This window comes from Corvus hawaiiensis, chromosome Z (genome assembly GCF_020740725.1).
Source record: "Corvus hawaiiensis isolate bCorHaw1 chromosome Z, bCorHaw1.pri.cur, whole genome shotgun sequence".
Taxonomy (NCBI): Eukaryota; Metazoa; Chordata; class Aves; order Passeriformes; family Corvidae; genus Corvus; species Corvus hawaiiensis.
The window spans coordinates 10,887,450-11,031,628 of NC_063255.1; the positions used below are offsets into that span (position 1 = coordinate 10,887,450).

Here is a 144,179-nt window from a genome sequence, read left to right on the forward strand (position 1 = left end):
AACTGTGTGCTTGTAAATGCAGGAAATCTGCTGCTTAGTCTTAGCAGGCTTCAGAGCTCCTTCTGAGTGTGTATTTGTAGAACCAGTTTTAAAATCAGACAGATATACTTTACCAAAACCAGGAGATAGCTGAAAGAAAACATGATACTCTAAGACTAATGGATTCTAAGAGGCCTTTTAAAAAGATGGAGGAGTGAATTGTAGTTCATTTTAAATTACCTTCCAAAAAAAATTAACAGCAAAAGTTTCATATTTTGCCATATATCCTGTGTGAAAGTTGTTATATTCCTTACTAATTCTGTTAATTTGCTTGTTACTGAGAAATGAAATGTCACAATAAAGGACTGTCTGCTTTTAGATGTGCAAGTTTTGGACTGTTGAGAATACTAAGCAAGCCATTGATGAGCTTCCCACTGTAAGGGGGAAGCTGTTCTGGACTCCAGACAGCTGCTCCTTCTGCAGTTGGATGGACCAAAAGAATCAGGCAAAAAAATTAGCATCCAAAGCAGATGGAAGATGGATGGGCACTTGGTTTTGTCAGTGCATGCATAGAATTGTCTCCCTTGTCAGTAGATGATAAAGTAATTACAAGGGCTTAGATTACATGCATGAGTTTGTGTGCTAGATTCTTGCAGACAAAATGGTGCTTTCCAATTAAGCTCCACACCCATAAAGTAGATGGCAAAGTCCAAGTTTCAAAGAGGAAACCACAGTTGCAGGTGAAACCTGCCAACCAGGCAGGTGTTGCCTGTCTTCATTTACAGCTCTGGCAGCTTGGCCCTGTAGTCTTATTGTATAGCACTAGCGAGGTGTGAGATAGGCTGTGTGCATGTGATCTATTTGCCGTGTACAGCCTCTGCAAAAGAATACCTGCATAATCTTACTAAGGCTCTGTATTTGTTTTTATATGTTGTGTATCAAACAGAAGGAATAAAATTGCTTTGGTAGCAGTTTTACAAAGTCTTCCTTGGTTCTGTTTTTATGGTACATTTTGCTGCTCTTGAGGTTTGTTTGAAGGAACCCACTGCAGCTTATTAATGTTTGCATTGCAGAATCCAGAAAAGCCTGTTACAGCAGTGCTACCAAACATGAATGGACTGGCCCTATGACAGCTGCTCAGGATTCCTGTTTACAGTTTCTTTTTTCCGTAGCCACTTCTGCTATGTTTACCCTTACAGCACCATTGGTATGGAGTGTAAAAACCTCATTCTTTCAGTTTTACTAGAGGGTGTGGGGGAAAAGACTTTTCTGTTCTCTTGTGTTCTTGCAGCAGAAAATTCCTGGCAAATGTGAGGGGTCAGAGGGTAGTAGCATTTTCTGAATAGGAATTTATACCATCCTCCATAAATATCAATACACAAACATATGGAACTTGTGCAGCTGATGTCTGTAAATATCTGCTGAATAGGCATTTTGGATTTTCCTCACTCCTGCTGTAAAGGAATGATAAGTCACTTATCCTTTCTCCAGAACTATTAGACATACCGACTGTCACTGTCAAAGGTTATTTCACTTAACTTATTCAGACAATATTAACATCAGTTACTAAATGAGGAATATATAAATGTGAATAGAAGTGCCAAGGATCATGCTGAGTAACAGACTTTGTGGTTCTATTTAAAGAAAAATGACACCTTAATTTTAAGTGCTGTATAATTAGACCTTGTAAGTCCTGTGGTTTTGAATTGAGATGCAGCATTTGCAGTGGGGAGAAAGTTTGAAGTTTTGTCATTTTTTTTAAGACTATCAAATTGCAGTAACAACTTAACTCTTTATTTAACTGCTGCTATTTCAGTGGCTACTTCTCAAGTGCTGTCAAGGTTAATAATTTGCTGCGGTAACTTTAATTCTCGAATTTTGCCCAAATATAAAACATTCTGTGGCTTCTAAGAAGTTCTTCATAGTTGCTTGTCTTAGCTTGTAATAATGATATGATAGTCTGACAAGATATAGAAGCTTCTGTACAATTTATATGAAAGTAGGACATTCTACCTAAAATATGAGTCTAGTATATAGAAAACTGGACAAGTACAAAACAAACAAAAAAAAGTCCCCTAAGATTGTTTTTCACAAACCTCATCCAGTTAGGGGGGTTTTTTGTTTGGTTGGTTTGGTTTAATTTTTTTTCAGTTTTATTTTAAATTTTTAAATTAAAAAAAAAAATCTTAATTAGATGAGCTCTAGTATTCTACTACAATATTCACTGTAACAAAAATGTTTGAGGACTTAATATCTGCTCAAGAAGTCCTTCAGGGATAAAGAACTGCCCTTGCCAAAGGGATGTTGGTTCTTCCTTATTATGTAGCTTCACTATCCTTTCAAAGTTTGGTATTCCTCTTTACTTTAAGATTAGGATTATAAAAGGAAAGTTAGCAAAGATATTCCTCAACAGGTCCAAGTGTTGTTTCCTTCAAAAGCCTTGGCTCTGTGCTTCTCTCATTTGCTTTACATTTCCATAACCATCTAGAAAATGGCTTTTAGGGTTTGGGAGGTTTTGTTATTGCTTGTTTGTTTTCCAATTGAATTTTGCCTTTGCTGTTTTTATTTAATTTTGTTTGAACTTTCATTTGTCAAATCCCTTCTGACTTTTAACATGTATAGTTTTAGTAAGACTTGTAAATATTAATTTTTCATTGAAATGACCTTCCTTTCACTGAAATCTTGTTAATAAGTTGAAAATTTAAGTTTTAATGGCTTGCTAGTGTGATCATTAGTCATATAGGTAGCAGCCCTTTTGTCTTCCCCTAGTTACTTACATATCCTGTAAGTGCTATGAATTGATCCTAAAATTGTTGAATGTATTGCACAGAGCTCATCAGTGTTTTCATATTCTTGCCATATTTATAATTATTTAATGCCTTTAGATCAGTATCATAAGTTTTATATCCTCCCTTTGTTCATTTTCCCTGTAGCACTCTATTGTCACAGGAATGTGAGGATGCCATGAAATAGTGCTTCAATTTTCTTTGACTTGCCATCCCATATCAAGGGAATCAGGTTCATTGCACTTTTCAAAGATGAGTTGCAAGTGCTCTTAAATTAATAATATAAAAAATGCTTTAGTATTTTGAGTAGTAATCAAAAGTACCGAACCACCAAACTCTTGTTTCAGAACTGGGACCTATTAACATGTTGAAGGCAAGTTTAGGTGGTGTCTCTGTGTTCTAGTTGCTGCATAGTTAAATGAGCTTTCCCTTCTCTGTGGCTCCATATATGGTTTTCATGCCTCACTAACTGAATTTTCCTGCCAAGTTCCAGTGGGTCTGAAAGAAAGGTAAATTTAGCTAAAGCCTAGGTCAAGTACAAATGAATTTAAGAAAAAAAAGTAATCTAGAAACAAAGTTCTTTACCTCAGAATTCCAGTTCCTGCCCCTTTGCAGGTAAATCAAACCTCCGAACAATCTGCTAACTCTTTGATGGCTTCTTTGGGCAATATTATTTCACCGTATTGGTGTGCTGACTTTGACATGTTATGCGTAGTAGTAGTATAAGTAAGCTGGTGTTATACAGTGTATATAATGATTAACCTGTAGTAGCTCCAGAATGTCTACCTGCTGACTTGTTTTGGGCACCAAGGGCTCAAAACTCTCCTCATTTGTAAACGCTGTTGAATTTGGAAAGTGTTTTGACTCACATTTACTGCAGTCATGTGACTTACTTCGCTAAAGAAAATAAGATACTGAAAAAGTCTTGATCATTTTAGAGACTTGTTTCGCATTGGGTGCTTAGTTGTAGTTCTTGTTGTGTGAAGAGCTTTAAGACATGTTAAAGAAAAAGTTGATGATCTACTCTCCTTTCTAAGCTACTCCAGAACAAATTATTTTATCTACTCTTTCAGTCACGTTTGGAGCTTTTCTAAGCCAAAATAAAATGCTTGCAGTCCAAAGAATGTAAACTTTGCAATTTTTTTAAAAATTAGTTTTACATAATCTTAGTACCTGGTGAGGAAAATTTAGTTCATAAACTAATTTATGTAAGTAGAATAACCAGTTTTGCATAATAGATGTTCCAAGGAAGTATTAGTACTCATCACTATACCAACTGCATGCAGTTAGCCCCCTTCCTTCAGTCTGCAAGAAGGAACACTATTGGAATCCCAAATAGTGCAAACTCTATGCAAAATAAGTGCTAGCTGGATATATAACAAATACTCAACACTGAACTCTTTGGTAAGTTCTAGAGTGCACACTGTTGGTTCAAAGAAAGATAACTTACTGAACTGAAGAGAATAAATTTTCTTTAGACAAGTTTTCGTAAGGAATTTACTTGTTAATATGAAATTTAGGTAGAACCAAGGTTCAGAAATCCAGTCCTGTGAAACTTTTCTATTAATGCTTAGTCCTGGAAGAATACAAGCTGTGCTTTTATTTTGGTTTTAGTTCATTATGCCCCCGTAATTTGTAGCTTTTTTCACTTGAAACTGCCCCAGACTTAACTGACTAGCTAAATATGGTGAATAACTAGAAAAAAAACCCCAAAACAACTGAAAACCGTCATGACAGTGAAGGTGTCCCCACCACACTTCACTGGTATCTGCAAGGTTTGCCTGTTACGTGAACTGTAAGTACAGGAACCAGCACCTTTTAAAATGGTCGTATAAGAGAATGGCATGCCACAGGCCACGGATCACCACCAGGTAGGCTCTGAATAAAATGGACAGGTTGTGCAAGAACACTTTGTAGACAAAGCAGCACACTCTGAAGGCCTTGTTTTCCTTGTAACTTATCCTTCTGCATGTTGATTACCACAATGGCAAATTAGTGAGGCTGGCAGCTGTGTTGGAAACAGCCTGGAAACAAGACAAAGGTCAGCATGACCTGGCAGAAGTGTGACCTCCTGTCATGTGTGTGAGGAGAATTTCTCTTTTCCTGTCTCTAAACAGCTTCTCACATTTTTTCTGTGAATTCTTCTGTTGCATTGGGCATCGTTAGGGCATGCACTGATCATGTGGGGTATTTTTACAAAGTGTAAATAATAGCAGAGGCATGCTTTGAATTTTCCTTCTGGCAGCAGCAGAAGGGCCAGCAGTTCACATCATGTGGCTGCTGCTTCAAAAAGTATACATCTATTCTAGTAACATTTTCCCACCCAAACATAGCATCCCAGAGCTCTTTGGAGACTATGTGCTTACGGGAGTCTGGGTCACCCTGAGGACTATGCACTGGAAACTTAACCACTGAAAAGCCTCTGCCTTTTCCTTAATTCCCGTGATGCTAGCCCTTGGTCACAAAGTGACAGCATAGAAATTTAAGCCACCTTAACTTCACAGGGGAAACAGGTGAGATTGCACATCTCAGTTGTCCATTTGTGGAAATCGTGGAAAGGAAAAGAGGGAAAAGGAAAGGAAAACAGAAACAGCTCTTGTTTTCTGAAGTGATTGTAGCATTGTAACACTGAAGCGCCGCTGATTGATACATTTTGCCCACCTGTGTTTTGCGCGGGTTCTGAGGGATTTTATGAACAAAACCGCTGACGATGGAGCGGGGTATCACTGGTAGCTATCAGTGGGGGCTGCTCCCTCCCGTGGGACAGCGCCCGGGACGGGCTGCGTGTGCTCGGCAGCCGCGGGGCGGCTGGACAGCTCTCCCCGGTCCCGGAACAGGGCCAGTGGCCGAGGGGAGCCGAGAGCCGCTCAACCCTCCGGTCCCCCTCGGTTGGCGGCCCCGCCTCGGGCGCACCGACGTCAGCGCACGTCAGGGCCGAGCCCCTCGCCCTCCCTCCGCCCGCGGGATCCGCCGTCCCGCCGCTCCCGCTCCCCTCGTCCCGCGTTGGGCTCCCACAGCCGCCGCCCCGGCTCGGCCCGGCCCGCGACCCCGCTCCGCTCCCCGAGAGCCGCGCAGCGCGAAGATGGCGGCGTTCAAATTCCTCCTGGCGCCCCTCGGCCGCCGCATCCTCCTCCCCGCCGCGCGCAAGGCTGAGGTAAGGGCGAGGGGCGAAGGGGAAGGCGGGTCCGAGCCCCTCCGCCTGGCCTTGCCCACCGGGAGACCTTGGCGGGGAGCCCACTCGCGGCCGTCCGCGCCGGGATCGGCCTGTGTCGCGGGGGGTGACCGAGCCCCGGGTGGGCGGCCGCCCTGCGGCCCCGCGGGAGAGGCTTCCCGCCCCGCGGGGAAGCGATGGCTTTGTTCTCGAGGGTTTGTCCCGCGGGAGTCCCGCAGGCGGCGGGGGCGAGGAGGGAGGGCAGAGAGCGGCCCCGCTGCAGGCCCGGGCCCGGCGGCGGGTGGGGATGCGGTGACCTTGAGAGGCGGCATGGAGAGTTGACTATGAGGTTTTTTGGTCTTGTTTTTAAATTTAATTTTTTTTTTTTTATTTAGTTCCCCATCATTTCAGAAGGCGGCATAGTTACAGTGTGTTACTGTGTATTCCCATGTTGCTCTCACCGCCTCCTCGCCCGGAGGTGGGGAGCAGGTGTGCGGAGCTTGCTGGCAGCCCCGCCATCTACCGCTTTCCATAAACGTGTGCTGTGCAGCCGTGCAGCTCCCTCGCTCGCTTGCTTTGCCCTTCCTGTAGGAAGCGGCCGCCAAACCTCGCAGATTTAATGGTTTCCAGCCCACATGTAACCATAGCAAAGTTATTTTTTGTCGCTTCGTCCAGAAGTGTCTCTGTGGCTTTTCTTAGTTTATTTTAGTTGAAAAAGCTCACCTTCTCATGCCTGTGTTTACTGCTTCTGATATCCTTACGTACAAATCTTAACACTTTCAGATTTTGTTTTACTAAGTCATATTTTTGCTTTTCCAGATAATTTACTTAAATTCTGTTGATTATTCTAGGAGCTCATCTGTCTCCATGTTACTTTCTTAAACCTACCAGAATTGCTGCCCGTTCCTGAGATCTTAGCTTGCTGCTTTGGTGTGCAGGGAAGCATAGGTGATCCCTGGTGCCTCAGGTCCCCGAAAGCCCATTGCTCTCAAATGACAGGGTAGGTAGGAAAGGGACTGAGAGGAACATATTTAGGATAGAAGGGCAGATACACTCATTAGACGCATCCAACCTGCGAATGCATGCTTTTGTAACACATGCTGCTCTGTTCACCAGTGTTGCACACGGGAAGATTAAAGAAAAGGTACCACATGGCCTCTGAAATATTTTCCTATGCATGGGTACAGGGACACAGCAGAGGCCCGGCCTCCCTCCAGCCCTGGCCCTTGAGCCTTCTTGCAGCCCTGTTGTACTGTGATTCCCAAGGCTGCCAGCACTTAACACTCCTCTGGACCTGCTCTGATAGGTCCATGTCTTTCCTGTTCAGAAGACCCCAGAGCTGGATGCAGTGCTCCAGGTGGGTCTCAGCAGAGTGAAGCAGAGTGGCACAATCCCCTCCCTCCCCTGCTGCCCACGGGGGGCTCTGGATGCAGCCCAGGACACATTTGGCTCTCATGGCTGTGAGTACTCATGGCTAGGTCATGTCCAGCCTCTCACCCACCAGCAGCACCTATGAGTCAATGAGTTCTTCTCCCAGTCTGTACTCAGGCCTGTGATTTCCCTGATGCAGATGGAGCACCTTGCATTTGGCCTTGTGGAACCCTGTCAGATTCCCATGGGCTGACTTCTTGAGCTTGTCCAGGTCCCTCTGGATGGCTTCCTGCCCCTCAGGGTGTCAGCTGCGCTGGATAGCTGGGTGTTACCTACAAACTGGCTGAGGGTGTACTTGATCTCTCTTTGTCATTGATGAAGATACTAAGCAGTTGTGGTCCCAGTACCAGTCCCTGAGGGACACCAGGCATCACCAATATCCATCAGGACTGTGAGTCATTGACCACTCTGCTCTGGATGTGGCCATCCAACCAATTCCTCATCCACCAAATCCATGCAATCAAATCCATCTCTCTCCAAATTAGACAAAGATGTTGTGGGGAACCGTGTCAAAGGCTTTACAGAAGTGCAGATGAATCTGTAGCCCTTCTCTTGTCCACTGATGTGGTCACTCCCCCACAGAAGGTCACTAGGTTGGTCAGGCAGGACTTGCCTGAAGCTGTGTTGGCTGTCCTACATGACCTCTTTGTCCTCCATGTGCCTTAGCACAGCTTCTAGGGAGATCTGTTCCATGATCTTCCCAGGCACAGAGGTGAGGCTGACAGGTCGGTAATTCCTGGGATCCTCCTTTTACCCTTTTTAAAGATGGGCACAATGTTTCCCTCAGGGAAGTCTCAAGGGACTGCACCTGACTCCATGACTTTTTGAATGCCATGGATCAGTGGTGAAACATGCATAGTATAATTTAGCACGCAGAAGGCTGTTGTAGTTTTTCTCACACGACATTGTTTCTTACGACCCACATACTGACTTTTTACTGAGCGCATCAAAGCAGAGCAACATTAGTGTTTCCACTGGGAAGGAGGTAAGCTTCCATTCAGAAAGGTTTACTTAATATTCAGTATAAACTCTTGCAGGTTTAATTTTATAAAGAGGACAGCTTGTGTAATATTGAAACCGAGCCAAAGATTGTTGCCCTGATTGTAACTGTAGGTAATTCTTAAGGTAACTCTTCAGGGAAGAATTGGACTATTGTCTTTAAAATGTGTAGATTTCCTTGCTGATTTATTAATTCTTCTCCCTCTTTCACAATATAAATTTTTCTCTTTTGCTATCAAGCTAGAAGTTGAAACACCAGTAGGTAGTACTTTAGCTTCCAGATTTTCTGAATTTATTGAGACTGTTTCAACATAGTGACTTAAGTGTCAGTTTTTCTTCTGGTGCCTGAACAAATGCTTGCATAGTATTAATGCATTAATTATTAGTGGTAAATACTTAAAGAGAAAAAAAGGTAGCTGTGACCTAAGGCATCATGGTACATGCGTAAGTTGTGATGACTACTGTGTAATGGCTTTGCACTGTAAGGTCCAGGTTTGGGGGTGGGATTTGTATTGATTTCCCTCTTGTCCTCCACAGTTCATGCATTCCTTGGAGTCTTCTTGATTCTGAGCTGTTCTTCAACAACACAGGGAGCTCTAAGACTGCACGAGGAAGCTGGGGGAGGGTTCACTGTGTGGAAGGGTGTCCCTGCTTACCATACTGCCAGTACAATGCTGTCCTTCCTGTTGTTCCTTGGCTTCCACTCAAGTTTTGTGGCAGTGTGTCGTTCTTTCAGCAGTTTATGTTTAGTGTCTGGATGTCTTTGAAGCTCATGTAGCAATGTATAGGTTTAAGAAGTCTGTGGATGGCTCCAACTCGTGCTGAGGAATTGCATTTGTAAATCTGTTCTCAGAAAGCCACAATTTGTCAGTAATTCAGGATGAAATTCTCTTGTTTTGGAGACCTGCACCATATTTCCCTCCCTCCTCCCCACGGCTCCCCCCCTTCCCCCTCCGCTTAGTATTTACAGTAGCAATATTTCTTTTTATCTATTTCCTCCCCTATCTAGCTAGAGGCATGGTCTTCATTACAAAGCTACTGTATAATGCCTTTTGTTCATTCACTTGTTAATTTTATTGTTGTTGCAGATTTGTGGATGCTATTTTTCTACCAGCTGTCATCGCAACACCAAATTTTACACTGATCCTGTTGAAGCTGTAAAAGATATACCCAATGGGGCAACTATACTTGTTGGTGGTAAATATTTAAATTCTTTATGGAAGCAATCATGTTATATTAATAAGATGCTTTTTACTCATTTACCTTCTTTCTTTTACTATTAACTAATTTGAGAATCCATGGAATTCCATGTTTTTTTAAACAAGTGGTTTCCTACTCCGCTCATGAGGGGTATACTCTTTCAGTGAGAAAATCCAGGTTGTGTCACAGGGGAAGAAGCCTCAGAAAAATAATTAGGTTTTTTTTCCCCACTAGCAAAAATTGGACTCTATTTGTTTGAATCCAGAAAATGAGCTTGGGTATTTTCAAGATAACATTGTTATTTCACATGGTGAATAAATACAAATTGGTTTGATTATTTTATGTTAGCATTCGCTATAGCCTTTGTCTGCCGCCTTTCTGGGTCCCTGTGACCTTGAACAAATTACCTAACCTGTTTCTGTGTTAGGAAGTGAAGATAATACTTATCTATGTTACACTTAATGCTTATGTGAGGCATTTCCAGAAGAGTCAAGAAGTTGTGTCATACTAACTTTCACTGTGACCTGAGCTTTTGGATATTGTAGATGCTTTCCACAATTTCATGCTGTTCAGTCTGCATTAAAAAAAAGTGATTTATCTATTTATTAGGTTGTTTTAATATTGCTGAAGTAATTAATTGTAAAACATGGGAAACTTCAATGGAGATATGTAATGCGGCAAAATTCCTTCTGCATGAATTTTGAGTTTTTGTTTGTCTCTTTTTGTTGTTGTTATTGCTTGAAGAAAAGAAGATTTGAGGCCAAGGTAGGTTGGCCTTGATCTCAGGGGTCTTTTAGAACCTAATTGATTCAGTGGTTCTGTGAAAAGGTAGTGCTTGTAGTGTGACATAGTGTTTCATTTTAGGTGTACTGGATTCTCACATAATAGAGTGTGAGGCACTTGTGCCTCTGTGGAGATCTAAATTACTGTGATTCCAGTTAGACATCTTCCCAAGGGTGTTCCGACTCCCAGATTTTTATCACCTAATTACAGGCTAAGTTGTATGGGATGTGCAGCAAAGATAGGAAGGTTAAGTTGGTAGAAAGAGAAGGAGGAATAATGAATACAGGGTTGAGGACACACATTAGGAGCGCTTCCCCAGAGGCCCACTCTGATGGGTAAACAGCTTTCATCCAAATTGGGAAGTATCTGGTGAGTGGGAGATTTCAGTACTAGGGGTAACTCTTTCCAGAAATGCTGATTTATTTAATTGACTAAAGAGCTTATTCTACTCAGAAAGGATTTTTAATTCCCATACTTCTGAACTATCTGTGTTCTTTCAAACACTTGTTACATAATCAATTTTCTTGTATTTTGTGTAGGTTTTGGATTGTGTGGGATTCCTGAAAACCTCATTGGAGGTTTACTGAAGACTGGAGTAAAGGGAATAACAGCAGTCAGTAACAATGCAGGGTAGGTATTCATATGTCTGTGGTTTAATAAGTAGAGACTAAAGATTCCAATTATGTGAAAATGCTGATATATATGAAAAAATCTTTCTTTTCACCATCATAATTTTCATATTAACAAGACAGCTTGGTTTGAAAGTGTTATTTTTGGAAGGAGCCCAGGAAGTTCAGTATTATATGATACTCAACTTTTTCAGGGACCAGTTGTCACGCTGTAGAGAGTTGCAATTATGTTACTATAAGTATTTATATTTAAATTTGTATATATTTAACTGGTTGACTGCAGCTGGAAAGTCTAACTTAGATACTTTAAATGTAGTATCAATGATTTTGTGTGTATGTGTGTGTTTTTATGAAGTTCCAAATGGGGATATATTTTTTTAAACTCAGATTGGTGCTTTCTGACCCTCTTACTGTATTTCTGTTACTTTAAAAAAACTCCAGGCAACACAGAAACAGTGGAGAATATCTGCAATGAAAAAATGGAGAGTCTCTTTAATGGGTCTTGAAATTTTTGATTTTTTTTTTAAATGTTTGCCTATTAAGAAATTCCTGTGGGGTTGGCAGTGAGAATACTTCTTTCACGTATAATTTCTCAGCTTCTCATTCAGGCTAGTTTTTACACAAACTGTTCATAGTAAACTCCACAATACCTAATGATCTCCACATAGAGAAATAACTACAGCCACTTCCATTGAAGTGCATTGATAAAAATATAAATGAAATTGAATAAAAATATTAATATGCAAAATATGAATTGCGCATTCATTGGATAACAGATGATTTGTATTGGTATTTGGTACATACACAGTCAAACTTAAGCTCCTTAGAATCTTATGGGAAACAATTTCTGCTGGATGATAAAAAGGAGAAAGAAAGAGACAATTTTGAGTGGAAAGATCAAGCACTAGAGTAGAGATCATTAACTTTCCTCATAGCCTTATTTTTGAATAACATGCATATATTTGCAGATAGAGAGATTGCAGAGGTGTTCCTGAGGGGGGGGCAAAAGTTTGAAAATGAGAAAAAGTGAAAAGAGGACCACTGTGGAATAGGATGAAAAAGAAGACATTTCGTATTGTATTCTGAGTATAGTTGGTGATGTTATAGGCTAGAATTAATTTTTATTGAAATAATGTTAACTTTCCTGAAAGTTCTTTGGATTTTGAGGCTGAAGTGATTTCTGTAAAACTCCTGGTTGCTGGCAGGAAAGCAAAATTTAATTCCTGTTGTCTTGAAACTAGTTTTCCATGAACATTCATGAAAACCTGGAGAGTTCCTCACAGAACAGTGTAACAATTTAAAAATGCTTAAGGGCATCTAGAGTTTTTTTTCAAGTCTAGTTTGTAAAAATACAAGTTTTACTCTCCAAACTATAATTTAGTTTGAAATTTAATTAACAATAAAATAACTGCTTCATCTATCTTTTTATTTACTGTATTACTACTGCTATAGTTTGGTAGTGTTTGGGAACCAGGTTAAAACACAGCTGTTGTCAGAAATAGAGTAAGAATTCTCAACACAGCAATTAATACCATTTCTAATCTTCTAATTAGCATGTCAAAAAGCCTGCTTTTCTAATACCATGCATCTTCTTAGCATCTTCTAATACCACGTCCAAAAGTATAGTGGTATTATCAAGTATTGCAGCACTAATAAATGCCTTTATGACTGAAGTAGCACAGCAGCAATATACCCTGCAGCAGTCGTATTCAAAGGGTGAATTGTTCTTGTAACCTTGAGGTGTCAGGCACTTTGTGGGATGAGTAATTTCCCACTTTCAAATTGCCATATGGTTTAGTGTGCTTTTCTTTGGTGACCTTGTGCTGGAGTTGATGCCTGGCTGTGTTTCAGTTTCTTCACTGCAGCTGCTTTCTTTTCTCCAGCTCTTCCAGCCAATAGGAGGTAATTGGTTGTGGTCAGGTTTTCTCATCCTGCAGTGGGGTTAGCTTGTAACTGGAGCAGGGAAGAGCCAAGTACATAGACAGACAGCCTATTCTGGACAGCAGTGCAGCTACATGGATTAAGTCACATGCCTTTCAATATGCAAGAACCACGGAATGTGCTACAGAGCTATCTGTTTATAACTAAAATAGCAGCAATGGAGACAGTGGTTCACTTACATCTAAGGGAAAGCAGTAATTAGGAAGTCCTGAAGCGTTCTTGCCAACTTTTCTAGCTGGAAACAAGGTTCAGCAGAGCCTAGAAATGCTTAGCAGTGTCTGGAAATAACTTTAAAGGAGTAGGATGTTCACAAGTTCACATCCTACTTACTGTTCTGTGCTGCAGTGTAATTGGGAGGAGATTCCTCCTTCAAAAACTTGTTCAAATCATGTCATTGCTGGCAGGTGAAGTCCTGTCTTCGGCCTTTCTAAGGCTTTTCAATGACAGGTTGTACAGTAGTGTATGGGGTGCTCTTTGTCACACTGCTCAGCTTGCTGTCTGCTGCTGTGCTCATGCTGTGTGCTAGCCAGTGAAACAACAGCTTTAAGAGCAGTTACTCTTTTGCCAGGCCAAACAAGGCAAAGTGTTTGAAAGTGAAGCAATTCAAATATCCAGTCCCTCTGGTATTTACACAACTTGTTGCAGGGGAAACTGAAGCTTGTGAACCAGGGCAATAGTGAAAGATAACTGCGACAGATAGGTGTGCTTCTAAAATACAACCTCTCACAGCTTCCCTTATAACTTGTTTTGCTTATATTGTTCATACTGTAAATACTTTCTTTACACTGTTTTTGTAAGCCCTTTAAATTGAGAGTATTCTGTCTCAGTAAGCTACCAAAATCCATTTTATTAAAGATTTTCTTCATTCTTGTTTAAATTTGGTTTGTTCCACATTTGCCAGTATTAAAATTAATAAAAATATATAAAAACAATAAATAAATGAAAATGAATGAATGGATAAATAAATAAATAAATTTTTAAAAGCTTATTTTAAACATTGATTCAGTAAATTCCCAACATAGTTGTGATTAGTATACAGTACCTTTTTGTCTGTTTTTTCACCTCCATGTAACTTCATGGTATCTTGTTGCATACTGTTTTCAAGTTACTTGGAACTTGGGACTTGGATGTTTTGGATCAGCCTATGCTAAGGCTTTCATAATGCAGGCTGTCAGACCTGTTGTTTCAGGACCTGTGTTGCAACAGAAGCTATCTTCGTGTCAGCACAGCCAAATATTTAAAATGAAAGTTAAAAAAAAGTGCATGAAATTATTATTTTTAATTAATTGTGCTTAATAAAATGTATAAATAGTTTTGGCTATAATCACATTCTGAAATCAACATTTCATTCATTCAACCACCCCAATAGGCTGAATTTGTGCAGAGTGAAAATGAAGCCCATTACTTGTGATAACTGTATGTGTGATCTGATTGCTTTATCAACTTTGGTCTTTGTCTGCTTTTGAGACTTAAAAATGCATCCTTTTGGAATGCAGTAGTCTTGAACAAAAGCCTTTCACTTACAGTAAAAATAGAGAAGTCACAGTTAAGATCTTAATTGCTTATCACCTGGGTGATCATCTGAAAGGAGATGGACAGCATATATCAGATTATCACTGGTTCAGACTGTTCTAATAAGGCATTACCAGCTTTTTGAACCTTTGGTCTCTGTACCCTTTTTGAAGGTCTTTTAATGTTACAGTGTTATACATTAGGAAGGAGAAGATGACTTTGAGATAAGCATTTCCACTTCTAATCATGATGCCTGAGTGTCATTACTTAGCTCTGTGAAGCATAATACCCTTGCTTTCCTAATGGGCTGGGCTATTTGTGGTTCCCAGATCTCCAAAAGGCAGTACTCTATGGGATCTGATGCAGTGGTAAACTTACTGCACCCCTTATTCTAAAGCAGAAAAGGTATCTTTATATTAGCAATTAAATATTTTGAATTTAAGACAGGTTTGATAAATGTTATGTAAGTTAAAGGTTGTCTGATTTTTCAGTCATTTCTTTGAATGTTATGTTTCTGTTGAAACCAAAATGCCATCTTCGCCACAGATTCCCTGTTTTTTCTTGCATGTAACTCATTGGCTTAATTCCACTGATACTGTTACTATAATATCTATCTATCTATCTATCTATCTATCCATCCATCCATCGATCCATCCATCTAGCTATTTATCTATTTATCTGTCTTTGTATTACTTACACTTATTAAAAACATATTCAAATGTAAATGTGTATATACCATCATGTGGAAATCGCATTCCAAATTCACAGAAGGTTGTGAAGTTTTTCTGTATAGTGTTAGGTATCAAGTGGTTTTAGTGGAGCAAATTTGATAATCTCTTGATTCAGAAAGTTAAAATGTAAGTGAAAATGTTTGAGGGACTGGCAAGGAGGCGGGTATGTGCACAAAGATGGGATCAAGGTCATGCTCAGAGTGTCTTACCTCATGTGTGTCATTTTTGTATATCCATAAGAAATTCAAGTATCTCAAATTAAATATACTTTCAGAAATGAAATACAAGGTCAGCAGTGACTCTTACCTCTCTTGGTAGAGAGAGAAGAGTGGAGTTATGTAAAATCCTGCACATGGCAAATTACCAAATTCAGGAGACAAGGTATATATTTTCAGTGAATTTAGTTATTTGACTTTGATTTTTTTATTTTTTATTGTCTGCATTCTTTATAAAGAATCTAATCAGATGCTTTGTTACAGCTGTTAAATTGGTGACACTGTGTGAACTGCAAATCCCTGAAAATCTGCCTAGGTCATCTAGCTAATTTTAGTGTGAAGGTTATTTAGGATTTTGGCAGGGAAAATTGTACTAACTTTGTACTATGTGGAACTATTGAAAAATCAGCTGTGGAGATAACTTTCTGGTTGTGATTACAAATGAGAAAAAAATAGGTATAGAACTCAACATGGTTGAGGAATTGGATATAGAACAGTGACAGTGAAAGTTAAACCTATCTTTCAGCTAGGTGACTTTTGAAGTATGATGGTTTCATGATCAAGTTAAAATATTTATCAGATTACTTCTATAACATATAACTTCTCTGTGAAGGAAAAATATGGTACATTTTAAAAGTTCTGAATAGAGTTGTTTTACTTGTCATAAAAACACAGGATGCCATTTCGTACCAGAAAGGAATGTGAAGAGAGGAGACCTTGCTGCTTATGTAACAGTGCAATGTACAGTATTTCTTCTCTTCAGAAATTATCTGCCATGTATGGATTTGGCCTATCTGCCTGCACCCATCATTCTCAGATGAGAAGAGCATCATTTTTGGAGGAGGATGGTGGTGGAACAGTACTGCTGTTTTGCTGTGAGACTTGAGATGAAGTTATGAGAGCAGAGAGGACAGAGTTCCCATGAGAAGACTTCAGTAGCAGAAGGACAAGGGTGCAGTGCAGACACTTCAGGGAAGGAGTAGAAGGAGATTAAGGCTCAGGCACACCAGTTTGCACACAGGGCTTTGTGATTTTCTACAACTGTGGCCTTCCTTCCTGCCTTCCTTCCTGCCTTCCTTCCTGTCTCCCTCCCTCCCTTCTTCCCTTCCTACTTTTCTCCCTCCCCTCCCTTTCTCGCTACCTTCATCTCTTTTTCTCCTGAACAGGACTGCCATAGCATATGGCAACACCCATATTTTTCTCTTCCTCCTCTTTTCTCAGTCTTTAGAGAGCTTCAGCCTCTCTTTTTTGCTTTCCGTTAAGCAATTTGCAATCAGATATATGGCTAGGTAAAGAAGGTGCCTGAAGACAGTGTCAAGACATTTGGCTAAGACAAGAAACAACAAGGCAAATAAGCATTATATCTCTGAATAATTTACCTTTCTGTGAGCTGAATCTGTTTTTCTGTCTCTGTTAGGTAACTCCTACTCCTCATCTTGTTCTCATTCTTTGTACCCTTATGGAAGTGGGGGACAGAGAAGGAGAAACAGAATATCATCTGAGCTGGCTCTTTAATAATCTTCCAGTGTAACACATGGAGAAAGTATTGTGGGACATAGTCTCGTTATGAGCCAGCTGTAAGACTGGGGAAGATGAGTTATGAAGAGCTGTTATATGACTGATTGTCTACATTAATTTTGCCCTGGGTATGCCTTCCCTTTAGTCCAGTGTCTTTTGGCAAACACCATCTAGTAGGCATTTACTCATTTTCTAACAAAGACTGTTAAGGATCTCTTTCTGGGGCTGCCAGGATTATACTTTATTTTTGTGGATCTAAGAATGTGTGTCCCTAAGAACTCAGGTGGTACCTCTATCCATATAACTTTCATGTTGGTAAAGTTTCCTGTTATAGTCAGGCACCCCTGTAAGCCTGAAAGCTTAAGACTCTGCAACTAAGAAATGCCAAGCAGGTAGTGATTGATGCATTCCTTTTAGTTGGGAAGCAGATCTACTCTTCCCTAGGAATTGTGGATCTGTCAGAAGACATAATTGCATGTAACTTGGAGCAAATCCTTTTGAAGACTGAAAAGCTGATGTTGCAAATAAAACCAGCCTCTCCTCTTCTACGTAGAGAATGTCAGAGGAAATGATTTCCTTTCCCCACTCCTAGCCTATTGCCAAGAAAATTTCTAGCTCTGGAACAGGTCCATTTGTTATCAAGTTTCATGCTTCGTTATGTAACACTTGGAGCTTATGAAAGCCTAAAAAGACTGGTCGTCTCTCTCCAGAAGGTGACAGGTGCCTTTACATAAAACGTTTTCCAGGAGTAGGACCAGCTATTACTATGCATTTTTTTTCAGCAACAGCTAGCTGCAGAAACTTCAGCTTCTGCCTGAGGTGGAGCCTTGCCTCAGGATTCTTACTGCATTCTTTTCCTTCTCAGGGGTGATGTAGTTACCCCCTTACCTTTCCAGTCTCCAAATTATGAGAGGAGAAAGATCAGGTGGTGTATCATGTTAGCTCCTTGGCCAACGTTTTAATTCTCCAGATCTCGAGATATTCATGTTAATATTTCATAATCAAGACTTCTGGTCTTGTGTAATCTCCCAGGAATATCACCTTCTGGAGAATCTTTGGACAATGACTGTAGGGGAAGCGATCTCTTTAAGAAATCTAGAAGGAAACTCTCATTCTAATTGATGCTGCTTGCCATCCAGTAAGGGCAGCCAGTCTATTCTGACCACACCCACTTTTTTTAGAAACAAATAAATGTCTTTACAAAGGCAGAGAGAGAGGAAAGTTGTAATTGTCCTATAATGTCTCCTTTTACTCAGAAAACCCCCTAACGATAAGCCATTGTATGTTTTGTGCCAGACTGTGTGACATTCCAAGTATCCATTTTTTCTGCATAAGAATGCAAATTTCTATTTCCTGCCTCATCAGGCTGTGCGGGGCTTGTTGGTGTGTGAGGCTTTTACCAGCTTGGAAACTTAGGTAATCTCTTCTTCACTGTAATGCTGGATGCTAGAATGTGTTATGCTTGAGCCACCAAAGAAGAAGGTCTGAGAGCTTCAGATTGTTGTTTATCTGCAGTGAGATACTGAAATGTTGCCTTCGACTCCTTCCAGTATACTGGAGATGTGTGGGCTAGATCTGTCTAGGAGTCATCTTTGGCTAATTTTTTTGATTACAAAAGGCCGACATAGTTTTTGACAGGAAGGTTTTGTGGGTCTGAGAGGGACAAAACAATAAGAGGCAGTGTATTGCTAGACAGTCAGACCTCCTTAATTTTTCTTGTCTGCATCAATAATTTGGGGAACTTGGGTCACCTATGTCTTTGATGAATGCCTAGTTAGATCTCTTTTCCTATATATGTTTCATGTATTCTGTTGATTCACTTTTCATCCTAATACAGAATGGGGAAACTTCTAGACATCCAAACAATTCTGAGGGTAAAAGAACACATTCACTGTCTAGCACTAATGTGCCAGCACACGAAACAACTATGTCAACTTCTGTCACGCCTTCTTCCTTCCTATCTAGAGCAACATATTTTTATTGCATTTACCTTTCTTTTAATTTTTAAAGGACTGAATCCAACTTTTGAAATAGGTGTATGGGATGTATTCTTTTCATGCACTCAGTAAAGGTTCTTTTTTTCTTTCTATGGTTGCTGTTTGACAGACGGAGTGTTGCCTACAACAATGCCTGCAGTATTTTAGGGGTAACATTTTGAGGGTAAACATAATTAAAGCTGAAAAGTTCAAAAAGCCCTTGTGCTTAAAACAACACAATCAAGAAAGCAACAAAATATGGAAAGGGAGAACAAGTAACTTAAAATCGCCATAGAATTGTTATATGGAAAGAATTTTCTGTAAACCAGAGGGTTTTGAAATTTGTAATCTGGGATAGAGACATCACATGAAAATCAAAGGGTAGGGGAAATAGGAGTGAGGACAGTGTTTTCTATGTGAAATATTTGTTTCTTAGGGTATTCAGATATAAGAGAAAAACATAGGAAACAAAAAATAGGTTGAAGTGCTCAAAATGGGTTTTGGGACGGAGATGAAAACTGATGCATGTGAGTGCAAAAGGGTTATTTTAGCTGGAAACCTGAAGATTGCAGATTGCACCCTCAAAAAAGATGGATGGCAGTCTATTTCTTTAAAGAAATTTACATCCAAAAAAACCGCGTATGAGTAATGGCAACAGGATTTTGTGACACTGCTCTGAAGATTAAATGCATGTAGGAGTTGAAGTAATTTTGTGTTACCAGGCAGGCAGAGCCTCCTGGTACAACGACTTTTGAAAGGTGAAATTCCTGTTCTCATTGTGCTAGGGAAATAAGGTTGTATGTGACCTGTGTGCACAGTAACAGATCCTCACAGCAATTTTGTTTGTGAACAAATTGGCTGCATTTGAGGTGAAGAGAAAGAGTGACTTAAGAAGTGAAGAACAACTTGGCATGACAAAATAACCTTTGACGTCTGAAGCGGCCACCTAAAACAGAGACTAGACAAGAATAAGGGAATAAAGGTAGGTATTTATTTGAAGGGCCTTCAAAGGTACACCGTGGGAAGCCAGAGGCTACTGCCAAGATGGACCCCAGGATGGACAACAGGTCACGAATTCTTCTCGCTTTTATAGGTTTGGTTCATTAGCACATCAGGGTTAATTCTCCAATTAAAGCTTCAGTTAATGATGTAGTTTCCCACAGCTTGCCCCCCTTAGAGGCTCTTTTGTTTACACATTTTGGGCCTACAATGGTCTGAGTGTCCTTGAAGAGCAGGCCTGGAGAGGCTTTGTTATGTCTACCTAGCATGAGAGAGCAGAAATTAAGAGGCTACAAGAAACTTCAGAGTTACACACTAAGCACTACAGGATTTGAAAAATATAAAAGTTAAAACCTAAGGCATCATCTTTGTGCAACTTTCTGTTTAATTTCTTCATAACTACTGAGTTTCTTTTGAGAGAACATTCCTCACAGTAGTAGATCAGGGAATCAAGTGTATCCACATGGAATCCTGCAGGATGATACACAAAGTCCTGTTAAGGATAATATGCTTCAGTAGCTGCTTCTGAGAATGTAGGAGGAAGGATTATGGATCTTAGTGAAATGAAGCAGAAATTCCTTTAACCGTTACAAATCTGACCCTCTGTTGCCATCCTTTCTTAAGTGAATGCACACTCAGTATTTCATTGTTTGCATGCAGAAGTGCTTGTTTCTATTTGGTAACTTCCAAGATTTGTAATGATCAGAGCAGTGTTAACCACCTGAATGATACACAGAAATTGTAAACTCTGGCTTGCAAGCAGTTCAGGAAGCTTCCCCTTGTTCTTGCACTAGAAAGCACTGCAGAATTTTGTTTAAATTCTCTACTTTCTCCACACAGTGCTGTAGTTATACCAACCTGTTTAACCCCCATCAGATATTGGCTGCCCTGTTACATTCATTTACTACCTTTTATAATGAGAGATCAGGGTTTGATGGTTTTCATGTGAGAGGAATTGCCCTGCTTTAAATTAACCTATACAGGAAATTCTGGCTTTTTTATTTTTATTCTATTTTGTAATCCCTTTTGCCCACAAGACTCCTCTTTCTTCTCTATTCTCAGCTCTTCTAGTTTCAAACTGCAGGATTTGTTTTCTTGCAGGGAATTAGAAACACAGGTTGTTTCTAGGCAACGCACATTTTAGTCCCAAGGCTTTGGCACCACAACTCTTTGGAAGTTGCATCACAGTTAGATTTTTAGGTTTTTTTAGTAGGTCAGAGTTGGAGAGTAGAGCAAGCTTGTATAATAAGTCGCATTCTTTTGTATCTAGAGAACATAGAATAAATTCAGAGAACCAGATGAGAGAAGCTTGTTTCACTTCCTCTCATCCAGTTTCCAAAATGCTTGAGTATGCACTGAAGTGGACCATCTCCTTAAAATAGGCCTAACCTTAAAATAGTGCTCATGATGCATGCAGTTGCGAAGGCATTGTGACTGCATGTCTGTCCATGCAACTCTTGGAGCATTGTGGTCGGAGATGAGGAACTGGTGCTGGTCCTGCTTGCTCAGCCCCTCTCCCTTCACCAGCAGCACTGCAGCCTGTGCTATGGCTGGCAAGCATTACTACTTTTATATTTGAAAATGGATACTGCATAATAGTAAAGTTGTTGAACCTGGTCCTTTTTTGGAGCTCTTCTTCAGGAATGGTGTTTTCAACAGGATTCATATATTGTAGGCATGTGTGTGTTAATTACGAAGTGCTGAATACTTGACATCTTAAAGGATTATTGTAATATTTTTCTATATTTCTTATCCTGAAATGTCAACCCGTTGTGTGGATAATTAAATAATATTGAATCGACCCAACTAATGGCAGATATACATCATTTTTTGTGAGGTAATTCTGGATCATGGCATCTTTTTTATAGAGGGACTGGAAGGTCTGAGTTCTCTGCTTATATGATGCAGAGACCAACATAAATGTGCAGGAGCTTCACACACATGTACCACTCTGCTGGCATGCTGCATAATGTGCTGGAAAAGTGAAAGAAACATGTCTTTATCATATCATCTATGTTTATTTCCATATTTATATATTAACCTCGTATTTCCTGGAATTGAAGTAGCATTTTTTACAGAGCATCTTGGTTGCAGGAATGCTTGAAAAATGTTCCTAATCTAATAGTACACAATATACCATGACAAACATCACAAAGGATATCAGCATTTTAGAAGCCCTGGCACAAGAAAAGTGTTGTCTAACATCTCTGGCATTCAGTTTCAGCTGACATAGACAAGAAAATCTTGTTTGTAGTGCCCAAACCCTTTGTTGGAGTAGGTGGTTATTTAGTAAGAAATTAAATTATTTACTATAATAACAAAATTTAAATACAAACATTCTCTTACCTCATACAGAAATTAGCATTATAAATACAAATGTGCCTTTCTCCTTGGGCTGCTAAGCAATCACTTGCCTTTTTCCTGGTGAGCAGGAGTGTAAACAAAAATATATCTGTATTCACTCAAAGCCATGTCTGACTTTTTATTAATTTGGTAAGGCTTTTAAAAGGAGTAGATACGTAAAATAACGCCACTTGTCAAGCTGTTACTTTTAGCTGTTAACATGTGAAATGGCTTTAAAGGGAAGTTTTGTATGTATTCCATATCTTGGAGGAGACGAGGCCTGAACACTGAAATCTTAGATTTTAATTGTAGCTTTGATGCTTTTCCCCCCTAAAAGCTGGAATTTGGTTTTTGTCTTCAATTCCTTATGTGTGGGGGAGATAACTTTGTTCTTTCTTGTTAAGTCATTACAGCTTATCAAGTGCTTTGTTTACAACAAAACTCTATTGTCTGGATTTTTCTACACAGTGTTGACAATTTTGGACTTGGTCTTCTGCTTCAGACAAAGCAGATAAAGCGCATGGTGTCATCATATGTTGGTGAGAACGCTGAATTTGAACGCCAGTATTTATCTGGTGAGCTTGAAGTTGAGCTTACACCACAGGTAAGGAGTGTCTCTAAGAGACTGGTGATTTTTTTCCATCTAAAATACTGAGTAGAATAATGCTTAAGTGCTCTTATGAAATTGTTTTGCAATCCAAATGTTTTGCTTGTGTGCAGAAGGCACTTGCCATCTGTGGTAGGCTCACCCTGACTGGACTACAGGTGTCCACCAAAGCTGCACTCTCACTCCCCTCAGCTGAACAGGGGAAAGAAAATATAACAAAAGACTCATGAGTTAAGTAAAGGGAGAGATCCCTCACCAGTTATGATCATGGGCGTCACAAACTCAGCTTGGGGAAATTAATTTAGTTTACACCAATCAAATCAGAGTAGGCTAAGAGAAGTAAAACCAAATCTTAACATGTCTTCCCACTACACACGCTTTGCCCCAACCCTCCCTTCTTCCCAGCTGTAACTTTATTCACAGTTTACTCTGCCTCCTCTCTGCTAGTGGCACAGGGGGAGGAGGGAATAGTGGGTTGTGGTCAGTTCATGACACATTGTGCTGCTCTTTCCTGCTCAGGAGGACCCCTCATGCTCTTCCCCTGTTCCAGTGTGGGTCCCTTCCACAGGATGCAGTCCTTCAGGAACAGGCTGCTCCAACATGAGTCCCCTGTGGGGTCACAAGTCCTGACAGGAAACATGCTCCAGCGTGGGCTCCTCTTTCCATGGGGCCACAGGTCCTGCCAGGATCCTACTCCGGCATGGGCTTCCCATGGGGTCACAGCCTTCTTTCAGGCCTTTGCCTGCTTAGGCATTGGGTCCTCCAGTGGCTGCAGGTGGATTTGTGCTCCCATGTGGCCCACCATGGGCTGCAGGGGCACAGCTGCCTCATCATGGGCTGCAGGGTAATCTCAGCTCCAGCACCTGGTGCACTTCCTCTCTCCTCCCTTACTCACCTTGGTGCCTGCAGAGCTGTTCCTCTCACATATTCTCACTTCTCTCTACTCTTGGATGCACTTACATCTCTGTGAGAAGTTCTTTCTCCTTCAATATGCTGTCCCAGAGGCGCTAGCACTCTTGATAATGGACTCAGCCTTGGAACCAGCTGGCACTGGCTCTGTGGACATTGGGGGAAGCTTCTGGAATCTTTTCACAGAAGCCATCCCTCTAACTACCAAAACCTTGCAAACCCAATACACCATCTTAGGGTCCAGCATCTGTTAAGAACTGGCTGTCTGTGTAAATTCCTTTAATGGAATTAATTAATTAATAATAAATTATATTCATTTGAAGTTCTTATATATATATACACACTTATGTATATTTTATTGAAGATTGTAGAAGAAGGCATAAAGTATACTCAGCACTGTGGCCGCATATAAAGGGAAGGAAGTCAAGGAGCTGCTCTGTTCCCATCCTGGTGGCAGGTTTTGGGTATGTTGGGTGTGCAATGCCTGCCATCTAGTGGGCTGGAATCAAATTAGGAGATACCATTCCTTGTGAGACAAAACCCTTTTTGGCTTGTTCATTAACTCTTAACGAAATTAATATTTGCATACTGTTATGAGCCAATTTACAACTTTACTTTTTAGCACCATATTTTTAATTATTTTAGCTCTGCTCAGCTACTCAAATAGCATGAATGCAATGAGATCTTAAAATCGTCAGTATCAGTTATGTTCTATAGAGATTAACTTTTGTGAAGTTGGTGCTCTAACTTTGAAGCCTACAGCATGGTAGTGTGTAGCACTTTCAGAGGTGACACACAACCTTTGGGCTTTAAACAGCTATTCAAGTTTCTGGGAAAAACAACTGTGGTAAGTTTGTATTGAGAATAGTCTCTTGAGCTCCCTCTTTTGTGAATCACAGAATCACAGAATGGGTCAGGTTGGAAAGGGCCTACAGTGGGTCATCTAGTCCATCCTCCCTGCTCAAGCATCTGGTCCAACCTCCCTGCTCATCCCAGAGCACATGGCACAGGATTGTGTCCAGGTGGTGCTTGGATATCTCCAGTGAGGGAGGCTCTGTGACCTCCCTGGGCAGCCTGTTCCAGTGTGTGGTCAGTGTCACAGTAAAGAAGTTCTTCCTCATGTTCAGGTGGATCTTCCAAATGCATCTGGTTTTGCCCATTGCCTCTTGTCCCATTGCTTGGCACCAATGGACAGGACCTGGCTGCATCCTCTTGGCACCCCTTGTTCAGATACTTACAGGCATTGGTGAGGTTCCCTCTCAGTCGCCTCTTCTTGAGGCTGAACAGGCCCAGCTCCCTCAGCCTTTCCTTGTAAGAGGGATGCTCCAGTCCCTTGATCATCTTTGTTACCCTTCACTGGAACCACTCCAGGGGCTCCATGTCTCTCTTGTCGTGAGGAGCCCAGAACTAGGCATAGCAGCCCAGACACAGTCTCACCAGGGCTCAGTAGAGGGGCAGGGTCAGCTCCCACGACCTGTTGCAAATGCTCTTCCTGATGCACCCTGGGATACCACTGGGCTTGACCACAAGGACACGCTGCTGGCTCATGGTCAGCTTGTTGCCCACCAGGAGCCCTAGGTCGTTCTTCACCAACCTGCTGACCAGCAGGTCAGCCCCCAGCCTGTACTGGTGCATGGGATCATTCCTCCTCAGGTGCAGGACCCTGCATTTTCCCTTGCTGAATTTCAGATTGTTCTTCTCTGCCCATCTCTCTGACCTGTCAAGGTCCTTCCGAAGGGCTGCACAGCACTATGTGGTATTGGCTGCTCCTCCCAGCTTTGTGTCATCAGCAAACTCGTTGGGGAGGCATCTGCGCCTTCCTCCAAACCGTTGGTGAATGAGTTAAACAAAAAAGGCCTCCAACTACACCCTGTGCCGCTGATTATGATGCTCTGGGATCAGCTGTTCAGCCAGTTCTCAATCCACCTCACTGTCCTCTCATCAATTCCAGACTTCCTGAGCTTACCTATGAGGATGCTGTGAGAGAATGTTTGTTAGAATTCCACACCTGAATGGAAAAGTTTCTTTTATACCCAGTCAGCAGACCTGAAAATAGCCAGACACTTGTCATATCTATGTTTCAAATGTCACAAATCTCACAATGCATTTTTTCCTTCCTATTTAATGTTCAGTACTTTCACCTAGAAGACTGTGAACTCCTTAGACGTGTAGTTGGCTTTGTGGATTACAGATAATCTATGTAGATCCAGCATTGAAATAATGGGTTTACACTGTGTAATGGTAAATGTAATTGCTTACTAGGAGATGTGGGGATTTGAAATATTTGTGTCAGAAAAAATAGTCTTTTGTAAAAAAGTTTGGTGTAACCTTAGGCAAAATTGGAGACTTTTGTATTATTGTTGCACCGTAAGGGAGATGTCATGGTGAGATCTTGAAATGCTAAGGCTTCTTAAAACACAGGACCCTGTATCATTGCATGGTTTGCATCTGCCTCTTCCCATCATTTTGAAAACCAACCAGAAGTCATCGTTCTTCTTGCAGGATAACTGGGGAAAATGCAAATGATGTTATAGAGGCTGTTAAGCTGGATAATTGACCATGATGGTCTTGTCTTGCTTTGAATACAGGAAAATATATTTAAAAAAAAAATCCAGGAAATTACACTAATGAAAAGCAAACACACATTTGTGGCTCTAAGTCCAAAATTAAGGCAAATGAGGACTTTCTGCTGTTAGTATCTGTGCTACAGCTGGACATAGAGAAGAGTGCAGACAGGGTGGTCAAACAGCATAAAAACTGCTCTGTTAGCTTTTTGGTATTCTTGGCACGGGCAACCCAGATCACTGGACTCCCTCTTCCTTTCTCAGTCTGTCATGCTTGGCTGCTTCAACTTGGAGTGGATTCTGAAGTTTTTCTTAGGATGTTGTAGAATGAACATCAACTGTTAGAGAAGAAAAACCTTCTAGGATATGTAGCCAGGTGGGAAAAAGAGCTCTGTACTATGCTTAAGAATAATGGGTTGGGAAACAAACTGAAGGAGAGGAGACTCAGCCAAGTGCTGGGGCCTGGAATTTGGCAGGTAGTTGTATGACAGTGTCATCTCAAGCAATTTATGACTGTGTGACAAGCATTTCTTGCCATATCCAGTACCTGTCCCACATAGGGAAGCTAAAATGTGAGGAAGAAATAGATGATCCCATCTGTCTACTTAGTACAGAAGGAAAAGCTCCAAATGACGGGATATAAAATAAAGTTAATTCAAGCCATTCATCGAAGTTTTATCTCTTGTTCCCAAATGATGATTTTTTAAATATGTTTTTCTGTAGGGTACACTTGCTGAACGTATTAGAGCAGGAGGAGCAGGAATCCCAGCATTTTACACCAGTACTGGCTATGGGACTCTGGTGCAGGAAGGGGGTGCACCCATCAAGTACAACACAGATGGCACCATTGCCATTGCCAGCCAGCCAAGAGAGGTAAGAGGTCTGATTGCCATTAGGAAGCCTGCAGCTTTGAAAAATGAGTTTCTAACATATTTACAAGATAAACAGGAGTTTAAGAAGGTATTAAGTTTAACCTTACTGTATTCAATTAACTGGATGTCTGTGGTACACATTAGTTTTGCTCCCATTGCTTACTGCTGTCCTCTGTGATGTGTTCGAAAAGTTTTTGAAGAGTTAGAGTGATTTAGCATCAAGAACTGGTCCAAGTGAAAGCCTGCCTTCCTGAGTTACTCTTCACTTGACTGTTCTCTGACCAGGTTTGCTGTGTATTCAAACAAATTTTGTACCAGGCCACTGCAGTGCATAGAGGTATTTGAGAACAATCTCCTGTTAGGGGGCAGGTGCTCTTCAGATACTGTGCCTTGCAGTAAGCAGCCCTGCAGCTGTACATGGAGCTTCAGCCTTAGAAGAAATGGGACATTTTCCTGCTAAACTGGGAAGAGCTCAGTTGACACAAATTTCAGGAAATGCATTTCCCAATCTTTGAAATGCAATTTATTCTCAGTATTTAAAACTGCAAAGAAATAAAAAGACTGTATGTGGCTTTCAAGGGAGAAACAAGGGTTTCATTTTGAAATTGTATGTAGAATTTGGAGAAGGGAAGAGAGATCTGCCGTAATTTTTCTTGAAGAAATTGGTGGGACTAATATTGTGTGTTCCAATTAGGCTGCATAGAACATTAAATTTCACCTCAAGAAATCTCTGCGGTAAAGGTAATTACGCCGTAACCCATGATTTTCATGTATGTTATACATGACTATTTGCAGCATCTAGACATTGACATAGTCTTTTTTATTCCCTTAATTTTTATACTGTTTTACCATTTGGAGGAATATTTTGTTCATTAAATAGCTTATAATTTTAATACATTTTTTCTTCCTTTGTTTTTCTTTTGACATTTGTGGGAAAATCTCCCTTACTCTCCTCAATCTAATAACTGAGGGGTGCTAATAACATGACTAGCATGATTATTTCAATTCCATTCTCCATATCCATTTTCCACAGAAGTGTCATTTTATAATAGCTCAGATCTCCTTTTATGGTACTGGAAAACTGACTTATGTACACTTTTCTCATACTTCCTCTCCCTTTCAGCAATTTTAAAAAGCTCTCAAGTAATATTTGTGTATACTCTCACCTTCTACATTGTTAAGAGTGGTGGATTCATCTCTCTCTGTAGGATCAAAAGACTAGCTGTGTCCCTGTTCCATATTTTGGCTTCAGGCACAGTATCATTCATTGCAAATATTGATCATAAATGCAGGGAAAACCAAATTAAATTCAGCCTGTCAGATGACATGATTCGAGTAGTCTGTCTCAAGCTGACTTAATTTTGGATTTGGGGTTTCTGATGGTGGGCAGTGTTTACGAACTTTTTCAATAGTTCTACTTTAGCACCTCAATTTTTGGTTAGCTGGTAGATGTGCAGGACAAAGCATGTCTAATTCCAGTAGATGGAGCAGGAGGAATATGGATTCTCATGCTGTTTCACTGGAGACACTATGATAAAACTGGGGTTTACAGCCTTTCCATGCTTCTCTGTTATTATACAGTTTTTCAGTTAAAACTTTACATACTACAAAAAGAAGTCAAAATATAAGTCTGCAAAACTGACCCTTAAAATAAGTATTACATGTGAAATCTGTTGGAAGAAACCTACATCTCAACTTTTTACTTTTCTCTGTAGGTGAGGGAGTTTGATAGCCGTCACTTTATTCTGGAGAAATCGATTACAGGAGATTTTGCTCTTGTGAAGGCATGGAAGGCTGATCGTGCAGGAAACATCATTTTCAGGTATGACTCGTTTACTGGTGGGAAAATATTGTTTTACAGTTTAGATAATGAGAAGGAGAATCCTGCTTCTTGTGTTATGGCAAAGTAATGTTCTACTGATTTCACATTCTTTCATATTGCCTTTCCCTACTGTCAAATTACACTGCTATAAACCACCAAAATTTAATTACTTTTTCTAATGAATTTTGAGAATTCAAACATAGCTATGCAATAAAACATTGGTAGTTAAAAATGGGACACAGCAGACCAAAGTTGTTACGATGACTGTTGAGAAATTTAGTGACATTCCCTTCTTTCAATTTTCATGTTAGTTTGGGTCCTTTTTCTTGAGCAATGAAAGGCTGACCCAAGAAGTGCAGGTTCATGTATGACAGAAGAGAAGGGAACTGAGTCAGTCTTCTTGCCAGCCAGTGATGGGAAAACTGATTCTGTCTAAAGAAAACTGTGTTAAAGTTGATTTGATCTCAGTGGTGTAGGGAAAGGCATCATATGAATTTAAACATCTTTTCAATGAAAAGTTTGATGTTGCACTACTGAGAAAATCTTTTATATGAGTTACTCTGTTTGTGTTCTGGTTTGTCCTGAACTGAAACAGAAGAGAGGTTTGCTTATGTTTAATGCCTGGTTTTTATTTGTTTGTCTTATGGCTACCAGATGAAAAGGTAAGTGTTGTAGTTATCCCTTGCAGTTTATTACAAGAAGATGCTGATTGAGAGTCTTTGTATGTATTAGAACAAACAAGGAGTTGGAAAAGCAACTGAAAAATATGTGTAAAAATCAATACCCATAAAGTAATGCTTTTCTTTATGTGTATATGTGTGTGTGTATATATGTATCTCCTCATAATTAATACTAAATTAAAATACTTGAAAATTAACGAACAAGTTTTTATTTTGCCCAACTCTTGACATCCTGACTTGCCCACTAGCAAGACAATATGGTTTCTGATTGAAAGCCGAACTTTTTTGTGTGTGTGCAGATGAATTTGATGGCTGCTAAACTGCTTTCCTTAGGCTCTGGTACATTGAATTCATGAAACAGTGTTCCCCCTTGGCCTTGGCTTTGATCCTGAGCCACTGCTCTCTGTGCTTTTATCCTGTATCTATCTACTGATGCATAGTACATACCTCTGAAAAGTTCTTTCATTCTCCACAGAAACAGACTAGTTGTGATCTCCTTTTATGTCCTGTTATCCTCTATGCCTTTCCTTCTTCCTGTTCCTTCCAGAAGTCTTCATATGTCTCCCACATTCACACAATACAACTGATACCAGGTACTACTTCCATCTGGAGTGAAGACCTAAAAATCTTGATTCCTTCCTTCAACTGTAACTCATCAAAGATGGAAACAAATCATCACCTGGTGTCCTATTCCATACAGAATATTGCTAGCTCAAAGGAATTGGCTTATGATAAGCCATGACCTATTCTGTTTCTGGATGAGACATGATTATCTGATGACATAGAGCAGAAACATAGGCTTGTCTTTTAACTTGCCGTCTGTTACCACTTTCACAGCAGTGTGGTACTATTCGTTGTGTGTTTCCTGTGACTCTGTGGAGCCAGTAGCAATCGTGTAAGTCTCTGCCAAACTGTTAATCACCCTGGAGCTAAGAGCTTTCATAAATTTAAAGGATGGACTTTAGGTACACTTACTTGGACCGCAGGCTGGCATTAATTTTTTTGCTATTCTCATACATCAAGCTATACTGTTTTCTTGGAATCTAGAATGGCACCAACTTCTTTAGAAAGCTGTTTTTAAAACTGTTTGTTTTGGGGATTTTTTTGAAGTGATACTTCATGGGTCCTGGATCTTTTGTTCCATACAGCACATTGTGGCTTCTTTCATTCCAGGCATCTTCATGCTGAGTGGACTATTCTGCACCACTTATCAGTGGTTATCTTTTGTCTAACAAAGGCCTATGTCTGACTCAACAGGTAATAGCTTTTAGGTACAGTACACCACTAGCAAGACAAATAATCCAAGACTCCCTCAAACATTATGAAACAATCTCACCTTGTTCCTATGATAACTGAAAAGATACATGGGCATTTTGCTTTGTTAGTCTGATGCAGGTGCTAGTTCTACTTAGCTGAACAGAGTGTCTCCAGGTCTTAACCTCCCTTAAAGCTTTGCTCATTAGGGACAACATCAGGGAGTGCCACTGCTTCTGTTGATAGTCACCAAAGAATCCCAGAATGGCCTGGTTTGGAAGGGACCTTAAAGATCATTCAGTTCCAGCCCTGGCTGTGGACAGGAATACCCTTCACTGGGTTAGGTTGCTCAAAGATCCATCGAGCCTGGCCTTGAACACTTCTGGGGATGGGGGATCCACAACTTCTCTGGGCAACCTGTTTTAGTTCCTCACCGCCTTCAGTAAAGAATTTCTCCCCACTATAAAATCTAAACCTCCCCTCTCAGTTTGAAGCCATTCTCCTTTGTTTTGTCACCACATGCTCTTGTGAAAAGTCTCTTTCCGTTGGTCTTGAATACTCCCTTCAGGTCACCCTGAAGCCTTCTCTTTTCCAGGCTTAACAATTCAAATTCTGTCAACATTTCCTTGTAGGAGAGGTTCTCTATCCTTCTAATCATCTTGGTAGCCTCTGGACTGGCTCCAGCAGGTCCCTGTCCTTCCTGTGCAGGGACCCCAGAGCTGGATGCAGTGCTCCAGGTGGGTCTCAGCAGAGCGGAGCAGAGGGGCAGAATCCTCTCCCTCCCCTGCTGCCCACCGGGCTCTGGATGCAGCCCAGGACATGTTTGGCTCCCCAAGTCCTGCTGGGCAGGGCTGCTCTTGGTCTGTTCATGCCCAGCCTGTGCTGATACTGGGGGTTGTCCCTCCCCAGGTGCAGCACCAATACTTGGTCTTGTTAAACCTCATCAGATCCCCATGGGCCCCTTCTTGAGTTTGTCCAGGTCCCTCTGGATGGCATCCCATCCTTCAGGTGTGTCATCAGCACCACTCAGCTTGGTGTCATCTGCTAATTTGCTGAGAGTGCACTCGATTCCTTCATCTATGTCATTAATGGAGGTACTAAATAACACTGGTCCCAGTACAGACCCCTGAGGGATGTCACTTGTCACTGATGTCCCCTGGGACTCTGAGCCATTGACCATTAACCTCTGGGTGTGACTGTTGAACCAATGCCTCATCTACCAAACAGCTTATGCAATCAAATCCATCTCTCTCCAAATGAGAGACAATGATGTTGTAGGGCTGTAAAGCCATTTCAAAGGCTTTACAGAAGTGCAGAAAAATGACATCTTTAGCCATTTCCTGTCCACTGATGTAGTTGCTCCATCACAGAAGGCCACTATATTGGTCAGGCAGGACTTGCCGTCAGTGAGGCTGTGCTGGCTGTCCTGAATCACCTTCCTTGTCCTCCCTGTGACTTAGCACACCTTCTAGGACTATGCGCCATGATCTTCCCAGGCACAGAGGTGAGGCAGAGGTCAGTAGTTCCTAGGGTCCTCCTCTATGCTTTTTTAAAAGGTGGGAACCATCTTTCCCTGTTTCCAGTCACCTGGTACTTCACCTGACTGCCATTACTTTTCAAATATCATGGAGAATGACTTGTCTGCCTCCTTTGGTTCCCCTCCTTTTTCATCTGGTACCATTCTGCTTTGGAGTTGTTCTAGCCCAAAGTACTTTGACTTTCCAAGCAAGCGTGTGGCTTGGTGGTGATGGAAACAGACTGTTGTCAAAGGAGCAGGAATGTTGAAGGGATAACCTGAGTCAGAGCCTCTGCTGTCAGTCATGTCTGGTCATCTCTTCGTGCTTCAACTGGTTCTGTAATACATAAATTCAGCTCATACCTGAGGTGTCTCTGCACTGTCATATCATTAGGTATGTAGTGGATGCAGTTTTTTGGTTTAGTCTAGTTTGCTGTCTTTTGCCTCTGGGAGAAAAGATGTCATACCTTTAGGTCAGCTTAGAAATCCAGTGGAACAATGGAACTTTGTAGGCATTGCTGAATCTAGATGTCCAGAAAATGATCTTAAAAGAAAAAGGCAACTTTGTCTAGCTAGTGTTTGAATTTCCTACTGCTAACTCTTTAACGTTATTCTGTGTTGGAAAATAAATGTAGTGCTTCTGGTTTTTCTCCTTCTGGATGATGTGCTCTTTAGAAATAAGGCCTTTGATCCCATAAAACTTCTGGGTGGTGTGTTGTTTAGAAATAAAGCCTTTGATCCTGTAAAAGACTGCTGCTTCTGAAACAACTTTACTAACTCAAGAAAAGTCTAAATGGTGGAAACTTTTATAAATTATATCAGATTAGAGCCCATTAGCTCTTCTTAATGTCAGATTAATATTGAAATGTTTTCTTGTAGTTTTTTCCCTATGTAAAAGTAATTTTATATCAGTTTCTTTTACTGGCAGAGTAGCCACTACAATCTTGAGAAAGTCTTTGGCTCAGAAAAGTAGTCACATGGGATGAAATACTGAATTGTTAGTTTTGTCATCTTCGTTCCCCCACCTGTACCCATTTCTCAGCTATTTTAATTCAGCTTTTGTAACTCCGTTTTTCTTGTCATTTGCTCCTTTACCTAGTTTATGGTAGTTTTTCCTGAAACACTGCTAACTAGTATTGTATTCATCTCTCAGAGGAGAATATAAATTCATGTGGGTTTTTTTCCTGTTGTTTCTTATTCTTACATCCTTCTTTTGAGCCACCAAGAAGACCCATGGGCAGAAGATATTAATAGAATCTTAGAATCATAGCATATGCTGAGTTGGAAGGGACCCACAAGGATCATCAAATCCAACTCCTGGCCCTGCACAGCACCATCCCCAAGAGTCACACCATGTGCCTGAGAGCATTGTCTCACATCATGAACTCTGTCAGGCTTAGTACTGTGACCACTTCCCTGGGGACCCTGTTCCAGTGCCCAACCACCCTCTGGGTGAAGAACCTTTTCCTGATACCCAACCTAAACCTCCCCTGACTCAGCTTCAGGCCATTCCCTCGGGTCCTGTCATTGTCACCACAGAGCAGAGATCAGTGTCTGCCCCTCCTCTTCCCTTCACAAAGAAGTTGTAACTGCAATGAGCTCTCTCCTCAGTCTCCTCCAGGCTGAACAGACCAAGTGACCTCAGCCACTCTTCATTCGGCTTCCTCTTAAGGCCCTTCATCATCCTTGTGACCCTCCTTTAGACACTCTCTAATAGTTTAATATCCTTTTTATGTTGTGGCACCCAAAACTGCCACCAGGACTCAAGGTGAGAATACCCCAGTGGAGAGCAGAGGGGACAATCCTCTCCCTTGTCCAGCTGGTGATGCTGTGCTTGATGCCCCCCAGGACACGCTTGGCCTTTTGTTAGAGGCTTCGCAGCAGCTGTGTATTGCCAATAAAACAGCATTTCCCCAAGATACGTGCCTTCGGGTATAGCTTTGACAGTGTCGATACCTGCGCCGGAAGCCTGTGAGAGCGGCCTGTTGGTGTCGGGCTTTGTCCGTGTCCCTTCCCTGCCCGGAGGCACGAGGTGGCAGCAGCGCCCCGAGGCTTGGAGCGGCTGCGGCAGCGCGCACGGGGCTGGCGCCCGGGGAGCGAGGGAGGGCAGGACGCCTTGCGGGTCAGCTGTTGGACTCGATCGTCTCAAGGGCTTTTTTCCCAGCTTAAATGATTCTGTGATTCTGTGAAATAAGGATGGTGAGGGCGGAAAAAAAAAAAGCTTCTGTGGAAAAACTGTGTGGGAAAGGAGGTTTTAACTTGTTTTGAACCCTGGTTTCTTGGATTTTGATGAAAAAGTTTCAAGAATTCTCCTTTTTAACAGAGAAAAATGCTGAGAAGCTAGCAGTGGAGCACCACTAAAACCTCTGTAATTTTTATTGATTATTAAATGTGCCACATGTTTTTGTGGGGCTGACACAGGTCACTTGTTTCCTGTGTGCCTACTAGGATCTTGGTGCAGATCCCAACACAGGTCTACATGTCATGTGTTGCTTTTATTCTCCAGAGGTTCTTTTTCCTTGGTACAGAAATCCTGCATGGGAATACTTAAAATGAGTGCCAGAGTCACATTGGCACAGTGAGTGCCAAAACTGACACAGTTTTTGGTTTTTTTCATTAAGAGAATTGGATTACCTTTACTGCTGGGTAAAGGGCTGTCCTAAGTCCTAGTCTGAATTATGAAAGCATACTTGAGAGATTGTTAGGCCTGGTGCTGGTCCCCTGTGGAGATTAATTTCATTCTTTGTGCAGTGAAATAAAGGCATTGTACAAAGTCCAGCTTGCTGCTGCTTTTGGATCCAATAAATGAACATATCAGTAACATAACCAATTTCAATTAAACAGTGTGCTGATTGAAAGTCAAAAGAGCTGTAATGAATACTTTCTGACGTAGAAAAATACGATTTCATCTCAGATGCATCTTACACAATTCCATAATACTTTTTCCTCCTTGTCCTTAGTTCTCCAGCTATTTGGCAAAAAGCTTTGTGATGCTTATAATACAGACATACTTGTAGTAGCTTATCTCTGAGAAGTCTTTCATTGTACTATTACAACCGTTAATATTTATTAATTTTCTTTTTTTTTTTTTCCCCCAGGAAAACTGCAAGAAACTTCAACCAACCTATGTGCAAAGCTGCAAAGACAACTGTGGTAGAGGTAGGGAATTGAAACATAGTAAGCCCTATACTGGTATAGTCAATATAACCCTTTATTTTACGTGGTATTCTGGAGATCAGGTGGAGGGATTTCAGATAATTGCAGGGTTTCAAATCAGGGACAGTGGTCTAACCTCTCTCCTTGGATTGCCTGCTCCTGACACTATGCTCTGCTTCAGTGATTAATTCCTTAGTTGCTGTACCTTTGATCCTGACCAGGACTTCGTGTTCACTGTGACCAGCCTTTGAAAGGGAAACAAAGCAAGAACCTTAAAATTTGTAAAATAAAGTAATAGGTGGATGAAAGAGGAAAAGGGTAGGCTTTTAGGCTGTGCTTGAGAAGATTCTCGAAGACTTTATGCAAAACTTCTTGAAAAAAAAATCAGGTACATAACAACATAGATTAGGCAAACCATAGAGCTATCACAGTTGTGGTCTCTAAGATTTAATAAATTACATAAATATCAGTCCACAGTGAGATACAGACATTTGGCTATGTCTTGAGAAAGAGGATGGACTAGCTCTCAGCACCGGAGTTCAGAGACTAGCTGATCTAGAAGTTTCTTCCAATCTTTTTGCCCTTTTTCTTTGTCTGAAATGATCATGTTTAAAAACATGAAGCAGCCTACACTGGAAAAATACTGGTGCCTGGAGAGTTGCTAAGGCGTAGCAATATGTAAAAGATAGACTGCTCTATTAGCTTTTTCTTCACTCTCTGGTAAGTTTTTTATATGCCTAATAAAAGCTAAATATGATTTGGCAGTAAGATCAAGACAAACTCTTCTAGACTATTTCTAGTAAATGGTTTATGGAAGAGGCTGTTACTTCTTCAGGATTTTTGGTTTATTTTGTTTGGGAGTTGGTTTGGGTTTTTGTATGTTTGTTTGTACGATGTTATTTGGAAAATATATTTGTTATATAAGCATCTCTGAATAATACATTTGGGAACTTCAGTTATTTCTTTGTGCCTTACAGAACTATGACAAAAAATACCATGGTATTTGCCACATGACTTACAGTGACAATGCAGCAAAACATTTTCATGTTTTGTTTTCAAGAAAGGTTTCAAGTATTTTTCTATTTAAAAATTAAATAAAGAATCTTTCCTTCTAGACAGTTGTCCTTCATACCTCGTTCAGTCTGGCATTTAAAGAATTTAAGTAGATCAAAACCTTCCACCTACATTCCATCTTATTCTCTCTTTCTGCTCTTCTATCCATGTATGATAAGGTAGAATTTTCTTGTCAGTGAGCAACTGATGTGACATCGTTCTTGCTGTAATTCCACTTATCAGTTGTTAGTAGATCTGCTGTGAACTGTGTCCACTTTGAGTCTTACTGCATTTTCAATACCATTTATAAAACTGTCAATCTTTTTGCAAGATGGCATATTAATATTACTTTACAATTCTGTTTTTTATGGACAAATGAGATGAAGATGCAAAACCACAGATTTAGGACAAATATTTTGAACCATCCTCGACTTAACTTCTAAATGTCATTCTTTCAAAGTGGAATTCAGAATGTTGTGTTTGGGTTTAAAGTTCAAACCCAGGGAATCAGAAGGAAATATCTCAATATGGTGTCTAGTATATCCTCAGTACTGAGCACTATAAGCTGTCTTAGCTCATCACTAGGGAACAGAGGCAACTAAAAATTTGAGTTTTGCCTGACTCCTTAGTTAATGTTGTTCAAGGCCGAAGGGTGAAATTCTCAGTCCCATTTACAGGGAGAAGAAAAAGGTTTTTGTCGGGTAGTAATTCAGATACTGTCTTGGCTGCAGGGATTTCTGAATTCTGGTGTTTGTTCCCAGCTTTGTTGCTATTTTTTATTGACTGAACATCTAACTGAATTTAAGCAGACAGTTCTAGTCTCTAGGAGTAAAGACTCGAAGCCAACCCTGCTCCTTTTCATCAAAATAGCTACAGGTCAGGCTTGTCTTCAAAGATGAAGTGATTACCGTCGGTTTTCAGGATTGTAGTTTCCCACTTTCCCAAGATTTACTTTAGTTTCTGATCATTGATAAAAATATGGAATTTGGCATAGTAAGATACCGATGAAATATAAACTACTGGAAATCTGATCTCAATGTATCTGTGAACTTGGGGAAAATAGGAAGTTAATTGAAAATCAATGACATTTGTTAACTTGTCCTGCTAAGTTAACCTGAGGAGCTGTGAAATCCAACATGCATACACAGTGAAAGACTTTTTTTTTTCTTTACTTTATGCTGCTGTTCTCTACTTTTAGTCGGTGTGGTGTTTTACACATTCTTATCTGCAGTACACACAGACACTGGAGATTTGTAACAATTAAGAGGCAGGCAAATTTTGTGGATGTGAAGGATAAGAGATAAACCCCACTTCTCAAACTCACAGACTGATAGCTGTTGTTTGCTTAAAAATTTGCCTGTATTGTGAGGAGCAAGTTTGGCTGTGCATAGAGGAGTCTGAAGGAGGAAGTCAGCCTGTACTATTACCTGTTATGTTTGGGACACACAGTGAAGAATTACTAATTTTTAAAATGTCAGAATAAACTATCTGACCTTCACCCTTGTTTATATTGAATAGGGAAATGGTCAGAAGTAGCCATTTGGTACTCATTTTGGGATCAGAAGTACATTGATTGTAAGCTTCTAATGAAATGCAACAAGTGCTTACTGATCTGCATGAATTTTTTGAACTGTTGCATGCGTATCTTTTGTTTATCTAAGTGAGAGGGAGTATAACCTGCTAATAAGGTTATTAGGATAATCAGGGTAATAAGGATAGGTTATCTGAGGAACAGATAACTGTAAAAACCCAACTGTGCCAAGTCCAATGGAATTTCTACTTTAATTTGAAGGAGACCCATTATTGAAGGTCAAAAAAAACTTTCAACTGAAATGCATGATTCCTGTTATTTGGAAGTTAACCTTTGCAGAGACAAATGCTAAATAATGTTGGCAGCATCAGTTAGTTTGGCTTTATCTATATATGAAAGAAAAATGATGCAGGGAGTTCATCTTCTCACTTGAGCTTGCAGAACTCGCAGAAGTTAAGCATGCAGTCAGACCTGTAGCTTTGTTTGAACCTGAGCTCTCATGCCTACACTCAGCCTGAGGCTTTCAGTTGTTTTTCAGATCCATAAACACTTTTCTGCCCCTGTTGCAAAGATGGGAGAGTTGAGAAATTGGCTGATATAAAAGAAACCCAACGGTCAGAAGTTACATACAAGCCACCAGCTCTTGTAAAGGTTGAAAGGAACAGCACGGCATGTGATGGAACTTGAGAGGCTGTGTGGTGTTATAGATGTGGTAACACTTCCAACACTGTTGAACGAAGGTCATGCTGAATTGAGGAGGTATCACTGCTGTCAGGACCCTTAACAGAGCTGTTGAACTGTGTGATGAGAGATGAACTGCAAGGCAGCTTGGAGTTGCAGGGAGGCCTTTTGGATGGGTGCCTAGACTCCTAGGGTGAGGGCTGTGTTAACAGAGTGTTTCTTAACATGTGCATCTCCCTGTAGAGACCCATCTGAGCAGAGCCCCACTGGGGCTTTCGGTCATGACACCTCTTTTTTCTAGGGAGCTGTGGCTGCCCAAAGCCACAGGAGAAAACATGGTGTGACCTTGCCAGATGTGGGTGTCATGACAGCATGGGGAAGGGTAAATAGGCTCAAGCTTTTGCTTTCTGCCGCAGAAGAGTACAGAAATGTCTGTAAAGGTCCCAAATGACCCTGAGCTGTTATCTGCTTTCTTGTTATTCTCTGCTGTGAGACCTACTGAATATTTGTCCCTGGTGAAGTGCTTTTAAATCTCAGCCATTGCCACAGTGAAAGTGTTTGGTAGTGGTAATGGTCAATATGTTTAGAAATATTTATTGACTGACTGTTTGAATATCCAGTTTGAATAATTTTCTTGTTCAGATCACAGAAGATGACTAAATATATCTTCTTGGGTAAATAACATTTACACCTCAAATAATATCACGGAAGGGAAAAAAAGAGAGTATACTTTCTCATAAAAATGCATTAAATAAAAATCATTAAGCCCTGCATTTTATCTCTGGTTGCCTAGTAACAACACAGCCACATCAGTGAGCACCATTTTCTCAGGTACAATGAACTGCATGGCACTAAGGGACAGAATCAGACTGAAATAAGCTATTTGTATCCCGTTATCTGTGCTAAATCATGGCATTTGGTTTTATTGAGGAAACTGGAAATAAGCCTGTTTTGTGTGTGTCTATTCCTTCAAATGCTTTAACAAGGGCAAAACTTTCCTCATGTGCACAGCTCTGTTCTGAGGAATTCTTCAAGATTTTTGCACAGTGACAGTTTACTATAAAAAGCCTGTAAGTACCAGTTTAAAGTGGAACAATAATCTGATAGAATCTTTTTTGTCACCTGGATGCCTCCAGCCATGGAACTCAAAACTGAACCCTGGTGGAGGATGGCTTTGGGATGGGCACAGACTTTACATTTCTGTGAAACCACAGACCATGATGAAGGATGTAGAATTGAGGTCCTTCTGTGCAAATGCTGTAACCCCTGAGCTTTTGTGTTGCTACAGCCTTTTTTGATACTATTTAATTGCTCAGTGATGAGTCTGTGTGTGCTCAGGCAGTGGTTGTGAGGGAGTGTCCCGTGGATCTGCAGTGGGGGAAAGGCTTTGTTTGAGAATCCCATTTGTCACAGGATGGACACTGAGCTTCTTAGCCCTGATACATTACCAGCTACTTTTGGCACAAGTGACAGAATTCTAGTTGCCATAATATGCTTGTGTAATAAATTTTACATGTATATGTATATGTATAGATATCTTTGCATATTGAATATGTAGGTGGTTAGTCAGGGCTTTTGACTGCAAAAGTGTATTTACGTGCCTAGGCCTTGGCTAAATCCTGAGTCAGAGATGCCTGTGGATCTGAATTTAGATAATCCAAATATAGTGTAGAGACATTACAATAACCTTTCCCAGAGGAACCTTAGTTGAAGGATTTGAGTGAATACTTGTGGGAGAGAAAGTTTGAAATGCATGCTCATGATCTTTAGAAAGTATAGGGAAAATAGCAAAATATGAGGAATGTCTCTTAGGAGTACTGATTTCATAAGCTCAAGGACTTGGACTGATGAAGCCTTCTGGGAGGTATAGCGAAGAAGAAATGAAGTTAGGGAAAGACTGTGTTAATGAGTTTGAGAATAAAATTTTCCAACATGGAGAAAGTATTGGAAGAGCAGTAGGAGTTTGACCTTGATCTCAATCATTGTAATCTCAAACACAGAAAAGGAACATGATAGAAAGTGAGGACTAAGGTCAGATGTCTGAGGCTAAGCATTACAAAGCAAAATAAACCAAAAAGCTTAAGCTTCTAAGAAATATCCAGCCCAGTATGAAAAAAAAAGACTACTTGAAAGTAGCAAGAAATCGTTTTAAGAATATATACATAGTGGGCTGGGAGACCAAGGATACTTCACTGCTCAGTGAAGTGAGTAAAATTATCAGTGCAGATTACAAGGAAGGCTGAAGTGTTTAATGGCTTTTCTCCTTCAATATTGAGCAAAGTTAACAACCAGTTTGGTGGCTATAGTGATGCCAGTCATAGAAAGTTAAAGAGCAAGTCAGAGAAGTACTGGAATTGAAATTCAGAGACTACTAGTATTGTTTTGGAAAAGCAGCTCCTAGAAACGTTGCACGCCATTGCCACAGCAATTTTGATTTGCCAAAAAGAATCTCACCCCCAGACTCTTCTATCATGAGAATTTGAAAATTAATAGGATTTACAATACTATAAATTAACTTTTCAGCTCTGCTTTGTAAGATGTGTAAATCAATTGACTTACCTGTCATTGCATTTAAAATCATGCATTATTGTAGCACTGAAAAGATGGGAGAATTTTAGGCATGAATCAAGGAATCTGCAAGTGTATATCCTGGTGTCTTAAAGCATTAGTTTGTTTTCTCTGCTATTAACATCTCTGATGGAGATTTCTAGTATAGGATGAGAAAGATTTGACATCCAAATTGAAAACCTTCCAAAAAAATTGCCTTCTGACATGAAGCAAGGGCATTTTTTCAGGTGGTCAAAATACTGAGATTTGAAAAGCTGCAGCCTCATAACTTTTGCTGCAGTGAAAATTTTTGAGTAATTGAATCAGTTGCTCAGATTTTAGCAGCATCCTTTTAGCTCTTGCAGCATCCCTCTCCTGCAAATGCTATTGAATTACTCAGTAAAAAAAAGTGAATATTTGAAGAGAAGTAATGGGTTGAGATACCAAGACTGACTTGACTTAAATAATGTTGATTTTTCAGGCTGCAGACAATGGCAAAAGAATGAACAAGGACAACAGAGTAGTTTTCCATTTCTGTGTCCCAAACAGTTGCCTAGTCTTCCTTTTTTTTTTTTTTCCTCCTCCCCAGATCTTTTATTAAATTCTGTTCTAGATAACTCGCACTCATGCTGTCCAGTGTGTGGAAATGCACTCCCATTTATATTCCCATGAATTAGATACTGAGATCCTTAGTTTGCCGCTTCTGATTCTTCTGGAGAAAGCAATAACTAAATGAATCTTAAAACAACTTCAGGTTTGAACAGGTGTTCCTGGGGTTTTTATAATAGAGAAAGAAGTACACCTCTCCTTTTTGTTAGCCTTTGGAATAAGTCAAATGTATTTTATCAGTTTTCTTCTTATTGTTGAAAAAAGTGAAGAAAAGCAAAGACATGAGCAGATTGCCTCAGCTGGTCAGAGCATGGTGCTAGTAATGCCAAAGTTGTGAGTTTGATGCCCATACGGGTCACTCAGTTAAGAGTTGTATTCCATGATTTTTGTGGGTCCCTTCTGACTCAGATGATTCTGTGAAATAATCCTGATTAGAATGGGGGAAATATGTAGCCAGCTGGCTCGGTAAGCAGTGGGATAAGGAGCACTTTTGCTAATGACAATATTTCACCATTTCTAGTGAAATCAGAATTTTCTCATTAGGTTATGATAAGCAGAAAATTCTATTTTTATAGTTTGAAGGACTGATTTAAATGTTTCTGCCAGCTTCAAATAATAATTTTGGTTCTGTAAAGCAGTTTATTCTTGGGTTTTTTTAATTTACATCTGTGTCTAGTGCTCTCTTTTCCAGGCAGCTTTTAGGAAGGATAATGATTACATGCAAGAAAACTTTAATTCTTCTTAAAATTTGTTACTGACAATCTCTTTATATACACATTTCTGTGGCCTGTTGAAAGTGTCTAAGCCACATCAATTGTTTTCTTTCTTTCAAACTTTTCCTTGAAAAGTACCCTGATTACCTTCTTCCTCAAAACTGCAGAGAAGTTTATTTATTTTGAGTATTTTAGGGAGTTGGGATATCTGCCATGATTCTGAAGGTGAAATGGACCACACTAACTTCTTGTTGAGAAACAAAGTGGTAGCATGTCAAGTAGTTTTCAGAAATCTTTGTAAATTACCACCGTCTATAACGAACATCTGAAATAAGGAGAACTAATAGATGTATGGGCGGAACATGCCATTTTGGGATTAAGTTACCTTTTTGTTACCTTTATTGAAATGCGTGCAGGAGTTCTTTTTCTTACCAGAGTGAACCAGCAACATAATTGGCTATAAACCAGCTGCTAATATGTTGTTTTAATGGGATTACATTGCTATATGTCTTCTGCGGAGCATACTCTGGTCTGATCCTTAGTTAGAGACATTCATTGAATCTGAGGGTGGTTTAGTTGCACTTAAATAGACTGTAAAGTACCAAAGCCACTTTCTTGGATAGTGCAATTAAATCTCTGATTTATTTTTATACATTTATTTTACTTTACTACTTCTCCCTTCAGTATATAAATTTTATTTAGTTCATTTTTGAAAGTTAAGCTTATGTTTATCTCCTGACCTTTAAGTTACATTTCTTGGAATGCATAGGATTTGATAGCTCTTTTAGTCTTTTTTCATTTGTTATTTCTCTGATGTGAGTAAGAAAATAAAATCTTTCGTTGTGATTATGGTTGGGGTTTTTTTGAGGTTCAATTATTGCTGGTAAAATATGAATAATTTTAATTAGAAAGTCAGTTATTTATTTTTACCTTCTAATAAAGTTCAAAGGCTTTCATTCTAAAGTAATTTGAAAATAAGTAACAAAGTATAGCAATAATGTATTTAAAGCAACTTGTGTTTTGTTTGCAAAAATTTTTTTAAATTATATTGCACTAGAGTTAATATTGCTATCAGCTATTCTGTTCCGGAGCAGTAGTATTTGGGATGTGGTCAGTCCCCTTATTTGGCAGAGTACAGATTAAACAGGTTCTTCTACTATTAACTAGCCCTTAGCAAATGAAGACCATATTCACTGGTTGTGGGTTTTGTTTGTTGTCTTCTGGCTCTTCTCCCCTTATTTAATTCTATGATTGAAAAATAATTACTTCATGCAATCTAAAAAAATATTTTCCAAAATTGCCATCTCCAGATGTGAGAAGGTGATTTTGTATATATCCCACATGGATGGTTATGTTTTATTTTTATTTTGTTAAAGAATCTAGGTATTGAATACAAATTGGGTGCTTTATCACCTCATTTCATCAAGAAAGCAGAAATCACAAAATGTGATCACAGCCAGCAGGAGTTCACTGATGACTTACATCAGAGCAATCACAGGATTTCGGAAGGAATCACTCCTTAGGTGTGCCTGCTGCAGGAGGCTGGTTTGATTGGTAATGCTGGGACTGCTAGACTGCTGGATCTTAAAGTGCTCTCTCATTCTTTCTATTCAGGTAATTTTACCATAGAATAATACTGTAAAATCCAGAGGAATGAATTTAAGGAGATAAGAGAACAGTTATGTTCACTTTCACTTTTTTGTGGATACAGAATTATACAGTCATCCTGGTGCAAGTCATCAAACAAGCAAGCCCATCAATTTAATGGAGGAACTTCTTTGAGAAATGTCAGTATCTTCAGACTTTGAACATGTTCTTGGAACTTAAGACTATTATGTATCCTAGCTGTGCTAATATGTGACTCGCTTAAAAATTTCTGAAGTGTAGTTCTATGTGTATAGGAGAACCTCTTCAGAGACTGGTGGTTAAATTTTTGATATTCTTTCATGCATGCACACAGTTTTACATATACATAGCCTTTGCAGATAATCAGGTGTGATTCCTCTTTTCTTTGTGGTCTTTATCCTGGAGCTGCTGTGTGTGAGTGCCTAGAGCAGGTAATTTGGTGCTGTCTGTTTTCTTCTCTGCTGTCAGCAGTACAGCATGGAGGAAGACGTCAAATGCATGGAACGGAAAGGGACTGTTGGAGGAAACAGGCAGCAGGTGCGGAGAAGCGTGAGAGGAGATTAAGCCTGAGGCAACAACTACAAGTGGAGGTGGTAATTGAGGAGATTTAGAACAGAGAAGACAAAGGTGAATTGAGTATATTCTAGCAGGGGCTCCTGATTTAGGAGGATATGTAGCCACATGACGAAAATGTAGGAGATTTATGTCAGTTTTGCTTCCCTAATGATCAAATATGACATACTGGCAACAGATCTCACTGTTTTTCTCTGTGGTGTTTACAGAGGATAACAGTCTACTAGAAAGAAGAAAAACACATAAAGGTACATAGGATCTTCAACAGCATGGAACAGACGAATAAAGAACTGCTGTGTGCTGTTCCTGTATGGTACAGAGAAGGGAGCACACAGTGAATTACAAGAGGTAATAAGAAGCTAGTTAAATTTAAGAAATGCATCAATAGAGTCTTTTGGGTTCTAAGAAAACTGTTAGTTCCTTGTCAGAAGCTATGAAGAAGGTGGTGTATGTCCAGCCTTTGACGGAGGACATCCTGCAGCTGGCACTTGCTAGCAGCTGGGAGAAGATAACCAGAAGTACCACACTGTCTTTTAAGATCCTGTTGCTAAGAAGAAGGGCTACTTGGCTAAGTGGACCTTCAGTGTGACCCAGACCTGGCTCATTATGTGAAAAGTTGTCTAACAAATATGAACTTCACAGGTTTTTACTGTTCCCTGCCACTCAGTATGCTTATGAAAACATTTATTTGAAGTCTGATGTGACCATAATGCGGTAATTATTGACCAAGATGTGCCTTTATCAGGCTATTTGGTAGTTGCTTGATTTTAAAGATATAAAACTCTCTTTAAAGATATAAAACTCTCTCAATATCTTCTGGATATTGACTGGCTGTCATTCCATTACTGTGGAATTTTGACTGGAGTAGAAATTTCATAGTCTGTCTGATCTTAGAAAAGCAAGTAATTTAACTTAGAAGATCCTCTGTTTCATCTCCCTTCATGCAGGCGGAGCTCAGTAACCTGCTTTGCTTTTTTCTGTAGTTCAGTAAATTTTTATAGTGTGTTCTTAATTTCTAATGAACTGTTTTCAGAGTGTATTTCACAGTTTTAAAATATCAAAGCCTTTTGTGAAATGCAGTCTAAACAATTAACTTTTTTTCCCCCTCTTGTTTGTCATTAACTATCATGAATGGTTGATCACAGTTTCTGTGATCTTGAATGCAGACATACAAAATTTAGTCTTATAGCCCTTGTTATGTATTTTAAGGTTTTTTAAACTTTATGATTTTATGAATGTTAGAATGAATTTTGCAGTGACATTCACACTCTTCCAGTAGTGAACTGAAGAAGTGTACTGATGAGTTTGTCTTAAGCGTCTAAGGGGCTAAATTTTATTTCATTCCTCTTGTTGTTTTGGACATTTAACCAATTGTAATGTTTTACGTTACTAATGTTCTGCTAGGAATGGTCACTATTTCAGTTTGAAGAACTGAAGTGTACTAAGATAGTGATAGAGAGATTTGATGAAGTAAGTGTAAAAATAAGCTACTTAAAAATGCATAGGTTTGTTAGGCTCTGACTCTCCCCCATCTCTTTCTTTCTTTCATATGCACATGTTTTAATTTTTTTTCTGTAATAAGAAATCATATTGTAATTTCTGGTTATAGCTTAGTTTTATGAAAGCTGAGATTTAAAACTAAACCTGCTGAAAACATGTAACATATCATAAAGTACATATTTAGGCTGCAGAAGTAGGTAGATGGAACATACTCAAAACAAAGGCCTTTTTATTTTTGAGTGTTTTGGCATTAATAATTTGTCATTGTCATTTCCTTACCAATTTTTGGTCAGGAACCAGAGTTTTTTATTTTTCTTACTAGAAATCCATAACTATCAAGGTTCCCTCTTTCTCTCTGGAAGCGTTCAGAAATTCCGAAATAAAAATAGAAGAACAGCTGGATTTCTGTAAAGGAAAGGAATTCAAATTGCTTTAAAAAGGAAAGTAGATGTAAATTAGAGAAGGAAGTGATATAGTGAAGCAAATGACCACTGCCTTTGTGAGTGCCGATATCAAAAGGAATGGCAGAAGGCTCTTGTGAATTGTACTGGAGAAGAGCTTCTATGTTCTAGGTGTATTTACAGATAAACCAGTGTTCAGAAAGGACTGAATTCATTCATCCTCCTTCCACTGTCAGCAGTCAGAGATTTGCAAGAACACTATCTCCAGGAAAAAACCTCCAATACTATGAAACTCTTGGAACAACAAAGGGATTTTTGAATCAGGGATCAGAGCATTCCCAGAAAAGGGCAGTCAGCCCTGGTGGTCTCATGAAGTTCCTTTTTAGCTCTGCCGGTACAGCAAAGATGTAAACATTTTCTGTCTTTTTGCACATTGATGAAATGAAGATTTGAGATGATCAAGGCAATCTAAATGGTACCAGAGGATTTTGATTTTCTAATTACAAAGAGTACAGGAGGTGGTCTGCCCTGATTAGTTCCCTCTCTATGCTTTGCCAGACTTGGTGCCTCTGGGGTGGGATGGCACATAATAATTTTTGATGTTTACAAAGATTCTTCTGTATGTTACAAAATAAAGCCTGAGGCAGGGTGAATACAGAAAAGAAAGAACAGAAGCATAGGTAGGATGAGAGCAGAGCAGGAGAAAAACTCACACACATTCTTTGAATTATTAATATGAATGCACTCCTGCCTTTCTCCTTGAGGCTTTGGCTACAGGGGTGTTACAGAGCCAACTCATAAAGAAATATGAAGCCTGAAAGTGAAGTGAATTTGCCCAGTGATGGGACTACTAAATTTGCAGTATTGTTCTTGTCTAGGAAGATACTTGGGCAATGCCTTGTGGTGGCCACAGGCACTAAGGTGCTGATTCCCATAGCCATCAGATTTCCTGGTGTCACTTCAGCTGGCACAGCTTCATCTCTGGCAATATTGATGGCAGGCAGCCCATGCACGGTGCTTCATCATTGAGTTCCCTGGGAGAGAGAGCTGGAGCACTCAGACGGCGTTTGTACTTCATCTGCGTGAATTCTCCCTTTTCCATGTAAACGTGCTGATTATTTCACTTGCAGAACTGGAAGACAGTTAATTTTTCATACATCACATGCAAATTCTTAATCCCTTCTCAAAATTCCTCTTTACTACTGTGGAGATATTTAAACATATTTAATTTTAGTTACATTTGATGCTTATTCCACATAGTGGTAGAACATGGAAAGGTGTTCCAGTCGTCAAGGTTCCTTAGGCTTATCTAAAATCCCTAGGACAAAATACAGTTTGCAGTGTTATGTTCATTTAGGATAATGTTTGGAAATAGTAGAGGAAAAGCTATCAGGCTGACTGCTGTGTCCCAAGAGACAAAATACAAACCAATTAGCAGAATGGCGTGACTGATAACAAAATCCAACAATGTATTGTTGGATGAATAATTTATTCCGTGTATTCTATGGGGGGAGAGACTCAGTGTGTCAAGTTTTCTGACAGCATAATTCTGTTGGAGTTTGTTGAATTGTGCCAAGATTTTGGTTTTATAATCTCAGCTGCTGCAGCAAATAAATGTAGTTATTCTGTGAGAAAGTTCAAATCAGGAGCAATTAGTATTCCCCAGGCCTAGTTTTCCATCTGATAAGTGAAGACAAATTTAATTAAAAAGGATGAATTTGGGAATTCTGCTGGTAGCAGATCGTCTGCTTGCCTATTGCTTCATTGGAAAGCCTTGTCTCCTGCTTCTCCTCCTTTTCGAGCATTTTCTGACAGTAGTCACTGCACCAAAAGTGCATTGTGCTTCAGCTGTGTGCTTCAGGATTTTTTCATTTTACCCTGTCTTTGACTTGGTCTCCATATTAATCTTGAAATGTGTGTATAAAATAAGAAACTTCAAGTGAGATGGATGACACTGTAGCATTTTTTCATGAATACCCAAGTCAGAATTTTCATGATACTGATTTGATTGTCTCCTCCTTATCTTTGGTAAGGGCTTTCTGGATGTGGGCCTCTGCTCTCCATGAACACTAAGGCTGGTGTTGCAGTAGCTGTTCTTGCCTCTTGCTTAGGATGTTTTCATTGCAGATTTCACAACACATCCTCTCTGTCTCTTTAATCCAGGGCTTTTTTTAGGGATCATCTGAACCTGATCCTGTGACCTTTAGTTTTTCACTTTTTCTTCTCCCTCTCCTGCTTTTAGGGTGGATTAGTTGGTTTCTTTGTTTGTTTATTGTCACAGTTCAAGGCACAGCAGGAAGTTAATTGTCTATTGGATGTACTATAGATTTTAGTATTGATCATATTGTGCAATAGGATATCAGATTGAGTTTTAAACTCTTTAATGTTGCTTCACTGCTGATAGCTGTTAAGAGCTTTACCCTTACCATACCCCGGGTCTTGTTTTGGGGTCATTAGTGTTTGGACATCCCTAAGAGTTTAATAAATTGCTGGTGGTAAAGCATTTTGGAAACTTTCTTTTAATCTTCAAGTACATTCTTATGTCCTGTGTAGTAGATTGTTGTCTGTTATCTTTGCCTGTTGCTCTAACATTACATGTTCTCCCTGTGGTTGGAGCACTGCAAACAACACTAAATGTCTGTTTTGTGGCAGAGTGAGATGTTCTCTGTGTGCCTCAGACTTGTCAGGGAAAGCACCAGCCATGGCTGAGGGTCTGTGCTGCAGGTATCTGTCTACAGCAGGGTCTCTAACTAGACCGCCCCACAACTCAGACAGAGGAAGGAAACCCCTATTGTCTATGGTGCTCCAGATAGGTGACATTTCAAATCTACTATGTGTGGATGAGTGTTATTTTGTGCTAAATCTGTTTCACTAGCTGTAAAGACTTCTAGATCTTCATCTTGCATATTCTTTCTTGCAATCCATTATTACAGTTCATATGTTTTCTATTTTATTTTTGAGTACACTATGAAAAACCTTTGATCCAGTTTCTGTGTTGTATCCTCTAAAGTCATATTTCTCCATTATATTTTGATATTTTGTTACTAGCATATTGTTTTCCTCTGTTTGGGCAGAAATTACTTGCAGGTACAAACAACTCTGAAGTAACTGTACATAGTATATTTCTTCAAGTTGGCGGTACAAATGGGCCCGTTAAAACATAAATTACCTTCAATTTGTATGAAGAAATATGCTTTGAAAGAAGAGGACAGATAAGCATCAAAGTTAACCTCTTTTAAAGACTATATCTATTTTGTCCCTTTCCTTAGTTTTCTTGATGTGATCTGCTGTATATTAATATTTAATTTCAAAACTTCATTGGTAATAAAACCTCTCATTGAATATTTTTTTCTAAATATTTTCACTTTTCCTTTTCACTCTGTAGGTAGAAGAAATTGTTGATATAGGAGCATTTGCCCCAGAAGACATTCATGTTCCCAAAATCTATGTTGATCGTCTGTTACAAGGAGAGAGGTTTGAGAAAAGAATTGAAGTAAGTAGCTGAGCTTCTCAGTCACAACAGTTTTCAGCTTGGGGTGTATTTAAAATTTGTATGATTTTTACTTTAGCCTCCAAGTCTTAGCGCTGAGAAAATAGTGTAAGAAAGACCCATCATGTTTTGCTAAGAACTGGAGCTTAGGTAGGTACTTACGTAGTTAGATGGTGGCCTGAGGATTGAGCCTTCTTTCTTACACCTCAGACTCTGTGGTTAAGTCCCGGAATAACTTACAGCAACTGCCTGTAGCCCTGGATGAATTTACTGCAGTTGAAAATCTAGTGGAAAATGCTACTTCATTCTCCTTCCCTCTCTCAGTTCACCTGCTGTAGACACAACAAGAGGAACACCTAGACAAGGATCTGACTTTGACAAGTAGCTACTTTCTTTTCCACTGGAGAGCTTTTGATGTGGGCAGGTAGGGCCAGCCTCAGTCCCTTTTGTGCCGTGTATTGAATTATGTTATGTTGCGAAGGTCCTGGAAACCTTTGTTCCTTTTTCTTTAATCAGGAACTTTTTTAGCTGGTGGCCTTTCTGGTCTGAATAAAATATGTCAATAACTATTAAAATTGCAGCAATAATATTCCACCACTGAAAACATCCAAGAAAATTACGATTATGTAATTGTTCTTTGTTGTTTCTGTGTCTTTGTCACACTCAGGCTATGTCCCTATATTCATTTGGTGATGTGACAATGGTTTTAAAGTGCAGTTGAAAATTCTGTATTTCTTCTGTGTCTTCATATTCTGGAGCTGGGACTTATTCAAAATGTTGTCAGAAAAGCTGGTAGAAGGGAAGATATATGACACAAGGAAAAAAAAAATCTGTGAGAAAAAAGTGCAGAAAGGAATTGTGATAATTAAACTTTTGTTATTAAAATCAAGTCACAAAGTCCTAGAAAGTCATACAGTGTCTTTTCCCTGAGCATTCTCTTTTGTGAATGCTAAGATTAAGAAGCTTTTTTTTTAATTCCATCTGTTCATTCTGCAAAAGCATATTGCATGTTGTTGAGTAATTGACTGCAAACAGATGTGTCAAACTTTTTTTTTTCTCCTCTGGTTATGTTAGGTTAGATTGCAATTAATGGCCTGTGTTCTTCTCCGGAATGGCTGCATTATCTCCCAGAAAAGCTTTTTACCTTTTATGACAGAAATCTTTTCTTCATTTATTAAACTATTGCTTCTACTGCATCTTGGTTGCATAAGGGAATACGGATTTAGTCAATACCTACTGAATGATGACTGTTGCATACCTACCCAGTCATCTGCCCCCTTCCCTATATGCTTCATAAAAAAAGTGGGGCAGGGGTGAGGGAGAAAGCTACTGTTAACTGCCAAGCAAAATTGTAACAGAGATTAATTTTGATTATGCAATTTTGTAATTCTGGCAGTGGCACCTCTCATTACTAGAGGTATAGGAAAGAAATGGCAGCTTTATTTACTCTTACGTTAAATTTTATATATGAACTGGCTGTACACAGAAAAGCACTGAGTAGGATAAGTGGTGAGAGAAGATGAGGAACATAAGAAATAAAAATAAGCTAGTCTGTCATAGTTCTTACTGGCTTTAAATAGCAGTTCTTGCCTAATATGGCTCAAAAGTGGTCTCTAGCACCAGCTGTAATTTCTATCCAGCCTTCTCTTTGCTGTGTAGAAACCCTCTGTAATTGTTCTTACTTTATCCGTAATCCACAAGTCAAGCAATTCTAGGGAAAATAGCCAAGGCATAAAAAGGAAGTTGATGGGAAATTCAAGAGGATTGATACTGACTGTTTCTGACTGCCTAAGGGGAGAGTGACTCTGCAAAAATTCTTTTGTGGTGATGAAAAGTAGCAGGATAATTTTTTCTGATGTGTTAATTGTAGCCTGAAGAAGGAGAGGGTATAAAGACATATGGGGGTGCAGGACATGATGTTGCCCAGAGGAATTTTTTATGCGTAGGAGAAATGTGAAAGAACATAGTCTGTGTAGACAATAATTTAAAAGAAAGATGTTACAAATTTCTTGAATGTCTTGGCATTTTCACCTACATGTGATTTACAGAACATCAACTTGAGATGAGAAAATTTCAGGAAACAACTTCATGGAGGTGTGCAAGATTATAGAGATTTATGTTTGAAAACTTTGTTTCTTAGCTCCCAGTTTCTTTAGATGAATGGCATTTGTCTGTCTCATCCTTATAAATCTAGAATAGCTCATTGAATTGAATGAATGCAGAAAGAGATCAGTATTTGTATTTTTGGCTGACATTTTATGAATCTATTTAGGTATCTCTGGGGTAATGAATCTCAGACTTGCTAGTATTTCCACTAATGCTTGGTGCCTTCTTCACCACTTCTCTACGTATCAGGCTTGGCAATACAGATGAAGAAATAATATTTTGCTCTAAGGCTGTCATTGGCGATATTTGATGACTCCATTCGCTTAGATAAGCTTGAATGCATAAAATAAAAGGTTGTTTTTTGTAGAAGATGAATAAATAACTTTATTCTCAGAGCAAGTATCTCAGTGCAATCACAAATCAGGCTTTTGTGTCTTGAGAAGCAAGAATCTGGATTCTAATCTTTACTTATGATTACTTCTTATTTTGCAGCGCTTATCAATCCGAAAGCCTGAAGGCTCAAAAGCCCAACAAAAAACAGGAGACAATGTGAGAGAGAGGATCATCAAACGGGCTGCTTTAGAGTTTGAGGATGGCATGTATGGTATCCTTCAGTTGTGCCATAGGTTAAAGTGATTGCTGACTAGAATAACAAACCCAAATGGTTTGTTTAGAACGGGTTAATTAACATGCTTATTGTCTTTACCAGACCCTGGGATTCTCTCATTTTATTAATACCCAATTGAAATAGAAGGGATGCTAAGACATAAAATATGTGGAGTTTTTATTTCTGGTGGTTTTATTAGCAGTTAAATGTGTCACAAGAATTTCTTGAAAAACTTGGAAAAGAAGCTTTACTTGCACTGTTGGGCTTTTTTTGTCATGTAAAGGATTTGACAGAATGCAATTAGACAGTTCAAATCGCAAAATAATTCATCACAAATATGAGATATCTAAGTAAAAACAAAAGTGCTTGTGAAGGGAATAGTTCCAATCAACTCATAGTACAATAGTAATTTTTAAAAATTTATTAGTTTACAATGAGTGTTTGTGCCTTAACCACTTCTTTTCAGCTAATCTGGGTATTGGAATCCCACTGTTGGCCAGTAACTTTATCAGTCCAGATATAACTGTTCACTTACAGAGTGAAAATGGAGTCCTGGGTTTGGTAAGAATATATCTTGGTCAGAATATATCTTATTATAGTGTTTGTATTTTCCTGTGGCTGTATTTTATTTCCTGCCCACCTCCAACTTGATTATTATATTACTAAAAAATTGTATTCAAATATGTGCTATATTACATCACCATAAAATTCTCATTGTGCTGCAGGGAAGTTTTTTAGGAAATGATCATTTTATGATTATGGTGCTATTTTGCTAAGGGTGTCCTTAAGTATGTGATTTTCTGGACTCAGAATCATCAGGAGTTTGCAAGACCGAGCAGTGTAAACCTTATCAAACATAATTTTAAATAAAGCTTAAAGTGAATATTATTTTTACTGTCTTTACTACTAGTCACATGGCTTTATGAAGTTGCAGTTATGACCTTTTTCTGAAAAATGTCTGTCGCTTTGGTTAAGAACAAAAAAAACCCCCAAATCAAACAAACCTCTTACTTCAAGGTTGTTTAGTAACTCTAACATCCTTGAACAATATGTCCATCAGCCCTGATACGTTACTTGATGTAAATCATGCCTTGTAATGTCAGGATTTTTTTCTGATAAAAAATAGAATTCTGATAAAAAAAAGATAAAAAAACGCATGTCTGCCATGATCTGTTTTCAGTAATAAGCATTAGAAATAGTACGGCAATTATGGATTGTATTTTAAAGGTATTTTATTATAAAGTTTGACATACATCTGTATTGTTATCAGGGTCCTTATCCACTTGAAAATGAAGTAGATCCAGATCTGATTAATGCAGGTAAATATTTAAATTAAATTTAATTAATGGAAAGTGACTATTCATTGTTAATCTAAAAATTTTCTTTTGACACAGTATTTGAACCCAGCGTCCTGTTTTATTTGATAATAAATATTAATATATTTGTCTTTTAAGTGAAGGCTTCTTTTGATCAATGACAATGTTTAATATTCTAGTTAGAGCTCATGCTTTGATTCATTTCAGTAGCTACTGGGGGAGACTCTCTTCCAGACCAGTCAGTAAACGGTCAAATCATCCTTTCCAGAAGTGAGATTGTTTCGTGCAGCCTGTATGGGAATATGGGTTTGTTTTCCTGCTGCTTTTCACCTTGAGTCTTCTAGAAAATGGTTTTCAATGATTTATGCTTGGGACATGTTTTAAAACATCCTGTGTATAATGGCCTGGTTTATTCCCAGCCAAGAATAGAACTCATTTGCATTCAGAGAGGGAGTGGTAGCCAAGGCAGGGGGAAAGAGCTGCCCAGCTGGGACCTGGCACACTGAGGGCACTGCTGCAGGCAGCTGCTTTTGCTGCTGTTAGCAGGGAATGGCAGTTCTCACATACTGTGTTTGCCCAGCTGTTTTGGGGCATTTCACCTCAGAAGCAGCTATGCAATGTAAAAATGTACATTTCTTATGATTTAGTGCACCTGTCTGATTTCTTTTTGTTTTCGTGGAAAAGTTGTGCCTGTGTATATTCTCTGTTTCCATGTAAAGATACACTTAAATATTGCATTGTGACAAACAGAAGTAGGCTTTGGAACCTTGCTGCTGATGATGTTAATGCTGTAGGTGATAGAGCTGACATTTTAGTTGTTTTTTCATATGGAAAATATACACACTTAATATTTTTCATTCGAGTATACACATTTCATATTTTTTATTCAAATATACACATGCATACATACAAATACATGTATGAGTGTGTACATATGTATCTATACAGACAGTACCTTTCTCAGTGGCTGTTAGCAAGTACAATTAGACTCTGAAAAGTCAAAGGAGATAAAACACTGGCATAAAATAATTTAAATTTAATATCAGTCCAGCAATTGTTCACTGACTTGAAACATTTGCTGCGTGGCTCAACTAAATGATACTTATCATAGTGCTATGTAATTGCCCTGTTACTGTACTGTATTTTAAATGTGGAGTTATTTGAGGCCATTTTCTGGTTTGAAATAAAAAATTATTAAGAAATCTACTCCACCATTTCACCAGTATCTATGTAATTGTTTTGATACACTCTATGAAGGAATATGTCAGAGGTGTGGAAGGAAAAAAAATATTTAGAAGAAAAAAAAATACTGTAAGTGTGAAATCATATGCATGCACATTAGAACTTAAGTTTTAATATGGGTGTGCATGAAAAATGAACATAATAACAGAGTGACAGTGAAAAAATACCTAAGAACTTCATAAATTCTCTGAAAAAGTTGTGCTGTAACGTGGGAATCAAGATAATCTTGAATTGTTATTTACAGCTGATAAACATTTTTTAAGAGTTAATCTAGAAGGGATGAACCTAAGAGGTCAGAATGGAACATGGAAATTAGATTATTCTAGTATTGGTAATTCGATGTTAAGCAGCTTCACATGTCCCTCTGAAGCTGCAGTACACAGGACATGGGATAGACTAACCTCAGACCTACCACCAAAATAATTATTGCTATAATTGCTGAAACATTCACATGGTTGGATTAAGACCATTCTAGGTACTTTCCAGCCAAATTTGTAAAACCATGTTGTGCTGGTTTGGACAAATTTGGAGGAAAAATATCCTCTGATAGAAGGCAGGTCACAACCACCCCTCCCCCACCAGGTTTGGGAAAAAAGAAATTTTCCTCAGAGGAAAGTGAAAGAGATAAGAAGTATTTCTTTAACAAACAAACAGGAAAAGGATAATAATGCTAAATAATAAAACTTCTCGCTGTGGAGAGAAACCTGAGAAAATTTCAGAGTCCTTCTGTAGTCTCTTTCCCCCTCCTTGGAGCTGGGTTGTGGTAGGCCCACCTCTGGGGCCTTGATGAAAAATTTTCCTGATGTGTTCTGATGTTGAAACAGTCCAAAAAAAGAAGAAGGGAAAAAACCAAAGTCCCACGAAAACAAAGTTCAATTCTCTGTCTCCCTCCAGATAAAAAAGAGCCACAAGCTGTCTGAAAAGCAAGCAGGGTGCTTCCTCCCCTCTCTACCGCAAGCAGGACGCAGAGGAGTGTGTATCTGTGTCCTTGAACAACCGCTTTGAGAAGTTTCCTCAGTTTTTTTCCTCTCCCCCCTCTCAGGCTCAGTTTAAAGGCACAGAAAGGCACAGAATTAATTTCCGGGCATAGAGCAGCGATAAGGGATACACATCAGACGGTCACCCCAAGACAGAAAAAACCAGAAGCTAAATGGCAGAGGAGTAGAAATTAATCTTGTTCTCATTCATTAACTGGAATGATCCAGTATCAGCTCCAAAGTCCAGTTTGAAGTCTTTTAAACATATACTTGATTTTGGCTGTTGCCAAATTTCTCTCTGCAAATGTAATTGTATTGCTCTGAAATATGTATGGGTTTTTCTGTTTGTCCCATTTTCTTAATGTCTCACATGAAGTATATCTTGACTGAAAGGTAGACTACTGTATTACACACTACTGTATTACAGCAGAAATATTTAAAAGTACTGACCTCCTGAGAGCATTTTCAAGAAGTGGGTAATGTGGTGCTCTTTTTACATTATACTGTGGTCCTAAGCCTGTGTGTCTTTCTTCTCATCATTACCTTACCTTGTCACTTTATCCCAGGCTTCTATCTCCATGTTGCTGCCTGCAAACCCTGTTTTCTCTCCCACTGCATTGGATGGGTGCCCTGTAGGGAAAGATAATTCAGGCAGTCTCAGCAGGTCTGGGTGTTAGCATGGTGAATTCTTGAGAAGTGTGCAGGACCCACTTGTATGACCTTAATTCTATACTATTCTGTGTGTCAAAATTTAATTTCCATGCAAATGGCATAAAATATATATCAGATGAACTCAATAATTAAAGCACTTACCTTAGATCTCTGCTTCAAGTTTTATGGACTGTTCCTCTCCCTTTTCCCATTCTCTTAGTTAATCTCATTGGCTTTTTTCTTTTGTTTTCTGGAAACTGTTTAAGGATGTCTTATTCCCCTTCCCCTTTGTTGTTACACTGTTTCTTCTCTATGTCACCTGTTGCTAAAATATTTTGGTTTGGTTTTTTTTCCTCTCAAGTTTACCATGCTGTTTTTATAATTCCACCTTCATCTATATTTCTTCTGCCTTTTCAGAGGCACCCTGTGTAAATGTTTGTTGCCTAGACTGATTGAAAGCACAGGCAGAAGAGGAAGTAAAGGGGCCTGGACAGAGTCGAAATAAGACACTGCCAGGTGTGCTCCATTGCTTGACTCAAGCGTTGTTCAGAGAACAGTACAACACACAGAAGCACATTTTCTTGTGCCCTTTAAAAAAGCAAGAATAGACTAGACCTGTCATTTATTTTTTTTGTATTTTTCATTATTAGCACTATAAATTGTTCAATCTGATCTGCTTGCTTTTCTTTGCAGCCTTTCCGTGTCCTGAAGACTTTATCTTTCTCTGTTTCAAAAGACAGTTACTTCTCACTTTTTCTGTGAATGGAGCAGAAAGCTAAAGCCCATAGATATTTCTTACACTCCGGTGTTCATGATGGCTTGTCTGGAACTGCTGGTGGTCAAAGAGCAGGCAATCCGGTCATTGGAAATTCTAACAAACTGCTTCACAATTCAATAGGATTGATTAGGTTTACATGTGACGTAGTAAGTGTAATCAGGTCCGTAGTTGTACTGAATCCAAAAGAATTTGATAAAAACCTCTTACTTGTTGGTAAATAGCTGTGACTTCATTTGTCAAAGAGATAAAATGCATACATACATACTGTAGCTTATTTCTTTTGCAGGTAAGGAGACAGTCACTGTTCTTCCAGGTTCTTCCTATTTCTCTAGCGATGAATCATTTGCAATGATAAGAGGGTATGTAACAACACAAACCCTGATCTTTTTGAAACGGGAAAAGAATAAACTCATTAGTATTTCTTTCAAATGTGGTTAGCATTTAACAACCTGTAAAATTGTCATGGACTTAATCAGTGGTGGTTTACAGAGGGTTAGGTCTAACTATTGGAAATAAAAATCCACTGTAACTAATAGATACCATGGTGATGTTTGTGCCTACCACCACCTGGCCATATATAAACACATTTATAACTATGTTTTAGCAACTATTTTTTTGTCATTTCCAAGTATCTAATCTGTACTTGCACGCTGTATATTTTATGTGCTCAGCTTGCAACTGTGATCCTCATTCCACCTCCTTAATGGAAATTCAACGTCCGCACCTGTTTTTTGTTTGTTTTGCAGAAAGGAGGTTGGATGCAAACAAACACTAGATCCTAATGGCTCTGAAAAGATAATGAGTGCATGTAAATATGTTAAGGAGTGTACCAAAAAGCACAAGTTCAGAGTTGATTGACTGTGCAATCAATTAACCAAACCAGACAAATGTAGGAACATTTTTGAGACTCAGTAGGCATAAAGAGACATTTGCATCAGTGATACATCTAGGGGGAAAACCCCAACTACATCTGTGATGCATGGTTGCTACCTCTGTCATATGCCACCATTTTTAAATTGATGTAATGAGAATGAACAAAAGCTTAAGGTTTGTGGGCTGTTACTTTAACATGATGTGCTAATTACACACTTTCTGTTGCCAGAGGCCATGTTGATTTGACAATGCTTGGAGCTATGCAGGTGTCTAAGTACGGTGACCTGGCCAACTGGATGATTCCTGTAAGTAGGTTTCTGAACTACTGTCAGTGTACTGTGTTTAGGATAACATAAATGTAGCTGAGGATCAGGCAAAGGAGAAAAGGGCAGAATTAGAATGAGGGTTGTGAAGCTAAAAGCACTAAAATAAGAGGATATGTGTATTTTTCCTGTATACCGCTGGCACCAAGCAATCCATTATCAGAAGTCAGCCTTCTAAAATTATGCTTGCACATTGTGAAAAGCAAAACATTACTTATGCAAGCCTTTTTCCTGCCTGTTATGTCCATGCCTTTCAGATATCATGGTTCTTTTGCTGAGGACTGATGATTTTTCTTGACAGTGACAACTTTTGTATGGTTGTACTTGGAACAGTAAGTTGAAGGAAAGTGTAAAACAGCATGTAGCTCATTACAAACTTATTTTTAAAGTCTGCATTATTTTTCTGTGTTTCTGTCAAAAGATTGCAGCATTGCCCTTTCAAATACATTAAGAAAAAGGCAATAATGCTGTATTTAGCCAAACAGACCTTCAGGTTTCAATGATAGAAATATAAGCTTATCCCAGTATTATTTAAGCAGCTGATGACATTAAGCCATTCTTTGAACTTTATGTTTTAACATTAAACAACATAAGTAACTTTCATACTGTTGACAAGTTTACTATTTTCAATGGCTTTCAATATGATACTTTTTGATATGGTTTGTAACAGAGATGTCTAGAAGCAGATTTTCTTATTAACCTGGTTTAAAGTAATGAGGCATATTTCTATCTGCCTGAGCAGTGTTAAAGGACTTGGGAAACCGAAAGATGATTATAGGAGGACAAAAACCCAAATGAATGTCCTGTCTCTTGGAAAAGCGTTAGTCGAACCCAGCAATCTCTGACTTCTCCAGGAGACCTTTGAGCCTGGAAGACATGGAGCAGTGGCTGGAGCATAAGGTGGTTTTATGGAGAGGGGACAGAGTCTGACATGGGAGTGATACAAGCCGGTGTGGGAGAAAGGGTTATGTGAAGGGCTATTCCAGGTGTCTGTGTGAGCAATTGTGGGGCATGAGAAGGGGTATGGCTAGGTTGAAATGTGCCTTTCAAGATCTGAATTACCAAAAGATAAAGACAGCATTTTGTACTAGTAAAAAGATTTGTTTACACATACATTTCTTGAAGCATTGAAGCTAAGATTGATTGTAATCTTTCTCAAAAAAGTGCAGATTTACATGTTCTTCCCTCAGTGCTTTATGTTCTCTGAAAGATACTGAGTTTCGTTTTGCATTCATACATATTGCGAAGATTATTTTTTATATCTGGTATTCCTTATTTTGCCTATGAAGTTGCCTCTCAGTTCTGTTCAACCCCAAATTTATGAATAACAAGTATGTTTTCAAAACAGGGAAGTATAAAATGCAACTTTCAATACTGTTTCACTTTTTGTTACCTTTGAGATGTATCTTCTTACTACATACTACAGTCTACATCAAATGGATCCTTGTGACTTTTTGCTGTCATAATTTTCCACTCTTACTAATCTTTGGCTGTTTGAAAATTTCCTCTGCAGTAAGTTTGTATTAACTTTTGAGTAAATGTGCCCAATGATACTTCATAAATCCAACCAGTAGCGTTTCCAAGCAGCAATAATTTCTCTTTGGTTACTTTTATTGAGATCTGTTGGATGGATGTTTCTTAATCTACTTTATTGATGTGTTACTGCTATTCTACAGTACAGGTTTTTAAAATGGGATTAACCAACCCATAGATATTCAGATCTCCCTGCTTTTCCTGTAAATAAGATGATATATTATTGTCAGTTAAATTTAATTATGAGCAAGATGTGTTTCTTTTTTAGTCACAAGATTTGTGTGTGGGTGATACAAAGACTGACTTTGCTGAAAACTCATAGTGTAAGGCAACTTTAAGCTGTATTTTGTTCTAACACTTTTCACTTTGTTTTTCATTTAGTTTTGGTTAAATATTTCTTATACACTGTAGCTTTTGGATTCTTGTATTGATGGTATATGCCATTATTTCAGAGGCAAGTAATAACTCTGTATGTTTTGAGCAAGCACCATCATGAAGCAGTCCTTTCTGTCCCATAAGAGCTTGCTAACACTTGAACCCTAGCGTGTGCATGTGTGTGTTTACTTGCACTTATTATTATGAACTGAGCTGAGGAAGTCTCACTGCAGTAATTACAGCCCTTTATCTTTGCTCTTATCTGCTGACTTTTAATGGAGAGAAAAATCTCATGAGTAAAGGAAGAAGAGGGTGTGAATATTTTAAGCACATGCAGTAAACAATGCTGTTTGCTTAGCAGAAGTTACTTCCTAAATACTGGCATTTATTGGTAATTTTATTCCATTAAGCACTACTACTTAATGGCTTTTTGTCTTCCTCACTTTGGTATTTCTCCAACTAACAAGAGGGTTTCTGAGGAGGGAAAGGAAGGAGGTGGCAAATTTCTGTGAATCCCCTGGAAACAGAGTGCAGCTGGGAGAAGGTGGCGAAGAGAGGTTGAAGAGAAACACTGAGGTCATGGTTATGGAGTAGGGCAGATAGGCCAGAACAGATAGCCCGTAGCTGCTGGTTGCTACTGGATGGATACTACATTTCATTTCATGAGTGCAGAACACAGTATCTGACCTGTCTGTGTCTCAAGCTAATGTCAGATATTGTCAGAATAGCAGGGCAGCTTCCCAGCATGTACAGAGCAGCAGCATTAATTGTCTCACATGAGTTTTTAAAAGTTGGGGGATTGACTGCACAAATCCCTGCATGTACTTGCTTTGTTTGAGTTCCTTTCTACCAGTGTCTTTTTGAAACCCTTGGAATAGAAACGTTTATGAAACAGTTTCTGCTGCCCTTCTGCAAGGGCAGAAGCTTACTACAAAGTACTGCAGCTTCAGCTTGCGCCAAGTACTGCTTTATTTTCCCCATTCTTCCTGAGGGAAGGCACATAACTATGATTGCTGTTGTGATGTGTATCAGAGGCTGGACATAGGTCAGAACAAAACACCAGAACTTCTGCCATGTTCCCCTGTGACACCAAGGCTTCTGTCTTTTTAATACACATTTCTGAGCATCCCATAACATTAAACAACCCTAATATGACTACTGATACAGCTGACATGCTGTACTAGGAGAAAAAATACTGAAACAATAGTGGAGGATCCCTGCAGCTGGAATTTGATGAATCTGAAAGCACAAAATGGATGAAATGTCCATGACATCAGATTTCACTACGCAGAAACTTCTTACAGAGGAAAAATATAACTGTGCAGTAAATCATTAATGAGAAGGTAGCATACTCAGGAGGACTACAAGGATGTCATGAGGTTATGTAGGGAGAGTATTAGAAGAGCCAAAGTCCAACTTAATTTGGCTACTGCCATTGGAGACAGTAAAAAGTGCTTCTCTAAATACATTAATAACAAAAAAAGGGCTAAGGAGGTTCTCTATCCTTCATTGGATGCAGGGTGAAACATAGTGGCAAAAGACATGGAAAAGGCTGAGGTACCTAATACCTTCTTTGCCCTAGTCTTTTATGGTAAGACCATAAAAGGCCAGTTTTCCCCCAGGTACTGAGCCCCCTGAACTAGAAAACAGGGACAAGAAGCAGAATAAAGCCTCCACAATCTGGAGGAAGCGGTCAGGGACCTGTCACACTACTTAGACACACATCTATGGGACCAGATGGGAGCCGCCCCAAGGTACTGAGGGTACTGGTGAATGTGCTCACTGAGACATTTTCCATCATTTACCAACAGTCCTGGTTAACCTGGGAGGTCCCAGGTGATTGGAGGTTGGCAGGTGTGACACCTGTCTACAGAAGGGCCAGAAGAATGATCGAGGGAACTGCAGGTCTGTCAGCCTGCCCTTAGTGTTAGGGAAGGTCATGGAATAGATCCTCCTGAGTGCTGTCATGCAGGACATACAGGACAACCAGGGGAGCAGCCAGATGGCTTTAGGAAAGTTAGGTCCTGCTTGAGAACCTGATCTTCTATGACAGGGTGACAGGCTTAGTGGATGATGGAAAGGCTGTGGATGTTGTCTACCTGGACTTCAGTAAAGCTTTTGATATCATTTCCCACAACGTTCTTCTGGACAAACTGGCTGCTCATGGCTTGGATGGGAGGACAGTTGGATGGGTAAAGAACTGTGGGTGGCCGGTCTGAGGGAGTGGTGGTGAATGGAGTTACATCCATCTGGGGCTGGTCACTAGTAGAGTTCCGCAGGGCTCAGTATTGGGGCCAGCCCTGATTAGTATCAGTCAGTTTGCAGGTGACACCACACTGGGCAGGAGTGTTGATCTGCTGGAGGGCAGGAAGGCTCTGCAGAGAGGTCTGGACTGGCTGGATCCATGGGCTGAGGCCAGTGGTGTGAGGTTCAACAAGGCCAAGTGCTGAGTCCTGATTTTGAGTCACAACAACCGCAGGCAGCCCCATAGGCTGGGGTAGAGTGGCTGGAAAGCCACCCAGTTCTGGAAAGACATTAAGGTGCTGGAGCGTGTCCACAGAAGGCAACAAAATCAGTGAAGGGTCTGGAGCACATGTTCTGTGAGGAGCAGCTGAGGGAGCTGGGGGTGTTTAGCCTGTGGAAAAGAAGGCTCAGGGAAGACCTTACCACTGTCTACAATTCCCTGAAAGGAGGTCATAGCCAGGTGGGGGTTAGCCTCGTCTCCCAGCAACTGATAGTACAAGAGGAAACAGCCTTAAGTGTTTTCAGGGCAGGTTTAGATTCAATATTAGGAACATTTTCCTCACCAAAAAGGTTGTCAAGCATTGGACCAAATTCTCCAGGGAGGTGATGGAGTTGGCATCCCTGGAGGTATTTAGATGTGTAGATATGGCACTTAGTACCAACCATAAAGAGGACTGTGGACTGATTAATAAACTGGATTTGTGTAAGTTCACAAGGGCAGATAGGATACATCCAGAGGTGCAAAAGAAGCTGGCCATTTCCTAAGGCAACAGGCTCAAAGCCTAGTGGCCGGAAGTTAACAAGCAGCAGCCTCAGAGATGATACAGGGCCTGACCCTATTTAGCATCTCTGTTCTCTACAAACAATACAAACCAAGAGAATAAACCTTAGCTTTGTATATTCTTCAACTGGAGTCTAAAATTAATGTTTTGATTCTAAGGTAGTGCAGTTAGTTAGCACGAAGAGAAGAGAGTGATGTAATTTGTGCAGGAGGTGCAGTTTGGATACATAAATCTGTATCATTCTTGGGAAGAAAAAAATCCTTAAATTTTAGAATCAGCAGCCTGAGATTTTAATGCTCTAGCTTGGACTAGCCAAACCTAGAGGATTAAAACATTAAGAATGAAATAAAATTACACAAAAATTCTAAGCTTTATCAGAGAAGATTATCTGAAAAAAAGAATTGAGAAAACCTAATTCAAATTCAATAATAAATCTTTTAATTTACAGTCTGTAGAAGTTAGTATAACCTAAGGCTTTAGGAATATAATTTTATTCATTATTGGTAGTTTTTCTACAGAGCTTCAAAGTACATATTTTGCACAGTTTTGGGAGCTTTGACCATGAAGTGAATTTCATTAGTAAAGACATTCTTAAAATAAAAGTTAACTGACAGAGACCAGCCTGCTCTGTGTCTGCATGATGGTTTTTTGGTTTCATTTTTGCCTTTAGCTACTATTTGTTGTGCCAAGCCTGGGAACAGAGGGCTCCACACCAAGAGTTTTTCTTACGTAAAATTATCATTTTTAATGATGGAAGAAAGGACCGGTATCCCAGAATGCATCCCTGAATGCCTGAGAGCACTGTAGGTCTTCTTTGAGGAGCCCTATTGCAGCCTGTTTGTCACTCTGCTTGAGTAGGAGTGTCTTTGCACAAGGCATATTTTCATTTTTAATCCAAGCCTATTGTCTACTCTCCTAGTTCTCCTAATATATCTGTGGCACTGAATGCAGCTCTGTTTTGTTTCAAGCTGTACAGCATTGCAAGAAAGGCATTTTATATATTAACTATAAAATGGGCTAAAATCGGTATGAGTAGAAAATACCCAGGTTAATTATGTTCAATGACTGGGTTTCTCTCAGTAGTAATATGAAGTTGTCTGATGTCTAGGACATGAGTAAGGCTACATCAGTTGTTGAACAAAGGAGAAGGATGGGACTTGCGGTTACCCAGAGTCTCCTTGGAAATCTACTTTTCAGCGGGATATTAGTTTAGTATGAAGATGTATTAGGCTTTTGCAGACACATCTTGAAATTAAGCCTACAGTAATATATCAGCTTACTGCTTATCTCCCAACAAACATGTGCGTGAAAGCCCTGCAGAGCCTTTGCAACACATAATTATCACTCTTGCAAGAGTCCTGCAGCCAAAAAGGAGAGACTGAGTGTATTGTGTTGGCTCTACCTCTTCCACCTTTTTGAGGGCTTTTTCTATCAATTTTCTTCATGTTTATTTCTCTTCAGACTGTATGGAAGGAATGTAGGAGCTCCCTATTGGTATTTTATTCATACTCTTAAATTTTCAATGTGGGAAGTGGCAGCTCTGCTTTCTGTGTAATGAGAGCAGCTGAAGAAATTCTGCCTGTCTCAAAAATACAAGCATATGTCAAAGGACTTCTGATCTGTGGGTTAGTGGTGAGAATTGTTACTACGATATGGAACCATTACTTTTGATTGAGACTAGTATTATGTTGGCAGTAAAATTTAATTATTGCATGCCATGCCGTGTGTTTTGGAAGTGGTATGCAAAGGTAAATGGACAGCTTAATTGTCCCATTACACTGAAATAACATTCATCTCTGTAACGCAAATCTATTTCAATGAAGCATGTCACAGACTGTTTTGCATTGCTCCTGAGATGCAGTTTCTCAGTGTATTCATTTGAATTTTACTCTGTCATTCAAATCTGTTGCCAATGGTTATTTCAAGTTAGGTTTATGGGACAACAAAGGAATAAAATTTGTCCAGCTTTCTTTGCACATACTTTATGTGCCCCTAATTTTCTGATCATGGAAGATAAGAATATAAATATAGTTAGTGCACATATTTTTGTATGTTAAAAGTTAGGGAAGAGTTATTATTACATTTTGCCAAAAAAAGAAGTAATTCAAGAACTTATGCTCCATTCTTTCAGAAATTAGACTTACTTTTTAGTTTTGCTTTTCACTATGTGTTTGTGTGTGTGTTAGGAGATATCGGGATAACATTCTTCAAAATCAGGCCATTTCTTATATGGCTAAGCCATACAACTAGGTTTTTTTGTATCTTTAAAAAAAATACGTTTACCATGTTGTGAATGTAGTGTGTGTTCAGTTTTGTTGTATTCAGCCTGTATTACCTTTTGTTGTGTTGTTGCATTACCCACTCTACTGATTGAAAAATCCTGTTAATAACTTCCCAGTTTTTTTTCTCAGAGTAAAATCTAATCTAGCTCTCCTAGTTGACAGTGTAATTACAATAATTCTGTAAGTGGGACATATAAGGGCATAGAATCAGTGTAAAATAGAACAAGGAAGTATAGTTCACAACACTTGAGCTTTATCCATCTTTTTGATGCAATCTTCATCCAGTCTTTTTTCACTGGAAAAGTGGAAAGTGAAATCGGGAAGAGTTGTGACTTTCCGTTTTAGAATCAACTACAAATATAACTTTAATATATCCTTTAAATACAGGACAGGGCTGTTAGCAACAGGCAAAGGAGACATCTACATTTTTATGAAGTTAGAGTAGATATGTGCACATATATTTTTTTAATATTACCTTCTGATTGTTAGTTTGGTTTTTTTTTAATAAAACAAAGGTTTGAGCTAATATGCACTTTCCCAAACCAACCAGGTGTAACCCCACAAACAACTGAGATAGTTACGTATGGCTCCGATGACCTTCTTCCCAGTGCTGTGCTGTTTCATGCTGACACGTCTGTGCTGGCAGGCAGTATTTATACAGAGCAAGAGCTGTGTGTCTTACGTGTGTTAGCAATACTGCAGAGAGGGACAGAGCAGGGACCTTTGAAGGGGCCTTCAGAAACCTTTGAAGGGGCCTTCAGTTTATCCTTTTGACTGCAGCCTTAGCACAACTGATGGTCGTGATGGCAGTATCTTGTATCCACTGCATTACCAATTTCTGCTTTTCTCTGTGAAGTTCATACTGTTCCAGTTGCTCTGAATTTTAGTGCTTATCCCTGGCATGATACAATCATTTCCTTTCATAAGGACAGCCTTCATACCTTTTTTCCTTTCATACCTGACACCTCGTCTGTGTCTGTGGCCATGAGAGACAATGCTGACATCTTTAAATTCTTTGCTCTCTCATCCTAGGAATCTTGTTCATGATGTTCAGGGGGATGCCTGAAAATTGAGGTTGAATGGGAAGCTTGCAGTTTAAACTAGAAGCACTGGTTATCTTACCGTAAGACTTTTTGAAACAGCAGTTTCGCTGACTTTGAGCATAGTGTGAGGCATGTCTATTCTGTTATCTCATGGAAGCAAAGAGAAATTTCAGACTGAATGCTATTTGTTTAATACAATATTAGGGCAGCTGGCAACATGGTCAAGGAATCTTAAGAGGGAAGTGGCTTGGTTCTGTTCCAAACAGGTGTACATTTTCACCTTGCATGTGTTTTGATATTCAGTTTTAAAGGGAATTATTCGAGATGCATTTACCACTGACAAGTTTTCCTTGTTTCTTAAAGTCATCATGAGCATCTGCTCTGCTGTACTGTTGATGCAATACCTGTTTGTCTCAAAAGATTATGTTATTTTAACTTAAGTACAACAGTTCAGGTGCATTTTGTCATACGATATTAGGAGTAGGTATAAAATTCAGTTACAGAAGAAAAGTTCTTCCCCCTGGGAATATAGAGGAAGGTTTTAAAACACCAGCATGGATTCAAGACCTTAATAGTGTTAGAAGGCTGCTGAATTTTTCTCTTTTCTCTCAGCTATCTCTTCTTTATCTATCTGCTTGAATTTTCTTATAAATTGTTTCCTGCTTGCTATAGCACCTTCCTAGCTTGCTTGAAATATCTTTTAGGCAAAACTTCGCATTCTCTTGAAAAATATCTTGACTGTCTTGCCCACATTGGAGTACTCACAAGTTTCCACTGGAATGCCAGGTTGTCTTGGGTGCCACATGTGACCAAACAAACACAAAGGTTTCTGTTTAGGAATTGCTATTAGGCTAAATTAATTCCTCAGACTCTTTCAGGTATTTTGACTACTCAAGTAATGTTCCGATATAAACGCATTAGATGAGAAAATATGTACCCTTCTGTCATATTTTCTTAATGATGTCCCATCACCACAATAACAAAACAGTTTATTTTGCAGTAAGTAGGCATTATAAGAATTTGCACTAATACTGTGTAGGTTCATGACCTACACAAAGAAGCAGAAGAGCTGATGATCTCAGTTAAAAAACCCAAAGCATCAGGTCCAAAATTTCCATGTCTTGCACTCCAGTATTATTTGGACTGAGACTTGGAAAAAACTGCTGATGCAAGCACAATGGGAAAAGCAGAATTCCCACCTTGTATTGTAACTGAGAAGCTGCAAGGAAATTGTCAGCTTGTGTCTGTTCTCCGCCCAACCCTCTGTATAAATACTGCCAACATTGGACCTCCCAGGAAGTGCATGGCTAATTCAAAAATCTTTTATTCTTACTTCAAGCTCTTTCTGATGAAATGGGTTTTATAACAGTGCTTCAATTTACCAGTATTTTACTGCTGCACTAAGTCTTTCCTTCTGAAAGGTTTCTGAAGCTAGCAGTACCAATGTAATTGAGAACTAACAAAAATAATCTTAAATAAATAAATGGAGGGAGCAGGCTGGGGCAAAAATGAGCAAAGTGTCTTTTTGGAATCACCTTTTAGTCTCGAATATTTTAATTCAAATTTAGCATGCAGGTGTCCCCTTTTCCAGTATGGTGTGGGGGAAAGTGCTAGTTGTGGTAGTTTGGTAGATGCACTGACAGCAATACAAATCTCTTATGCTTTGGATATTCCTCAAAATAAAAGCATGGAATTGGCTAGTTGCATTTAGTGCTGAATTGATTTGCATTACCAGGCACCACCCAATAGCATTGAATATGTTTTCTAAAGAGAAAGAGCAGATGAAGCAATTTAAAATCCCTGAGTTCTTCTCTTCAGCTTGCATTTTTCTCTTTCTTCATGCACAGTGGGATGATGTCTCTTCTCTCAGTTCTGGATGACAGCTTCTCCACCAGTACATTTGTTGTTGACCTTCATCAGCACTTAGTTCCTCAGGAATTTACTTGTTGCTGTGGGTCTTTTGTAGTTAATAGAACTAAAAGGCCTGGAAATGAGGTAATGGCATTGTCAGGACAGTTATATTGATACCATAATCCTCAGTGCAAACAGATTCTGAGTTACTGGGGAGATAATATGTCATCTTCAGCTACTCTGCATTATCTTGTCATGGAGCCTCTGGTAGGCAGGTAAGAGGTCACTGTAAGAGCTCTGTATTTCCTGGCAGGATGGAGAATGATCCAAGCAGTGCCAGGAAGTTAAGGACAGAGGTAAATCCTTTTCACATTTGTATTTGCTAAGAAATATTTAGTAGTAATGATAATTTATGTGATAAATATTAAATATTAGTCTGACTGAACAGTTCCAAAAGGTTTGTTTATAGATTTAGGAAGATGTGATTTATTCTTCACTGTGCCAACAGTAGGTAAATAAGAAATTTTTTTGGGGGAGGTGGGATGTGGGGTGTGAATACTGGCTTCGTTACATAAGAGACTGTAATGATCAAGAGAATAACTAGTAGCTGGCCTGGCAGTTTAATGAGACAAGTCTCTTCCATATATTTTTTATGATGGACCATAGGTACTCATACTTGTAAGGTATTGAATCACATTGCTGATAGAAGGAAGCATAAGAGAAAAGCTTTGTACTAGGAAGTTTTCCAGGCATTTAATCATAAACTTTTAGGGTTTGTATCCATAACAGTATATGGTATATTACTGTCCATATAACCTGTCAAAAACAAATGGAAACTATTTGAGACAGAAGTTAATTTATTTTAATCTGTAAAATTGAGAGAATCACAGAATCAGAATATTCTCAGTTTGAAGGAACCCACAAGGATCATCAAAGTCCAACTCCTGGCCCGGCACAGCACCGTCCCCAAGAGTCACACCATGTGCCTGAGAGCATTGTCCAAATGCTACTTGAGCTCTGTCAGGCTGGTGCTGTGACCACTTCCCTCAGGAGCCTGTTCCAGTGCCCAACCACCCTCTGGGTGAAGAACCCTTTTCTGATATCCAGCCTAAACCACCCCTAACACAACTTCAGGCCACGGCCTTGGGTCCTGTCACTGATCACCACAGAGATCAGTGTCTGTCTCTCCTCTTCCCCTCATGAGGAAATTGTAACTGCAATGAGGTCTCCCCTCAGTCTCCTCTTCCCCAGGCTGACCTGGCCGCAGCCACTCCTCATATGGCTTCCCCTCAAGGCCCTTCACCATCCTCATTGCTCTCCTTGTGTCACATTTCCTTCTAGCCTCTCCTATCATGCAGATGTTCCACTCCCCTTTCTTTCCTCCTCAGCAACTCTGGATTGGTATGTGAGATTGTTGCCATCTTTGATTACTGGGGTCTAGTGCTTGTTCAAATACAATTGCTCTGCTCATACTCATAGAACTTTGTACTTTTAATCATTTCCTGTCAGTAGTGTGTTGTGTCTGGATCCCTTTCCCTTCCAAGATCAGATGTATCCAGTTTTAGGTGATGGAAGCAGGCAGGGTTGAGTGCCATAGCATTATGGAAAGTAAAAATAGAGGTAGCTGAACACCAAGCCATAAGACACCTGCTGTGATAACACGTGCAATTCTAACACACTTTGAGAGTGGAATGAGTCCAGAGGCTGAAAACACTGCTTGGTTTGAGGGACAAGCAGAAGTGAGTACTGAGGCACATTTATATATTTGCTCATACTCTGAAATGACCTCTACAGACATCTGGAATAGAACAAAAACAATTGGTTTGTGCTGATATAGTGGTACAAGGCATGGCTTTCTAAAGTGGCAAGAGACTTTCCAAACTGTCAGGTGGATGTGCAGTGCTCAGATGTTCTTGTTGCTGCATTTCAAAAGTAGGGATTTCTTTTGAGGAAGTAATGACATTTCCATCAACAGGAAGATGTACACTTTGCTTTTCAAGTGACAGAATCATTGGAACTAAATTCATTGCTCCTCAGCGTCAGTGCTTCCACTAAGCCAAGGATACTACTCAGATTTAGGTTACACCCCAGGGCACCAGCCATGGCAGTGGATCTCTTTATTCTACTCATCATTCTTCTCCTATTTTCGTCATATAGAGCCTAGAATGAGACAGCTCCTTTCACTCTGTTGGTGTTTGAATACTGTGGTTATGAAATAGGTGGGTGTTGATGCAGGAAAAGGTGACTATCTTGTGCTGCCACTTGCAGCCACAATATTATCTTCTTTTTTTTTTTAATAATAATAATAATAGTAATAATAAATAATATTACATTTCCATTAAAATTTTAATTTTAGGGTAAGATGGTGAAAGGAATGGGGGGTGCCATGGACCTGGTATCCAGCGCACAGACCAAAGTGGTTGTCACCATGGAGCACTCAGCCAAGGTAAGGCTCTGCCGCTTCTTTCTAAATTAGTGGTTTTTGCTGCACCAAAAAAAAGGAAGTAAACAGGAAAAAAAGGACTTTTTCGTTCTGCTACTCTGTGAGGATTTGACAGTTTTGCTGTTATTTATTATGGTGGTGCAACTGGAGGCTAGGTTAGTATGGTTCCACTCTTGTAAGTGAATCATTCACCATGGGAAAAAAAATGAAATATTAACTTGATGTTTAAAAGCTGCACACATTTTTTTAGCTACTTCATGCAAATTTAATGGGGGTAGCCATTGCCAAAGCTACAGTAGATGCTACTCTACTCTTTGCCTCAGAATAATTTGAAAAATTAGGTTTCCCACGGTTAAATACTTGTTATGATGGAAAGTTATTTACCTTTGAAATTGCCAGTCAAATTGGTACTAACAGCTTAATAGAATATATTTTTTGGCATGATGAGATGCAGGCTACCTTGCATCATTATGTGTAAGTGGTTAATCTAGAGACTTCTTTGTGGGGGTAGTGATAAAGGTATATGCTATAGATATAAATCCCCCCCAAAGATCATAGGAAACTTTTCATTTGAAACTTCTAACACAGGAGAAAAAATGTACTGAAGGAGAAAAATCTCTATCCCAAATGTTTAAAAACTTGCTTTTTGTTTAATTTTTTGGTTTCTGTTATTCCAAATTTGTTATATGTCTGCAACAAGGATTAGTTTTGTATTGTTCAAAATAATATCTCTTGTCAGAATTTGTGTAGTAAGCTATAGTAAATATGGAAATATGAGAATAAATATATTAACAGTTGTGTTTTTAATGAGATTTGAAGAATTAATTTTCACTTGAAAATAAAAAAGAATTGAATAACAGTAGTTTCACAATTTCTACTAAACTGTGATCTTAAGGGGCACATTTCGAGTAATAGGGCTGAGTTTAACCCAATAGTTTTCATGTTCATATGCATAAATAAGTAAATGAGAGTATAAAACAAATTTGTCTCTATGACTTGCATCACTATCACATAGCCTCCCAAAAATTGCAGTAACATATGTAGTTATCTGTTTGCTCAGACACACACTTCAGGTATTAATGTGGTCTGAATAAATATTTATGCTAAATGTCTACATACTGTGGAATTTGGTTAAGGCTTAGAGTCCACACACAATAAAATGATTCAAACCAGTTTTTCTCTTAAAGGTACTATTGCTAAAATATTTTTCCAAAACAGTGTTTGGAAATTGTTTGCTGGGTTGTTTTTGTTATGTCTGTAGGAGTAATGGAACAGGAAAAGAGTGAGAACAGAGATAGGTTCACTGTTAGGAACAGGTCAGGCATAGAAGTATTTATTTTGGCATAGGTATACCTACTTTGGGCACTTTTGTGCATGGTATGCCTGGTGTGCACTTCTGGAGAGCCAGTTACAGGTTTTCATAAATTATTTCTTCTGCTTTTGTGAGAAGGCACTGCCAAATTAAACAGTATGCATCATTTTTATTTTATTCTTATGTTTAAATGGCACTTTTTCCTCTTACCTAGCTTCTTTCTGGGGTCTTCATATCAATGCTTCTTGCTTGCTCAAATGTGAAGATGATGAAATATATATATCTAGTATTTAGAGATCAATGCTGCTGTTAGAGTTTTCAGGTGCTCTTCCTTTTTTTCCTTTTTTTTTTTAATTAGTAGGCAATTAAATATAGCACCCATGAGGCCAATTCTGAAAGTCAGAAGCCTTTTGTTGGGGCTGACTGCTTCTCACAGAGCTGATTTTCTATTTATGGCTTTTTAATTCTTTACACCAAATACTTTCTCAAAAACTTACTGCATATGAATCTCTGCATCAGAGGAGCAATCCTTCGTCCTGCTCAAAGCCCTGTGTATGCTACTGAGTGAAAGAAATGTCTGCCTGTACTGAGACAGTCTGTTGTGTCTACTGTCTCTTTAGTAAAGGGATGTTTTTGTAATCTTATTCTCCAAATAAATAAGAAATCTACCATCAGACATGAAAGTTTCCTGTAATCAGCAGCAGTCAAGATTTGATGAATGGAAATACAGTGGCAGACATGGGATATAGGCAGTGCCTTCAGTGGGCGTGTTCAAGAGGTGCTGCAATAGGTAGTTCTTATGCTAGTTTTGTTTGATACGTGATCTTGTGAAGGATCTTCTAATCCTTTTCAAGTTTGGTTGTTTGCTTTTTTTAATAATAATGATGGCTTGTTAAACATTAAAGTAAGTTTTCTAAGAGTTTAATAGCCCTTCCCCTTTCAGGACACATATTGCACTTTTTAAACATAGAAATAGGCTGGGTCCTTGCAGCACAGGCAGAATATAATTTACACTAAATTATGATGGTGGAACTAGTAACTTGTCTTACCACTCAAGCAAATACTCAAGCAATTTTACTCTTTTAAAACTCTGATCTGCAGTATGTTACAAATACAAATAAATATGCTCAGTCCCAAGTTAATGACACTTCTAATTACTTAAGTTTTTATACGTAATGAAAGCAAAAATGTACAGAAGATAGATGAGACAACATGAAATCAGCTTCGTAGAAGAGTCTTCAGCTTAAGAAATGCTATTGAGGAAGGGTAACGAAGTACACAAAATAAAGAGGGAATGGAGAAGGTAGATGCAGAATTGCCACTGCCTTATAAACAAAATAGGGATAACTAACTGAAATTAATTGAAACAGGAAGAAACACTTTCCGCAGCCAGCTAATGAAGTTGTGGATGATAGCAGAATGATGCAAAATCTCAAGGAATTAAATCTATATAAAAGAGACTAAACTATTTTATGAGATTGAGTTCATCAATAACAGTTAAATACCACTGCCTGGAAGCAGTCTCTGCAGAGAAAATCTGTTCATTACATCATATCAGGAACCAAGAGGGCATATCTGCAGAAGGGTATTTCAATTTTTGTTCCATATGCTTAGGCCACTGTGAGACACTTGGCAAATAGACCTTAAGTCAAATTCATTAGTTTTTCTTAGTGTAGTTTTTGATAAATTACCTCTTCTTTTATAGCTATGAAGAAAAGAGTAATAGAACATAAGCTTGTTATTTAATGTCTAAACAGTCCCAGTGCATCTGTGTCTAATTTGCTAAATACTGCCTGAGAGAATTAGAAGTCAAGTTCTTACCCCCATACCATCATTGACATGTTTTGCAAAACACGGCAAAGTAATGGCTGGTAATTGTTCCATGTTGTGAAATGAGTTGTCTACATTGTTCAGCAAAATAGAATGGAGACTGGTTTTAAGCACTTGATTTGGGCATGACTGAAACATGGAGCACTGAATTGAAAACTCCTTTCTCATACTGTGAAAAGTTCTGATTTTAATATGTTGTGGAAGACTAAGGACATTTTTGTTCTTCAACAACAGAATTTTTTATTTAAAGGAGACTGGAACACCTAAGATGTTATGTATCTATACAATAGTCTTTTCCTTTAGCTGAACAAATATATAAATCTGAATAAATTCAGATGGTAAAAATCATGCAGTTCCATTTAAATTGCTCTTCTTATACTGTCCTGACAGATGTCTTCCAAAAGTCACAGAATCATTTAGGTTGAAAAAGGCCTCTAAGATCATAGAGTCCAACCTTTGAAAAGATCAGGAAATGCATTACATTTTTAAGGCTAACTGGTAATACAATAATCTTCAGCTCAAGTGTTAAGAAGCTCAAATGTATCAGTTCTCAGGGTTACAGAAGCCATTCAAGCTGTCACCTCTGCAAGTCCATGCATTTCAATCTCAATTAGGTACCAGGAGGAGACACTTAATTTCACAGGGCTGAAAAGTGTATCTGATATGTTACTGAAGATATTATAAATAGCACAGATTAATCTTGGCTCTTAGGCAAATTGCACAAGGACATTCTCAAGATGGACAGGATATAAGTAGATCAATTGAAAGTAACTAGAATGAAGAAATAGTTCCTCACAGAGAAAGATAAATTCAAAAGCACATGGATTGCTCATTTTGTTATCATGCAGGAGTCAAACAAGCTGTGAGATGGCTTCTGATTAAGCCTTAAGGTAAACTGATGATTCTAAATTATGTAAGTATTGCATCCAGATGGTTAAATGAGACATATTATACTCTGAGAAATTTGAAATGCATAACCAAAAATTGATAATTAGACAAAAAAATAAAAACATAGGGTAAGGGGAGAAGTATGCATTTAATGCTACTTCTGTAAAACACTTAAAAATACTGACCAAAAATTTAATGATCCATTTGCCTTATATCCATTCAGAGCTCTTGCAGCCTACATTAACTAAGTGTGATCTAGAGCCATTTGTGAACTCTTTTTGCATTTTTAAAAAATGAAAGGAAAAAAAGACAGGGTCTTTCCCAGAGACAAAGTGGGAATGGGAATTCAATGTGGGTAAATAAACTGGATTTACTGTTTTGAGAGTATGAGTGTGCACTTGAACTCTGGGGATTTGAATTTCCTCTGTGTGTGGCTGATTCTGCACATACCATTTGTGATAAAGGGTAACACAGGGAAATACGTTGTCCATAATGTTGTTTCCTAATTTTTGTCCTTCATGTGTCATCATTGAGGTTCCATGTATCTCTTGACCTCACATTGTAGCAGGAAGGGCAGATTATTAAGAAGCAGTGTGCAGAACTTTTAAACTCAGGAGTCCACTCAGTAGTACAGTAAAATTCTTACTAGTCTGCCATAGAAGTGAGTTTGAAGAGTGTTCTGAGTACACTGAATGTTTAAATAACACTGAATGGCTACAGTTGTGATTTCCATGAGCATGTTTGAGTTTTTTAAAAACAGATGTTTGCATATTGTTAAACACAGGGCAATGTCCATAAAATCCTGGAAAAATGCAGTTTGCCACTTACTGGGAAACAATGTGTGGACCGCATCATTACAGAGAAGGTAAAGTACTTTTCTTGACTCCTTATTAATAATTTTCTCCTCTATCCCTAATAACAGTAGCAAATCTTAGTAAAAAATGAAGAATATATTCAGCATCTGTTGCCACTGAAGAGGAAAGATGGCCTTGGAGTTCAGGTCCAGAGGTCTTGGGGCTCGTATTTTTCCTTTTAAAACTTTGACATCTAGCATACTGAACTGTACCCTTAGATTCCTTCAGAACAAAGATGCCTCCTATGACAAGCATGAAAAGTGTGTATCTCCTTATTTTTCCCAAAGTATTTCTGAAAATTTGCTGTGAGATGCAATTTTCGAATGCGGCTGTATCACAGCTTGGGAGGCAAAGGGGCATTGTTGTTTGGTTTTGGTAGGGTTTTTGTCCTTTTGTTTTGTTGGGGTTTTTTTCCCAGCAGAGCACCTGTAGGTTGGACAATTGGCATCTTCTTTCATGTATACAGGTTTCAGAGAAACCTGTGGCTGTAGCAGAGCTTTAGGTCTCTTGTCCTTACTTGATTCTATTTGTGAAGCAATTTATTCTCCGGTAAAAGTACATATGAGCATCTGATTCTGCTGCTGCTCAAAGTACATTAGTGGATCTTTTAAGCACAGGATAAGTGACTTAAGGTTTCTTGCTGTAATCATACTCCTTTTATTATCAGTGTCTACATTTTTAAGGACTTACAGTAGTCCCTCTGTGAGCCATCCATCATGCCAAGTAGAATGCATCAAGGGTGCTGATGTAGAATTTGCTTTCTCATGGTGGGATATTGCTACATCTAAAGGATTTTTCTTCACAAAATAAGGAAAAATATATCAAAATGTGGAAGTTTTAGAAATATCTGTAATATTAATCAATTACCAGATCTTGTGGCTTTATCAGGAGATGACACAAATGTACAACAGCATTTGGATAGTGTTGCAAATTCTTTTCCACACTAGCATCTTCGTGTGTATGTTCTTTATGCCCAGCTTCTCTTTTAAGACTTAGAGAAGCTGTCCTTTTTCAGTCCCATAAAAAGCAGTTTCATGTGCCCAGAGGACAGCTAGACTTCAGTATACTTCTGTGATGAGCTTAGGACTTCACTTTCATTTCAAGTTCAAGCTTCACTGGTCTTTTGCTACTAAACTTTTATTTTTAAGGAAAATTACTTTAGACCTTACGGTTTCCTTGGCAACTAGTGTGCAACCTGTGTATCTCCCTCTGGTAGGCACTGTTAAAGTGCACATTGTTTTACAGGTGTTTTTATTTGATGCACTTGCAGGTCTCAGAAGTAGAGTGCATATCTTATGAAGACATCAGACAGAACAGCCTTTGCTCCTTCAGCCTCTTCCTCTCAGGCTTTCTTTTAAAAATGCTGCAGAAAATCTTGTCTTTCACTCCTGGCTTCTGAAAATTCTAGCATTTGCATTGGGTGTGCAGTAGCTGTTGGAGAAACTTATAGTCAGACAAAGGTGATCTCACTACTGGCCTTGAAATAAAAGAATGATGGAGACATTCTCTTCCCTTGTTTCTTTTGTGGTCTCTTGGTGGACATTGTCTTGCAGCAAAGAGCATGTCAGCCCTTTCCTTTGAGCCTTCCATTCTCACCAGAGCAGCAGGCATGGTCCTCATTTCCTGCAGTGATGAACAGCTGTACTTTTTACTCAGAAAACTAACACATTCTAGATTCTAGATATTCTAACGCAGTCTAGATTCTTTTTCTTGGTACAAATAAATGTAGCAGAAATCTTTATCAGTCAGTCATGAAAGTGGAAAGTGTCATCTTTTGTTACTGAAGGAATGCTATCTACTTCAGCACACCATTTTGTACAATGTTACTGCATTTACATCCTCATTTTCTCCTTTATTAATAAAAAATAATTATGTGCTTTTTGAACTTAATAGGCAGTGTTTGATGTGGACAAGAAGAAGGGATTGACCCTCATAGAAATCTGGGAAGGACTGACCGTAGATGATATCAAGAAAAGCACTGGCTGTGACTTTGCAGTAAGTAATTTTACAAACCAGTACAGTTTGGAGTCAGAACAAAAACTCTCCACAAATACTTACCACATGAAGACTGGTAGTTGAAGTAAGTTTCGCCTTTATAGATGAGGACTGAATAGATTACCTGTGGGATTTACAATGAAAGATAATTTGCGGTTAATATAGTGTGATGATGTTGGAAGCATCAGAAGCTAGGAAGACCAGGAGAGATGGAGAAATGACTAAGAGTAAAAAGACAAGTGGAAAGTAAACTTCTGTGCTTTGAAGATGGGAGGTGATTAATCTCTGAGAGATGGAAAAATATGTGATTTTTTTCACTGTATAAGTTTACCTAACTCTCTGTAGCTAAGTTTCCATGCTATCTTTAGGTGAAGTTGTGAATCTTATTGACAGGAGTGACTACTGTTGTCCCCTCTGTGTTAGTAGTGCCGATCAGTGAACTGCTCTAAGACTGCCTTGTATGAATGGAATTTATGCTCTTCACTAATCTAGAAAGCCCCTGCCTTTTGACATTCACATTCATTCTTAAGTCTCACTTAATGCAAACACAAAACTGGCTTATTAATGGACAGCTGTAGCACTCTAGAGTGTAACTGAATGCATGAGTGGTTGATAATACAGTTTCTTCATGGCCTGTCCCTACATGAACATTACAAAATCTTTTCTTCTGTGTTGTGAAGTCTTTTGGGGCAGTTCAGCCCTCCTTTGGCAAGGGCAGCAAGTATGACGGTGTACAAACTGTGCTGTAAAAGTAGTTCAGGAATATTTAGTAGTGAAGTAAAATACTCCTGTTTGCAGAGTTCATGGCATGGCTATGGCACCTAATTCACAAACTGCAGAGCATTTAGTATGTGCAAGGGTTTTTTATTAAGGCTTTGAGCATATTCTTGGTAGAAACTTCCTGAGCAATGAACCTGTGAAATTTAATTTATTTCTTGTGTCCATAGGAGAGCATTTCTGATAACTAAATATGACTGTGTATGTTTCTTCTTGGATATTTTAAATAAAGATCTTTCACTGCTGAAAATACCTTAAATTATCTGAGAAAAAGATTTTGGATTAAAGACTAGTGGCCTGCAACTGCAAAGTGCAGGAAGCTGCTACAGAATCGCTTTGCTAGGTTACTAATTTTCCATGTAATATTTTAGGGAAGTCATTATTATATTTTAATTTAAAGTGGAAGCAACCTTCCTTATACAGCAGTTCTGTGTGGAAATTAAATGATTCCTTCAGCTTCTGACTTTGATCTTTGAAAAAATTACCAAATTTTTAAAACTTCGGTAATGTCAAGACTTCCTTTTCTTCGGCTGATCTGCCTGTCAAGCAGCTAGCATCCAGAACTAAAATATAAAAATGAACTTTTTAGGTTTTTATCTATTGCAATCAGTCACTTTGTTTTGTTCTTTTGTATTTAATTGAGGAGTAACTTCATGATGAATTTGAAGGTGCAGTGTTTAATAAGCACTTAAATAGATGTAAACTACAGAAAAGGACTTCTGTTTTCAGAAGACACTGAAGACACTCCTTAATTGTTCCAAACCTGCTTGTTGGAAGGATTTTGGGGTTTTTTTGGTTGAGATGACCAACAGATACATATTCAGTTAAGTGTGTTTTTCTCAAAGTAAAGTCCAGCTGCCTATGCTCAAGGCAGTGAAAGCAGAAGCAAACAAAAAATTCAGAGAAATAAGTGATAAGGTTAAGATGATGGGCTATGAGATTAAACTCTGCAGCAGGTATGATAGGGCAAGACAATTAGGTCCAAAGAAAAGATGAACACCACCCACTGTTCCTTGGTGCTTTCCTGGAAATGTCTCTAAGGAATGATATAAACTTCAAATCTTTAGTGTAGCCTGAAGTTAGGAGTTGATGAGAGGTATTGGAACAATGCACTGTCTGGGTCCCTGGGATATGTCTCTCTAAGATTAGGAAGGGACCCTTCACAGGAACCATTTCCTAGTTCTCCAGAAGGCAGGCTCCAGTACAGTCTGCTTTGTTCTGTTGCTGCAGTCATGCATGAAATCATGAGCTGTGGGCATGAAAAATGTAGATGCTTCTTGGTTTATGCATTTACATGTACTTACCTTGAAAGCAGTGGCTTGCATAAATGCTTGGAAAGCAATGCTTGTTTGCAGAGTGTGTACCTCTGCCAGAGTACGTGCGGGTGTCACTGACGTACTGATGGGTCCTTGCAAAAGTGCCTGAAATCACTACAGCGCTGCCGGTTAAAAGCATGACATGAACCTCAGTTATTTGTTTATTAAACCTGTGGCATGGAAGTGCACTAGCCCTTCCTTCCTTCCTTCCTTCCTTCCTTCCTTCCTTCCTTCCTTCCTTCCTTCCTTCCTTCCTTCCAAATTCCTTCCGAATTCCTTCCAAATTCCTTCCGAATTCCTTCCTTCCTTCCGAATTCCTTCCTTCCGAATTCCTTCCTTCCTTCCTTCCTTCCTTCCTTCCTTCCTTCCTTCCTTCCTTCCGAATTCCTTCCGAATTCCTTCCTTCCGAATTCCTTCCTTCCTTCCTTCCTTCCGAATTCCTTCCTTCCGAATTCCTTCCTTCCGAATTCCTTCCGAATTCCTTCCGAATTCCTTCCTTCCGAATTCCTTCCTTCCGAATTCCTTCCGAATTCCTTCCGAATTCCTTCCTTCCTTCCGAATTCCTTCCGAATTCCTTCCGAATTCCTTCCGAATTCCTTCCTTCCTTCCTTCCTTCCTTCCTTCCTTCCTTCCTTCCTTCCTTCCTTCCTTCCTTCCTTCCTTCCTTCCTTCCTTCCTTCCTTCCGAATTCCTTCCTTCCGAATTCCTTCCTTCCTTCCTTCCTTCCTTCCGAATTCCTTCCTTCCGAATTCCTTCTTTCCTTCCGAATTCCTCCCTCCCTCCCTCCCTTCCTCCCTCCCTTCCTAATTCCTCCCTCCCTTCCTCCCTTCCTCCCTCCCTTCCTCCCTTCCCTTTCCCCCCATCCTGTAATTTCCTGAATTTCATATATAGCAAATCAGAGAATAGGAATTAGAGCATAGTGATAGGCATTTATTCAGACTGCAGCATCCTTGGTCCTTTTTCTCCACATTTCAAAACTCTGCCTCAGGCTTTCTTGCAAGACTAACAGTTGTGCTTGTGATTATTTATGTCCACTGAATGAGATATCTTGGGTTTATTTATATCGGTGACAGGAGCTTTAGTGATACTGTATTGCCACAGTAAAAGCAGGATCATATATTTTCCTGGTTTGAAACAGAACTAATCAGGGGAAAATGAGCAGCTGACCCCTTTTTCTAGCAGCTTTTTTTCAGTAGATCCAGTGTATGATCTGAACTAAAACAAATACCTCTCTAGGTTCACTAGAAATGAGATTTTAACAGATAGCTGTATCTTTATATGTAACTGCCTCACCCCATGTAGACTACTCCTGTTTGGAGAGGAGAAGTTCATGGTCTATATGGCCATATTTGAGACACATTTGACTATACAATTCCATTTCACAGCCTACTTACTTACTTGGAAAAACATCTCCTAAAGAACATTTGCAACAACAAAATGTCAAAGGAAACATGATTTAGAGTCAACAATCTTCATCACAGACTGGCATAATTTAAAAAATAAACAATTCGCCCTCAATTTTACTGTACTGTGAAGACAAAATGTTGGCTTATCTCGCATGCTTAAATAAGATTTGCTGTAGCCTAGCATATAGATCACCTTGGCAGGCAATCTGTTTGGGCTTGTACTGCCTTCTGCCATTGATGAGACTGTGGCAGAACATACTTTTGCAGATGTATTTAATTATAAAAATAATCAGGATAAGTCACAAATCCCCACCACATTTTTTTTCCCCCTTAATTTTAGAGCTTGTTTTTTCAAAATGTTCTTAAAAGATAGCATGAAGTATAGAAAAGGCATCTGCCAAGCCTAGTGTATGTTTGAAAAGGAATTGTGTCTCCAAGTCATTGAGTTCAAAATGATATGGGATATAGATTTTATTTTCTGGAAGTACATTTTCCTTTGAGGAACATTTTCTTTCGAGGCTCTTGCAAGACTGAGTTGATTTTTTAATTAATAGTGTGGGGATTTTTCTTGATCAATCACCCCTGCTGCAAAAACCATTAAGAAGAGATTTTTGTATCACATATACATATGATGTTAGAATTCCGGTTTGCATTTATCTGAAATTAAACAATAGGTGTTAATAAGAGACAGACAACTTTTATTAACTTAACAAATATGCTAGCTTTTTTTTTTTTGAGGGGCTTATTTTAAATTTTTGAACAGTAACTTGCTGTTGCATGCTTGTTGAGGTCAATAGAACTTAACAGGATTCAGCATTATTCAGAATCAGAACCTGAAGGAATGCTTGCTACATAGGAATTCAATGAAATAAGCGTAGGGCTGTTTGTGTAGCTGAAAAGGGTATTTTGGGTTTGGGAATCAGAGATTCAACAGGCTTGAATTGCAGCAAGGCCCAGAGCCCATATTTCTCTTACCACTTGAGAGGCCATGTACTGGACTGCACAGGCCAACTCCTCCCAGAACACCTACCTGTCCAACATTAGCAAGGTATTTGAAGCTTTCAAGATAAGATGTTCTTCCTGTAATTGAATACTATTAAGAACGTGTTGCTTAGGAGGTACTGTGAGGAAGTAGGAGCTCTGAAACTGCGCACTGTGAATAGAGTCTTCATTAAGACTCTTTAGCCCTTACCAAGTACTGTGCTCTTGGCATAAGGTGATACAGGATTGACTGTCTCTACTGGGATTTAAAGCAGTGGACTCAGGGCCCTTTCTGCATTTCTGCATTACTCCTTGTTTTCCAACCACAAACCATCCCTTTTGTTACACTGGCATTTTTCTGCTTATTTAATCACATTTTAGTAGGAGCAAAAGTTGCATTTGGGTCCAGTTCTGAGTGGTGCTGGGCTCTCACCACCTCCATTATCTTGAGCAGACATTATGGCACATCACACTCACGGGCATCAGACCCTTCTGAAGTGGATTGTGGTACACACAAATGACAGCTGTTAGCATCAGATGCGCAGACATCATATTTAATGTAATGTGCTCATCAAATGTAAAACACTTGATGTTTTGATGGTATTGAAATCTACAACATCAGAGAAAACAGTAATCTCTCCAGTAATTGCCTTTGTCATTGTTTGCAGAATACAGATTTTAGTGGTTCTATCTTTGTCCTCCAGTGTTTACCTTTACTTAATGGAACCACCCCTGGCTGCGGTAGAAATAGGCCCAAATAAAGTGAGGCACATGGTAACTTGGACTCTGAAATGTTGAAACATTTCTGGAGTGAATCCAGGAATGCTGATGCATTGTACCTATTACATCTATTTATTATCCTAGTTCACGCACAACTTTGAAAAAATCAATGAATGGTTGCCATCCACTGAAACATTTCATTAGCATTTGATAGAGTAAACACATTCTTCATGAACTAAGTTTTCCTCAGTGGCTATTCTCATAAGGTTATAAATGATGATACATAGTGGCTGGAGGAAAGATTACATGGAAATCTAAGTGGTACAGAAAATACAGCTCTGTACCTCTAAAAGAAAGAGGCTTGAATGCTTGAAAAGGCACTTATATATTATTCTTTCATGAGTTAGCTTCTTGAGTACCGTTAACTGAAAAAGATGGGTTAAGGAGGCAGGAGGATGCAGCAGGTGATGCTTCCATGGGGCACATTAATCAACTAAGAGCCAGATTATCCATGGATTTGTTTTTCATCCTGAAAAAGTAAGATCACAGGAGTTATTTCTGATCTTCATTCTGGGACATCTCTTTAAATAGGGCTGGGAACAGGAGATAATTAAAGAGGCTTGGATCTTCTGGGGAGGCCTGTTCCTCAGGGTTTTGTGTAGACCTGGAGTGAGAGTTCACGCAAATGTTAACTATGCTGCTCTACAAAGTCTTCTCTGTATTGTTCCTATTTACACCGTCTTTCCTCATCTAACTTCCTATGTAGGCTTACTATGCTTTATTTTTGGTCTGCTGTACATCTTATAATATCACTAATTGAATTTTGTGAGTGAATGAATTAAAACAATAGAATACATAAATGTGTCTTTACACAAAAATGAATGTGAATGGGAAAAGGCAAGTTTTTTTTTAAAAAAGCAAAATTAGCATTATTAAACCATAATTAAACAAATTGAATGTGAATGGAAGAAGGACATTTAAAAAAATGGGAAATATAAATTTGATATTGTATTATATCATCATCAAACAAATAACCACATCAAATGTATCCATATACAGTAGTTGCAGAGTGTTTACCATATATGTATACCTTTGATTGTATATCCCCTGCTAACATGCATATTCCAAAACTCAGTTGACTGTTTCTGCACAGAAGACTGTGCAGGGGGCAAGTACAGGTTCATCTGCCCAAGCTCAATATGCTTGCTTCTTACACCAATGACCTATCTCAAAACAAATGAAGTTGGGGGTCTGGATACTAGCACCACACATATCTTGCATTCTTACATCAGAAAATTTAGTTGTGGTAGTGTTTATCTCTGACATACTGCAAATACAGCAGTTTAAATTAGTGCAGGGTCTCTAGTACAAATGGTACATAGTTGATACAGGTGGAAGTGAATGGTGGGTTGTACTGCTACATATCTGTATCTGTATGACAACTGTTGTGGGTTTTTTCCCTCCTTTTTGCTAGGTTTCACCGAAACTAATACCAATGAGGCAGATTTAAATGTGAAATACAGACTGGGCTTAACACGCAAGAAAGCTTGTTTCCAAATGGAAGAAATTGATGACTGTCTTGCAATTTTACTTTTTTTTTTCTTTTCTTTTTTTTTTTTTGTAAAGGGCTATGTAAGTAGTTTTCAGGTAGTTAAACTCAGCCTGCGACTATAAGCCTAAATTGTATTCTGCTTTCATAACATTACCAATTTTAATGGAATGGCGAATATATTCTCTAAGTTTTGAATCATGCTATAGTAAAATGTTAATGATCATTGTAAAAAAGAAAAAAAAAAAGCCTTGTAGTCTCTCTGCCAAATACTAGGGTTTTTTACACAGAAGTAGAAAACAACTGTGCAAAACTTATGATTGCCTCTGTGTTTCCTGATATCTGTTGCTCTGGAACTACAGCACTTATCATATCCATTCTCCTGTGAAGGTGTGGGTTTTTCTTTTCTGGAGTGGTCTATAACAAATATATGTATCTGTACAGAGATATTGGGAATACGGACGTTCCTTTTCCTGAACTTTTTCATCAGTCTGTAACAAAGTTGTTTAAATCTGTGGAAATAACTGGGATCTAAATATATCTACTGTTTCCACAGTGTGTGTATGTTGGTATTGAGAGGCCCACGCCTCCCAAAGTCCAACTGGGACCCTTTAAATTTCAATCATACAAACTAGAACGGAGCTAGTGTGAAGGAGGTAGATTAAAAAGTGTCTGTCCTCATGCAGACAGCTAGTAGCTGCACAATTTCCCACATGAACTGCTCTTATTCTCCAGATATAATGCTTCTCCCCAGCTACCAGTCAAAGGCAAATGAATATTGTTTCTGGAGCCAGGTCTGTCCTTCCAGTGTTGCATAAAGAAACAGGGGAAGAGAAGGTTGTGAACACCTTTAAGATTCTTCTGAAGGGAATACAGATGGTCAAGGGTAAAAGAAGTATGCACCACTGTCAAGGCATCAGCAAAATCTAAAGAGTTTGGAACCCAATTTCATGATAACTTGAGACAATCAAAATTAAAAGACATTATCTCAGAATCATTTTTATGGATGTCTTCTTCTCCCTCTTACTTACAAAATAATTTTTGTATTTTGCTACCTTTGCCAGCAGGTAATATGACAGCTTTGGATCTCACATACCAAATCAGTACCATATGTCTTTTACAGAGCATGGATTGACTGGAAATCAACATTTACTAAAATACAGTGTTCTCTCTAGCATAATGGTTTCTGTCATTTCTATCATTGGTATAAATAGGAGCACACAAAACACTTCACTTAAAATAATTCCTGACATAATGTTTGACATCAGGACTGTAGCATATTAAGTGACTGAAAGACAAGTAAAATGTAGATGCACAAGAAGAAGTGTACGTAATGCCTATCATACATGTAATAAGCATGTTAAGCACATGACATAGAAAGATCTTCTAACACTAAGTGAATAAGGGATTCACCACAGTCAATGTGTGTTGTAGAAGGAATGTAACACATTTCTTGGGGAGCCAGGTAGAAAAACCATACAATGTTTAGCTCTTGTACTAGCCTTTGTACAGAATTTTTCCATTCTAAAATAAGAAATGCTTCTCCTTCATGGAAGAGTTACAAAATTTGTCTTGATCCACATGTGGGTTTTACAGCAGTAAAACTGCTTTGATTTGAGGTATTATTTTGTATAGTTGCACTTACCCTAAACAATTCTTTGTTAATCTCTTCTCTATACCACAACAGGCTACCCTTCATCCCAGAAAGAAATAAACAAAATGCCTTTGTAAACACCATTATGCCAGTACAAAAGTATTCCCATAAGACTAAGCTGTGACATGAACTTGTGGCTGCTAGTGGGTGGTAGGCCATTGCGTAGCCTGAATCTGTAGGCAAGACCTGATGCTGAGCCCATGGGAAAGAAATGTTTTGTACAAAGACCAGTGCTAATTTCATGATTATCATATACAAGTGATTTGGTTGATAGGTAATTTGCATCGAAGACTTGAAACTATATTATCATAGTACTCCAATATATCTTAACACAGCACGTTAGTCTTAACATGTTTTCTCTATTTAGGCTATTTAGGTGTATTCCCTGTGTTACTTGCTGATTCCTCACAAGTTGTTTGGCCATTTTTATTGCTGTGGAGGTGGTTCAAGTTCTGCTCACAGAGGTTTTGCAGATTAAAAATCTGTATGTAATAAAACCTGACTATTTTAGCTCACTGTAAACAGTTTCACTTTTGGATAGAGCAGCCCAGAGGCCTCTTCCCTAACGCATGGAGACTCTTCAGTGACGATTCTAACCCTTGTGGTGCTGTACACAGCAAAAGGTGCCTCTCTCTGCCCTCAGGGCCAGAGATGGGTGAAGAGGTACTCTGAAGGGATGGGTGTAGTCACTGAAGGTGTTTTGTTCATCTTCACTCAAAGCTCTTGTAGAGAGTACCCAGAATGAATGCTGGGTTTAGGGGAGGATTATAGAAACTATTATACAGGGGAAGGCAGTTACTATTAACTTATCCGGAGGAAAAATAAACCCACAAAAATGGAACAGAAAGACCAAAGAACACAAGCATTTAAATAGATGGCAAGTCTTAAAGAAATCTATAAATTAAAATGTTGATATATTGCAATTACCTAAGCTACATTAGTTATAGGACTGATTAGTTAATTACAGTGAACATTTACACATCTATGAAGTACAGGAGAAGTGTCTGAGGGCAGGATCAGGTGTACACTGCTTCTGCCATAGAACTTCACTTTGCTGGCACACGCACAGAAGCCATTGTTGTCATTAACACATGGCTATAAAAAGACTAATGACCTGGTAATGTCTGGGAGTTTAGCACCTTGGTTTCTGAATCAAAGAATTAGGACCCAAGAACTCCTGATTTCCAGCTTTTCTGGTTCTCCACTTACTGCCTTGTGAAACGACAGCTGTGTTCCCTGCCTTGTCTCCTGTTGCTGGAAAAGGGGATGTTTTTCTTCCTACCTCACAGGGATGTTGTGAGGAATAAGAAGCTAAGGTCTGTGCAAGAGGTTAGTTGTTTCTCTTCAACTTGGGGATCACACTTGATCAAGGGTGTGGAAGAGTATTTGAAGATTGTCATACATGCTGTACATTCAAGTTCTGTGTCTTATTTGTGTCAGTGTTAGTGCAAGAGAGCAAAAGTACATGGTGCTGAAAACTGGGGATAAAAGGAGAACAGGCTCTCTCCATATACAGCAATGATGCTGTAGCAACAGGAGACAAGATATGTATGTCACATGTGAATTTTTTTTATCTTGAGGACAAAAGATTGTGGTAAAATATTGGTATTGTTACGAAAATGTCGTGAGTCCGCACAAGCTAATTGCAGCAAGCTTTGAATCCACTCTTTAAATTCATTTGTTAAGCAGGAATAAAAACTAAAGCACTCCTAAGTATTTCCCTCTCTGTGGACACAAGTGCGGTTCATAGGTAAGGTATACTCTGAGCAGTAGTTGCAATAGTCGGTATTGCAGGGATGAAGGTTTACTGGGACTGAAATCACTCCCTGCTTAACAGCACTTCACAAGACAAGGACAGCTGATACTCTTTGTCCTGAAGAAGGTGATAATTCTACTGTATTATCATATTGGACTTCACTTTATATTTTATTGATTTTTTGTCCCTGAAAAAAGAAAAAAAATATAGAAAATGTAGTTGTACTGTAAACTCTGCAAACTAAACATCAAAGTCCTTTAATGTATCTGCAAAACAATCAATAAAGTAAAAATTCAAAATCGCAGGTTTTGTCTATTGTTATCATTTTTTGTGGTGTTCTGTTCTGCTTTTAGGACAAGTAGAAGTTTAGTTTGTGTTCACATCAGCATGTCACACCTCAGCACAGGACAAAACCTCAGGGTCTTGTCTGAATGTGGATGGGTTTGATAAACAGAAATAATGACGCTCGAAAATCAGTTAACAGCTGGATTCTACAAGTTCTCTCTTCTCACTGATGTCTCTGTTGGGTCAATCCCAAACATAATTATCACATTCATTTTTGAAATGACTTGTTTTTTCAATCAAGTTAAATAATGGACTGCATATGTAGTCCTTAGCGAAGTGATTTTTTACCTTTTGATTAAAACTGCTGTAGAACTGATCACATTTGAGATGTTAATCATTGATGTTAGCATGTGGCTGCACTCTGAAAATTGTAGTAGATGACACATGAAGACAAATTCCATTAACCACCTACTGAATGATAAAGTAGATGACTGCAAAGGGATGAAAATGTCTGTGTGTAGTGGGGTCATCCTTCCATACCTGTCATAAGGTCATGCATAAATGTGTCATAGAATCATTTTCTCTTCAGTATCCTCAGAAAGCAGGTTGATAAATGTGAAAAAAAAAATGTTTAGAGTCATTAAAAAAACCCCTGATGTTTTGTTCTGAAATGAAACTCTTCAGTAATTTATATGTGTGGTCAAAATCCAACACCCCTGTAAAGGGGTCCACAAGGTAAGTGTTAAACCCACTGAGATAATACAGCAGCCTTGCATCTCTAAAATCCACTCATACAAATGTGGAAGGTTACATTTTCCTCTGACAAGAGAAGAAAGCTGGTTGCAGGCATATCTGAGAGGTTTTGTGGTCCCTTGTGTGTCTTCTGTTGCTGCCTATGGTGCTGGTTTGGGCTTGGGTAGAGTTAATTCACAGTAGCTCGTATGGGGGCTGTGTTTTGCATTTGTGCTGAACACAGGGTTGATAACACAGAGATGTGTTCCTTATCCTGAGCAGTGCTTGCACAGAGCCAAGGCCTTTTCTGCTCCCCATCCCACCCCACCAGTGAGGAGGCTGGGGATCACAGGAGCTGGGAGGGGACTTGGCCAGGACATAATTTCTTTGCTGTACAGCAGTACTCTGAACCCCTCTTCTGCACCTATCCATCTTCTCCTGGAGACCAGGGATCAGTTCTTGACATACCTACACCACAGTGTGTTTGGCAGCTTTAAATGGAAGAATTTCAGAGAACACCAGGATGGGGAAGGAATTCCTTTTCTGAATGTATTTACCTAACATCAGGTTTTGAGCATCCAGCAAAAATAAAAGTAGCTATTGTGTCTGTTATGAAAACTTGCTCTGCCTGGTTCACATCTTTATGTACATATTTAGAAGAACTAAGGACATGGGAGAAGTCCTTGCCTTCAAGGCAATTGGGTTCTTCATCTGCCTCCCATGATACTTTGATTTTATTGATTGTATTTTATTGGTGTAATGGCTTTCAAAAGCAAGCAGAACATTACTTATTGGTGGGAGCAGTAGAGTCTAAAACTAGAATTTTTATTTCCATGTCCTTAAAACTGTCCCCTGAGCATGCAATCCAGAGAAAAACTTTAATTTGTGTAAAGCTTTGATAGATGATTAGACTGCAGGTGCTGCAGTGCTTTTGGGCACTGCCCCTGCTGCTATTGTACAGGTGAGAAATGCTGTGTTTGATGCAGTTCCGATCATCACGCTTCTGTCAAATCTGTGTCTGTATGAGGTTGACAAGCTGGTGTCCACCCACCTGGCTGCTGAAGGGTCTCACCATGTATGTAGATTTATGCTGTTTTCAACACAGAAGTGGCACAGCCCTAGCTCCTTCGAAAAATTGTCACAATGTTTCTTTCCCTGTATTAACTCAGCAGGGAGAGTTGTTGTGAAGGTTCAGCTCCTAACCCTGTCCAGTAAGCTTCAAAGCACATCTTGCTGGTCCCAGGAAAACACCTAACCAGCCATGCTGCCTGGGGAGCTGGGTGAGAGAGCTGCTCTAGTGAATAATGTCTTACTTTGCAGAAAGGATAGTAAAAGCCACAAGGCTGTGAATGAAGTCAAGAAGGAGTAGATGTTCATCTAGTGTGTAAGTAATTCACCAAGCAGTGGCAAGCCTTGAATTATCTTTCAGAGAATGGCTCTTCTTTTATTAACATGCACTTTGAAATGTGTAAGCAACTCACTTCCCCTCTTTTCTGGCTTTCTCATGTGTAGGCACCTACCTGCATTAACTCAGGTGTTTCAGGGCAAGCACACAACAAAACTGTGAAGTCTCTTACAGAACTGGCAGGTGAAGCGATGTAGTGCTACAGCACCTCAGCACAGCACAGAGAGGGATTTTCCCTTTTAAGATTAGATTGTCTAAATGAATCAAATTTGTTTGTAGGTGCCCATGCCAATTACTTTTATTGTTTGGATAAATTCCTACATATTCCCTTTGGTTCTGTCGCTGGAAAGTACATAATACATAGGTAGAAAAGGGAACTAAAAACTTCTGTAAATGCAGGGAAAACCTGTTTCAAGATGAGCAAAAACTGCAGCCAGGAGGAGAATTAGTTTGCAGAAACTGAACAAAAGCAACATGAAAAGCAAACTTACATATGTTACCACCGAAAAAACAAATGCAAGCCACAGAAGCAACACATTGGTGCCACTTAAGAAAGGATACAGTATTTTTAAGACAAATTCAATCTCATCTTTTAAGCAGCAAGTGAATAAAGACTATTAATTGGATCTGATGCCTATATCCTACAAAATCACGTTTCCCCCACCCCCTTGGAAAATTTGGCTGTATGAGCAATTAACACTTTCACTCAGATTTGTCCAAAAATGAGGCAAGCTATGTGATACTATAGCAGGCAAGGCTGTCTTGTCCAATAAATATCCCTAAAAATATAAAATTTAATCAGACACTCTGGCTTGCCAGTCATTTCTGTCTAGTTCCATCTTGCATTTGCTCCAATAAAATCCATCACCCATGCTTTCCTCTTTCTGGCACCCTACTAATCCTAAACAAGTAGCTCCCTCTGCCCAAGGAAGCCTACTCAAACTTCATCAGTTTTCCTGCTTGCCTGGGCTTGTTCTTATGGGGAGGAGAGGAAGTAGAATTGTGTGTGCCTGTGTTCAGCTGAGCCATGCCAGCAGGGGAACTGAGACCAGAATAGCAGAGCGGACATCGTGGGCAGAGATGGTGCTGGGCAAAGGTGTTAGAGAGCTACTGCTGAGCATCAGCACCTCTGGTGTGCTGGCCAGCTTCTAATGCACTTCCACTCACACATCTCTTGTCAGAAAATCCCAGAAGCACGGTATGTTCTTCTGACTGTTTTTAATTTTATTTCAACTTGGAGATCACATGAATGCTTTGTTTGAAAAATTAAAATAATGAACTCTAGTGAAGAGGATGAATCAGAGTGAAGAGCCAGGGGCTTGGCTACCCAAGCCCTGGGCATTTTCCGGACTGCAGTGCCCACTGGGGCAAGAAGGAAGACATCAGGCTTGGACATGGCTCTTCTCAGATCCTGGATGCTTGTTCTGTGGGCTATGCTTATACAGTGGTGGGGGACAGGGCTGAGAATGGCTCAGGACTTCTTTGGAACAGAAGGCAGGAGCTCAGATCTGGGACTGATAAGGCACAAAACCATTTTTCTGTCCTGCATGGCAGAACTGCTGCTGGAACTCTCAGTTCCACCAGGGGATGCTTCTCATGGTATTGCTAATACTTCTTCAGGATTTTGGGCTGGTATTGCTGATCTTCTGCTGCTGTATTAATACTGAGATTTTCAGGTTTTCCTCTTTTTCAGGCAACCTTTGGCCTGGAAAAGGAAAAAAATAGAAAAGCCAACTGCATAAATCTGCTAGCTATACACCTGAAGGATGGTGAAATTATTCTGCAACAGCATATCCATGTTCTCATTAAGAGCAATTCAGCATTTTTAGGACATGTTAACTGCTGCAGCAAGAAGAAGCTGCAGATCAATATAAAATAAACCACAGCCTCACAAAAGCCAATTTATAATTTCCAAAGTACTTTTCCTCAGTTCTGCAGGAGCATCATCGCTGGTACACCAGTGGGGCAAAGTTACAGAGAAAGCCTCAGACCACTTTGGATGTGGAGTTGCAAAACTCATCCAATCTGAAAAAAAAATCTCCATATTGTAATGACAAAAACCTGGAGGTAATCTGTCCCAGAAAAACTGAGAGAGGGGAATGATCACTGATTACTTCACTTCAAAAGTGGAGAGGTCATGGCTGGTAATTAATTATCCAAATCACCCTGTGTATATCTCCACCAAAGAAGCTATCTGACCTTCTGCAAAACAATCCCTCTGAGAATGCAGCAGCCGGAGACCTTTCTTCCATGGGATTTTAATTGTGCAGCAGATTATTTTCACAGTGGAGCTGAAAGTGGTAGAGCAACCAGGGAGCAGCACTATCATATCATGGCACTGCTCGTCCTGGGGCAGCAAACCCAGCCACCAGGGCCATGGCTCCTGGCTCTTGATTTGGATGGGATCCTCTTTGGGGTGATCTCTACAAGTGCATGTGTTATTTAAACATATCTTCAAATCTAATCAGATTTAAGTGTGCCCTTGGGCTCCTCCAGAAGCACCTCGAGGAGTGTGAGCTCAGAGGTCAAGGTTAGAGGAAGTCAGAAACCAGGCATTGTGACTTTTGAGGGCTTTTTGGCTCCAGCAGAGCATGGGCAGGCAGGACCTGCCAGCAGATGGGGATCTGCAGTGTATGCCAGAAATGCTGCTATCCCAGAGGTGGTGGGATGGGAAAGCTGGGAAGTGCTGTGTCTCCGAGTCTGGTCGAGGCTGTGCAGAGCTGCGTGACAAGGGCAGACCCTTCAGTGGGCTTTGCAGAGATTTTGTATCTTTTCCCAGAGATGCTGAGTGCTGAACCCTGGCTTGGATGGGCACATCTGAAGGCTTTCTATATACAGAACAGCACTTCTGACATGACAAATTTTGGCAGTACCTGACAATTTTACCCGAAAGGGAGACCAGTTCTTAGTACAAAACAATATGCACAGCATGATGCTTCAGCTGGGGTAGGTGCATGGGGAAACTGTATGTGGAGGTTGCCCAGAGCAATTTTAGCTACTTAAGCATTAACTACTAAACGTGTATCAATTCAGTGAGATTTGGCCTAAGGATCCCAGGATTACTGCTCCCCGGTGTGGGCTTTCATCTTTGAGTACACAGTAAATATTTTAAGTACTTGGCTTTCAGATATTAAGAAGGGTTGCACTAAAATCTAGAAATAGTCTAATAATAATATAATCTGAAACAATCTAATAATAACAGTATAATACGAAACTAAATTTAATGCAGCGGGTTGTAGCGAGTTGGGTTTGTAACTGGGTGGAAACACCAATTTAGTGTAGTGGTTTGGTCCAAAATACTCATTACTGTTTACCTTCTGTGAGATAAGAATTAGGAGAAACGCAAAGCAGGCACCAAGCTTGAAAGAATATAAAGAAATTTATTAACAGACCTAAAAGAAGGAAAAAAATTATACCACACCTTCAGAACTCTTCTCCTTCCCCCACCTTCCTCCCTTCTCCCACTGACAATGTAAAAAGACAACCCTTGAGATGTTCAGTCTGTTTACCACTTTCATAATAACCTTGTTCAGTCCATTTAGGAAGAGGAATCTCTCTTGCTCGTGCTATGAAAACATTATCACAATGAGACAGCCGCCCAATTCCAAATAACTCTGTTCAGTCCATTTAGAAAGAGGAGTCTCTCTGCTTGCATGTGAGTCCCTTCCCCCAACTTGCAGCTTCTCCCACAACTGCTTTCGAGGGTCCACTCTTGAAGTTTTTTGGGGTACAGTTTTAAGGTTGAGCTGTTTAGAAACAAAAGTTCTCTTCACCCATATCTGGGAGCATTTCATCTCTAAGAACAGAGGCCCTTCTCCTTCCCTGGGAGCAAAGGGTCTTCCTCATCTTCATCTTTAGGACTATCTCTGGGAGCATCTCTAGGAACTGAGGTTTTCTCCTTTCCCATTTGGAGCAAAAGTCCTCATCTGGTTCATCTCTCCCTGTCCAAACTTCTCATGAAATTACAGCTGCATCAGCATCTGCCTGTCTCAGCACAGGTGCTTTTGCTAACAAGCACGAGTTGAGCACTCCACCCCCCATATCTTCACGAAATTACAATGGGTACTCCGATATATCATAGCTTCACAACAGAATTTCAGCTTTAAGCATCTCCTCTTTCTCTTCCGTCAGGTTTTCAGCTCTTCATAGCACTAAAAGGGTTAATCTCACCTAGGCCTTGCAGCTGGAATGTGGCTTATCACAGTGGAGAGGTTGGGGAGCCGAGCCGCTCCGGCTGCCCACAGCAAGGTTGCGGGGGTGTTCTGCGGGTGGAACAGGGTCCATCGGCTCCAGGATGGCCGTGACCCGGCCCGGCCTGGCCCGAGCAGGGCCTGGGCTGGGCCCGCTGGCCCCCGCACAGGGCCCGCAGCCACCTGTCCCAGCACCGGAAACGAGAGAGCCTCTGCCTCAGGGTTTCTATTCTTAAGTGTGCATCACAGAGGCAGTCACAACTTTAAGTGGCTCAAAGAATTGTCCATATTCAAACAGGCCAGCTGATAGGTTCTGTCAGGTCACAGAGGAAGCTGTAAGCACCCCCCTGCAAGGACATCACTTCTGGGACTATGCTTTGCCAACCCATGACAAACAGGTTCTGTAAAAATGTAGTAAATGAAGAGGGTAGAAAGAGAACAGCTTTCCTGTGACTTTCTTGCCACTTATCACTCCAAATTTTGTATATTCACACAGTGCTTCACAGTTTAAGAGAACTTTGGCAAATCAAACCCAGCAGCAGACATTCATCTTCATAATTATTGGGGCCAGAGAAGAGGAAGCAAGCTCTAATTTCACCACCACTATTCGCAGGTGAAGCCTTCAGTAATAAAAATGAATACAGCTGCAATCCCACTAGTTATACAGAATCTTTAAGGTGGGAAATGAAAAAAGATAACTGGATTCGCTGAAAAAATCAGCATGCCATCCCTGTTGGGGAATGTGATTACCTGTGTTACAGCTGGAGGAAGTCAGTGTTCTGCACTCAGGCTCTGTGCAATTACCCAGGGGAGTGATGGGGGAGCTGCAGAGACAGCTGGAAATGGTTCACTCAGCACATCCTCATCCACAGAAGGATAATACCCAAATGCACTGAAATGACAGGAGGAAAGGTCAATTCTTAACTGTTTTCCGGCACTAAAGCCAGGACCACAGAGAAGGAAAGCTGCTATGTTCTCTTAGGTGAATTAAGTTGGTGGTCTAACATGAGCATTGATTCCTCCCCAGAGCATGATGTGCTGGGGTGGTGTGAGGGTTTGGTCGCTGCCTCAGCTGTGAGGCTCTGGGTGGCAGGGTGCCAGCCAGCCCCCACCAGCGCCTTCTGCCAGCTTTGTTGCTGTTACTAATTTTTGAGGCATCACAGAACATTAGAGGACCTTAAGCATGACATGGAGCTGTGGCTGAGATATTATTCAAAGAAGAGGGCTTTAATTGCTATTTGAGTGGTTCACAGTAAGATTGCAGAGGTATTTGCTAATCCTAGTAAACAAAAAAATCCCTGCAGCTAAAAACGATCTCCAGAAAGCACAGGCGAGGTTGGCTCTCCCACGTTGTTCCTCCACTGTTTTTCTTCCCCCTCAGTCATGTACAAACACAGTATTTTTCACCCTTTTCCCTGTGTGGGGAAAAAAATTAAATTTTTTTCTTACAACAAGAGATTTTTTTAAATACCTCGTCTTCCACATGATCCTAACAGGATCCTCAGCATGTGTACATCTGTATGAGTGCAAGATAAAGGGGGAGAAGATAGTAGGCAAATGTGTTGCAGTGATATTAAGTGGCGTGGGATTAGAAATGTCACAGGATAATTTAGGGATAACTTAAAATCTCTTTGGCCAAGTCACTGTCTTGTTGCTAGTCTGGGAAGAGCCATTGTGCATCTTATTAAAAGCTGTAGTGCCTAAAAATCCTGTGGCCACTTAAAATGAGGGATGAATGAGACAGCAAGCAGGTGAAAGTTCAGCTTTCAGAGTTTCAGAGCTTTTTAGATAACTGAAGAGCATGAAGTTTACCAATTCGTATTTTGGACAGTGTTAGAACTGACAAAGCACATGAATTGCTGGCAGGGCAAGATCTGACCTCAGTAGTGGAGATGTGTATTACTTCCCATGGATTATTATATTACTTCCCATGGATTATTGTATTACTTCCCATTATTTTTGGACTATTTTTGGACAAGTGAAAACAAATATTTCTGATTACAAAATGGGGAATGTATGTGATGCCAGAGCCAGGGTGCTGATGTGAGCCTGAGGCTGCCCTTGGAGCAGCCGAGCCTCCAGGCAAGGACCTGCTGGGGGCCAGAGCTTGGGGTAAAGGTGCTCTGTGTGTGCTCAGTTTGGACTCTGGCTTTTAGTCAGGCTGTGGAATAGTCCCCAGAGGACCTTGCTACAATGAAAGACAAAGGAAAATGTAAGACTATCTAGAAGAACCAGCTCACTTTAAAATTCACAAGCTTTGGAGAGGAGCAGTTGCTGTACTCCCAAGCACAGGAGAATTTGTTCCTTGCCTATGCCCCCTGGCTGGGAAAAGTCTTGTGAAACTTCTTTTAAACAGAAACTTTTGGTCAATAGTAGTAGTTTGTCTCTTACCAGAAAAGTTATTATTTTTCCTGCCATCTGACAGCATCATTAAAAGTTCATCCTTTCCCTTCATGTCAGCTGTTACTGAGTATGAAGTAGGTTTGACCATCTGTATGTTCCCCCTATTAAATGCCCTTTTCGTAATTAATTATACAGTAACTCTCCCAGGGTGGTAAGCCTGGCAAATAATGGTGTATTCCAATGCAAACATTCTTTTGATGAGGATATACGTGCTCCAAGAGAGCAGGGACAAGGGACAATGCAACCTTCACCCATGTCCCTACAATGGGGTCGTTTCTCTGGTGTTTGTGGCTAAAGGGACTTACAGGATACTGTTCAAGACAATTTCCCAGGTTGTTGATGCCTGTTCCGAGCTTCCCCTCCCCTTCCCCAAGACAAGCCAGGACTTGCCTCTGCCATGTGTTCTGAACTCCTTTGTTCCAAGCGTGGGCAAAACCAAATGTAACTCAAACTCTTCAGCAGTGTCTGATTGGCCGGTCACCCCGGGTCTGCCTCCAGCCCTCCCCTTTCCCCTTCTCCGAATAAAAGAAAGGACCAAGGGGGGGGCCCGCCCTCTTTGGCTTGCGCCCTTTCTGCGAACATCTTGTCGTCTGTTTCTGTTTGAAAGCTTCTAATTGCAGGAATTAGGCAAACCGAAGGCTATATTTCTCCCTCTTTGCTTCTGCTGGTGATATCAGCTTTGCAGCTACTATTGCTGCTTTTAGAGCTACTGAAATGGTGGCTTGCCCGTGCTACCTCTCTAGGCTGCCCGAGGCTTTCTAAGGCATTGAACTATGAGCCTAGCCGGTAAAAAGCTGTGAGTACGTCCACATCTGGCACCCAGCACGCTCTCTCTGAACCCCAGTTCTGAGAGACTTTTAGGGTGTCCCAGCAGCTGTGTGTCTGCTGGAGTTAGCTCTGCACCTCTGCACCTTAGCTCTGTGTAGCGAGCTGTTACTTCTTGCGTAACAGCGAGCCCAGAGCCTCAGCCTGTACTGTCCCCCACACCACGTGGCGAGGGAACAGCTGGAAAGTGGAAAACCCTCTTCACTTATTTTTTTCTCCGGACCTGCTTTCCTGTGGTAAATCCAGAATTCTGGTGAGTATTTCCCTGCTGGTTTAGGGGCTCCTGTCTTAAGCTGGTTCCAGTGCAAACTTTCCCTTTTTTTTTCCTCTTTTTTGCAGTTTGGGTCTGAGGTTTGTGGTGCTGCATTCGTTATGGGATCGGAGGTTTCTGCACACCACAGAGAAATATACTACCAAGTTCAAAGCTACCTTTCTTGTACTGGGCATAAATACCCTAAAAATCTAGTTCAATCTTTTGTATTATGGCTTTTTCAGTACTTTCCTAATCTGACCTCCGAGGATATGAGATCTCCTGAATTTTGGGATAAGGTGGGGAGAAAACTCTCCTCTCTCAGGCGTGCAGGAGACGAAACAGTTTCAAAATTTTTTCCTCTCCTGTTACTAAGTTATACTTTGCCGGAGAAAAAAGCAGTACATGAAAAGCCACTGCAGAAACCCTCTTTTAATTCCCTTACACCCTCTTCCAACCCCTGTGTCCCTGACCCCTCTTCTGCTACGCTAGAAAACAGAGATAGAGCAGACTGCTTTTCAGCACAGGAGTGCTATTGTTGTCCTGGCTCAGCCGTGTTTCCTCAGCACCCTGCCTTGGATGGGAATCTGGAGCTAGTCCAAGGACCTTTCCAACCCCTTTTCTCTACTCCTTTGTCCCCAGTTTCTAGCCCTCATGTTTTAAGCACACGTAAAAACCCCTTCTCCCCTGATCTCTTTGTTCCCAGGGACAGCCATTGCCATGTGCTCGCAGCCCGGGAAAAACCCCCTCCCCCCAACCCCTTTTCTCCGAGTTTGTTTTGTCTCCAATAATGGCAGACGCAATGTTTCTTCATCCCCAAACTACACCTCCCACAATCCCTTTCTCCCCCACTCCACAAATCCCTTCTTGTTCCCATCCCCTCCCACTCCTGCATTGGAACCTGTCCCGGTCCCCAACCCTGTCCCCAACCCCGCCCCCACAGCATCGTGTTTCACCCCTCCCTCTATTCCCACCCATGACGCAAGTACCGCCCCTGCCTCCCACAACCCGCCCCAACCCCTCCCCTCCTCCCGCCGTGTCCCCGCCTCCACTCCCCGCCCCTGCCCCGCCACTCCCTGCCCCTGATTCCCAATGTCCCACCTCAGGCTCCCACAGTCATGTGACTACCCCCTTAAATCCTGAAGCCCGTGGCTACCAGGAAGTAACTCCTCCTGCTGCTACTACACTCTCTCGTATAGGCGTGAACCCTGGCTGGACACCCTTTCCTTATTCTAATATTAAGGATTTGTGCAAGGCAATTAAGGAGTTTGGGATGCATAATAATTATTTCAAGAGCCTTTTAAGTGCTACTTTTGCAACTCACTTACTTGCACCTCATGATTTAATTACAATAGTGCAAACTTCTCACACCTGGTGATTTTGTGTTGTGGAAAAAACAATGGAAAATAATTTTATCTGATTTATTGCAAATTTTGTGGCAAACTCCAGATAATTACCTGGACTTAGACAACAATTAGATCACATTAGACCTTTTATCTGGTGACAATAATATGGCAAATCCCCAAAAACAAGGAATGCTTATCCCTTGTCCAGTTCTTACTGAAATCACACATGCTGCTGAAAAGGCCTTAACATTACTACCATCTCAGACTTCTACATCTCATTATACCAACATCAAACAATTGCCAAATGAAAATATTATTCCCTTTTATAACCGTTTGTGCATAGCTATCTTTTCCCAGGTCCCTAATTCTGACCTTCAACAGGTGCTCCTACTCGAACTGCTCCAAGTGAATACCAATGATGTTTGCAAACAAGTCATCCTCACTCTCCCTCTGCATCCTCCTCCTACTATTGAATCCATCCTCAAAGCCTGTACAAAGAAGGTGCAGCTGAACACAACTGTTCCCTTTTTGAAAAAAGTGGGGATGGTGGGAGAAATTGTGGAAAATGCTATGACTACAGGGAAACTCAATCTCGAGGTAACTTTATATGCTCTCATTGTCAGAAAAAGGGACATGTAGCTCACAATTGCAGAACAACTATAATCGCTGATAAAAACTCTCCAAAGATTTTTTCCCCAGGTCAACAGCAGGGAAACTAGCGACTCAATGCGTCCTAACAGCTCCGCGTTCAGACATAAATAGGGCAGCAGACAAAGCAACTTGGACTTCTGGACTCGGGTTTAAGGTAATCTGGGATGAAACACACCATTTCAACAACAACAAACAGACTGTGATACCCATCTCATTCCAGAATGTGGACCACATGCCAGACTTTGCATACCTTTTTGTTATTGGGGACACTTGAGAAACACCTGCTGGGATAGAGGTTACACCCACACTCATGAAAGTGGATCAGAACGGGTGTTCTAACCTAATTGTACAATGTATATATCCACTGTACTTCATGCCAAAGGGTCAAGTCATTGCACAGGCCATTCCACTGCCCAAATACCTGCCCTGGTCATATCCCAGCCATCTGTTGGACTGAGGTTTTGGGAAGCAATAAACCTGTAGTAAAATGTAAGCTCCGTCACGGATCACATAAAATCGGTATCATGGGAATGATAGACACAGGTGCTGGTGTGTCTGTCATTCCATTTGATACGTGGCCTGCGCAATGGGAATTGCAATCTCAGGGCATCATACAAGGGATTGGCGGTACCCAAATTGCGGAACAATCCAAAAACACCATTCAGATTGAAGGTCCTGAAGGACAAATAGCGACACTTCGTCCATATGTCCTAGACACCAAATTCACCCTGTGGGGAAGGGATGCCATGTCTCAGTGGGGAACAAAAATTGATATCACCCCTAGACATCAAAATTTTCCCTTGCAGGCCACTGAAGCAGAGTGCCATCCACAGAAATTAACTTGGAAAACAGATGAACCAGTGTGGGTTAACCAGTGGTTGCTAAAAGAAGAAAACTTAGAGGCACTCAAAACATTAGTAGTTGAACAATTGGCTAAAGGAAATATTGTGCCAACTAATAGCCCCTGGAATACTCCCGTGTTTGTAATACAAAAACCGGGAAAGAGCAAATATAGGCTCCTCCAAGATCTTAGAGAAATCAATAAGGTTATTGAAGACATGGGACCCCTTCAACCAGGTATGCCATCACCTTCAGTGCTCCCACAACATTGGCATTTAGCTGTTCTTGATATTAAAGATTGCTGCTTTCCTATTCCACTCCAACCTGCAGATGCCCCTCGATTTGCATTTTCCATGCCCTCTATTAATCATGAAACTCCCATGGAACATTACCATTGGCTTGTGCTTCCCCAAGGTATGAAAAATTCCCCAACTCTCTGCCAAGAGTATATTGCTAAATTCTATCTCCCATCCGTGCCAAAGCAGAGAAAGCCATCATCCTACATTACATGGATGATGTGCTGATATGTGCTCCCAATAGTCAGTATCTCGAGCAGACACTTAACATGGTGATTGAGGCCCTAGAGGCCAAGGGCTTTGAATTACACCCAGAAAAAATGCAGAGAACAAGCCCTTGGAAATACCTCGGACTCAAAATCACAGAAACCTGTATCACCCTAACACCCATCACCATTAATAATAACCCAAAAACACTAGAGGAAGTGCAGCAGATCTGTGGGATACTGAATTATTTAAGACCCTGGTTAGGACTCACCACAGAGGATGTAGCTCCTATTGCAAACCTGTTAAAAGGGGAAGGTGGTCCAGCATCCCCTGGATCCCTGACAGAAGAGGCAAGGCAGTCTTTCAAAAAGATACAAGAGATCATTTCCACCAGACAAGCACACAGGTATCAGCCCTCCCTGCCCTTTAAGCTTGTCATTTTAGGGAAGGTACCACGCTTTCATGGCCTCATATTTCAGTGGGACAAAGAGCAGAAGGAACTCATCATCATAATTGAATGGGTATTCCTTCCACTCCCACCACCTAAGACCATCACACAGCCACAAGAACTAATGGCAAAAATTATAATGAAGGGTAGAGCAAGGCTCCGCACCTTGGCAGGATGTGACTTTGCATGCATCTACTCACCTGTAACAACAGACACATTAGATCACCTACTTCAAAATAATATAAATTTACAATTTGCATTAGATAGTTACTCAGGCCAAATCTCAAATCATTACCCAAAACATGCATTGTTTAATCTGGCATTCTCTCATCCCTCGAGAGATTCAAAGTAGAAAACCCCTCGATGCAATGACCATTTTTACAGATGCTTCAGGAAAAAGTAAAAAATCAGTGATCACATGGAAAAACCCAAAGACGCAAAAGTGGGAATCTGACATCAAAGTAATCCAGGGATCACCACAAGTAGCTGAACTAGCAGGCTTCGTTAGATCATTTGAGAGGTTCAAAGAACCCTTTAATTTGGTCACGGGCTCAGCATATGTAGCTGGGGCAACTGAGCATGCTCTCTTAAAAGAAATCTCAAACAAAAAAATCTATGATTTGCTCTCAAAGCTAATTTATCTGGTTTCCCACAGGGAGCATCCCTATCTTGTCATGCATGTGAAGTCACATATAAACCTGCCAGGATTTATTGCAGAGGGTAATCGTAGAGCTGATGCTCTGGCTATGCCAGCAGACATAGTTTTATCAGCTGATTTACCAAAGCTCCCCCAAGTTTTTGAACAAGCAAAATTGAGCCATGCCGTGTACCGTCAAAATATGCCTGCTCTTATCCGCATGTTCCATCTGTTGCAGACAGGCAAAAGCAATAGTGGCAACATGTCCCAAATGCCAGAAGCTACAGCTTCCATCACTGGGCATGGGGGTCAACCCCAGAGGCATTAATAGCGGTGAAGTGTGGCAGATGGACGTCACACATTTCCCTGAATTTGGGAGATTAGAATACGTTCATGTTTCTATTGATACCTTCTCTGGTGCTATGTATGCCTCTGCACATGCAGGTGAAAAAGCTAAGGACGTTGAAAAACATCTTGTCCAAGCTTTTGCTGTGCTTGGTATACCTGAGGAGATAAAAACTGATAATGGACCTGCCTACACCTCTCAAGAGTTTAAAAGCTTTCGTCAGCAGTGGGGATTTTGACATGTTACAGGTATCCCTCACTCCCCAGATGGGCAGGGCATTGTTGAATGTGCCCATCAAGCCCTTAAGCGAATGCTGCTACAACAATCAGGGACCACTAAACTCAACTCACCTGTCCTCAGACTCAGCAAAGGGTTGTTTACCATAAACTTCCTGAATGGCACCTTTGAGGACCCAAACCCTCCGATCTATCATCATTTCCAGAACACCGGGAGACAGAAACTGAAGGAAAATCCAGAAGTCCTGATCCGGGACCTAGAGACTCAAAAAATCCAAGGACCATACAAACTTGTAACTTGGGGACGTGGGTATGCCAGTGTATCTACCCCTCAAGGACTGAGGTGGATCCCAGGGAAATGGGTAAAACCTTATGTCACTTCCTTTAAAGTCAAGGAGGTTAAAACTGCCTCCTGGAGGAGATGCCGTAAGAAGGATCCTGATTTTGCACCCTCATGTCAACCCCCTACTGCAGATTTTGATGTTAATCCCTTAAGTTAAGTTGCACTGTTTTGCACTCACATTTTGCACGGTATTTTGTAAATCTTCATTCTGATACCCCATACCACAGATGTCCTGGCTAACCCCCTGAGTTTTCACTGGGGAACTAGTTTAAAGACATCCTAGGTACTGTTGAGTTGTAGGGACGATAAATTCCAATTATGTTTTGCACTGTTGTTTTGTTACTAAGAGTTACAACCCAGCTTTAAAGAGAAAAAAATAGGGAATTGTTGCTTCCTGCTCTGAGCTTCCCCTCCCCCTTCCCCAAGACAAGCCAGGACTTGCCTCTGCCATGTGTTCTGAACTCCTTTGTTCCAAGCGTGGGCAAAACCAAATGTAACTCAAACTCTTCAGCAGTGTCTGATTGGCCGGTCACCCCGGGTCTGCCCCCAGCCCTCCCCTTTCCCCTTCTCCGAATAAAAGAAAGGACCAAGGGGGGGGCCCGCCCTCTTTGGCTTGCGCCCTTTCTGCGAACATCTTGTCGTCTGTTTCTGTTTGAAAGCTTCTAATTGCAGGAATTAGGCAAACCGAAGGCTATATTTCTCCCTCTTTGCTTCTGCTGGTGATATCAGCTTTGCAGCTACTATTGCTGCTTTTAGAGCTACTGAAATGGTGGCTTGCCCGTGCTACCTCTCTAGGCTGCCCGAGGCTTTCTAAGGCATTGAACTATGAGCCTAGCCGGTAAAAAGCTGTGAGTATCTGCACACCAAGCTGCTCACCATGGAAGTCCTCAAGTAACCCTGGAAAAAGATGAGGATATTACATGACTATTTCATGGGATTTATCATGCTGTGTAGAGTATTGTGGGGCCACAGGGAAGTGCTGCATAAAACATGGGGAGAGACGTGTGTTCCCGAATTATCAGCAGGGCAGGTTTCCTGCTCTGCCACAAGATAACATGAGAGGAAAGTGCTTTAGTCTGGCAAACGAGACTGCTCTCAGCAGGAAATGCAAAAAAATCACGTTTTTTTTCCTCTTATCAAGGCTGAAAGCCTTCAGCCCTGCCAAAGCTGTGCTGCCTGGTTTTGGGCACCCACTCGCCACAGCATGCCTAGAGACCCTCCACTGTGGCATCTCATACCACTCTAGCCGACACTTCAGCAAAAGAAATGTTCCCCCTCAGGGAAACTGCAACCCTGCCAAAAGCCTGGAAACAAGAACTGAAGGCAAACAAATGGGATTTCAGACCATTGTTTTCCCTTTAAGTAAGGGTCACTGGAGTGGCTGAGCACCCTCCCACCAGCTTTCAGAGCAGCTGGTCCAGGACCCTCCTCCGTCACCCTCCGCAGGGCTTCACCCCTGTTCACTTCCGTGGTCGTGCTTCAATGGTGGTGGTTTCAATTTTTTCTCTTGGCAGCCTTTCATGAAATTATATTATTTATAGTCCTGTGTCCATTCCCATCATCATTACTCTCTAACAATAAACTTAATAATGCCTTTGCAAGCCTTTGTTATTTGCTGAATGCTGTGGGGTACTGTGTTTCGGAGCTATCATGCACTTTACAGAGCCTATGATTTGTCTCTTGGGTATGTTATCTTGCTATTAGCTGTAAATAGGGATCTAGATAATGTTTTACATCTGTGCCATTAAGAAACAACAAATTAGACTCTTCCCTAGCCTCATCTGCTAGCTCACTAATCTTTGTTAACTTCAGGAAAAATGGAATAAAAAAAAAAAATCACTGTTTGTAAAGATACTGAGAAAACTCCACAATTCCTATGCTTGAGACTATAACAATTGAGATTTTTAACCAGATATGGTTGAAATTCAATGCTCCTTTTTCCTGGGAAAGCCACAGATTGTTGCTATTTGTTTTTGTAGCAACATGAAAAGAAAGCCCAAAGCATGAAATCTCCTTTACAAAATGAGATAAATATTAATTTTAAATCCACTATTTAGAACATTTTGTTTCAATGAAATGCAAAATAAAACAGTTCAGAATAAAAATCCACTTGAAAAAAAAGATAAAAATGTTCCCTCTTAGTGCAACAGAAGCATTTATTTTCAAAGTATTTGCAAAATAAAATAAGCAGCTTCTAGGTATTCTCTGGGAAGTTGTTTTCAAAGGCTGACCAGACAGCAGCTTTCAAGTTGCAGATAACTGAGCAAAAAATGCTCCCTCCCCAGTGCTGGAGAGGTTTTGATCAACTCCTACAAGGCAGAGGAACAAATACTTTTAAAAAAGTTTCTTTCCACATTGACAAATAACCAGCCTTTTGAGTTTTTAAAGTAGTGATGCAGTAGCTGAGGCTTTGAAGCAAAGAGCAGCTTAGTTTTGAACAAAGGGGCTTTCCAGGTGGATAGCCTGTGCTGGACAGTGTGCTGAGGTGGTAGAACAGACAAACTGCTTGGATCCCTGCTGGCCCCTCACCCTCCTGCCTGCTTTGCCTGGACTCTCTTTAAAGGGTGCATCCTACTCAGTACAACATTTCCAAAAGTGATGTGTTCAGAGGTTTGAGGTCGAATACTCTGAAACATGTTTAAACACCTTGGATAGTGTTTAGACACCCAAAGGGGTCAACATCATGTCATTGCCTGGACACCAGAAATCTCCCCACAGGCAGTTGCTTGCCTTTTTCTTACACACTAGATTTTTCATCTTAAGCTTTTCCTTCCTGGGAGCACTGACAGCAGCTGATACTAATGGAACAGAACTTGGGAATTCACTGCCAACCCAACTCATGAGGAGACCATTGGAGCACACAAGATATGCTATTTCTTCATCAAACTCATGTTTGTCAACCTCTTAGCATATTAGCCAGCTTCACGAGCCAGTCTCTCTGCTTACAGAAACAGAGTGATTTGTTTTGTTGGAAACCATCACCAGGATGGAGAGTGGACCTGTCCACAGCTGATCAGACACTGGTGCCTGTGGTGTTTGGAGTAAAGGGAAATCTTTTTATCACAGGATCAGTGAAATAATGTGAGCAGGGCCATGATTACCTGAAGGAGGTTAGAGCACTTTCACAAGATCAAAGTAGCACAACTTAAGACTTGGAGGAAGCTGGAGTTTGGGAAGGATGTAGCTGCTGATGGGCACCACAGGACGTAAAACTCTGCAAAACACTATTCTCCTGATTTCTCATGTGAAGGTATATGGGGTTCAGCACAGCTTATCAGCACCTCACAGTGGTAGGCACTGTCCTGCTGTAATGCATTTACAGCCAGAGCACAAAAAATGTCATCTGGTGACGTGTAGGATGGCACTGTAACAATGACCGATGGAAGCAAATGAAAGGTGTATGGAACATTCATGGCTTTCTTAGCTGCTCCCTTTCTACCTTGAAGTGATCTCCTGACACACTGAACTAATTTTGCAGTGTTGGTTTCACCCCCTTCGAGTTCTCACTGCTGAATTTCACCTGCTCTTTTCTCTGACTCCACAGCTGGGCACTGATCCTGGCCCCAGGGTATGACCTCCCAGGCACTTGGTGAAGGGAACTGGCTGCTTCTCACTGAATATTTGCTAAGGGAGACTCATGCCCACTTCAGGGCTTTAATTCACTTACTTGCTGCCTCTTGCTGCCGTGTGCTCCAGCACAAGTTTCCCTTTATTTACTTCAGCTGTGCACTGTGCAATTAAGAAAAAAAACCCAAGGGATGTATTTTCAGTCCCTCTTCTATAAATTCTCAATCTTCATTTATCTCTGGGGTAATGGGTGATTTCTACTACTTGATTTTCGGTTCATAAAAGCCAGCAGTTGGAAGGGTTGTCTGTGATTTCACTCCCTTCATGTACTCAGAAATGTTTCTAGAAGAAGCAATCTAACATTGTGGTATTGCATATCTGCAGCAATAAGAAAAAAAATTGATTTTTCTTCACAGAAATATGGGCTTATATGGATCCACAAGGTGAGTTACTGCATAGTAAGAGACTGCTGTGGCACCAAGTTTGCAAATGTGGAAACCGAAACCTTAAGTTTTGTATCCTAGAGGAACTCAAGCCCAGCTCTGGATGTCAGCCTGTAATTGCTGGATGTGTAAGACCAGGAGGGACTGGGAAAATGCTTCCTTTATTGTAATACATCCAAACAGCCTTCTTCAAAGGGATGCCATAGAACATCTCAAAGAAACAGGACAGGTACATGAATAACTTGAGGGTCAGGTACTGTGTTGTTCTGGTATATTCAAATTAAGAGACATAAATTCTTCCTGTCCTTTGTCTTTGTGTGTCCCACCCTGCCACTTTTCACCCCACCTGGTAAGGAATTAAAACATCCCTGAGAGATCAGGGGAGCAAGTAAAACCACAGCAAGGTTAAGGCATCAGCTGGAGGCTGAAGTGTGCTGGGATCTAACGGAGGTGCTGGGCTTGCCTCAGCCTCAGCCTCAGTGGCCTGTGATGAGAGAGGCAAACTGTCCCAGAAGTCACTGCTCCCCACCAGCCTCTACACCCCAGTCTCTGGAAGAGACTGCTTGGCAAGCCAAAACAGCAGGAGGTACCCCAGGGAAACTGTTATGTCCAGGTCTTGCAGGGGTCCCTTGCAGAAGGCATCTGTCCTCCATGACAGGCAGAAGAGAGATCCTTCTTTAAACTTATATCTAAACCTCAGCAACTTTATTCTCCAAATCAGAAGTTATACACTCCTGTACATCCAGGTGTGCCAAGGCCATGCCAGCGCATGGTGAAACAGCAAGGAGATGGTGCTGTCTCCTAGTGCACCCTTAAAGGGGCTCAGAGGGACACCCAGGCAGATAGACAGTGTTATTAGGGAAATAAATTAACTCCAAAGAGGATTTCAAGCAGACCAGCTGTATAATATAAGGGTAGTGATGACACCGAGTGGGTGCAGCAGGGCTGATGTTGTTGGAAAGGCCCCAGGGGGAGGTGTAGAAAGATGAATGGCTCAAGCCCCGCTGTACTTCCTGCAGGCATCCCTTCGTCTGCAGGTGAAAAAGCCAAGGGAAAGAGAAACAAAGACTAACCTAAACTCACATCTGAGGCCTTGCCTTTACTGGACAGCACACACTGGCAGGGCCATGCCCAGAATCTGCATTGACATCTGCGCTGCTAAATTCCCAGACTGCTCCATCCAAGCAGCTGCTCCCGAGGGCTGGGCTGACTGGTGGGGATGTGGCACAATGGCAGGTACCTGCTGGGAACAGTGTTAGATACCTTTCCCAGTGTTTGGGGTAGTGCTGCTGCAGCAAACTGTGAAATCTCAACCAGTGGTTCCCCATGAGGCTGCTCTGTGTGCCACCAGGGATGGTGGGGTGCAGTGGGGAAGCTGACAGGCTTTGCTCCACTGCAGGCACAGATTTATCGGGGAGGGCAGTGAGGCTGCAGCCATCAAGCATACTGCCAGCAGTGGCAGTGGAATGGAACAGTGCTTGAATGTTCCTGCTAGCCCCTGGGGTGGAAAGGCAGCCTGCAATGGAGGTGAGGTGGCTCTCCATGGTTGGTGTCATGAAGCGTGTTTGCTGGTGTTCAAGTCTCGTTGTAGGATAATTCGCAGAGGCGTTAATATTTGGAAAGAGCAAGTTTGAGCAAAAGACAAGGTGTTGTGTATATAGTCTGCTAATAAACCTACAAGCAGAATCTCAGCTGGTCAGGATGACATGGCTCAGGCACTGCAGAGCCTGCACACACAAAGGCAGCCTTCCCTTCTTGCTCTGGGGCCTGACACAGGCATCAAACGCTGCTGAAAAAACCTTCATGCAAGAGGAATTTTGGATTGCTCACAGCAACTGGCACTTTCTAGTTCTTTGTATTCTTTCATCCATGTCTCTTACAGTTGGACTTGATGATCTTAAAGGTCTTTTCCAAGCTAAATGTTTCTCTGATTCACTAATTTAGTGGGAAATATATTTGACTGGACACATCTGAAGTTGGTGGAAACTGACTTTTATAGTTGTGCTAAGCATGAGCTGAGAGAGACGAAAGCTACTTTCTACACTGCCACATGTTAGAAAAGCTGAAACTGAAATACTTGTGATGGTGACATCAGGCCTATCAGCTCCTTCTTCATGCCTTGGGCAGCCCAGAGAGGGTGTGCAGTCTCCATCCCTGAGGATATTCAAAACTTGAGTGGATGCTGCTCTGAGCAACCTGCCCTGGGTGACCTGCTTGAGCAGGGGCTTTAGACAAGATGACCTCCAAAGATGCCTTTTCAAGTCACACAGCCTGTAATATTGCAAATCAAGAGCTTTTAGAATGTTTTGCATTCTTTCTACTTCTTAAGCTCATATTGCCTTTGAATGAAAATGGAATGGTCCGTGGATAGGTCCCCTTTTCTTGATGGGCCTTCAGCCAGTGCCAGCTCTGAGGGCAGCTGCAGCACCACTCCCTTGCCACGGTTGCCAAGGACACCAAAAGGCTTTGAACCCCAGGGCCTGAGCAGCAAACTGAAAAATTGATGAAAAACCTCAAAGTGAGACAGAATAGAAATGAGGGTTTAAAAGAAAGAAACAACCAAACAAAACCCCCACCAAAATCCTGTTGGTCCCTGCTGCACCCTGCAGTCTGGTCCTTTCTTCCAAGACTTTGCTCAGTCTGTAGTGGCTTTACTGGTTTTCCACAACCTCCTGTGCTCCTCAGTGAGTGATGGCCACATCCCCCAAATGTGGTCTGCCCTCCCCTTTGATGCGATGTGCTCAGCTTTACAAGAACATTTCTACTGAGGACAGGACTGTCTGCAGATAAATTCAGGTTTTTGGAAGTGGGAAAAGCTGGAGTTGTATTCCTGTCTGGCAGGGTGTGTGCCTTTGCATGTGGACTGCAGGGAAGCTATTTCCACTAATCACTTTTCTGTCTCTCACCCACAGCTCGCAGGCATGTTCATGGGCAGGTGCTGCACGACGGTGCTCATGACAGGAGACCTACAAAAGCCGGGGAAAGGGCAAAGGGGACCTGCCTTCTGGAGCAGCATTAGCTGCAAAAACCAGGCTATCCTATCTAGGGGCTGATCTGATTTAAAAAGAAAACAAAAATCTTAAGAGAATGGATGTATTAAAGACTGAAATATTGACAGTAGGGAAGATCAGCCTTCAGTCCTTCAGACGAAAGAAATGTAACAATTTCACTCTGCCTTGCTTTAATATTGTTTTAAATCACCTACTTGGAAAAGAAATTCATATATTGCAATTTCCCCACAGTGTGGGGCACTGCTGGAAAAATTCTTTGCTGAAGGAAAGGATGTCATTAATGTGTAGTGAGGAAACAGTTTGACTGATTTTTCCTAGAGCCTGTTTTAGCATGTCTGAATTACAGTGTTTTCTGGTCGTTTCTGTCATTTCTTAGATGAAAACCATCGCTGACATTTTTAATCATTGATTTTTTCACCTAACCTGCCTGCTTATGAAAATCCTGCTTTTCGCTGGAATTGGCTGGAATAATGTGGAGTTTTAGCCTGTTTTCTCTAAGTTAGGTATCAACATTCTTCTTGACATCATCACATGAAGGAATTCCTCTGTTGTAGCACCTCTCTCAGATAAATCCCTTTTTGGCTGAATAAAAAGCAGATAATCTTTTAGCTACTCCAGGATATTTCCTCAGGGATTCAGGAGCTGTATAAAATTACAAGCTCTTCCATCTGCAAGGTCTTCATTGGCCCTTCCTGCTGCTGTTGGGTTCTTTTTCAGCAGGAGTGAAGGGGATGAGAATCATCCTCAGTCACACAGTAAATGGTGCATGTGAAACTCTTGCACATGTTTGTGCACTGTGTCTGGCAGACTTGGGCTGCTCCTGTTGTGACGAGGAGTTGGGAGGCTGCACAGGGCTGTGATCATGACCTGTCGACCTGGTGGTGTTCAGTGGTTGGAGCTACATATGCTTATGAAACCTGGGTCCACATTTAAAAATCCTGAAATGGAAAGTATTATTCAATGCCAACAGTAAAAGCGAGGCAAATGGAAGAAAGGAGTTGTTGCCTTTTAGAAAACAATTTCTGTTCTTCATTTGTTAGCTTATCTTTGACCTGCCATTTGAATTTTTAATGCATTAATTGTGCTGTGTATATTGTTGGAGACTTCTGAAAATGTCAGTGAAATTAAATTAGGATTTGAAGAGAACATAAAGGCTAATTTAATTTAAAGTCATATCATCTTCAAACTGAAGTCCTGTGTCCTGGTTATATTCTGTTACTATTTATTGCTTATACTGTCAAGGTGCCTTGGAGCCCAAATCCTCCCTATGTGAAGGACTTTGGGAAAATGGTCCTCTTTGCCTCTTTCTCCTCATCTCTTCCTCCAAGGACCTCTGCTTTTCTATTGCCTATGCATGATTTGTGGGCAAGACAGATATCTCATCAGCTGGAGGCAGGATTAATCCAGTGAGGAAAGAGCTGCAGGAATGTATCCCACAACAAAGAGGCTGAAAGATTTGGGGTTTTCAGCCTGGAGAAGAAAAGGCTCTGGGGAGACTGCATAGCATCTTCCTGTATCTATGGGGGTGTTCTACAAGGAAGCTGCAGAAGGACTTTTTACACGGGCATGTAGTGACAGGACACATGGAATGGCTTTAAACTCAAAGGGGCTAAGTTTAGATATTAGGAAGGAATCCTTCACTGTGAGTTTGGTGAGGCACTGGAACAGGTTGCCCAGAGAAGCTGTGGGTGCTCCATCCCTTGAAATGTCCAAATCATGCTGGATGGGGTTCTGAGAAACCTGGTCAGGTGGAAGGTTCCCTGCCCATGGCAAGAGAGTTGGAACTAGATAATCTTTAAGATTCCCTTCCAAACCAGATTATTCAGTGAGTCTATGATAAATGACCTAAGCCTGGTCGTGGCATGTCCTCCTGGACAGCTCTAGTACAAATTGCCTGGGGTGGCCCCTTCCCAGGAGTGGTGGCGCACATCAGCTTGGGCAGCATGCTACAGTGAGCCACCTCCACTTATCTGCACAGCACCCTTCAGCCATGTGGTGACATTTGCATCTTCATCTATCACTCAGTAAATGAAAATACAAGCATTTGTTTTGCTGCAACACTTGTCTTCCATGAATGTCTTGACATTTACATACCACCAAGAGACACTACATTATGCCAGGATTTTATTCTTGTGGCATTATCTACACTAATTAAAGCTGTCACTACATGGCTGAAGCAGGTAAGAAAGTCATGAAGTTGCTTGAATTTCTGACTCTATTGCTGTTGCAACAAAGGAGGCAGCTAATGCCATTGGGATGGGCACTACATCCCTACAGTCTGTCTTGGCTCCTGCGCAATGCCTTGGCACACAGCAAAGTGCTCCAACCCAAAGTGTTCAGAGCAAACCTGTGTCCTCAGCTCTGGCTGACACCAAGGCTCCAGCACTGGAAGGGGCACTATTCCTGAGAACATATGCATCTCTTTCATTGATCAGCTACTATAAATCAAAAGAATCATGCTTTCTGGAAAGCTAGGAAATACCAGGCTTCAATCATGCTGAGCAACACGAAAAGCACTTGCCACACAGATGAGTGCAGGCAGTGCCCATGAGTATACAAGCCTTTTTTTTCCTGCCCTATCTCCCTCTTCTGGAGTGCAGCCTGGGCAGGCAGTGGGGCAGGTAATAGATGAGGCAGCTCTGGGGTGATAGCCCAGGCTCTTGTGTGATTCAAGTGTCTCAGCACCTCCTGCAGACAGCCCAAACGTCATCTGGAGCCATTTGCTCACCTCCATCTTCTGCCAGGAACTCTTAAGCTGTCTGCTCTCTTGTAACCTCCATGAGATGTACCAGGACAGGCCAATAAGGCCATGTGCAGGATGTAAACTGTGTGGTTTGCCACAAGAGAGATGTAGCATCCCATTATCATGTTTTTGCTCATGGATGAAAATGTAACAGTTTGGTAAAAATGTACTACAGATGAGGAAGAGAAATAATCTCCTACAGCTTTTACAAGCTTTATCAGACTGCAGGGCAAAGACATTTTTCTTCCTCTATGCAAATGGAAGCAGTTTGTCTTGCATTTATAGAAGAAACTTTGTCCTGGCTTTGACTGGGATAATTTCTTTGTAGTTGGTACAGTGCTGTGTTGTGCATTCAGTATGAGAATCCTGTTGGAGGTGCACTGGTGTTTTGATTGTTGCTAATTAGTGCTTACCCCGTGTCAAGGACATTTCAGTGTCCTGTGCTCTGCCAGTCAGCAGGTGCACAAAGGCTGGGGGAGAATGGCTAGGAGAGCTGACCTGACCTGGCCAAGGGATATTCCATACACAGATCGACATGGCCAGGACATAAACTGGGGGAATTACCTGAAAAGGGGTCAGTTGGATACTGGGGACAGGGTTTGGCATTGGTCAGTGGGTGGTGAGCAATTTATTGTCCATCACTTGTTTTCTTCTTGAGTTTTATCTCATTGTATTATTATTGTTATATTTTGCTCTTTTTTAGTTATCTCATCTTACACGTTTTACTTTTGATTCTCCTTCCCATTCCAGCAGGGTGGGGCTGGGTTGTGGAGGGTAAGCGAGTGGCTGTGTGGTGCTTAGTTGCCAGGTGGGCTTAACCTGGCAGGTTCTTACACAGGCACGTATTATCTGTCTACATATAACACATTTCTTAGACACACAGAGATGTTCTAAGACTCACCATGATTTCAGCACAGTGAGAGAAAGAGAGGGTAGAGTGTTCAGCAGCTGATTAATCCTTCTTGCTAGAGTAGGTTTGTATTAGTGATGTGCCCCTCACCTCTGCAGGGCTCCAATTTGAACAAGGAGGCAAATGCCTCAAGGGTGGTGCCCTTCTGGGTCCTCTCTTCCCAGGCCCTGGTGAGTAGTGCCATGTCTCAGCTACAGCTTCATGTCCAGTTAGTTCAGCCACTGGCTTCTTGGAGGAGACTGTCATTAAAATCACAAGCTTTTTTTCTGCTATTCTTTCTTGGAAATGAAGTGTTTGGCATATGGACTGCTTCTGGTTTAATGGCAGGCCCCTTCCCCAGTGCGGGGTCAGATTTCGCAGTTAATTTTTAGCTGCCGTACAACTTCTGACATGTCAAAGAAAAAACCTAAGTGTCTTAAAATCACAACTTGGATAAAGAAAAGAACCCGGGGGCTGCTTTTTTTCAAAAAAGCTTGAAAAGAGACTTGATTGGCTATGAAAGCAAGTGGGTCTAATGGTGTATGTCATTGGAAAACAAATTCACTAATAACCTGTGGAACAGTGCTCCTCGGCACAGCCAGTGTTCTTCCTCCTGCCACAGCTCCTGCACTCCCTGCCTGTGCTGTGGCTGGAGGTGCCTCTTGAGATCCACACTGGCAAAGACCAGAAGACATGCAAAGAGCTGTTCCAGCTGGAGGCTGGCTGGATGCTGGACAGGTTTCATATTGTGGAGTGTAAAGTGAATTATCCTTATCTTTAGTAGAAGACTTGTTCATTTCTGTGTCTCGTTGTGAAACACGTATTTGGGAAATTAATGACTGTCTCCAGCTAAAACCTCTAAGGCACCTTCCCATTTTAATTGTTTCTGCTGAAGTCCCCTGACTTTGTAGTCTCTCTATTCTCTCTTGTTAGCAGAACTGGTAATTGTATTTTAAAATAATTACAACATTTCCTCTGATGGGCTTAGCTCCTTTAGCCAGGTCAAACAAAGGTCAGAGGAGATATAATATCTCTTAATAAATATGTTGGGTAGTAAATGCTGAGGAGAGGAAAAAAAGCTTTTTGAGCTGAAACATAATATTAGCTCAGGATCAAATGACTATGTGTTGTTTATGGATAAATTTATACTTTCATATAGAAGACAATTTCTGGGTATCTGAAGAGGCAAGTTGAGAAGAGGTCCTTTGGTCATGGAAGTGGAGGGCTTGGACTTGTTTTAAGATGGAGCATCATGGCCCCATGTGAAGAGCAGAACAGGTAAAGGGAGGAATTCTTGGAGAAAAGGGATGAGGTTTGTGCCTCAGGTAACACAGTTTTTGTACTGTCATTACTTGTGGTCGAGCTCTCTGGGGTTCTGGGAAGGACATTTCTCTTTGACTTCACCCAAGACAGTGACCAGTGAACCAGGGCAGTGGTAACATGCACTGCTACTTCTGGGGCATCCAAAGGAGTCTCAGTGCATGTTCCTTGTCTTGCTCTGCTTAAACCTCTGTGATGGTTTAAACACCAGCAGGAAATAGCAAAAGCTGCAATAGCACATCAATTTGCAGTTACTGGACAGCCCATGATATCCCCAGTCTCTCCTGTTCTCTTCCTGTGGGTGAATCTTGTTTTATCATCATAGGCTCTGAGTTTGCTGCAGAGGTGGATGCTCTGTGGCCTGAGAATGTCTTGGCAGATGGGTGGATGTCCTGGGGTCCCTCTAAATGTGACACTTGCTGCCTGGCAGTCTGTCATCATGACAGTGCCCCTAGCTTGGCAATCCTATCTATGCTGAGTACCACTGCCCATTGCCCTGCTAATACCTCTGAAAAGCAGGAGATGATACTTTATAAGTTTTTTATCCCAGGCTGAATTTCCACAAAATTATCATCACTAAAATTACCCTCCTATATCCATCTGCTGTGCGCTTTTTTCCAGCCTTCGTATATGAAACCAAAAAGTTCTTTAAGTGAAGTTTTTTTGCTTAGAATAAACCTTCTCTTCAAACATGCTAACTCTTATCAATTGGGCCTGTGATAGCTCGAAATAGAACATCCACCAAGTGGGAATTGTTTGCAAAAAAGCTGCTTGTTTAACTGTCTCTCTGACCTTCAGTGGTGTGTTGTCTTTGCCTGGGACAGAATTCTGGGGTTGAGACTTCTCCCACAGTAAATCATGGGACCTGCTGTAGCATTAACTGTGGAAACTCAGTCCTTGGGAACAGAAAAACAAGTTTTAGCTATCTTCTTCTGTTATATTCTTCAAGGGTAGGCAAATGTCACCGAAGAAACAATTTTGCTAAAAAAGAAATTTGGTAATTTTGGCAGGATGGTATGTATACAAAATGAAACAATACTGAATTTTTTGAGAATTAAGGGTTTCTGGGAGAATGTGATGCAGCGTTGTCTAAGAGTATGGTCTGTCCTAAAAAACATTTTTGTATTCTTCTGCACTAACTGTTTGAATCTCTTCTGAAAACTTCATAAATAACCCACTACAGACTGAGAGTCAAATCTCAACAGGGGTGCAGCACCTACAACTTCCAGGACTATGAAGGAAGGTAAATGAGGCAGCATGTCCATTTTTCTGCGACTCATGCTGCTGCTGCATATGCTTTGCTTGCTCTGCATGGAAAGCAGACACAGGCAAGCTGTGAAGCTTCCCATGTGGCGTCAACAGCATGCAACCCTGCTGGTTTTTTGCTTTTTGTTTGTTTTTTTTGTTTTTGGGGTTTTTTTGTGCATGGTAGGAGGATGAAAAAAAAGTTTGACTGTGAGGAAAAATATTGTGAAAGCATTGATTCAGTATCTGAATCTCACATCAGTCAATAGGTCTTCAGCTCCTCACTGCCTAGCTCTTTCCTCCTCTGTTGCAGCAGGGTACTCTAGTGACCAGTTTTGGTGAATAGAAAATGGAAGACCAAACTAATTCATCTGTCAGGGAGATTTCTTTTGGAAATGCCAACAGGGTCAGACAGAAAGTGAGAGCAATGGCCCAGCAAGGAGACAAGTCTCTGGGCAATTCCAAAGCCCAGAACTGAACAGACATGTCTGTGTATGTGCAGGCAGGTAGATACGGTGTGTCAGTGGCAGCAACTGTCCTTTTTCAGAATAATATTTCCTTTTTATCTTTCAGTAGGGATTTTTTGTTTGTTAGTTTGAAAAACACAGCTTGGAAATAAATGTATTTACTTTACATTACAATCTTGGTTTTAAACATTTTACCATGGGTGATCTATTAAAATTATCACGGCTAACTTAATAAAGAAATACAATAGGTCAATAAATGTTCATAATTGTCAATAATTGTTTATAATAGGTCAATAATTGTTCATGGCTAATAATTATCTATAATCATAGATGCACATAGGACCATCTCTAATGGTAGCCATGGGAGCCTGGCACATTGTTTAGGGATCCTTTACAAAGAGTCTGCATAGAAATTGTGACCAAGGATTATGAAAAGCTGCCCATTTCACAACCTGCCACCTCCCTAAATGAGAAGCATGTGGATCTGTAATGTCAGCATCTTCTGCAGGGGTGTACCTTCACTTTCATGTGTGCGTGGGACTCTTGTGTCTTGAAACAGCAGAAGTTGCTGTGCTAGGTGAGGTTTTCTGGACAGCTTTGTCGTTGTCCATAAGCAAAATCAAACCAGTCTGAATTGTTAGGAATATTTTTGTCACTCTTCCCAGTCTGCAGGAATCCTGCATGTTCATTCCCTGCAAGAGGAATAATTGCCTTGTCCTTTGAGGACATCCTTTCATTACACAGGAGCTAGGGTAGGTATGCTAATAACCCTCAAGATGTAATTCCCTCTTTCTACTCAGAATGTGCAGCAGTCATGCTGGTGGTGAAGAACACGATCAGTGCCATCACTCAAAGTGAAAAATGAAGGCTTCTCTGGACTATCCAGGCATGAATGCACCCAAGGTTACTTGTTTATTCTTCAAAATCGTGCAGTGTTCATGGATGTTTAGTCTCTCACTAGTCATGCATGAATGTGTGTACTCTCTGCTGATGATGATTTTAAACCCTAGAGACCATGGCTGAGCAACAGCTTTCTCACTTGTTATAAAGACCCAGGTTTTGCTGGTCCCATTGAACACCCCAACTCTTTGTGGACACCAGTGCAGCAAAATCCACATAGTGCCCAGTACTGCGCCAAAGCAGGCTGTGGGAATGGTGCTGTAAACACCAGCAGGCTCCTCCAGTGATGTGGTTGCAAGGATATTTCAAAAAGCCCTTGAGTCTACAGAGTTGGACTGCTTTATACAAGAAACAGTGGGCTTGTAATTCATTCTTTTATATTATTAATGACATTAAACAATCTTTTCCCAGGTGATCTGAGCAGAGATTGTTTTTTCTTTTACCACATTTAGATTTACACCAAAGAATAAACTTTAGAAGGCACTACATAAAGCAATTCACAACGTGCCCCTGCAGAGGCTCTAATGCATAGTATCCATGTCTCCCTTCTGTGTACGCATTTCTAATCAGGATTGTACAGATTTTATACAGGCTTTTACAGAACCCCCATCAGTGTAGTATCTAAAGGGTTTCCATGGTGCTTCAGTCAGGTATGGGTCATTCTGTAGTATGCCTTCAGAGAGAAAAATGTAGTTGTGTAGAAGAGCATTTTACTTTGTTTAGATTTGAACCATTTTGAGTTTTGGGTTCTATTAATGGCTACAGTTCTGGTGGCCTTAATAAAAAGCTGTGAAACTGGGGCTGAGTTGCATGTGATGACGGGAATGAACCTCTTGCAGAGACAGCAAGGATAAAAACACTGTTCATTGATGCCACCCAGCATCAGCACCATGAAAAACAAAGCAAACTTCAGACTGAACTTTGTCTGCCTGCAGATGCGCAAATAGAAGTCAAGCCTTCCTGAGCTATCAAATACAGTCTCCCACTATCCCTGTCTGTCACTTCTTGTTTTTCTATTCACATGTCTACCAAGCCCACTTCTGCGTGTCATCTTGCCTGCTGTCCAGGCTGAGGGACTGCTCCCTCCCAGAGGCTCTGCTGGCTTACTACTGTCCACTCCCATCCTGACACTATTATTGGCAGTTTGCACCTTTTGCTGTAGTGCCAAACACACTTCTTAGCCTAAAAAGTTCCTCTTTCTGTTGTTTAGTTTATCCATACTTTATTTCCAGAGAAAAATTCCACTGCTCTTTGCCAATGGCTAACTGCTCCTGATGCCTTAGGTTTTAACTTTTATATTTTTCAAATCCTGTAGTGCTTAGTGTGTAACTCTGAAGTTTCTTGTAGCCTCTTAATTTCTGCTCTCTCATGCTAGGCAGAGATAACAAAGCCTCTCCGGGCCTGCCCTTCAAGGACGCTCAGACTGTCCTAGGCCCAAAACATGTAAATCAAAAGCCTCTGAAAGGGGGGCAAGCTTGGGGAAACTACATCATTAACTGAAGCTCTAATTGGAGAATTAACCCTGATAAGCAAATGAACCAAACTTATAAAAGTGTGAAGAACTTGTGACCTGTCGTCCATCCTGGGGTCCATCTTGGCAGTAGCCTCTGGCTCCCCAGGGTGTACCTTTGAAGGCCCTTCAAATAAATACCTACCTTTATTCCCTTATTCTTGTCTAGTCTCTGTTTTAGGTGGCCACTTCAGGCATCACTCCAGGATGTTTCATGCCATTACAGGGACCAGCCACACATTTTGTTGTGTGCCTACTCTAATCCACATTAATTTGTACTGCAGACAAATGCCTTTTTTGTAAGCCATTACATTTAAATTCAGATTATGTTAGCAACAGATTTTTCTATTTTGTTATAGTGTTGTTTAGAGTTAGCCCCTGGATGAGGTAAGGCCATAACCCGATGGATGTGAGCTCTGACCACACTTCCAAGTGTGGTCACACTCACCCTCTCTCCACCCTTAGGAGTATTTCATTACCCTTTACAAAGTGGTGCCCCAGGAGAGCCCATAGCTGATGATTTGGGCACTCAGGCAGGTGCTGTGTGCTCACACCCTTCTAGGTGAGGTTTCCTAATGTTAGGGGGATCTGGGCCCTTGGGGTCCACAAGGTCTTTATAGCTGACAGCAGGGACAGAGAGTGTTGATGACCAAATGTGGCAGGTGAGGAGGGAATCACAGGGTTTAAACTGGTGACTGCATCCTGGAATGACAACTGGGAAGTTTTAGGGCTCCAGTGATGCAGTATGCCTTGAGCCATTTCTGGGGCTCCTGGACAACAGGCCAGCCCTAGTGACCACGGCACCATCACCCACCACTTCTGCAGGGTGCAGGGAGCTCAATCTGTGGCTCCCTGACATGGAATGGACAATCTCTGGTTAAAAGGCATGGATGTCAGGGTAAGGATTTTTGTTGCACCATTGCCATCAGGAGGGGGAATATCACTGAAATAGGATGAGCAAGTGGTTTGATGTTACCTGGAATATTTTGTAGAAACCATGGAAACAGACTTTCTCAAAATTAACAGCAGCTTTGCTGTCTGGGAGCTCATTCTGCACCTGCTTAAGCTGTTACTGGTTGCTAATCCCTTTCCTGTGGTAAGGTTGCCTGAGCAGGTGAAGCCAAGCTTCTGAGTACTTGTCTGTTTGGTAATTCCACCACTGTGGCTTCAGAGTAACAGCAATTTTGTCAGTGAAATCTCTGTGTATACTATGAGCGTGTGTGTAATTTCCAACCAGATAATTTTAATTTATTAATGTATAAAAGCTCTCACAGTTTGCTGTTTGTCCTGCATTGTTCTCATACATGGACAAATCGCTCTTCAGTGCTGTGTCAGAAACAATTATTTATGGCCTGCTGAAGGTCTCATTTTTCATTATATTTTATAATTCTGCTTCTTAGTAATTGCAAACTGGAACTGTTTATTTACTCAAACCACAGGGGCTCAGCAGTATTGCTAGGTACTCTGCATGGCAATGTGAAAGGCAAAGAAGAGAGTTCCTCTTTGAGTGCGCTCATTTTCCCCATGCACAGGGCTGCCAGCATTACAGATGCGTGGCGGAACCCACACTTCACTTATTCTGCCAACCTGTGTATTAGTGCTATTTAATATTCACTGTGAGGAGGGTATTTTGGAGGACTTCTAGGGATCAGTTTCATCTCAGAGCTGTTTTATTTTTTTTGATGGGGTTGGTAAATATCATCTTATCAGAAGCTCTTTCAAGAGCTTCTCTTGTTGTACCCCGGGGCTGCTTTGTACCTTGTGGGCTGTGGCAGAGCATATGCTGCTGCGTGGTGCTGCCAGGCAGATGTGTGGGGGGTGGTGGAAAGTGCTGTGACAGTTCCTGTGCTTGTCACCCAGCTTGCACAGCAGGACCAAGTGCAAGGGGAAGCCACTGGGTAAGAGGCTATGATGCTTCCTCCCTACTTTGCTGCAACTTCCCAGAAAACTGGTCTGCTCTGCTAGCCTGAGGGTGATTAACAGTAATTGTCATAATATGACACTTTTTCCAGAGATTTCTGAACCATACTATCATAATCAAATGGAGGAATAATTAATTAAATAAAAAAATCCAAGCATTGAAGGCCTATGCTTCTTGAGGATTTTTTTTATTAACATGAATCACTGAACACTGTTATTAAAATAAAAACCATTGTCCTAGTTGCTGCAAACAGAGCCAATGTTTTATGGTGGAAGTTCTTTTAGCTGCAGCTGCGCAGAGCCTGATGCTTTTTATTGAGTCACAGAGAGAAAGAATTTTAACAATACATTGGAGCAAAAGGAAAATCTCATAATTTTGTAGCTTGATATGGTGATCCATCTGTAATTCAATATCATTCATATATCAGATGGTAATAAAATCACTGTGAGACAAGGTACAAATCTGATGGTTATTTTTTTAAACTGAATGGAGGCCTTTTCAGCCTTTTTTAAGGGGCTCTCCCTGCTAAGAGTACAGAAATTGCTTTTACTTGATCCAATTTCACATTACTACAAAAGTAAATTTCATGCTACATTTCATTTTCAGATGTAGGATATAAAATCATGAGCTACAAAAGAAAGTCGCGTACTGCTCCTATCCCTTGTCTCATAATAAAACAAAACAAACAAACAAAAAAGCATGGAGAGAAACAGAGAGGTTCCTAAGGAAAAAAGCCCCACCACACAGGGGCAAAATCAGGATCCTGTGTACCTTGCTATATAATATGTTATGGCTTTATTTATTTAAGGGGCAGTGATTTGCACAGTGGAAGGTCAGGAGTTCACATGCCCTACCTGCCTCGGTTCCTGCCTGTGGTTCTCACTGAATGCATGATCTGTCATTCATTCCTCTGGTCAGCTGACTAATCAATAGAAATTCTGGAAGACACCTTTAATTACTTAGTCTGACCCACATGCCACATGCTATAAAGCTTCACCCTCACTCATTGATCTCTGTATGACTTATCTTCCAGAAAAATACCCAGGCTTGATTTAGAGAGACCAAGTGACAGCTGAACGTCAGTGTCTCTTGGTGCTTTGCTCCAGCTGTCAGCATCCTCACCTGCCAGGCTTGGTGTCTTCATCTCTCTAAGGTGGAGATGTCTGCCATCTATTCTTGTTACTCTTGTTATTCTTGTTACTTGTCTGCGACAGAGAAGGCTTGTCTTTAATGGTGGTTGTATTTCAGCAGGTGGCAAAAGGAGTCCTTATTCACCTTCTGTGCTCTATAGTTCTACAAAGCCCTACATTGTTTTATCTAACCCAAAAATACATAGCCGTTTTTAAATTATATAATTAATATATTATGCTAAGACAATCTAGCTGTGATCAGAAGTTTGCCCCTTATTTTTGGCTGAAGATTAAACCTCAGAAGCATATCTATGACCTAGTAAATGACAAATCAGGTAATTGACCTTTTATTTGAAAGTCTTGAGACAGTACTTTGCAGGAAAAACATCACCTGAGAATTTTCAAAAAATGCAGAAGAAAATTCACTACCAGAGAGATTATCATGTTGATACACTGACGAAATACCACAGAACCTGACCATGTCAGATCAAACCTAGCTGCATTTCTTCATGTATTGTTTTTGCATGGCCTGGTTTTTGTAGCAGCGGCAGCTACAGGGGTGGTTTCTGTGAGAAGCTGCTAGAAGCTTCTACCGTGTCTGGCAGAACCAGTCCCTGGTGGCTCCAAAGATGGACATGCTGCTGGCCAAGGCTGGGCTGATTGGAAACAGTGGTAACGCCTCTGTGAGAATGTTTTTAAAAAGAAATCAAAAGTTGTACAGTTTTAATTCTGGCCAGAGCAGAGCGGGGTGAGAACACACGAGGGGAACAGTCCTGCAGACACCAAGGAGGTGGAGGAGGAGCTGCTCCAGGGGCCAGTTCCTCTGCAACCCCTGGTGCAGCCCATGGTGAGGCAGCTGTGCCCCTGCAGCCCAGGGAGGTCCAGTGTCCTGGGGTTACAGATATCCATCTGCAGCCCCTGGAGAAGCCCCACACTGGAGCAGGTGGGTGCCTGAGAGGAGGCTGTGATCCTGTGGGAGACCTGTGGGAAGAGGGCCCAGCTCCCAGGCTGGAGCAGCCTGTCCTTGAAGGACTGCACCCGTGGAAGAGTGACCCACTGCTGCAGCAGTGTGAGGGGGACTGGTGCCCATAGGATGGACTCACATTGCAGCAGTTTGCAGGGAGCTGTTGCTCGTGGGATGGAGCCATGCTGGAGAAATTCATGGAGAACTGTCTCCAGTGGGAGGGACCCCACGGTGCAGCAGGGGAATGACTCCTTTCCCTCACTGGTGAGAGAAGCCCTGGGTGATGAACTGACCACAACCCTCATTCCCTGTCTCATTGCACTGCTGGAGTAGGAGGTAGAGCTGGGAAGGAGGGAACAGGGTGGGAAAGCTGTTTCTAAGGGCTTATGTTACTTCTCATTATCCTGCTCTGATCTGGTTAGTAATAAAATCACTTCATATCTCTAAATTGAGCCTGTTTTGCCTGTGATGGTATTTGGTGAGTGATCTCTCCTAGTCCATATCTCAAACCATGAACCCTTCATTAAATTTCCTCTCCCCTGTCCAGCTGTGGAGAGGAGTGGGAGAGTGACTTTGGTGGAGGCCTGGCATCTGCCCAGGTTAATCCACTACACTTCAATGGCCCCACAATTCTTCATTGTTCTGTGATAAGTATATAAAAAGTAGGAGGCAAAAACCACTGGAGATCACCATCCCTGAAGAAAACTCATTCTGACTCAAAGTAAGCACAGCTGAAAACTCTTGATGTCTTTCTGTGTTGCCATTGCAACAGTTATATAAATAATCTCTCAGGCACAACTCTATCAAGAAAATCCTAACTACTCTAACAGCTCTGTGTGGCACACAGGTGATTAGTCCTGCCTGACAGTTATGCTTTCAGGGTTCTCTTCTTCTTTCTAAGGCAAAATTATAGTGATTTTTGTTTAGAGGTAACAAACTCAAGAAATGGCCATACTGAAACTTAGATCTGCCCTCTCCCAACAGAAATGCAGAAGGCTGTTCATGGTCTGCTAAATCTCTGTCCATAGCATGGGAGATCAAGAGTACCTACACCTCCATGGAAAGCTGTGCCTGACCCACCATCTGCAAACCTCTAATACCAAGGTGTGTTGTAGACTTTATGTGAGGACTTGAAGATCTCCATGCACAGAGAGCAAATTTTCCGGGTGCTGGTTAGACAGACACTTCTGGCTATGTAGGTCTGTGGTGGCTGGTCTGTATGTTACTGGGCTCTATTTTCCCCACTTTGTTCCCTTCCCTCCCACTGTGCATCCTCAGGGATGTGAAGCAAGACATTTATGCCACACTTCTGTAGAGATGACAAATAGGTTTCCTTCCCTTCCTTTTGGCAGGAACCCCAGAGCCTGGAAATTCTAAACCTATGAGATGGTACGCAGTTGATGCAGCTGTTACCCAGACAAGACATACATAAGCATTAATAGTTTTGTACCAGTATTAGGAAGCACTTAAGGATCCAAACTCATCTTTTAGTCTCACCAGCATTTTGAGCACTTCAAAGCAGGCTACCAAAGTAAGTATAGCATTGTGTTCACATTTTGGTCAGGAAATTTTCAGGTAGTCCAGAAATTTTCTTCTTGTCTTGTTTTTCCAGCAAAGAAACATGTCTATTGATCCTTACTCCTGTCATGTCTAGTATATGTTCTCACAACTGCTTTTTCCTCTGTCTTACTATGAGTGCTGTGAGAAGCCTCATGTGTGATTGTACAACATGCAGCTAACGTGTCTCAAAAACAATGATGGCCAATGTGAGCATTTCAATTTCATACCAGATTTCCAAAATCCTCATCTTCATTGACAAAGTCACTGCCAGAATAATGACAAGCTTTCTGCTTGAGGGACTTCTCCATCATCCAGAAAATTCCATGCTCCAGGGAAGATAATACTTCTGGGACAGGTCCTTGAGATGCACAGGGAATCTTCAGTTGAGTATCCCTGTAAAAGAGGGAAGAGCGGGCTGAGCATAAGCCTTGCTGTGAAGTGTATAGCACATTCTTCTTTAAGACCAGGGATTGGTACTAAAACCAATACCATGGCAGAGGGGTTGAAACTACATCATCTCTGAGATTGCTTCCAACCAAAACCATTCTGTGATTCTAACACATGCAAAAAAAAAACCCAACCCCCAAAACAATAAAACAAAACCAAAATAAACAAGAGCCAAACCTCCTTCTATATATGTTCACACCCTGCAGTAGGGCAATGAAACAGGCCAGGCAGGCAGGAAGCAGATCTTATGATCAAGCTGCTGTCCCCAGGCTTTACCTCTAGGATTTCCTTGTTCATTTTTTAAATCTTTCTGGACCTTGCTATCTCATTTGTAAAATTATGGCTTGAAATATTGCTTTTGTCTTTTCTTCACATAACATTAAATTATGTCAATGAATGATTGTTAGGGACTGGCATTGTTGCAGTGGGGATCCTGCAACACGCATATATCAAACCAGGAGTCCCGTGGAAAGGAAATATATATGGACAGACAGATTCTTGCTAGATGTTTCAGAGATGTTTATTTCTCCAGCCGCATGGCCGGAGCTCTGCCCAGGAACTGTTCCAGTCACGGGACCAAGGGTCCTTCTGCCCGCGCAGGGAACACAAACTAAACAATGGGAACGAGGCTGAGCAGGGGCAGGGAAGCCCCGTGTCTGTGCCCTCAGGGCCCCTCTCCCAGGGCTACACGGCAGGGGAGGGACCCCAACACCTCACCCGTTTTATTTTAATAAAAGGAGAATGAAAACAACTGGATAAACATAACAAGAACCGTTTCAAGACAAAACAAGCCACCCTCCTGAGTCTTTAAATGTCCAATCAGATTCTCTGGAACATCTTAGGGCTGACAGAAGGGAGACAGAATTCTCTGAGCATGCTTTGTGGGGAAACTGAGGCAGGAGAAGGTTTAACTTCTTCCCTCCCCCTTTTCATCCCCCACTCGGCATTGGAAAGGGATTTTTGGGGACACAATTGGCAAAAGCATGGTTTTGTGAGGGAAACCATGGGTGAAAAAATGGATTGGAAATACACTGGGGGTAATAGGACATAGGGTAAAAGGGAAAGGTGGGATTAGGAAAGGGAGACTGTAGGGGGGGCTTACAATGGAGATATTGTCTAACATGACTACGATTTTTTGCATATATACTGCCTTTTACAGGAACACCATCAGGCCCAGTGACCTGCGATGCTTGTAACCCTTTTCTCCCTAGCACAATTTTGAATTCCACCACCTCTCCATCTCCCAAGCTTGGGATCCATTTTTCAGGGTTATTCTTTTTAATAGAAGTTCTATGCACGAATATGTCTTGCTGGTTGTCACACCTTGTTATGAAACCATAATTTTGCTTAACATTATACCATTTTACTACCCCTAAGGTCTTAGTTACTATGATCTTTTCCTTTTTCCGAGTGGCTGCTGTTTTCTGTCTTGCTGCGTCTTTGCTCTCTCCTTCGGTTGCTCCCGTGTTGGAATTGTCGGGGCTGCTGGTGCCTGCGCGCTCTTCCCGGGGTCGCGTTCGGGGCTGCGCGGGCCGGGCCGGGCCGCGCCGCTCAGTTCTCCGTGCGTCGCCTCCCCTGGTCGCAGCTTCGCTGCCGCTGCTGGGCACTGCATCCACGTCTCGGCCGGGCCCCCGAGCAACGACTCCCCCGCGCCCCGCTCCAGCGCGCGTCTTGGCTGGGCGCGGCTCCGTTCCACCGCCACCGCCGCCCGCCGCCGCCCGCGCGCCGCCCCTCTCGGCCGGGCGTTCACGGGGCTCGCTCCACCACGCGCTGCACGGAGCCGGGCGGGCACCGCCAGGTCCCGCCGCTCCCCGCTCCGCCACCGACACTGCGGCTCGCGTGGCTCCGCCCGCGCGCGGGAACTGCCTCGCTGCTGCTCGCAGAGCGCTCGGTGCACGTGGCCTGGGCCGCACGGTCCCTGCGCCAGGCTTCCCTTTGCCAGGACACAGCTGACATTGCTCAACAGTCTCGGTAACTAAATAATATTCATGAAAATATTCTTCCATCGGCATATATTTTGACTCCAGTATTAACTGTGTCCAAGCGGTTTTCCAAAAGCCCTTGGTAAGAATTAAATCCCAAGAAACATAGAAAAAGTTCTTAAACAACCATGCCAGGAAGTGTTTCAGTTCTTTTTGAGCTTGAATCAAGCTAAAATTTACAAATCGTTGTTCAAGAATCATTTTAAGTTTAAGATAAATGTCCATATGCGGCTCTGAGAGCCAAGAGTCTTCCCACCGTTCCTCCATAGTTTAGATACGGAATAGCAAAGCAAAACCAAGAAGAGGAATTCAAAGTTTCCAGGGTTTACTCACACAAATCAGTCGCTTAGGGATCGGGGATCGTTCTGCTCTCAAATCTCCACCATTTGTTGCAGTGGGGATCCTGCAACACGCATATATCAAACCAGGAGTCCCGTGGAAAGGAAATATATATGGACAGACAGATTCTTGCTAGATGTTTCAGAGATGTTTATTTCTCCAGCCGCATGGCCGGAGCTCTGCCCAGGAACTGTCCCAGTCACGGGACCAAGGGTCCTTCTGCCCACGCAGGGAACACAAACCAACCAATGGGAACGAGGCTGAGCAGGGGCAGGGAAACCCCGTGTCTGTGCCCTCAGGGCCCCTCTCCCAGGGCTACACGGCAGGGGAGGGACCCCAACATGGCATAACATAATCATGGGAAAAATACTACTAGCTTTTGAATCTACAGTCCACTCAGATAAAATCAAACTTAATGTGTGAATATCAAAGATTGTTTTCTAAAATTACAAATGCTGGACAAATTCAAGATATGTTTAATTAAACCCCTTGGAGCATCTTGGGTGAAAGTCACCCTACAATTGTTTATTCTCATATTTCTATACTGGATTAGGGAGTGGCAGGTTTCCCATTTTTCTCATTCAGCCTTTCTTGAGAAGGCATGTTCAATGCTTTGATACTGTCTCTTTTGTAAATGGTAAGATCATTGTTTCTAAGAAATGGTACAAGCCCAGAGTACATGTTCCACTTGTGTTTGTCTGAAAGGTTACCACGATGGTGCCACACTGTGCTGACAAATGTGACCAAGCCATTGCTGCCAGTAACAGTCCATGCCTTGGTTAAACCTCTGGTAATAACCGCTGCTGAAAAATGCAGAGCTGAAGAAACCATATGATAAAGCTACTTGTCAAGAAACAAGCCATTAGCTCTAGTTTTACATGTAATAGCACTAGCAATGTATTTCACGTCTGGGTATATGTTTAGCGCCTTTTATTTTTTCTTGGAAAACCATGTTGTAAGAAATTACTTAGTCTAGCTGAGATTTAACAAAGCAGTTCTATTACATTTTATGTTGTGGAAAATGATGTTGAAAGAAAAACATATTCAACAGGAAAGAGGCTGTGCCCTTTCCTAATGGTTGTTTCCCTCAGGAAAGAGGCTGTTGACTGCAAGAACTTGCCATTCCGCAGCTCTCCAGGAATTTTGGGATCATGGTTCTAGTTGCTGTTAATTAATGGGAGACACTCATCTGTATGAAAGCAAGTCCTGCTGAGAGCAGGAAAAATTCAGCTAATTCCTTTTATTCTCTTTCCTTCTTCAAAGTTTTTTCAATTTTGTGAATGATTGCAATTACTATTTTGAAATCAGTAAGCACAAAAGATTTCAGGTTTCATATAGACCACTGTTATTAAAAGGAAAAAAAAAAGGCTGTAATAAGTACAGTGGTGTGAAACGAAATCAGTCATGTTACTACTGGAAAATGTGTTGCGATTATCAAGCAACTAGAATGTCTGGGGATTATTTTCAATTAATTTGACATACATGACATTTGACATACACGACATTTGACATACACGACATTCATTCCCTTTGCTGTACACACAGCTATTTCCACAGTAGCCAATAAAATTAAGCTGTCCATACACCTTCAGGCTCTGCTCTCATATGCAGTTTAATTTGCCAATAAGAATAATGCAGCTTCCTGAGGATAAATGACTCAGGGCTTGCTGGCTCAAGGTGTGCACAGACAAAATCACCCCCTTCTGGTCATTACTCGCTGGGATCAGCATGTTCTGATTATTGCTGTGTAATTAGCTAATAAGGTCCCTTTCAAAGTGGAAGAGAACTGCTTTCTCTGAGCACAATGTGCACTGCATCTATCACGGGTTTATTCATTCCAGATGAATCTGATTCCCATTTAAGAAGATGTATTCTGGGAACATAATATCTCTATTGTAGTGTTTCTGTTGTTTCCGACACTTCAAAAATAAAAGATGGTGACAATTATCAATTACTTTAATCTGAAGCAAATTTTTAAGAAGTAACATACATTGGGCCCAGTGTTTTGGCTTGAGTATAAAATAGTAGAGGTGAAGGAGGAAACTGATATTTCAGAGTAATAGATTTACTTGTGGGACTTGGAGAAGATGACATATATTCTGAACAACATATTTTCGCTTTCTGTTGTCCAGAAATTGAGATATCTTTGATTTTGTGTCTACTATTACATTCCTATTTACTGCTAAATGTATTTTTGAAATAATTGCTTTGAGGAGTAGCTAGTCCTGAAAAGTAACTATCTTGAGTTGTGTTAATTTAATGCATATGTTGCATGGCTTTTAAGTCTAAGTTGCCAGGCCAAGGGTTTTGTAACTCCAAGCACCTTAACATTAGTTCTTTCCTTGTCAGACCATAGACTAAATTAATTGAACAGAATATTCACAAATATTGTATTCCTAAATAAAAAGAGACCCCATTGTGATCAGGTGAAATTATTGTACAATCATAAATGAATATTCACAGACAGGATGGTGGTGGTGGTGGTTGGTTTTAGTTGTTTCTTTTGTTTTGTTGGGTTTTTTTCTCTTTAGCAGTATTTGGCCCAGATTAACTGATCAACTTCTCAAGTTAGAAAACATATCCTACTCATTACTCTGGAAAAGTTCAATGAATTTATGCTCTGTCCAGCCAAAATTGCCTCAATCCATAATTAGTAGCAGCCTGACCTTTTTCATTATTAAAAGGTCTTTTACAAGATACTAAGACCAACAACTGTCAGCATCCTGAAATGGAACTTCTGACTTCCTTACTGATATTTTCTGACCAATGGAGCTGTTACAGGTTTGTATAAGCAATGAACACAGTATCTCTCTCCTAATACCATCAGATCAACAGTAGTCTATTTTAAATTATAAATCTCTGAAATTAATGGGAGCACCTTTTTGGCCTTTTGTGGAATAACAAAACCTGAAGAAGAGGTTGAGCAGGGAGAGTGAGCCTGGCAAGGGGAGCCTGACAGACTAGACTGCTTGTGCCTGAGGAAGGGAAGGCACCTCAGAGCCCCCTTCTATCTCTGGGCAGGTCACTGAGAAGATGGAGCCATGCTTTCCAGAACAGTGCAAGGCAGCAGGATGAGAGAGTGTATGTCTAAGCTGAAACAGGAGGAACCCACATTACATACAATGTGAAGCTTTTTTCCCTGTAGGGACAGTCCTGTGTAGAGCAGGTTGCTAAGAGAGGCAGTGGGGTCTGTGTTCTTGGAGCTTTTCAGGATTGGTCTGGAGAAAGCCCCAGGCCACGTGATCTCACATTCTTGCTGCTGCTGTTTTGAGTGGATGGCTGCATTGGGTACCTCCTGCCATCTCTTCCAGACTGGGTTACAAAAGCCCTTTAGAAAAGAGACCAGGACACCTCTGTGCCATGACTATTTGCTTAAAGCCATGGAGTCTCTTCCAGTCCTAGACATGTAAGATTCTTTTCTATTTATTCACTCTGGTTTTTAAACCAATTTATAGTTTGAAAACCTTGCTAGCCCATTTTCCACTCAATGTCTGACTCATGCTGTGACACACTCATGTCATACTTTTCAGTATCTCAAAACTTCCTTAACAACCAGTTCTCTTGCAAAAGCTAAGAAACTCAAGATGTTTTATGAGGTACTGCAAACAGTCTTTCTTTTTACATACATACATATATATATATACACACACACACATATATATATATACACACACACATATAAAAATACACACACACACACACACACACATGCATATACACACACCTCACTGACTAACTATTCAACATGTTCTGCTTGCTTTATATGCATTGGAGATATCAGCCTTTAAAAGTCAGCTGCATCCCTGGGTGCCACAGAGCTCATACTGTACGGTTGGTGCAGTATGTATTTGCATTTGTAGTTAGGGCAAAAGAGTTTTTCTTCTATGATTGAATTTTCACAGCCTGGGGATTACCTCAGTGAGGATTCTGCTGTGCATTTCTGCTCTCTGCTGATTTCTCAAATGCACTGTATCTTGTTTACAGTCTTCTGCTGCTATCATGCAAACTTACTCTGTAATTGAGTCTGTTTCATGTTTTAGCTCATTGCTTAGGTTACAAGCAAGCTGCTGTGCACTGGAGCTCTAGCAGCTACAGCCGATGATAGATTTTTAGATTTCAGGCAACATTTTTCCCTATTATCTTATAAGAAACATTCCAACACATTAGCCAGCACTTCGAAGATATTTTAGTGCACTCATTTTTCAATTGCGACTTTGCAAAGAAGAGCCAAGTACAATTTACCACCACCATTCAAGACTTCAAGTTATCTTTACCTTCCGCCACTCAATAATTAAATCCACTGTCTGGCAGAACTTGTTTTCCAAGTTCAATGGATAACCTGTTTCTCCAGCTACAACTAAAGAGCATTGACTCTGGAAAATGGAAGGAGAGAACGAGCATGGAGAACACAGAAAGCTGGGGGTAATGCCACAAAGACCTTAACCTTTCAGATTAGCTGTATCTTCTTGTTGTCTGCAAAGCAAAAAAACTTCACTAAGCATTTGGGCAGATTAAAGAACAGCAGTGGCAGATGTGTTGCCATGGTAGATTCAAGATGGCTCATTTTCTGTCGGCTGAATCTCCTACAATTGATTATTTGATTTTCCACTATTTTGCCTGAGATTGCTATCAAATTAAGCCACCATCTGTCATTCTGTTTGCTCTGGCTGAAGTGTGGACAATGTTGCAGCTCTTCCAGGCATCAGACATTTTCTCTGGCCTCTGATAGAATCTATTTTCTATATAAAATCAACTGTCTAGAACATTCCACAGAAAATTTACTTCATGACTTGGGAAAAAGTTACCTGCCCTGTTGTCTCAGGTGTTTATCCACTATAAGCTTAGTATGCTTCATCTTCTGCTGGCCTGGGAATCATTTCATCTTTGTCAGGAAAATACTTCAAGTACCTCATCTTGCCTTTTTCCAGATAAAAAGTAGTAAATTATTCTATAAAGGTTGCTCCTAATGAGAGAGAAAGAGGTGTTCATTAAACAGGTGCCCTTCTTGATTTCGCTCTTCTCTTTTCTTTTCTTAAAACATTTAAATGAAGTTGTTTTGTTCTTTGCCCAGCCTGCCATAAATCTTTATGTAACGTATTAACTTCTCTTATTACACCTTTCTATACTCTGAGCTAGACAACGCATTAATTTTACCTATTCCTCCTTGTTTCTTTTTTGTTTATATAGCTTCTATCTGGTCTGTGTTTATTTAACAGGACCGTTTAAGCAAAAAAATTTCTCTGCCTCGACTGTAGCTTTTCGACTATCTAAAACTTTTCTCAAAGAAAGACAATATCCATTCTTGTTCCTTCTCTTTTATCTGGGCCTTTCTTTCAAATGAAGCTGCCTAAAACTATCCTCATATGCAATAGAAGAACTGTCTCCTTTTTATCACTGTCACTAATCCATGAATCTTGCCTTACACGATTCAGAAAGAACTGGAACAGGTAAAACTGTTAGACTTTGAAGACCTCCAAGTGGGAATGTATACAATGAAACTTTGGGGAGAAGAAAACCAACTTTTTTTCAATTATCTTTTAACACAAAATAAAGTGTGTGAACATTTACAGAAATCTTGACCACCACCACCACCCCACCAAAAAAAAAAAAAAACCAACCACAAAAAACCCCCCAAACAAACGAACAAAAAAACCAGAGAAAACTAGCTAGCAGTCTGAAGGGGTGAACAGATGTGATAGGAACAGAACAGACAGGATCAAGCAGCATCAGGTAGCATTCAAGTCAAAGATGCAAATTTCATAATAGCAACCTAAGACAACAGTTTTACTGTCTACCTCTATACTCTTCTCATTGGTTTACAATGGTCAATCTACTCATATGTGTCAAACATGGAAAAAAAAGAGAGCTAAAAAAGGAAAATCAAACCAGTTCAAAGGTGATATAACTAATGTTCAGTCCTTTTGTGTGTGTGTGTGTGTGTGCGCTCTGGACTGTAGTTCAAAGTCTCTACGGTGAGCAACAGTTCCTGTGACACATGCTGTAATTGTTCCATCTGTGTTACACCTGTTTTATTTCTCTCAACCAGGTTAAAAGCAATGCTTTTAACATTCTAGACATGCAATTCCTCCCACTAGTAGTCTGTAATGTCAATTATATTGTGTCTTCTTTAAAATAAGAATTTTCCAATTCTTTTTGCATCTTGCTGCAATTTCTACCAATTGGAATGCTAGTTCTTTTCACTTTTTCTATCATTGTAGGTCAATTTATTTATGATTTGCTGAGTTAACGTTGATGTTATATTTGTCTCATTTTCATACTCCCTTCTATTTTTAAACCACTGCCTTCCTTAGTGCTCCACTTCCCTTCATTCCCAATAATTACTGCTGCAACACAGGAAATACTGGTCACCCAGTCTTTAAAAAAATCCTTCTGTTTAAGGCTCTGGGAAAACCCATTTCGCTCTACTAATATGACTAATGATGTGTCTCTATTATTTCTATCCCATTCCTGTCTCACTCTTGGGGCCAGAAAACGTGGAGCCATTTTTCTCCCATCTGTCTGGTTTGATATTGTATTGGTCACAGAGTAGACCATCACTAGCAGTGTTTTTCTGGATGTTTTCATAATACTGTCTAGTTCCAGGAGTTCAAGTAAAAGGGTCAGCATTTGTGCTTTTCTTCTCCAAAGAGACTGCATACACTATCCTATTCTTGAGCCATTGAGAGGTAAGGATGCCCATTAGGTAATGTCCTGAGCTGCTAACTGAGTTTTGCTTCTTCACCGACAAGTTTCTTGGCAGCTGACTTACCAACAACCTGGTAACCACATGATTTCTCCAGCCGTATTCAAAACTGTTTCTCCTTCTCATCTTTTCTAGCAGTCTCCAGTCTAGACCATACATGAGTATGAGTACTGGGACGTGTCAGAGAATAGTGTGGTTTTCATCCAGTCTTGTGGAAATTTCTGAATATCACCAAGAACTTGAAGTAATTTTATTCTGATATTTAAATCAATCAGTTTTTGAAAGTGTTATTTGATCTGGACCAACACTGCTATCTGCCAGCTTTGTAGAGTGAAGGATTCTTTAAGACCAATAAAGGTCTCAGCTGAAGCTCCCTCAGTTGTATGGTTGAGGACAAGAAGGTCACAATGTTTTCCTACAGCTTGAGAAACATAAGGTGCCAGTGGGGTTCCCCATATGAAACTGCAGAGCACATATTTGTTATTTATGCATAAGCAAACACAGAGATGCTAGCAGAACTAAAAATCAAACCATATGACGCTATAGTGATATTTTTTCTTAATATTTTGTTCTTGACGGGGATAAAACAGTGCAATCAAAGGTAATAGAAATGTTGGGAGTTCCTATATTTGGACAATGACTGATAAATAACCTCCAGAGAAAATACTTCCTTCAGATGAAGGGACTTCAATTATCGCTTTTAAGATCCATGCAGGGCAATTTTGATTTTACTTAATCTGATCACGCCTTCGTTGAACTCTGAGCTGCATCTGGGTTTATGAGAAAAGGCTGGAACCATGATTATTCTGTAAGCAAATGATGATGTTGCAGCATTATTTGTGAGGTGTGGTCTTGAGCAGCAGAGAAGTGAAAGGGAAGGAATTGAGCATAAATGAGTATAAAACAGGAAGAGCCCCAAAGTACTGTGAAGTTACATTTCAAATGTGCAAGTCTGTGCCATGTATTTTGAGTGATAGCCTGTGTCCCCTTTCACACAGAGGAAGGCAGTATGTACACCTGATGCTGTAACTACTCTAAACTCAGTATCTTCTTGAGCTACACTGCTGCTCTGCCAGCTTCAAAGTTCCCAAAAGTTTTTTGGGAAAATGGAGGAAAGATGAGAGGAGAGGGATGAAGAGAAGGAAGAGAAGAGGAGGGGGCAAAGATACAGGAACTCTCTAAGAGTTTTAAGCTTATCCCGAAATTCTGGTGTGAAGACTTCCTCAGGTGCTTGCTTAGGAACAGATCACAAAGCAGCCTCTGCCCGGCCCGGGGTCCCTCCTGGACCTCAAAGCTGAAGTGAGTCACATCCCTGTGCCTCAGAGCACCGAGCAAGCCGAGCTTTCCTACCTGGCAAACCCTCGATACTAGAGCAGAGACAGGCGCCCCAGCGAGACGCAGTCTCCATGGCACAGAGGGGCTCTGACCACGCAGGGACCGCGCCACCCCCACTCGCACCAACACCGCCGGGGCGCGGAACAGCGGGGTCGGAGGGCGCGCAGGGCTCCGGCACTGAGCTCGGGTGGTGCTCAAGCACCGCCTAAGGAGCTCAGGCTTGGTTTCCACTCGTCAAAAGTCCACAAGTCCAAACTCGTCCACTTTCCAAAAGTCACATCCGCTGCGCGCGCCAGAAAGGACGCGGCGACCCCGAGCAAGCGCCCGCGAACGTGTGCACGGGTCCCGGTCACGGTGCAGGGAGTGCCAGAGCCTGGCGCTGCTCAGAAGAGCAAAAAGTGCCAGAGCCTGGCGGCTGCAGAAACACCAGCTGTGTGAGGTACGACCAGGGGGGCGATCTGCTCAGCCTCGTAGCAGAACTGAGGGAAGAAGTAGAAAGGCCAAGAAGTATAAAGGGAGTCTGAGAAGGAGACTGGCTGATGGAGCCTTACTGTGCCACCCCCTAGACAAGCACACCCACCATCCACACCTCAAGAAGCAATGGGTCTCATACCCCCTCAGCACCAAGCTGAAGGAGGGGAACTCGGAGAAATTTATTGGTTCTAAACTTTTGGAAGACACAGTCACCAGGAACAATCTGTTCAGTTCATAATATTTCATAATAAATCAGTTTTTAATGAAGAATATGATTTGATAAGCTATTTTTTCCTTTGTGCCCAGCAAATTCAAGGTAATTTATCAGATAAAACTAGTCTTAAATTCTACTACATGTAATTTATCTGATTCCCATTTCCATTTAAATGTTGCTTTGATGTAGCACAAATATGAAGTTTCTTAGAGACAGGGCACACAGTGTTTACATTTGTGTAGTCAGCTATTGAACTAGTTTAGCATAGTTAAGCGGCCTTATTTAATCTTATGAAGACATTGTATTCATCCTTCTGTTAGCAAGAATTATAAAATCTAGTGACGAAACTAGAGACATGAAAGACCTATAGGAGATGAAAATTCCCATCTAGTTATAGCTTCACAAGGTAAATCAACTTTTCATTAGCAAAACAAAAAGAGAACAAGATTAAAATGCATGACAACATGAGTGAATACTTCTTTTGTGGTGTTGGTATGGTATTTTACATCAATTCATCCTGAACATACCATGTAGATCAGGCTTTTGACTCGGTCCGGTGTAATTTAAGCATTATGGAATGTTACATACAATAAAACTGGTACGGTGGGGTGTGTATTTGCCTTTGCTAAGTGAAATGCACTTAACACTTCTAAGCAGCCAGAACACAGCAGGAGAAACAAACATTGGTAGTTGAGGGAAGAAAAGCGCTAATGGAGCTTGAGTGCATGTCCATTTTCACCAGGACGTCCCACATCAGGGAGCTGCCCCTCCCACTCCGGCGCAGCAAGCGCAGGGCTTGCAGCCGTGCAGCAGTGGGTCGTGGTGCAGCCCGGTGTGCACAACCCCTGAGCAGCGTTGGGTTAATGGCTGTGCTGAAAAACACTCCAGGTCAGAACCCACAATGATACCAAATTGCTTGAAACAAGCTGTTCTAAAACTGAAGAAACTTTAACCTTCATCTCTGATTAAGCCAGTTCTGAGAAAGTATGGATGTAAAAGTAGCTGTTACCCTGATTGTGGTCAGAGTCCATGCAGCCCCCAGCAGTGATGCAGAGGGTGAGCCAACAGCAGCACTGCCCTTGCCTTCCTTTGAATTTTAACACCGCAGGACTGACTTGGGCCAGGGAACAGCACCAGGAATGCTCTAACATATACAGCTTGTAATGTTTCTAACACAGAGTGTACTCTGATTGCTCTTGTTTCATCTGGGGAGTTGGATGTAAGTGGCTTAACTCTGGAGTCTTTGGCATTAAAGCTGTCTCTCACTCCAGGGAAAACTCCTGCTTCCAGAAAGCTGGGTTTCTGGCCTCCTCTGACATTAAAGCACTGCTCCTATTGCAACAGGACAGTCCTGATTCTGATTAGTTACCTATAGTAATATCAGCAGTAATGAAAACAGAGTACAGCATAGGGGAGAAAAGGAAAAGAAAGAAAACCTATCAGAGTTTCTACCATTATATTTTCCCTGTCTTTATCAATTTAAAGCACTATGGCTTTCCAGCAAGGTTACCAGGTGAAAGCAGGAGCCTGGCACTCAGTTTGGTTGCTAGCATTGAGGGCTATGCCATGCTGTGGGGCAGTTCAGTGTTGCATCATGACATCTGTTTGTTAGTGCCTGACAGGTATTCAAGAAATGAGGGGAATCATGGGTCACATTCTAGGTGGCAAATGTCTTCACTCAGCCTCTTCATGGCCGGAGATAATCACAGGTAGGATGTCTGCCCCTGAATCTCTTCAATGAAATGTTGTAGCATTAAAGCATGAGAATATTGCACTTTAGACTTAACTCTTCTTTAATGACAAAAATCCCCAGTGAATCTGTTCAGACTTAAGCAGAAACATCCAATGAACAGTGTGTTACAGAAACATATTGAAAATATATTTGCATGCATCTTCTGTCTTCCTTTTCATCCATTTTCCTTTCCAAACCCAGAGTGAAAAGGACATTTCCCCTGTATTGTGAAAGCACAATAGCCCTAAGCTGCAAGACAAACAATGCTAGGACACTATTTGATATAACTATTTTAGAGATGCTCTTTGCTTCTGCTTTTGGGTGGATTGAAGAACAGGTGTTTTGAGGCAGGGATCAGTGCCTACATCTAGGCTGCTGGTGAAGGTTGTAGAGAGGGACAATGCAGAGAGGGATGTCTTGAGATAAGCTGTACAGAGAACAAAGTGGCTTGCCTCTTTTCAGTTTTTGAGAAAGAAACACAAAAAGAAGTTTCTTAATTATATGAGTAAGGATATGCATATCCATAAGTACATAAATAAAAGTCTTGAAACATTCTTAAAAACTCTTTTCAGAGAAGAAGAACTTAACTGGAAGATATTGGAAATTAAGAGGAAGAAAAGTTACACAGGCTGCTTAAAATCTTAAATCTCATTTATGGCCTCTTTTAAAATAGGCTGATTGAATATGTGAATGTTCCTCATAATAAATAGATGTATTTTGTTGTGCTGTCAGATTATCTCATGGGAAAGATACCAGAATCTTAAAAGCAATCACAATCTGGTTATCAGTTGCAAATGCTATTGATTTATTTTTTACATGAAAATGTAACTGGGAAGGTACAATATTTGCTTTTAAAGGACGACAATTTTACTGTCTTGTGTGGGCTGAGAATAAAAGAGGAAGCTGATGGAAAGTCTGCAAATCTGATTGAAGAATCAAACAGAAAATAATTCCTGCATGAGCTGAAGGACAGACAGATAGCCCAGTTTGCTGTGTTTATGATGGCTGCTAGTTGATCTGGGACCAGAGAGGGAGCAGGGATTAATAATGTTTTATTGCTGTTTAGGGAAATTTTAAATGGAGCCATTGTGATCCTTTACTGGTTAAAGCTTCATCACGGAATGAGAAATGACTCTTTTAGATACTGAGATACTGAGTAAAGAAGGAAGAGCTTGCAGATGGGTTTTGTATGTCAACTGTGAATTGGTACCTCTAGGGCTAGCCTCTAGTGTTTATGGTGCAGATTCAGAAGACTATTTCATTAGGCACTTTTTCAAGTCACATAGACTGGAGAAAAATGTTCAGGAAAGAATGTGTATGTCATTGAAAAAAATTCGCAAATCTGCAGCACAGTTCAATGGAAGTTAAAGAAAAATAAAAAACCAAGACAAGCCAACCCCAAACCTTTCTCCCCTCCCCGCCCCCAAACTGCCAGATACATACTTAACTTCTGCTAGAGAGCTGGAAACTCATCTCAGAAATGTCAAGCACAGACATTTCGCAGATGCTTTTTCATTTCTACAACAATGAGAAAGGAAGGAAAAGCAGAAAGTGTAGATTTTGGGATATAAAGAGTCCAATGTTGAGCTGCCTTGAAAGGTTCAGAAGCGCAGACTGTTCGCTGTTTCTTTCCTGAGGTGTACTGAGTATCTCTGGGAGGGGGAGTGTTTCTCTGCCATGATCCCATCTGACCGTTTTTTGGTCCAACAAACAGAGGGGACTTAGGACAGTGCACTTCTCTTGACCTCTCCCCTCATGACAAACCATAGCTTTGTGGATTTACGAGGGGAGGTGCCTGGTGGACCTTAGGTTTGCTTCAGGAGTTTTGAGGAGAGGAGAGGGAGGGATACGGAGAACATGTATTTTAGAGTGGGCATCCACCATTCTGGAGTTCCTGGCTGGTGCTTGGGTCCCCTGATGCTACTGTCCAGCCCTGTGGGCCACAATTTCCATACAAACCTTGTGACTGTGTCTGGGTTGCTTTAAACTCATCTTCCTCCCAAGCTTCTCAGATAGTGGATTTAGTCATTACTGTTTTGCATCAGCTCGCTCCTAGAACTGAGCTGGTATTGCAGCATTTTGTTGGAAAAGACTACCTCCAGCTCTTCTAAGAGAACTGCAACATGCAGACGTGCTGATAGCCTGTTTCATTGCTAAATTTAATTAGTTCTACAAAGACTGGTATAAGGCAGTGCCGAAATCAGTCTTTTATTATCCTGTTACAGTGCAGATACTGCAACACGATGTATCAGACAATGAGGCCCGTGGAAAAGAAATATATATGGACCGATTCTTGATAGATGTTTCAGACAGATGTTTATTTCTCCAGCTGCATGGCTGGGGCTCTGCCGAGGAACTGCTGCAATCACGGGACCCGAGGGTCCTTGCCCACGCAGGGGAACACAAAACATCCAATGGGGAACGAGGCTGACCAGGGACAGGGAAACCCCATGTGTCCCTCCAGGGCCCCTCTCACAGGGCTACATGGCAGAGGGGAGAGACCCCAACATTTCACCCATTTATTTTTAACAAAGAGAGATTTAAAACTTAACATTGAAAACAACTAGATAAACATGAGATAACAAGGACAGTTTCAAAACAAAACAAGCCACCCTCCTGAGTCTTTAAATGTCCAAACAGATTCTCTGGAACATCTTAAGGCTGACAGAAGGGAGACAGGACTCTCTAGGCATGCTTTGTGGGGAAACTGAGGCAGGAGAGGGTTTAATTTCTTCCCTCCCCCTTTTCATCCCCCCCTCGGCATTGGAGAGGAGTTGTAGGGAAAGGGAATTGTATAGGGAAGCCATGGGGTGAAAAATGGATTAGGAATAAACCGGGGATGGGGTAAACTTAGGAAAGGGTTCATATTGGATATAGGGTAAAAGGGGAAAGTAGGCTGTGGGTAGGGAAGTTGCTGGGATGGATGTTGTTTATAATTTTGTGCATAACGGCTGCCTTTGACTGGAATACCCCCAGGCCCAGTAACATTTGCTGCCTGTAAGCCTTTTCTATGTTGCACAATTTTGAACTCCACCACCTCTCTATCTCCCAAGCTTGGGATGCATTTTTCAGGGTTATTCTTTTTAATAGCAGTTGTATGAACGAATATGTCTTCTTGGTTGTCATATCTTGTTACAAAACCATAATTTTGTTTAACATTATACCATTTTACTATTCCTAAAACCTTAGCTATGGTGATTTTTTCCTTTTTCCGAGTGGCTGTTGTTTTCTGTCTCACTGCATTCCTGGTTTCTCTTTCGTTTTCGCTCGCTCCCGCGTTGGAGCCGTTGGGGCTGCTCGTGCCTGCGCGCTCTTCCCGGGGTCGCATTCGGGGCCGCGCATGCTGGGCCGGGCTGCGCCGCTCAGCTCCCTGCGCACCGTCTCCTCTGCTCTCAGCTGCGCTGCCGCTGCCAGGCACCACACCCACATCTCGGCCAGGCCCCCGAGCAGCGGCCACCCCGCACCCTGCTCCAGCGCGCGTCTTGGCTGGGCGTGGCTCCACTCCACCGCCACCGCCGACAGACGCTGCCCGCACGCGGTCGGGCGTACACGGGGCTCGCTCCACCACGCGCTGCGCGGGGCCAGGTGGGCACTGCCGGGTCCCGCCACTCCCACCGCGCCTCGCTCCACTGCCAACACTGCAGCTCACATCGCTCCGCCCACACACGGGAACTGCCTCACTGCTGCTCACAGAGTGCTCGGTCCACGTGGCCTGGGTCGCACGGTCCCTGAGGCAGGCTTCCCTTCACCAGGACACAGCCGACATTGCTCAACAATCTCGGTAGTTAAATAATATTCACGAAAATATTCTTCCATCGGCATATATTTTTACTCAAAAATTAACTGTGTCCAAATGGTATTCCAAAAGTCTTTGGTAAGAATTAAATCCCGAGAAACATAGAAAAAGTTCTTAAACAACCGTGCCAGGAAGTGTTTCAGTTCCTTTTGAGCTTGAATTAAGCTAAAATTTACAAATTGTTGTTCAAGAATCTTTTCAAGTTTAAGATAAATGTCCATATGCAGCTCTGAGAGCCAAGAGTCTTTCCATGGTTCCTCCATAATTTAGAGATGGAATAGCAAAACAAAAACAAGAAGAGGAATCCAGAGTTTACTCACAAATCAGTCGCTGTAGGGATCAGTGTCTTGCCCACATTACCACCATTTGTTACAGTGCAGATACTGCAACATGTGTATCAGACAATGAAGCCCATGGAAAGAAATAGATATGGACCAATTCTTGCTAGATGTTTCAGAGATGTTTATTTCTCCAGCCGCATGGCCGGAGCTCTGCCGAGGAACTGCTGCAGTCACAGGACCCCAGGGTCCTTGCCCACGCAGGGGAACACAAAACAACCAATGGGGAATGGGGCTGACCAGGGGCAGGGAAACCCCGTGCCTCCCCCCAGGGCCCCTCTCCCAGGACCCCATGGCAGGGGGATGGCCCCGACGTTATCCCATAGTCAGACTTCTGGATATGCAGCACTAAACATAGACTGAAAAGCCTCACTAGGACACTGAAGAAATTGGTATTTATGAACAAACTAAAGGGTAAAAGATTAAGATAAACACTTAGTTCTAACAATGTCAGGGTGTTTTTTTTAATTAAAATAATGAACAAAAACAAAGGCATGCAATTCAAAATTAGCTTCCTAGAAGCAAACAAGTGCACATGAGACATAATGGCTCATGAAAAAGATAGTCTGCTGCTGAATAATAAAAATTTTGACACTTCTAGCTTATCCTTTAAATATTCCGGCAGGAGGGATTATCAAAGCAAAAAAAATCCCAACCACCCAAACCAAAAGTTTGGTGCCTTGAAGTACTTTTTTCATTCTTTTAGGTATAAGAAGCTGCAGTTGAGGGAAAGCATAAAAGAGGGTTTTACTTCCATTGTGATACTTTTAAACTTCATATTAAAAGTATATACAATTTTGTAAAAATACAGATACAAATAATAGGCACATAAGTATTAAAACCGCTGAAATGGGTTTGTGTTTTCCACAGGTCTGGTTCTCCTTTAGCAGAGGTTTTATACCAGAAAATCTTATTAATGTCCATGTATTTACACATACAAGAGAGACA

At 40.9% G+C, this 144,179-nt stretch overlaps 1 protein-coding gene across 1 annotated transcript; it reads left to right on the forward strand.

The window, feature by feature from the left end:
• The first annotated feature begins 5,719 nt into the window (after positions 1-5,719).
• OXCT1 (3-oxoacid CoA-transferase 1) lies at positions 5,720-89,065 on the forward strand. The gene is made up of 17 exons (XM_048290859.1): positions 5,720-5,919; positions 9,435-9,543; positions 10,869-10,959; positions 22,662-22,797; positions 26,997-27,146; positions 28,861-28,967; positions 35,516-35,576; positions 50,193-50,300; positions 52,896-53,007; positions 53,477-53,571; positions 54,281-54,329; positions 58,261-58,333; positions 59,077-59,152; positions 71,637-71,726; positions 76,538-76,618; positions 78,501-78,602; positions 85,277-89,065. The coding sequence occupies exons 1-17, from the start codon at positions 5,848-5,850 to the stop codon at positions 85,310-85,312; spliced, it is 1,548 nt and encodes a 515-aa protein (XP_048146816.1). The 5' UTR covers positions 5,720-5,847; the 3' UTR covers positions 85,313-89,065.
• The last annotated feature ends 55,114 nt before the right edge of the window (positions 89,066-144,179 follow it).

Coding starts and splice junctions, on each gene's coding strand:
- OXCT1 (XM_048290859.1), top strand. CDS start 5,848: ATGGCGGCGTTCAAATTCCTCCTGGCGCCCCTCGGCCGCCGCATCCTC. Junction 71,727..76,537: donor CCATGGAGCACTCAGCCAAG/GTAAGGCTCTGC, acceptor TGTTAAACACAG/GGCAATGTCCATAAAATCCT. Junction 76,619..78,500: donor ACCGCATCATTACAGAGAAG/GTAAAGTACTTT, acceptor TGAACTTAATAG/GCAGTGTTTGATGTGGACAA.